This window comes from Ascaphus truei, chromosome 2, assembly GCF_040206685.1.
Source record: "Ascaphus truei isolate aAscTru1 chromosome 2, aAscTru1.hap1, whole genome shotgun sequence".
NCBI classification, from domain to species: Eukaryota; Metazoa; Chordata; class Amphibia; order Anura; family Ascaphidae; genus Ascaphus; species Ascaphus truei.
The window spans coordinates 403,909,133-404,053,311 of NC_134484.1; the positions used below are offsets into that span (position 1 = coordinate 403,909,133).

At 45.0% G+C, this 144,179-nt stretch overlaps 4 protein-coding genes and 1 pseudogene across 11 annotated transcripts in view; 2 read left to right on the forward strand and 3 right to left on the reverse strand.

The window, feature by feature from the left end:
* Nucleotides 1-24,452, forward strand: part of LOC142487670 (1-aminocyclopropane-1-carboxylate synthase-like protein 1) — a 79,414-nt gene extending 54,962 nt beyond the window's left edge. The window contains exons 11-14 of the mRNA XM_075587360.1: nt 15,591-15,732; nt 16,199-16,341; nt 18,880-19,033; nt 23,024-24,452. Of these exons, the coding sequence (XP_075443475.1) occupies nt 15,591-15,732; nt 16,199-16,341; nt 18,880-19,033; nt 23,024-23,136 (552 nt within the window). The 3' untranslated portion in view covers nt 23,137-24,452. The remainder of the gene's footprint in view (nt 1-15,590; nt 15,733-16,198; nt 16,342-18,879; nt 19,034-23,023) is intronic.
* An 11,895-nt stretch (nt 24,453-36,347) lies between these two features.
* Nucleotides 36,348-84,834, forward strand: LOC142487671 (protein lifeguard 2-like). 7 transcript variants are annotated; one of them, XM_075587363.1, is made up of 12 exons: nt 36,394-36,503; nt 37,279-37,353; nt 50,140-50,221; nt 51,115-51,479; nt 59,684-59,762; nt 61,432-61,485; nt 72,481-72,571; nt 73,489-73,526; nt 74,867-74,954; nt 81,833-81,922; nt 83,410-83,457; nt 84,623-84,834. In XM_075587363.1, the coding sequence occupies exons 4-12, from the start codon at nt 51,134-51,136 to the stop codon at nt 84,770-84,772; spliced, it is 984 nt and encodes a 327-aa protein (XP_075443478.1). In that variant the 5' UTR covers nt 36,394-36,503; nt 37,279-37,353; nt 50,140-50,221; nt 51,115-51,133; the 3' UTR covers nt 84,773-84,834. The 7 variants fall into 7 exon arrangements, with proteins under 7 accessions (XP_075443481.1, XP_075443482.1, XP_075443478.1 ...); XM_075587367.1 differs by lacking the exon at nt 50,140-50,221 and having other exon boundaries at nt 36,393-36,503; XM_075587365.1 differs by lacking the exon at nt 37,279-37,353.
* Nucleotides 84,835-85,780: 946 nt separating this feature from the next.
* Nucleotides 85,781-86,598, reverse strand: LOC142487673 (anaphase-promoting complex subunit 10 pseudogene; annotated as a pseudogene).
* A 13,202-nt stretch (nt 86,599-99,800) lies between these two features.
* On the reverse strand, nt 99,801-113,097 carry GATAD1 (GATA zinc finger domain containing 1). Of its 2 annotated transcripts, none has more exons than XM_075587370.1 (7): nt 112,713-113,097; nt 111,583-111,622; nt 109,941-110,159; nt 107,206-107,331; nt 105,673-105,732; nt 101,231-101,414; nt 99,801-100,732 (listed from the first exon to the last, which is right to left on the reverse strand). In XM_075587370.1, exons 3-7 carry the CDS (start codon nt 110,157-110,159, stop codon nt 100,542-100,544), a joined length of 780 nt encoding a protein of 259 aa, XP_075443485.1. In that variant the 5' UTR covers nt 111,583-111,622; nt 112,713-113,097; the 3' UTR covers nt 99,801-100,541. The 2 variants fall into 2 exon arrangements, with proteins under 2 accessions (XP_075443485.1, XP_075443484.1); XM_075587369.1 differs by having other exon boundaries at nt 112,883-113,096.
* Nucleotides 113,098-133,371: 20,274 nt separating this feature from the next.
* ANKIB1 (ankyrin repeat and IBR domain containing 1) overlaps nt 133,372-144,179 on the reverse strand; it is a 147,605-nt gene continuing 136,797 nt past the window's right edge. Inside the window, exons 18-20 of the mRNA XM_075588640.1 lie at nt 140,285-140,396; nt 139,302-139,435; nt 133,372-138,030 (exon numbers count right to left, since the gene is read on the reverse strand). Of these exons, the coding sequence (XP_075444755.1) occupies nt 137,281-138,030; nt 139,302-139,435; nt 140,285-140,396 (996 nt within the window). The 3' untranslated portion in view covers nt 133,372-137,280. The remainder of the gene's footprint in view (nt 138,031-139,301; nt 139,436-140,284; nt 140,397-144,179) is intronic.

A 144,179-nucleotide genomic window follows, 5' to 3' on the forward strand; every position in this document is an offset into this window, starting at 1 on the left:
CCCGGCTGGGATCTAAATTTGCGGAACCTTCCTTCAGGTAGCACTGCAAAACATAACACATTATTACAGTACATATCTTTTCATAACACAATAACAGATACATCCTAACTTTAGATGTGTAACAACTAGGATTACTCCATGCTGGAGTATCCATTACTGGTACTACCATACCCTCTTAAGGTGGCTTGCGCACAGCATGGTCCACTGGGTTTAGAGCAGCAATGCTGTAACACTCTAGGTGACATACTGGACACCCACAATCAGCCCATAACTCTGGCTTGGATGCTAGTGGACTGAGAGGATCATGCCCATACATTTCCCCAAAGCATCTCCTGGAGATGTAGACTATCCCCTCTTGACTACACCACTTCTCATCTAACCCGCCAGGATCCCAATTTTCTTCTCCTGATCCTTCCTCTTCATCAGTGCCATATTCCCTATCTTCATCAAGGGTACCCATTTCGAACTTACTTTCTCCCTCCCATGGATGGTGAAAATAAAGTAACCACTTTTTGCGATCCCTGACAACTCTTGCCGACACTGGAGGCACATAGGGGGTTCCCCGGGCAATAGGCGCAATATGAGCAACATTACCCAAATTCCCAGACGAAACTCCCAATGTCCCAGGGGGCCCAAAATTTGACCCAAGGCTCTTAGGATCACACCCCACAGTAACAGTACGATTGTCATCATTAGTGCAGTATACCCTTCTTTGCATAGCTATTTCCCTCCCCAATCCCTCATCGTAGGCAAAATAGTCACCCCAGTCCAGATTTTCCCCAGTCCATTCTTCAAAAGTGGCTCGGGACTCCCCAGACAACCCTTGGCTAGACTGGGACCCATAGGAAAAAGTGACAGGGGCAGGGGTTTTAACTATGGCCGGGGGTTGAGCATAGGGAAACATTGCCGGCATACGCGGGACTACGACCCGCAACTTCTCGCTACCTTGCCCGGTACCATCGGACTGGCACTCCGGTTCACCCGTTTCCGTGTTCCCAGGCTTCCGCAGGGCCTGCTGGCTCTTCCCGGACCCAGGCGACCTGGTACAGCTGCTTGGCCACGAGGACACGGCCATCTCGCTGGACTCGCCGCCATCTTGCGTTGGGTTCCCAACCGGAACCTCTTCCTCCAGAACGACATCCGCCACCGGAAGTGATGGTTCTGCTCTCCGCTCCGTCTGGGCCTGGGCTAGGCCTTTCTCCGCCGTTGCCACCACCGGCACCTGTGGGGGGTTAGGAGGTTCCTCACCACTCCGCTGGCTTGCGATGGGTTCCTCTGTGGTAGGCCGGACTGGCCGTTGTAGGCCACACGGGCCTACATCAGGGTCCGCAGCAGATGGGATAAATGTCTCTTTATCTTCAGCTTCACTTGTGTGGTCCGCCGGCTGGCGCATCACCACAGCTGGTTGACTACTGTCTTCAGTAGTACAGGATGGGGATAGGGACATCTCCGCAGGGGAACAGCGACGGGGCGCTTCGCATTCGCTGGGGGCCATCGGCCTGAAGCGGTCCTGCTCCGCCGGTACCAGTGGTAGCAATCCCCCTTCTCCCTGGGCAGTCACCTTACCCTTCGTTGATTCCGTCAGGAATGGTTCCATCATCTGGAGTTCCGATTTTGGAACCGGACCTGGAGCCGTCTCTGTCATCGGGGCTTGGAACTTCTCACGCTTAGGCAGATAAGGGCTAGACACAAGCTGGTTTGCTCCTTTTGCAAAGAAAGTAGCTCCCCAAACAAGTTCTTTTCCCAGAGATACACAATCAGAGTCCTCACACCTCAAGCTGGTGATTCCATCATTGGATACTTCCCGGAATCCTTTAGGCAATGAATAACAGGCAAAGATCATATCACCCTTCCTCACTTTATGTATACACGGGCACAAAAGAAAGGGGTAAGTCACTCCTCTGGCCCGCCATGCCCCTGGTAGCTGAGGTTGTGCTTTGCTGAATTCTGTTTCTTTCTTAGGGGGAACAGAAGTTGCTACTGGCAGTTCAATGTGGGCACTCCCCCTGGTGGACTCTAGAGGAGGGTCTCGTAGACTTGTAGGCTGACCCAGCACAGGGGCGGAGTGAGTCATAGTCCATGAGGGCGCGGTTCCAGCTTTCGCGCCAAACTCCCCAACAGGGTGGGGTTTTCCCGTTGGCGCCAATCCTGGCCAACAATCAGCAAACTGCAAAGTTGCAAGACTTTCTGCAGCTGGCCTACGCGGTGTCCCGGGAACGCGGGAACCGCCATTTTGGTTAGTACTATCTTTCTTCATCACATTTGAGGTAGCGTTTGGCTGTTTGTATATTGAATGATAACAAAGTCCATTTCGTTCCTCCCATCTAGCAACACTGTCGTCCTCACTAGTCTCGAGGGTACTTTCCCGAGAGCATAGACAGGACAAACCCGGCGCAGCCGCGGCTGTCACGCCAGTCTCCAACAGGCTCACAGAAGTCTCTTCTGTAGCTTGTTCTTCTTCCACGCACAGTTCATATGCGTGTTCCTCGTTTGCCCGCCATCCTGGACCTTCTGCGCTCTGCAGATCCTCCATTCTGACGGTTCTCTCTAGAGGAGGGGCACTTTCTACCAAGGAGTGGTTCTGACTCTGTGCTGAACTACTCACAGTGCAGAGGCGGGGCTCTGGTTTTCGCACCCAACCCGGACAGAATTCTGCAACAATTTCTTGTACAGTCCTGGTGCTCGCCCGACTTGGCGGGAGCCGCCATTTTAGGTGTGACTCACTGCTTGAGAGAGCCTCCATTCTTGCGGTCGCCATTCTTTTCTCTGTTATAATTTCTGTTATCGCACATGGAGCTCCACTCTGCGGTGCAGCTACCACACCGATGCAATAAAATGCCTTGTGCACCACCTTGTGTACCTAACGTAGATCTGACTCGTGTGTGCACTACCTCAGGCTAGGCTCACTCTTTCTGTGTCTACTGTAATGCTTTCCTCCAGTCTGTGCTCCTTGGTCAAGTGATCTGGAATGGAGACTAGAGTACTCTGGCTCTTCCATGCAGTACTTTGGGCGTCTACCTACTGATGGCTAGCCTAGTGCGGACCCTTCCAGAATTCCTGCCCTAAGTTACCAGTTTATCCCTTCAGGCGTCCCCCGCTAGCGCTACCTCAAGGTGACTAGAACAGCAATAGCCCCCGGCTCCAGACTCACTAACCCATAGCAGGATCCCAAGGCGTCTTTGCGGCCTGCAGCTCCAGCAGCTCCCTGACTACCCCTGGTTCCGTCCCACGCAGCACAAAGTGGCAGAAGACACTCTCCCTGTTTCCTATTGTGTGCCTAGCAAAAGCCTGTCCTGTTAACAGGTCTCTCAGCAGCGCCTCCAAATGTAACGGGTGTATCCCTCCTGTCTGACCCACCCAATCTCACATTGGCCCGTGTGGTCTAACCGGTCCCCATTACTTGATCGTGTATGGTGGTGCACCTGCAAGTAACAGGACTCCTGAGTCTCCCGCTTGATGGTATTAGGGGATGTCATCAGGACAGGTAGCTGAGGTAGTGGGTGCGAGTCCAACTTACTTCATGTGCAGCGCCTCCACCTCATCAGGATCTGTGCTTCCGCAGGAAGATGGTCCTGGTGAGGAACTCCTTCTTGGTGCAATCCACTGTTGAGTAAGCTCACACTCACACAGTGGGGGTATCTTTAACAAGGGCATCTTTATTTGCATGGTATGCGCAAGCTGCCCCTCACAGATAACAGCTCAGCCACTCATCTCTGTGCAGCACTCCATTAGGAAGGTCCCTTCTCCCTAATAGATCTGCTTTCCACCTCTACTCTCTTGAGCTGCTCTGTCTCTCTCTTGAGCTGCTCTAACTCTGTCAGCTCCTCTAACTCTGCTGCATCTGCTTACTGACTCACAGCTAGCAGGAGACACTGCAACACTGTTGCAAACCTTCACGTGCCTGTCACTGAACAGAGGCAGCACAACAACAGGAAACTGACTTCTAACTTTAGGCAGTTCTGTGTCTTATATCACACCCCCCCCCCCCCCCAGAGAACAAACCTGCTCTGTACCACTAAGTGTGGGCACAATGCATGTTGTCACTTCCTTTGGGGACATATGACACCTCACCAGGGTTTGAGGGCAAACCTCCATTGATTGTTGCTGGCAATCCTGCATACTTACCAGGTTTACTGCCAGCATGAGAAAGAGATATGTACACCAATCTTACACATGGCTACATATATATAGTGAAGTATGTCCAAATTTGAAAGCTTAAGTAATTATGGTAAGATATGCACTTACATGAAGTGCCCAGGCCACTGTCACTTAAAGGTATCGTTAGTGGTTCATTTCTCCATGGAAGTAATACAGTATGTAAAGAAAACAGAGCAGCCTCATAGTTCAAATATGAAAAACATTAATCAAGTTTAAAATAGGGATAAACCCTAGCAACTCGCAGATTGTGTCACGGGGGAGACTCCTGGAACTGGTAGGACCTCGGTGGCCAGAACCACAGGGGAGGCAAGAATGGTCTGGGTCACGGGCTCAGGTTGGTGGCTGGCAACAGGCAAGGATGGTCGGGGTCACAGCCAGGGTTCGGCAGCAAGAAGGCAGGGGAGCAGGAACTGAAACCAGGGAGCAGGAACCCAATGGGGGAAAGCCAAATCATAGGCAAGGGCCTTTAATATGTAGAGGACTCAATACAGAAAGAAGCATAAACAGATCAGGGCAGAGAGAGTCTGGACACAAAACAAAGGCAAGGAGGTGCAGGAAACTGTAAAGCAGTCAGAGACAGAAGACAGAAGCACCCAAGAGGAGACAAACAGAGGAAAACCCAGAGCAGGCAGAAACAGCAGCACACTCGGTGGACAGACAAAAGAACTGGAGAGAGGGAGATCTAGGAAACAATGTCAGGGCTATTCCTGACAGATTGCCAGTTAAATAGTTCAATATATGATCTATTGTATATCTACTGTCTGTATAATTGTCTTAAAATAACTGAGATATTGTGCTAGAATTCCCCAAGTATTGTATATTTAAAATAGTAGTGGATAGGGTTAATAGAGAGAGCTAAAAATACTGGCATGCATAGACAGACTACAGACCCCTGAGGAAGCAGGAACTCCCTGTGAAACGTGTAGGGGGACGGAAGACTGGAATCAGGAATGGATGGCAGACACCGGCGGAGACGGACACACAAGAGAAGGAGATCCATTGCTGTACTGACTCCAGAACTCTGCATTAAGCCTAAAAGAACTGGCAATCTGTGAGTTGCTAGGGTTTATCCTGTTTTGAAACTTTTATAAATGTTTTTCATATTTGCTCTTTGTTTTCCACATATGACTATTCCATAGAGAAATTTCTAACCAGAGAGACCAACCACTAAAGATACTTTTAAGTGCCTATGGCCTGGGCACTTCATGTAAGTGCATATCTTACCATAATTACGGCTTTCAAATTTGGACATACTTCCCCGTATATCTCTTTCCTCTTTGTTTTGAGGTTGCGCTGATATTTTCTCTGATCTTGGACTGGAAACAGTCTACATCATGCAGCACCTATGCACTGTTTAGTTTAGTATTCTAGATATCCCTTGGTTCGCGCTTGTCCTTATTGTTTTTTTTTAATATCTTTCCTGTGGTACTGTATCATATAAATGCCTAATATTCACTTTGAGTTCTGCATACACATTGAAACAAGTAGTTCTAGTTACTGTACACTGTAAGAAATGGAAACAAAAGAAACAGCGCACAACGCCAAATAGTGAAGCAAGTAATGCTATATATTAGTAATTACAGGGTAATAAATCTGCGTACATCAAAACAGTGGAATAGGTGCATTTAGTGTGTTTCACACAAGTTACCACTCAGCAACTGTTGTCAGAAGAGTCTGGAGCTTGTCAAAGTCTCTCAAAGTCTCTCAGAGTCTCTCATAAGCCCAAAATTACCACCGGGAGTGATACTAGCAGGGTGAAGCCAATGGAGGCAATGGCAATATTAAGGCACTAGATAAAAATCATCCTCTAGATTTTTATCTAGTGCCTTAATATTGCCATTGCCTCCATTGGCTTCACCCTGCTAGTATCACTCCCGGTGGTAATTTTGGGCTTATGAGAGACTCTGAGAGACTTTGAGAGACTTTGACTGCCTCCCTGCCGGTTCCCTCGCTGTTGCGGAGACTGTGACATCATCACGCAGTATCCCGCGACGGAGCGACAACGTGGCACGCCGAGTGTACCCTTGCAGAGCTGAGGTCTCACCCCCGTACAGTGGATCTGCTCGCTGAGCTACACGAGCTGCACCAGACGGCTTGGAAGCGCGAGCGGTCCCACCAAGCACCAATACCTGCAACGGAGCCTGGTTGCTGTAAAGGGAAATCCCCTTGGGAGCGATGTACTGCTGGATGAGGGGTTTTGGACATTAATCCTGCTCCTGAACCAACGTAGCGCCCCCGCTGAGAGAAGAAAGCTCCAGACTCTTCTGACAACAGTTGCTGAGTGGTAACTTGTGTGAAACACACTAAATGCACCTATTCCACTGTTTTGATGTACGCAGATTTATTACCCTGTAATTACTAATATATAGCATTACTTGCTTCACTATTTGGCGTTGTGCGCTGTTTCTTTTGTTTCCATTTCTTAGAGTGTGGGGGGTGCTGAGCCACCCCTGTGTTTATAGCAGCAGACGCCTCTACCAGTACACGGTTATGTGATATAATTTCTTCATTATACACCCTCACTGTGGTTATTGTGATTTATTTCTTGTTCACTTATTTATGTGGTTTAGTCACTGCACTTTATTTATATTCCATATTCTGGGTTAGATAGTAGCGCACAGTATTTTCTCTGTTTTTTACTGTACACTGTACCTTTCTTATTCTCACAGGAGAATTAGAGATTTGCTTCAGATTGTGATACTATTAAATGGACTAACATAAACATTTTTAATAGATTCAATTATAATGTACAACGCTTTTCTATTCTCACAGGTCTCCTCTTTAAGTGTACTTACTGTTTGTGTAAACTAATTTTAGTTTTACATTTTCCCTCTGATCACATACGTTATTATGAAATCCCCCAGAAATGTTTTGTATATGTAGCCATGTGGAAGTTGAAGGGGAGCGCAACTCATTCAGGGGTGAATATGTGGAATGAAAAATAAACACAATAGTGCAACACAGTCTCTATAGATGTATCTCCAAATTCAGTAGGCTTCTATAAAATCAGAACTCACATTTTATCTGAAATCAACGAGCATGTAACCCAAACTCAAGTGGGTAGTGAATGATGTGTTATGATCGTGTAGATCAGGCCTGCACAACATACGGCCCGCGGGCGCGATGACTTTGGCCGGGCGCCAGTTAATTAAATAAATGAAAAAAAAAGTTTTAAAAAATGGCGGCGATTCATCCCTCTTCCCTCCCTCTCCCTCCCACTCCCTCCCAGCCCCCAGGTTTTGCGGTGCGCGGGGGCAGCATGAGGAGGATGCGGCAGCCGTGTGTTTTTTTCTTCTTCAATAGCAGCATGCCGGGGAGGTCAGAGCATGCCGGGGCGGGTCTTAGTACCGGGGAGAGAGGATGTGCTGAGCTGATCTAAGAGGTGTGTGTGTGTGTTTTAAAAACGGGCTGGGGGGTGGGTGTGAAAAACGTGCTGGGGGGGTGGGTGTGAAAAAACTTGTGAAAACCGGGATGGTGTGGGGGGGGGGGCTGGTTAGTGAAAAACGGGCTGGTGGGGGGGGGTGAAAAACGGGCTGGTGGGGGTGTGTGTGAAAAACGGGCTGGTGGGGGGGGGTGTGAAAAACGGGCTGGTGGGGGGGTGAAAAACGGGCTGGTTGTGAAAAACGGGCTGGTGGGGGGGGTGGGTGTGAAAAACGGGCTGGTGGGGGGGTGGGCTGCTGACATGTGAGGGGGGTGGGCTGCTGACATGTGAGGGGGGGTGGGCTGCTGACGTGAGGGGGGGGGGTGGGCTGCTGACATGTGAGGGGGGGGTGGGCTGCGGACATGTGAGGGGGGGGTGGGCTGCTGACATGTGGGGGGGGGGAGAGAGTGATGTGAGGTGCAGGGAGGGGGGGAGAGTGATGTGAGGTGCAGGGGGGGGGAGAGAGTGATGTGAGGTGCAGGGGGGGAGAGAGTGATGTGAGGTGCAGGGGGGGAGAGAGTGATGTGAGGTGCAGGGGGGGAGAGAGTGATGTGAGGTGCAGGGGGGGGAGAGAGTGATGCGAGGTGCAGGGGGGGGGGAGAGAGTGATGTGAGGTGCAGGGGGGGGGAGAGTGATGTGAGGTGCAGGGGGGGGGAGAGAGTGATGTGAGGTGCAGGGGGGGAGAGAGTGATGTGAGGTGCAGGGGGGGAGAGAGTGATGTGAGGTGCAGGGGGGGAGAGAGTGATGTGAGGTGCAGGGGGGGGAGAGAGTGATGCGAGGTGCAGGGGGGGGGAGAGAGTGATGTGAGGTGCAGGGGGGGGGAGAGAGTGATGTGAGGTGCAGGGGGGGGGGAGTGATGTGAGGTGCAGGGGGGGAGAGAGTGATGTGAGGTGCAGGGGGGGGAAGAGAGTGATGTGAGGTGCAGGGGGGGGGAGAGAGTGATGTGAGGTGCAGGGGGGGGAGAGAGTGATGTGAGGTGCAGGGGGGGAGAGAGTGATGTGAGGTGCAGGGGGGGGAGAGAGTGATGTGAGGTGCAGGGGGGGGGGAGAGAGTGATGTGAGGTGCAGGGGGGGAGAGTGATGTGAGGTGCAGGGGGGGGAGAGAGTGATGTGAGGTGCAGGGGGGGGATAGACTGTCATATTGAGGGGAGGGGGAGAGAGTGTCATATTGAGGGGAGGGGAAGAGAGTGTCATATTGAGGGGAGGGGGAGAGAGTGTCATATTGAGGGAAGAGAGACATGGGGGGGATGCTGACTTGTGGGGGGGGGATGCTGACATGGAATGGGCTGGGGGGATGTGGAGGGGGTATTGTATGTTTGATGTGGAGGGGGGTATTGTGTGTTTGATGTGGAGGGGGGTATTGTGTGGGTGAGGGGGAGAGATGGGGGTATGAGAGATAGATGGGGAGTATCGTAAAGATTGATAGTGAGGGGTTCTGGGGGAGATATGAGGATGATGATGATGATGAGAGGTGCTGGAGGAGAGATGAAGATGATGATGATGATGATTTAACCCGTGCGGCCCAAATTTTTTTTCCTCGGAGCAGTTCGGCCCTTCTCACTTTACGAGTTGGGAAGGCCTGGTGTAGATCCTCTCTCTCTCTGTATCCTAGGGTTCTTGGGGATGTCTGGATGTCACTGAGAAAACGAAAAGCCAAACATAGTGTGTACCGTATAAAAATAACAATTTGAATCTCTAAAAACCATATAGATGTATGCTTACATCAATAAAACATGTACTGGGCACATAAGAAAAGCGAACTCTGCCTCCCAATTCTCACCCCCTCTGCACAAATCTCCCGTCGCGTCACTTCCAGTTTGCCGGCGTTTCGTTTCCGGTATCGCGGCGCGGGTGAGTTCACCGAATGAAGGGGATCCCAGGTGCAGACCAGAGCAGGTGAGTGGCGTCAGCAGGGTGCTTCCGACTCAACGCGTTTCGCTGTTGTCGCTTCGTCAGGAGTCCATGATTGGCTTCTCATCTCTCTACTTTAAGTAGCAGTCCTCTTACTCTCATTGGTCCGTGGGCCAACCTATAAGCGCCGTGATTGGTCCTTGCTAAACCAATGGGAGCAGTGTAATAACGGAGAACAATACAGCATTTCTGTCACTTACTACAGCTAGAAGCATAAACAGAATCTCTCTTTAACATGATAGGATACACTATACCCCCTACCTCTAACATAAAATCACAATATTATAAAACAAATCTGTCTTTTACTTATATGATGTGGCCAACATCTCACATCATCCAAAAGGGAATCATTGACGTCACTATTTTTCATAAGTGTACTGAGACATATGCTAGCATGAAAACACTATCTATGAATGGAAACTATAAATCCATATTTCTCATGACGTATATTTAGAAAGGGTGAGAAAGGAAGAGAAGAAAAATAGAATTAAGTACATATGAATATATATATATATATATATATATATATATATATATATATATATATATATATATACAGTGGTTGACAAATCACAAAACAATCTACTCGCCACACAAAAAATCTACTCGCCACCTAGTACCAAACGTGTGCTGCTTGGGCCAATATTTACTCGCCCGGGGGTTAAATCCACTCGCCCGGGGCGAGCAAATGTATAGGTTTGTCGAACACTGTATATATATATATATATATATATATATATATATATATATATATATATACGAAATCTCTTCATTATAATACACATGTGATTATATATGTTAAAAATCATCATATTAAAAATATTACAAATAAAAATACATATTGGAACTAAAATTATTCATAACATTTGAAAGCAAACAATACATATATGAGGCAATAAATCCATAATGGTAAACTTATAAAAGTATATTAATGGTGATAGGGTCATAGGAATGCGGCAATATCTAAATCAACATTCATGCCTTCAGGGCTCATAGTTTTCATTTTATGTATCCAGAATGTCTCCCTTTGTGATAGGAGAGACACTCTGTTGCCGCCTCTCCAATGAGCCTTCACTCTTTCTATCCCTCTAAAAGTCAGACCTTTTGGGTCGCTCCCATGACATAATTCAAAATGTTTTGGTACTGTATGGCTCTGTAATTTCCTTCGTATATTTCCTATATGTTCTAATATTCTTGTATTCAGTGGGAGGGTGGTGCGGCCTATGTATTGCTGTCCACATGGACATTCAATTAGATAAACAACAAAGTACATTGTACGATTAATAAAATCTGTTGTATTAAATCTTTCTTTCATTATGTTTGACTGAAAATGTATTTTTTCTTTTTAACCAAATTCATAGGCTCTACACCCACCACACTTATGAAAACCTATAGGGGAATTTAGCCATCTGGTGCTAGAAATTTCTATTTTTTTCTTTTTTAAAGGTACTTGGGGCTAGTCTGCTTTTCAAATTGTTTGCTTTCTTAAAAATCACATGTGGTTTTTCTGGTATCTCACTTCCCAGGATCGGGTCATTTCTAAGGACATGCCAATGTTTAAAAATTACATCTTTGATTTTATTCGCTTCTCGATTGTATTGTGTAATGAATGTAGACTGGAAGTCAATCTTCTTTTTTGATGGCCCCTCATCAATTACATTTGGGTGAAGAATTGTTTCTCTTTCTAAATCTATCTGGGGGGAGTAGAGTGAGTTCTCCTGCAGGAGACTGCCTTCATACTACTGGAGCCTGCAGCAGATGCAGACGCTGATCACCATGATATAGAGACCAGTTAATTACCCCAGATGCTTGTCCAGGTGTCCCCACTAGCACTGGCAGATGACTCAGCATCCTATGAACCAGCAGGTAGCCAGCCCCATACACCCTATAATAGGCAGATCTCCCAGAGAGTGGGGGAAACACCGTTACATTTGGAGGCGCTGCTGAGATCATCAGGACAGGCTTTCAGCAAAGCAGCATGATATGAGGTATGCTTCCAGAATGAGTACAGTGAAAGGAAGAGAGGCTAGGTGTAGCTCTAGGGGACTCCTGCATACCATAACAGGGCCCAACTTCCCCGCTAGGGAGCTTCAGCCTATGCTAACCTAGAGGGCAAGCTGTGCTGAAGCAGATGGCTATTGCTGTGTTCTGAGGCACCCTGAGGACTGATAGGTGTAGAATGCGTGAAGGGGGGGTTTTAGAGCCAGGGGCCCAGAAACTTCTGCCAAGGATATGGAATGTCAGGGCCATAAGCAGGGTGACGTAAGGTCCTGCTAGGTAGGGTCTGAGGAGGGGTGCCTGATCTGCAGGTGACGTGAGCCTCTGCTGGAGGAACTACCACAATATCACTAATCATTGATGCACAGGGAGCCACAGGCATACTTACAATGGACTGTGATCGTGTGCAGCATACTGGGAAGAGCTTTGCCTATCCTGGGGTATATGTACACTCAGCTAGTCGGCTAACCATGTGTTGCAGTAGTTCAAGAAGAGCGGGTTCATGTAGGAATTGTGGAGACCGCACAGTCAAGTACTTTATTGCGTTTATAATGGCGGTTCCCTCACAAGGGAAATCACCTCATGGACTGCGCTATACAAAATGGTGGTTCCCGCCGAAAATCAGGACCGCATGGTTTTTGCAAAAGAGTTGCAAGCTTTTCTGTCCTACAAAGATCTGCAAGGGCTCGACGCCAAGCGATGGTGCGGCATGAGCAGCAGAGGAGCGTCCGGAGGTATGGCCGACATATCTGGGGTGTATCCTGAGAGTCCCATGGTGTTGGTGAGTCAGTGGAGCAGTAAGAGTCCACCACCTTACTTCCTGCAGGAGCCCGGAAAACTTCTGGTGAGGAGGTGCCGGCCGGCGCCTCCTCCAACGCAGAGGACTGCGACACTCTTCAGCAGAGACTGGATGTCAACGCACTTCTGGGGCGGGACCTCGATCTCTACACAGATACTGTGAGACCGGAACAAAATGACGTCATTGTAGAGGTGACCACCGGGGCCGACGAGGACTTTGCTGCAACCGCTCCGGTGAGTACTCACCTTTCCAAACTACAGATTGACCAGCATTATGGCCACATGATGGGCCGGGGTCACAGGAAACCTGCGGACCCAGAGACTGTTATGGTACATACTGTGACCAGTCAGGGCAGGGCCGAAACAATGGACTTTAATAAAGACATTAAGAGACCTAGGGCCCTAGCACCAGCCACTATTGCTTCCTCCCAAATGCATGTGGGGTAAAGGGCTCTAAGCGACGGGCCCATAGCCACAAGAAGACCCTAAAGCCTTCTCAGGACTGAAGGGAGTGGGAATTTGACGTCTGCTTCGGGGAGGACGAGACCACTGAAATTGTGGTTTCTTATGGGGGCAAATCCACTGCCTCCTACAAAACAGAGACTTTGGGGGTATCTGAGTCAGCACAGGCTGGGCCTGTAGAAAAAACACTGCCATGGTGGGACACCATGTTCTAGGGGTATGTCCCATACATGCCAAGGACTAGGTTCCTGCTTATTAATGGGGACATGGTAGATGGGGAGTTCTCCCCAAAGGAGAACCAAAGGAGACTGCTGAAGACATTAGGAGGAGGGAACAGGAGATCAGATTGGGTATTGTACAGCCCCAGGGGCTAGTGATTAATTTCTACGAGCAACCCACTCAAGAATCACTGTTCTGGGTATTACTAGGACAGGCTGAGGGTCATAGGCTTCAGCCGGGCTGAACATTTAATTGTACAGAGATACAGGCAATCCCTTACGTCCCTGAATCCATCATGAGGGAGAAAGTGGCTGAAGGATGTCATCAGGGCTTACCTGACCTCAAAATGTAGGAGTACGTTCTATCATACAGAAGAACGTATTACATGCCTCGTAGGGGTATGGAAGGCGGGGCGGTCAATTTATATGGACAGGGTAGAGTACCTGTCCGAAAGACACCCCGAGGACGTTCTCAGTAACAGTAACTGATATTACAGGTGCACTTGTTAAAAAGCCTGACCGGTACCATTACTACTAAAAGGTAGGAAGGTTCTCCATGTTGGGAGTGACCGGGGTACCTACTGTTAGAGAAAGTGTATCTGATTACATATATCTGGCTGCAATATCAACTGTGTACCAACCGTTGTTGGTAATAAACTGTGTTGTGTTATTCCAGGTCAGCAGCTCAAGGATGGTACTCCAAATTTGGCTCCAAGTGAGGACATTGGATTTTCCACCATAGGGAGAGTGTAGCCATACCTGGTTTGGCTACTAATCTGCCCTACCTGACATGTGTTCTGGTAACAGTGCGGCAGTGTCAGGATTAATCCAGGGTTTTCCCCACAAGCAGGCAGCTCCTTTGAGTGACAGGGGTGGAGGCGGGCTTATCTATACAATACAATGTTCTGCCCAATCCTGGGCTCAGACCTTGTACCTTCCCCCTCTATACTTAAGGAGCTGCACACCCAAATGCAATCAGTGTTTCTCCCCTCTTGAGAGAGACAGGTATCACGCAGAGGTGTGCAGGGCTCTGGCACCTACTGTCCCCTCCCCTTGGGGGAGTGAGGAGTGATTATCATTCCCCTAACTATTAAGGAGTCAGGGAAGAGTAAGGACTGCCCTCGGTGCCCATGGATGGGGGTGGATGTCCAGGAACCATCTGGAGGCTGGTTGTACCGTGAAGACAGAGACTGTTATGCTGTGTATGCAGAGGAATATTATTGTGAAGAATTCGGGAGCTCAAGGAACCAGTTAGTGCATATGGAGCTCCATGCATTCTTCACAATCAGCATCATTAAGAACCAAAGAGGAAGGTTCATCGTGGGTTGAAGCAACAAGCCATCGGTCATATCTTATTTATTTATTTAATATCACATTTGTATATTCTATCACCACAATGTCACATTTTTGCACTTATTCTTTGTGATTTCTGAAGCCAATTGGCATTTCACTTATAAACACTACTACCACTAGAGCACCGGGTGATTTTCTGATCACTATGAAGAGGAAAGGAATAAAGGTTCCAGTTGTTCAAATATACTCCTGCCTGGTGTGCAATCTATCTGAGGGGAGTAGAGTGAGTTCTCCTGCAGGAGATTGCCTTCATACTACTGGATGGAGGAGCTGATCACCATGAGATAGAGACCAATCAATTACCCCAGAAGCCTGTCCGGATGACCCCACTACTACCAGCGCATGACTCAGAATCCTGTGAACCAGCAGGTAGCCAGCACCGTACACCCTGTAATAGGCAGATCTCCCAGAGTGTGGGGAAAGCATATAGTTCTATGTTGAATTAATAGTTTAAGCCTTTCATTCAATATGGGACAGCAATTCTTTGAAATACAAAAAGGAAAATTGGTAATGTGTTTAACAAATTTTAAACACCCAACATAAAAAGATGTCAGCACTAAATTCCATATATAATGCACATTGGTTTCTTTAAAGGTTTATGAATTAATCATAATTACAGTAACTACATGATCCAAGAATGGTGCATTGATTGCAAAGTGGTAGGGATTTGGGTTGATCCAAGCAAAATACACAACTCCCACCATATTTCAGTGACCCTACAAAATGAATGAACTGTAATATTTCTCTGAAACTGAAAACTGTGTGTAGTTTGTAAGAAAATGGAAAATGAAAACTAATAACATACTTTGAACTTCTTAAGCAGTGCTTTTCTTTTCAGTGTGACGCTCATTTTATGTTACATTTTAACTTCAACGTCATGCTTCACTTTAAATATGCACGTTAATTTCATCAATTTGTTCAGTAAATGTACTTTTTCAAAATATAGGCTTAATTTATATCAACGGACGCAAGAATTACAAATAGTATGTCAAGTCCTTCATTGGTGGGAGGACAAGTACAGATTTCTTTCGTGTTAAATGCTTCTCCACCACTGCAGCTCTTTATTTGCATTTGAGAGTTACTGGTCTTTGGCAAATTGTGGCCCATGATAGTTCATTATTGTCCAATACTGAAGCATTATTGGAAGTGATATTGTATTAGCCTTTTAAAATGCCAGTGGTTTAAATACTGACCTAGCACCTCTATGATAAATTGCTCTAGTTTTTGCACCGGGAATGTAGCTGTCTTTTCTCCTCTTGTCTTCCCGTTAAGGACTTTGCAATGAGCGGTTTCAGAGTAGGAATGTTGTATACCAGAAACGAACAGGTTTGCAGTGCTATGAGTCGCCTAGCTTTTTTCCATCAATGCCCAGGACCTATTCAGTATATGCTCACTCAACTACTGAGCGACAGAGGTTAGTGTAAACCTTCTAGTTTTAAAGTTAAAATGAGACTAAGGTTGCCAATTGCAACATGCATCTGGAAATGACAATGTGATTTCCTTCAATTTGGCTCTGTGATTTGGCAGCCCCATTATATGAGCACCAATTATGAGGAACAGAAGCAAGCATTAGGAGAGAGGATGTTTGACATAACATAAAATGACGGAGAGCAGATTTATTATTTATTGCATTGTTTTATGCTCAAAATTATTTGTTAGATCTTGGCTGTGGATAATTAATTATGTTTATATAGTAAATGTCATAGAAAATAAGGTTTCATTTAATTTAAAATGGGACTGTTAACCCCTTCCGTTCTAGGAGCATTTTATTCTACAATGAGTTACAGGCTCTTTCGGCATGCAATGGGTTTAATCATTCTACTAATGCCAATGGAGTCTGCCTGATTCACAGACCCTCCTTTGTTCTTCCTTCTCCATAGACTGGCTGGAAAATGTGTTCTTCCCCACTAATAAACAACGACTAAAGGATTCCTGGAAGATGCTTGTCACTGGACTGCGAGGTCTTGGAATACCTGTTCTCAAGCACTCCGCAGGGCTCTACGTCTGGGCAGACCTCAGAAAAGTATGTTCTTTCTAAATAATAAATGTCTAACAACAAAGATTATAAAACAAAAAAGCTAAACCAATCGTACTTGAACTCTATAGAAGCTATGCTGTTCAGCCACTCCACAACCTTCATTTTTACATAGTACGAAAAGATGTCCTTATCTAAGAATTTAACTCTTAGGCCGCGCTTATAGTGTCGGCAACGCGACGTCGCCTGAAAACAAATGCATTTCCGCCGCTGCGTGCGCTTATAGTAAGCGCGACGGCGACAATGCGACGGAGCGACGTCGCCGTCACAAAAACTGGTAGCCGGCAAAATTTGATTTTTCAAGGGCTCATGTGACGGCCCTTGAACCAATCAAATGGCCGGAAACCCGCGCTGCCTGGCGAAATATATCTTTTGCCGGTGACGACGGTTGACGTCACCCGTCGTGTCGCCGTCGCCATCGACGGCACTATAGACGCGGCCTGATGTGCTACTTACTTAGTTACATAATCACTAAACTGGCAACAGCCATTATGAACTGCTAGAAGCCACGTACTTGAATGGACATTATAACCACCAACAATTGCTTTTGTAATATAATGAATAAACCCTCAATGAGTTGAGCTGCAGAATTGCCTTTCACTATCATACACAATTGTATTTAATGGGACATTTTACAAAACTCCAGAATTCTGAATATGTGCTCGTCATTTTATTGTGGCAGGACGCAGTGTAACAAGTGGTATTTTTATTTGCTATATGGTGGAGGGTTTTTGTCACTTTTTTTTACCCCCCATAACTTTTTTAATGTCTGGTTATAACCCACTTACCAGCTTCACGGTGCATAGCCAGCAACCAACCTCGCACTGATGAGGCCCAAAAGGTGGAAACAGCTGTCTGTGAGTAGGTTTACTGGCTGTGCACTTCTTTATCCCAGACTGTGCTGCAAAACGCTGTGTAATATGGCAGGCATAGGCTTATAGGGGTCCCTGTCTAAATGGATGAGAAGTAAAGAGTGACACTGTTCATTTGCATTACATTACCCAGAATTCCTGGCTGCAGTGGAAGCACTGTTTGCTAAGCGATAATGAGGAAAGACAGGGTTGCAGACCTGTTTGAGACATGCAAATGTACCCAAGTGGTATTTTTATTTACTGCACACTGTACGGTGGAGGGTTTTTGTCACTTTTAAAGTAAAACCTTTATTTTTATTGCTTTGTTAAGACTTCCTAATGCTGCTAATTCGATGGCTTCCTAAGAGACGGGACTCATGGAGCATATGGGAGCCAGATTTGTGATAACATTCATTTGTTCTGTGACTTACTATGGAGCACTGCAGATGTAAATCACTGCTGTGCAGGTGATAGGCCGCAGACAAAGTAGAACTGAGCTATATGTAAGGGTGGCATGACTGCTAGGGCAAGGCTTGCCCCTCCACTTCACCTCCTTCCTTAGCATCTCTGCAAATAAGGGGGTTTTAAGATTTGTGGGAGGGGTGCGACATGGCCTGAGGGGAGGGACCTTGGGAGGGAGGTGATGAAGGTTGTGGGCAGGCTTGGGTAGCAGGCATTCTGCGCCTCTCCATTGAAGATTTTGTGCTGCAAAATGTCGACTCTGGATGTCCAGGAGCTCCTCCTTTGTCTTTAATCAGAGGCTCAATCCAGGGAGGAGGGCTGGCAACAGCAGTTGTGGCAGAGAGTTATAAGTGAGGACTGCTGGTGGTGGAAATGGAGGCGAAGGTGACAGATGGTGGTGAGCTGGATTGCTACAGGTGAGCTAGGTCCTCTGAGAAGTTCATCCCAGACAGGGAGCCTTCTGTGTTGGATGGGCACAGCGTGAGACAGAGCAGGATGACAGCCAGCCTAGCTTGGGTTAAGAGGAGGGCACTGGGACACAGTCCTGCTGCCTCAGACCCCTGTCGGAGACAAGTGCAGAGGTATGGGATGCCGGTATCCCCCTGCAATGTTTAAATGTCCCGCGTCACGTGATCGGGACATTTAAATGCACAGGAGATACCGGCACACCATACTGATTCCTGTAACTCAGGAAGCAGGGGGTCCCGAGGTTGAAATCCATGCGGTTCTGCTCCGGAAACCCCCTTCTTCAATACTATGTTAATAAAAAGTGCAATCAACTGTAAGAGCTGTGCAGGGAGATGTGGCTCTCTCTGTACAGCTCTCTCCTTTCAGCTCTTACAGACTGCGGCCAGATCACACGGGGAAGAACTGAGAGAGGCTGAGATACCATCACTGCTGTCCCGTACGGTATTGGCATTTTCCTACCTCGCGGTTTGAGACTTGTGGAAATGGTTTCAGATTCTTTCTGAATACCGTGATAACACAAATGTCAAACTGTTCAATGGGGTCATGTTACATCGTTCGAGATGACAGTGATTTTATCAAAGCTACTAGAATAGGCCCCTAAATATTCAATGGGTCAGTAAACAAAATCTGTAGAGGTGTCGTTTAAAAGAAAAAAAAGTTTATTTAATAAAACAGGTGCACATCATCATGATTGCACATTAATTTAATGCTTTATTATTGGTCTGTAAACATGTGTTTTTGGTAGTTCTTGAAGTCACAGACATTTGAGGCTGAAATGGAATTATGGAGGAAGCTTACAGCAGGGAAACTCTACATTGCTCCTGGGAAAGCCTTTGACTGCTACGAGCCTGGATGGTTTCGTCTGATCTTCTCAGTGTCCAGTGATGTTCTGCAATTAGGTATGTGAAACCTGTTAATTGTCACAAAGAACCTTAACATTTACAGCAAACTATCTTGCAGTTTTTTCCCCCTAAAAAGTTAATGAAAAGTAAATAGAAAAGGAATGACAGGTGTTCAAAAACTTAGCGACTGGACTGTGCCCTGATTTTGTTGGGTATAATAACCTAAAATAAAATTAGTGTAATACTGTATTTTTACTTTCTTCTCTGGGGTCAGGAAGTGTCCATCTTGGAGCAGGGAGTGACCATTTGTAATGTGTCAATGATAATAATGTCTGTATTAGAGAGTCTGAGATGCATGAAAGCAGCAATCCCTTAACACAAAAAACAACAACTTTATTTTCTGAATTTACAGCTCCAGGAATTTCCTGGTTCCAGAGAAATGTTTAATTTGTTGGTAAATAATTTATTAAAACAATATTATTAAAACAATAACAAATCAAAGATAGCAGTTGGGTTCACTAATAGAAAGCCACAATGTCATTTCACCATTGGTGTAAGACCATGTGGCCATTTTTTTCTTATTTTTGGAAATGGGGTAGTATTCTTGGGAACGGGGTAGTATTCTTGGGAACGGGGTAGTATTCTTGTGTTAATGAGAAGAAGGCCCCGCACAGTGTGAGACATTACTGCGGGTGGTTTCATTTACCGGGGAGGGGAAATCTATCCCGGGGCCGGAAGGAAGAGGCAGAGCAAGCACGGAGAAGCCCTGGAACTAGCTCCAGATGGAGAGACGCTAGCCACTCACCACCTAGTGGTTGGTCCAATCTGAGGAGGGTATATACCTTGAGCCCTAAAAGACATTCTGATGGGAAGAGGATTTATTCGTGGTCGTCCTGTTGAATCCCTGGGCCATTTCACCGAAGGGGGAAGACACTGAGCTGAGGACCCCAGAAAGATACCTTTTCTTATGTGTGCTCAAACATGGCGTGTGAGTAGTGTGTTTATATCTTGATTTATATTTTCTCCTATATTCTGAGGTCTCGAGCAGGACCTTTGTGCGTTTTCGAAGTGTATTTGCTCTTTAGTTTATGTTGTTTTTCCAGCGCTCTCCTTTTCTTTGTATAGCCGCATTCTGTAACAGAAATCGCATCTATTACATTGCGTCCATTAAAATGAACATTCTGTGTGTTTAAACAGCCATTCCTCGCGGGTTGTACTTTGTTTTGAAGCAGCATTAACAGCTGCACAACCACCAGTACCAAAAAGGGGTAGAATCAAATGATACATTTCAATATTAAAAATAACATGCTTTCAATAAATATTGCTTAAAGCGGCAATCCAAATGAGAGATTTTTTTGACTGATTTTTTTTTGTTGATGCAGAGGATCCCTGGAGCTGAATCCTATTCATTTCAGCTCCGGGGCCACCCCGCTTCCCGAGATACTTACCAGCGTAGGGGGTGCCGGTAAGCACTCTGCTCAGCTAGCAGGGATCACGTCATTGCCTCTTTTCAAAGCTCTCATGCGCTGCAGGCCAATAGGAAGCCGTGACATCACCCGGTGCAGCTTCCTATAGGCTCGCGTGACATGGGAACTTTAAACATGCAGTAGATACCGGCATCTCCTTTGGATGTCAATATCTCTGTAAGCAGTAGTTCTCCAGAGCTGAAGTGTATCGGGTTCAGCTTTGGAGACTCCCTGCTTCATTCCATGTAAAAAATAACAAATCAACATGACGATCAAACTGAAATAAGCAATTTAAGTAATTAGTTATCTTTACCCGATGGCCACAAAATATTATATTAAATAATAACTTGTTAACAATATGAATTCATCTAGTAATTTTTGTTTTGCTTCTGTTTAAACAAAGCATGCAAACTGTTAATGATGTCCAAATATGTGCTTTGTTGCTTCTTCATAGCTAATCTGCTACCTGCTAATATATAATAACTACATACACATGTATCGATGTATCGATGTATGCTAAATATTTGGACAGATAATGTATATAAATGTATGTTTTGAAAACATTCTTAACTACTGAAGTATTAGACTATGGCAATTATTACCCAAAAAGGCAAAAAAAAAATGTCTGCAAAGTACATCATGAGTTAGCCAGTGTTGTAGAAGAACAGAAATTAAAATAGAATACTGTATTTAATTGGGCATATTAATAAAGTAAGTGCATGCTCAGCAGACCTGAAATAGGTTGTGTGACTTGTAATGATGCAATTCCACATCTATTGAGGCTGTCGCGCAAGGCTTAAAGCTGCAGTTCATGCTACGTTTAAAAAAAAAAAAATTCCAATCAATATCTGCATCAATGCAATCTGCACACTGACATGTAATTAGCTAAATTGCCGATCGATCCGTTCTCCTGTAATCTATTGCTGAAGATTCGGCTCGGGGGGTTCTTTATATCAATGTTAGGCTACGGCCTGCTGCCTGCGCTGCACGTGCGTCTGTGTGGCTGGTGGCGCGTGCAGCTGAGTCCCCCGGTCTGCAGTGAGATGCAGCGGGAAAGTCAGGGGGGGGACGTGACGGAGGGGTGACTGGGGTGCGGACGTGATGTCACCCGGCAGGTTCACCCTCATTGGCTGAACCGACGGGGGGCGTGGCCTAGCGCTCCGTCGCGAGTCCTGATCTCAATTTTCTTGAGAGCAGGAGTTTGTCGGCGCAGCTCGGCGGCCCCCCCTTGCAACGGGCCTGGCCATATTGTGGGGCAGCTCTTGTCCATGCAGCGTTCGCCACAGCGGGCGCTGCAGTAGCCAGCGGGGACCTGGCCTTAGGGTTAGGGCTGCAGAAGATTACCAAAGATGCAAAGTTCTGTGTGGAAGATCATGTGACCAGGCAGGCGCTAGATACTATTGATGCACTGCTAAAGAGAGGGTAGGACTCAAGAGCCAGAGCCTGTTTCAGAAAAGGAAGGGGATGCGACTTTGTAAATGGTTGCTATAGTTCCTATCAAATCCCGCATCTCACACTCCATTATTCTCCTCACTTTTAAAGCTTTACACTCTTCTGCCCCTCCTTACATCTCAGCCCTAATTTCTCGTTATGCACCATCCAGACTCTTGCGTTCTGCTCAAGGATGTCTTCTCTCTACCCCCTTTGTATCTAAAGCCCTCTCCCACTTTAAACCTTTCTCACTGACTGCCCCACACCTCTGGAATGCCCTTCCCCTGAATATCTGACTAGCACCCTCTCTATCCACCTTTAAGACCCACCTTAAAACACACCTGCTTAAGGAAGCATATGAGTATTTCCGTGGCTGGTAATTTACACCTCATACATAAACTTTGGCCCCTTGCTGACGCACTTAGCAGAACGTCCTCCTAATGTCTCTATATATTCTTGCTACTTGCCAAATAGATTGTAAGCTCTTCAGAGCAGGGACTCCTTTTCCTAAATGTTACTTTTATGTCTGAATCACTTATTCCTATGATCTGTTACTTGTATTATTTTTTATTTATAGGATTGTCATGTGTATTACTGCTGTGAAGCGCTATGTAGATTAATGGCGCTGTATAAATAAAGACACATACATAGAAACAAAAATGCTTGTTACATTAGAATACATTAAAAATGTCTCAAAAGTGTTTGTTTTTCAAAAAAAATGCTACAAGTATTATCTCATAGTACAGAACTGAATTATTAAAAAAAACATGTAGGATATTGTTTGAACTGCAGCTTTAAGTTGACACCTCAAAATCTGCATGTTATTCAAAGTGGTTTTGAATTTTTTTATTTGATTTGATTTGAATTCCAGTGAGTTTGCAAAAATTGCGACTTTGACCCATTTTTGTCATGCCACTCGGATTTGCCGAGCCAGAATGAAACCGCTTCTAAAAAAGCCTTTCTCACGCGGTTTAAACATGCGAGATGGGCTTTCAGAATACGGGAACCTGCATATCCGAGTGAAAAGGGCTCTTTCTGCAGGGACATGCACTTTTTGCAGCTACAGTACTATAATATCCTCCCTGCTGTTGACACACATAAAGCATTTTCTGTTATTTTGCCAATATTATAATTTTTGTTTTTTTACCAGGTTTACAGAGACTCCGGAAACTGCTGAAAGAGACACCAGAACAGACTCTGGAAATACAGTATCAGATACAGGAAACTAACTTCAGCAAGATAAAGCCTTTGCCAATTATGTGATGCCACCAGTATATGGCGCTGTACAGCCACATTCCAGTCTGGTCATTAAATGTCCTGTATCATACTAACTCCCACTTTAGCATTTGATTCAATATTACCCCTTATTCCCTCTAATTGTAAACTTTCATGAGCAGAGCCCTCGTTACCTGCTGTATCTGTGTGCGCTTGTTTGTCCTTATGTCCTTATGTAATTCTGTTTATGTAACATACATAACTCTGAACCCAAGGGGTTCTCAACTCCAGTCCCCAACAGGTCAGGTTTTCAGAATATCCTTGCTTCAGCACAGGTAGCTCAATCAGTGACTGTCTTGGACTGATCCACTTATGCTGAAGCAGGTTCTTCGACTGAGCCACTTATGCTGAAGCAGGTTCTTCGACTGAGCCACTGATTGAGACACCTGTGCTGAAGCAGGGATATCCTGAAAACCTGACCTGTTGGGGGGATCTTGAGAACTGGAGTTGAGACACCCTGCTGCACCCTCATTGTACCGTGCTGCGGAATATGTTGGTGCCTTAGGCCCGGGCCATAGAGGGGTGAGGAGATCCGAGCCGCGCTGACGCTGAGGCTCGCCTGCTGAAATCTGGGCGATTTCATGCCCATGCAGGCGAGCCAGCGGGCGCGATCGGAGGCGGGGGGAGACTGAGGGAGGCGGGGCAGTGACGTCGCTGGGCCAATCGCCCGCGACGCCCGCGGCGCCATGACGTTGACACTGCTGTGCTGTGATTGGAGGTTTTCAGCCGACAGCGCGCTGAAAAACAGCTTGGCGCTCGGCTGAAAACTCCAACTCGTCAGCACGCCTGCGGACGCTCGCGTGAGCCCCCTCTCAAGGCATCCTCATTGAGGTTGCAGGGGCTCAGCGCGGAGCGTCCGCACGGCTCAGCACGGCCTGTCCGTCTATGGACTCGGCCTTAGAATTAAACGCAGTCTTCTCTTGGACCATCGTGAATTAATATCCATACTGACCAACATTTGCACATATATTTTAACGCGATGTAAGCAAAATAAAAAAGCTTTGCCATTTTGCACTGCCCATATGTACATTTATAAAGAAATCTAACATCCTAAGCCTATTTTCATATTCCATGCACACTTTGATACTCTATCCAAACCTCGCCCTTCCTTCATGATCCCTGCATCCACAAAATGCACATGGGGAACAGGGGAGGTAAGAGAATCAGGGTTTGGAGAGAACATATAGTAAAGCAGTGTTTGTATTACGTCTTGGGCTGACCCCAGTATCATCTCTCTGCTGTCTCCTTGCATAATCTTCCCTCAGAAGCAGGTTTCCCAGTAGGGGGGAGGAGAACAGATAAAGACATGCAAGTGGGGGGGGGGGGGAGAATAGAGATAGACATGCCAAAGGGTGGGGGGATGAGAACAGAGAAAGACATGTTTGGAGGTAGGGGGTGGGGGAGTGGGGGCGTAGTGGGGGAGGGGGGGTTGGAAGAGAACAGAGAAAGACATGTTGGGAGGTGGGTGGGGGGAGGGGAGAACAGAGAAAGACATGCTGGCGGTGGCGGGGAGGCGAACAGGAAAAAAACATGCCAGGCTTGGGGGGTGGGGGGAGGGGGAGGAGGGGAAGTGGAAGAAAAGAGAGACATACTTGCCAGGGGGTAAAGGGAGGAGGACAGAAAGAGACATGCCGGCGGGCGGGGGGGGGGGGGGAGAGGGCATTATTGATCTGTTATCCTGTCCTATGTCTTGCTAGTGGTTGTTATGCAGGGAGTGTACATAAAACCTCATTAACTTATCATTGGGCTAGAGCAGTGATTCCCAACCAGAGTTCCGTAGAGCTGTCTGCTGCTAGCAAGCGCGTGCATGTGTGCAGTCTTCGCCGCCGGCGCCTCCTGCCCGTAGCCGCATCCTGCCCGCAGCCGCATCCTGCACACTGCCTCCGCCGCCTCCTGGCCACCGCCGCCTGAGGCAGGCATATGGTGGGAAAGAGAGGGAGATGTGAGATGCAGCGGGGTGGGTATATGAGGATGATTATGAAGGGTGCTAGGGGAGATATAAGGATGATGTTGACCAGGGGTGCTGGGGAAGATAGGAGGATGATGATGAAGGGTGCTGGGGAGATATGAGGATGATGTTGATCAGGGGTGCTGGGGAAGATAGGAAGATGATGATGAAGGGTGTTGGGGGAGATATGAGGGTGATGAGGAAAGGTGCTGGGGGAGATATGAGGATGATGATGACAGGTTCTGGTTGAGATATGAGGATGATGATGATGAAGGGGAGGAGAGGGAGATGTGAGATGCAGGGGGGTAGGTATATGAGGATGATGATGAAGGGTGCTGGGGAGATATGAGGATGATGTTGATCAGGGGTGCTGGGGAAGATAGGAGGATGATGATGAGGAAAGGTGCTGGGGGAGATATGAGGATGATGTTGATCAGGGGTGCTGGGGAAGATAGGAGGATGATGATGAAGGGTGTTGGGGGAGATATGAGGATGATGAGGAAAGGTGCTGGGGGAGATATGAGGATGATGATGACGGGTGCTGGTTGAGATATGAGGATGATGATGAAGGGGAGGAGAGAGGGAGATATGAGATGCAGGGGGGTGTGTATATGAGGATGAGGATGAAGGGTGCTGGGATATATGAGGATGATGTTGATCAGGGGTGCTGGGGAAGATAGGAGGATGATGATGAGGAAAGGTGCTGGGGGAGATATGAGGATGATGTTGATCAGGGGTGCTGGGGAAGATAGGAGGATGATGATGAAGGGTGTTGGGGGAGATATGAGGATGATGAGGAAAGGTGCTGGGGGAGATATGAGGATGATGATGACGGGTGCTGGTTGAGATATGAGGATGATGATGATGAAGGGGAGGAGAGAGGGAGATGTGAGGTGCAGGGGGGTGGGTATATGAGGATGATGATGAAGGGTGCTGGGAGATATGAGGATGATGTTGATCAGGGGTGCTGGGGAAGATAGGAGGATGATGATGAGGAAAGGTGCTGGGGGAGATATGAGGATGATGTTGATCAGGGGTGCTGGGGAAGATAGGAGGATGATGATGAAGGGTGTTGGGGGAGATATGAGGATGATGAGGAAAGGTGCTGGGGGAGATACGAGGATGATGATGATGAAGGGGAGGAGAGAGGGAGATGTGAGATGCAGGGGGGTGGGTATATGAGGATGATGATGAAGGGTGCTGGGGAGATATGAGGATGATGTTGATCAGGGGTGCTGGGTAAGATAGGACGATGATGATGAAGGGTGCTGGGGGAAATATTAGGATGATGATGATTAAGCGTGCTGGGGGAGATATGAAGATGATGATGATGGGGGGGCTGGGGGAGATATATGAGAATGATGATGAGGGGTGCTGGGGGAGATATGATGATGATGATGATTATTATTATTTTACCCGTGCGGCCCAATTTTTAAAAATATGTATTGGGGGGTGGGGATCTTTGAAAAATGTATTGAGGGGGGGGGCACCAGGGTGGTTGGATGCCCAGGGGCACCTCAGTACTTTGGGGTAAACCCCACCAAGGTGTGGACACGGTGTTGGGGGAACGGTGTGTGGGTACGGTCCTGTGAGGCCTGAGTGGTTTTGTACTATCATTATTATTGCGCATTCAGTAAAATTCGTTATACTATACCAGTGTGTATTACTTATATATTGTCCTGCATAGGGTTATCCAACACTGTTAGGATCCCGCGCAGGTGGAGGCGCTGTCACCAGACGGATCAGGTACACCCCAGGCTACCAGCAGCGGAGGTTCAGGCCTCCTGCGAGCCGCAGGTAACGCACCACACACACAGTAGCAGCCATATCTCCCAGTGGGTGGGGGAAAGTGCGCTACATAATATACAAATTGCATCAATGAAAAACTCTTACATTGCTCCATTAAAGGCTTTTAAATCTCTGCAGGAAGAAAAACAGGCTTTGACTGTCTATTAATGAGAGTTTAAAAGGGTAATCCCTCCTAGGACCAAAATCTGCTAATGACAGTAATGTATCTGGGGGGTTGAAGCCTTTCCTTTACCAAAATATGGCACCAATACTTTTTGGTTCAGTTGGTAAACATGGTGATACTTGTGAGCTGTTTCCTCTGGCCACTCCCATTTTGTTGCTAGTTTTTCAAGAGTTTGCACAGACACTCCCATCCAATCTCCATACCTCACCTCCCCTTATCTTTATTGACTCTCTGATGAGGTGGGCTACAGTTAAAGATAACGGTTGACAATAACTTCCTCATTCAGAGGCTGCTAAGAAATGCAACTTGTAATTAATTTCGAAATAAACAAAAGCAGCATAATATTTGCTTTTAGAATGGTTACATGTGTTTAAGAAAAGCTAATTATATCATTACATTCTTGACATAAGATTTTGGGTCAGCTACATGGGATTGCACTGTGTGAGGGTTTCTCTAAAGAAGCTAAAGCAAACAATATTTGTTGTTTCTTTAGAAATTAAGCGGTTATTTTTCTTGTAAATGAAATATTTTCTCCCCTCCCCTAACCCACCTAATGCGGAGATGAGAGCACTTTACCTCTGCAAGTCTTTGCTGGACACATTGTGACATGTAAAATGTAACTAAAGGAAATCAATCTTCCTAATTAAACTAATTAAACTAATGTTCACCAGTGAACTTTCAAAATGACATTAAATGAATTAGGAGTCTGATTTTTGTTAACATACATTAATCAACCAGATTTCACACTATAAATGCCATTGTATCTAATCATTTTGGGGATAGAAGGGATTGAACATTTATTTACACAAAATGAAAGACCTGCGTTGCATAAATAATACGGTTTATAACAGTCCAAGGTGCGATTCCTGTGCGGGTAATTTATGGTTACCTTACAGGTTAAATATTAACATCATCTCACTGCTCTTAGCAGGTTGTGCTACTCACGTAACCGAAGGTGTAGTATACAGGTACATATAGACGTCTCGTGTCGTTTCTGTAAAACACAACTGAAACTTACTGTATTTGTTCTTCCTCTCAGGCGGAAATTTGACATCTTGACATAAAGACAAACTTCTAAAAATAAAGCACCAAGAATTAAAAGTCAATGTGCCATGACCCTAAATGCAGGTCACATGATCCTTAAAATACTGCTATTTTTGTTACATTCTGGGGAATTGAAGGTTCAGTCCATGGGAACCTCTACATACTATTTGTATATAGACTTTTCTGCTACGCTGAACGGTTTGGGCAGTTTCCTATCGCACGGCTTGAAAGGGTTTCAGATTCTTTCTGAATACCGTGATAACCCAAATTTCAAACCGTTCGGCGGGAACATGCCAAACCTTGCGAGATAGCAACAAACTCATCAAAGCTACTAGAATAGACCCCTATATGTTCAAGATTGTCCATGTAATGAGTGCAGTGACCCCTTCTGTGGGATTATATGTCTGTTCTATATCGCCCCATTTACACATGCGTCAATATTAAAATAGGTAGAGCGTGAGGTTATTCTTTGGTATTTGGTTAATATTCACCAATCAATGTTTTGCATCTTTTTTCTTTCTCACTATTTTGCTTTTCTGTTTTCAAACATCATAATTAAACATTAGCACACGCTATACACACTACACCCTTTTTTCTAAGATTGTATAATAAACGTAATTCACACTCAGTCTACTTGATTACATTCTTGAATGCATCGTTCCCCAAAATGAACAAAATTTAGGTCCAATCGAGACATTTTGCTGTATTTGTAGTTGGTCGTTTCAATGCTCCATGGTTTTCAGGCCAACAATGGTGTGAGTTTAGGGGTTGATGAGAGGTGTTGATGCTTGTTGTTGGTATGAGTTTAGGGGTTAATTGAGAGGTGTTGATGCTTGTTGTTGGTATGAGTTTAGGGGTTGATTGAGAGGTGTTGATGCTGGTTGTTGATATGAGTTTAGGGGTTGATGAGAGGTGTTGATGCTGGTTGTTGATATGAGTTATGGGGTTGATGAGAGGTGTTGATGCTGGTTGTTGGTATGAGTTTAGGGGTTGATTGAGAGGTGTTGATGCTGGTTGTTGGTATGAGTTTAGGGGTTGATTGAGAGGTGTTGATGCTGGTTGTTGGTATGAGTTTAGGGGTTGATTGAGAGGTGTTGATGCTGGTTGTTGGTATGAGTTTAGGGGTTGATTGAGAGGTGTTGATGCTGGTTGTTGGTATGAGTTTAGGGGTTGATTGAGAGGTGTTGATGCTGGTTGTTGGTATGAGTTTAGGGGTTGATTGAGAGGTGTTGATGCTGGTTGTTGGTATGAGTTTAGGGGTTGATTGAGAGGTGTTGGTGCTGGTTGTTGGTATGAGTTTAGGGGTTGATTGAGAGGTGTTGATGCTGGTTGTTGGTATGAGTTTAGGGGTTGATGAGAGGTGTTGATGCTGGTTGTTGGTATGAGTTTAGGGGTTGATTGAGAGGTGTTGATGCTGGTTGTTGGTATCGTAATCAGTGGGGGGCACTTTGGCCTGTATGTGCTCACATCACTTCAGTGCCCTCGCCAATGATAATGCACAGCTCACTCATAGATAATAATTGCTGGTTATAAAATTAATGCAAACTACTATAATCTATGCAAGCAACCTACCTGTGAATGGATCTTGCAATAATTGATGCGGCACTAAAGTATTCAGTCTTTATAGTTTCCTACAACATGCGTTGTACAATCAGGGCTAACTGGGAGTTTGGCTGGGCCCAGTGCAGTGGGAGTATGGCAGGGCCTTGCCTTCTCCGGAGCCAGCATCTCCTCCTGATACGTCGCATTTTCACGGCGACACGGCGCCATGTGACGTCGCGTTGTCATGGCAACTTGTCCTCATACAATAGGAGGAGATGCCAGCACTTGCAGAGGCCCCACGTTCTACCCCGACAACCACTTTAAATGTTGTAGGGAAGAGCGCGGGGCCTCTGTAAACATGGGGTCGGGTGCAGTCGTGCACCGATGGCACTGCCATCAAGCAGGCCCTAGTTGTAATACTGGGGGTCAGAGCAGGTTCTAAACATCAAAAACCTTTAATTTTCTAATGGTGGATTATTCCCCCGGCTCATTCTGGCCAAGCACAGATTTCTCCTCTAAGTTTATTGTGGAATGCAATGTGCTTGCCTCTTGGATGACTTCCAGTTCTAATGTCACTATCTCCTGTACATGTACATTAGGAGAAGCTTCCAAGATTTCATAACCGGAAGTTTCTGCTACAGAAGCTTCATGCTGGGGAATGCTGACTGGTGTTGTGCTGATATAGCACTAAACCAACATGGTCTAGTATAAATAATTTGATTATAATGTATGTAATTGTGAAAGCATTTAATGCTTATATTTCCTGTTTTAATCTTTACATTAACAAATGTACAAATGACAGTGGTTTGCTAGTAAGGGTTTATTACACATATGTGTTTGTTAATTCCCTTACCGGACATAATATTAGAAGACCTTGATCTTCATGGACTGACACACCTTGCTTGCAGCGAATATGACAATTCAAGAAGAAACAGTTACACCATCCATAGCAAATGTGCATCATTAAATTGTGTGTGCAATATAGTAAATATACCACCCAAAGATGCTTGTTGGTAACGGATCACGTTACCTCCATTCTATGGCCTCCACCAGTGTCCCTCCCACTCATCCAATTACTTCCACGCCCAGTACTCACACATCACTCCGTTTCACCAAATAAAATCGCCTCCCAAATGCCTGGGCCAGGTCTTTCTGTCTCTCTCAAAGTTTACTTCTAAAATAGCTGTTTATATAGAAAGAGTGTTTCTTGATATTCTATGCAAATTCCATGACCTAATAAACAAATTCAAAGCTGCATGACTTCTCATTGTTTTTGGATAAAATATGTATTTAAATGTGCTGTCTTTTTGTTATTTTACTTATTTAACCCCCTCTAGGATTACCATTTGTATTTAGGGCATTAAAGAGCATTACAGAGTTAACTACAGTACATAGTAAAGTCCCTCCTTTAGTATGCTGCGAAGTAAATAGGCAGGAACCTGGAAACACCCTTTCTTCTGCAAGGTGATGAGTTGGTCACCTGGTCCAGGGTGACTTGCAGAGACTAAGCTCTGCCCCTATCCTGCCTAGAGACAGGGTTAGGAGATGAGGCTATAAATAAGAGGGGGAAAGAGCTGCTAGACCCTCAGATCCCTGTAGGAGAGACAGAGGAGGGGTTTCACCTGTATATAGTAAATATATAGTAATGTAAATAGATGGAGTAGGGTACCTGCCCCTTTCTTTGTTTTATAGGTAGGGAAGTGCCCTTTGAAGTTAGGCTCCCAGTTTGATGGAAGCAGAGAAGTACAGGCTCCCAGATGAGAAACCTGTGTCCCCTTGGGGTTACCCAAAAAGTATGCCCTGGGACTACCATGGAGAAGAATTAACTTTGAGCCCTTGACTCATTCCCTTGCTGAGAATCCCCAAGGGACCAATGAGTGGGGAACATTTAAGAGGATCCACCCGTGCCAACCCAGCACTGAAGCATGCATATGCAATGGCAGGGCAGAACACAGAGATCAAGTTCTCTTTAGTAAAGAGAGAAAACGGTAGCCCAATGCAGGGACCCTGGAAGCAAACATAAGAGAATGCCATAAGATGAATAATCAGTTATGTATAGCCAAGCAACTAACCCCATGTTCAAAGAATGTGACACCCCAAGAATGCAGTAATGCACCTGGGGAAGAAGCTGTATTTCCATGAAAAGTAAGTAAAGAACACTCTGTTCATAACTACAGAGTTTCTGGCGCCTACGTCATCACCGAGCCACACGGATCCAGCACCTGATAAGATAGCACACTAAGTAAGTCAATAGCAGAGACTATCCGATGGAAACTCCCCAAGAGCCGGTCAGGGAGGGTTACACTTACAACATTCTTTTTTTAATACAAAAATCCTAATTTTTCATTGAGAATATCATTACAATAATATGGAACAATATTCCCTCATCAGAATTAAGTGAACCTTTCTCCCCTATTTTCTTTTATCATGTTTCGTTTTCTATTAAAGTTTGGATCCCACACTGAGGATTATCCTGTTGCAGCCAAATCCTACTTTTGACACAATTGTGACACAATCAATGCTTCTAAAACTTGTCATCATACCACACCAGGTGCCACTGAATTCATCCTCATGTGCTTGTGATTTTAATTGTAGCTTTAAGTGGCGCATACTGGCTGTAAATAATCTTCCCATTTGACATATTTTACAATAGTCCTGGTTTCCAATACTTTACTTTTGAATCCATTTTCTTACTTGAAGGAAACAGCACTTTGACACGAACATTCAGTCAGTATTAACAATCTGTAGTTAATAATTAAGCTCACACTATGCTAATATGATCTATTGATCAATGTTACAGCTCTCTGTTCAAGGGTGTGATTTTTTACAATGATGTTCAGTAATCATGATAAGAATTCCTTAAGAGGTTACCATGGTTACCATGATATGATTACAGATCCATGTGGAAAATGTCCGTAAAGTATCATTGTAAGGGACATGTGCAGAAGTACAACCAGGGAGACATATCTGTGGACAATAAACCATGGCTTTTATTCAGCCCACAGCTTTAAGCAATACAGTTTAAGGAAGCATATAAATAAACAAACATCCTACCCCTTTGTATGGGCCAAATTACTTCCCAGTTCCTCTCTGCAGGGTTCGGAGGATAGGCCTCTTGCCAACCTATGACCCCAAAGTCCAAAGAGGTACCTGTAAGCAGGGGGCCCTTTACGTCAGTCCCTGGGTCTGGGTTGGTGTCCATCGGGCAAGTTCCATGGTCCGCTATGCCCTGGAATAGAGGTCTGGTTCCTGGGGATTTTGCTGGCAGCACAGTCCTGTGCTCAAGACCACCTGTTCCTGGGAATCTATATGCAATTATAATACAATAAGTGCCACGAACAAAGTCAGACAATCGGAAAGGAAATCCCTGCCCGGGAGAGTTTACAATCTAAGTGGTATGTTGGGAGATTTACAGAGCCAGGAGGTGAGAGAATGCGTGCTGTAGATGGCAGTGCTTGGCCACGATGGTTCGTAGGAGCAACTGTGAGTGTGGGACAGTAACCATGAGTTCAGGCTACTGAAATGCTTCATTTAAGAGGTGGGTTTTAAGGTTTGTCTTAAAACTGGGGAGAGAAGATGCTTAGCCTATACTGAGTGGGAGGGATTTCCACGGGTAAGGGGCAGAGAGGGAAAAGGGTTTAAGATGAGAGAGAGCAGTAGAGGTGAAAGGGATGGAGAGGAGACAGTTATGGGTAGAGCGCAGGAGATGAGAAGGGGCATAATGAGAGATCAAAGCTGATATATATGACGATGCAGATGAGTGGAGAGCCTTAAAGGTAAGCATGAGAACTGTTTTGGGAAAAAAGTTAAACTATTATAGCTGTGGAATTTTGGATAGATTGTAAAGGAGAAAGTAGAGAGGCAGAGAAGCCTGTTAGCAGTACAATAATCCAGATGAGAGAGGAGAGGGGCATGCATTAGAGTTTTAGGAGTAGATTGATAGAGGAAAGGGTGAACCTTGGCAATATTATGGAGGAAGAAGTGACAGATTTTAGCCATGCCATGAATGGGAATGGAGAAGGAAAGGGAATAGTCAAATGTCACTCCTAGGCAACGTACTTTGGCGACAGGATAGATGGTAGAACCATTTACTGTGATGGAAAAAGGGGAAATTAGGTCTGATTTAGGAGGAACTATGAGGAGCTCAGTTTTAGACATATTGAGTTTGAAGCGGTGGAGTCCTATCCACGAGGATATAGTCAGGAGGCAAACTGAGACTTGGAACTGGATTGCAGGTGTGAGTGTAAGAGTGGAGATATTGTGACAGAAACCAGGGGATGGTAATAAATTCCATATATAGGGCTCCCAGGATACTGAACAGTTTCTATCCTGTTTAGGGTGAAAAGTGCAGCCTCATAATACATGAACTCCATCCCACAATTTGGCAAGTGCTGGAACTGAGGGATGAGCGATCCAGACCAGAGTTTGTCTGCTGCCTGATTTCTGTCACCTGTCCTGCTTGTTAGAAATCAGGTACTTAAGACCAATTTCCTGTTTCCTCTCCCCTCTCCCCCAAGAGCCTGGAGGCGGGAAGGCTGCTGAAAGCAGAGAGGGGAAAAGCCTCTCCCCAAACAGGTTAAACCATTATGTTCCTTTTTGTCTAAGGAATAAGTTCCTTATTTTGTTGTTGGAAGTAGAAAAGCCACTCCAACCCTGAGACAGGGAAAACCTAAGTTAAGTTATTGCTCAGGTGAGCAGGTTTTGTTTGCTTGTGTTTCTGTTGTTTGCACTGTGGCAGTCTCAGTGCCTGGGACTGAATAAACCAGGCATAGCCTGTTTAAAAGAACAGCACGTGACGCCTCGTCATTTAACCTACCCTAAAAGACCGTGTTCTAACAGTCCCAGACAGACGGCGGAGCCCCGGAGTAAGCCATTTGTCACATATGGTGGAGAATGCAAACCAGCAACAGACTAATGCAAACCAGCAACAGACGAATGCAGCCCTGCAACAGGCGAATGCAACCCAGCACCAGCTGTTAATAGCCCAGCAAGAGACTAATGCAAACCAGCAAGAGACTAATGCAGCCCTGCAAGATGCGAATGCAGCTCTGCAAATCGCGAATGCAAACCAGCAAGAGACAAACCGCTTACTGAGAGAGGAGCAACAACGGTTCGCCCAGGGCTTACAGCAGGAACTCGAGATCCTGAGAGGGACTATCATTAACACTCCACTGGCAGAGGCAGCCCCAGTCCCGAAAATGACCAGGGCAAGCCACTACCTTCAGAAGATGGGGCCCTCGGATGATGTGGAAACCTATGTTCTCACGTTTCAACGCACAGCACAGAGAGAGGGATGGCCAGAAGCTGAGTGGACCAGTCTAATCGCACCTTTCTTAAGCAGCGAACCCCAGAAGGCTTACTTTGATCTAGAGCCAGCCGAAGCTAACGTCTATGCAAAATTGAAGTTCGAGATCCTCGCCCGCCTCAGCGTAACCACGGCTTTTCGTGCCCAAAGGTTCCATGCATGGTCCTTCACGTTGGATAAAGCCACCCGAAACCAGATGTATGACCTCATCCACCTCGCTCGGAAGTGGCTACAACCCGAGATCAACTCAGCAAGCCACATCGTGGAATGGTTGGTCATGGACCAGTTCTTGAGGAAACTTCCTTCTGCCCTACGTCGTTGGGTCAATCAGAGTGACCCCCACAATGCAGACGAGCTGGTGGCCCTCGTAGAAAGGTACAATGCAGCAGAAGAGCACCCGCAACCCATAGTCATGGAGCATCCCCACTACCCAAGGTTCCAGGACTCTTCCAGAGATGGTAAAAGGGTACCAGGGTTAAGGGGGGCTGAAGAGCTAATTGTATAGACTAATTGTGCCTGACAATTCTATAGACAGTCACTGTGTAAGAGAAAATATACTGTTACCTATGATATATACATCTCTAAGTATTTAATGAATTAAATGGCTTGAATATTGTCTCATTAGGTTTAAAAACATATACTATATTATTTTTATAAACACTGTTTTAATGTACAAATCATACAGTACTTCTCACTTGAAAGCGGATAGAGTAAAGCAATATGTAGGAGAAGCCCATTGGATTTCACTTTGAATTATCAAGCTAAATTCGATCAATACAAATTTCAAGGGACATTTATGATCACAAGTGTGCTTGAAGTTTAGTGAATATGATGATAATACTATTTGATTTATTTTAACTTAATTTATTTTCCTACATTAACACTTTTCAATACAAAAAAAAAAAGATAATTTGGTGTTCATGTGAATAATGTGAACGGGATTTTCATACAGGAAACTGTCATAAAGGTCCCTCTTTAAGGTTAGGTTATTTGTATAGCCCAGATTATAATTTTTTTGCATTTTCGTTAAATTAACATTATAGGATCATCACGGAGGTTGAAAATATAATTTAAAAAAACTAAGTGTTTAAAACTTTGAACACTTGTTTTTTTTTGGTAAGATTTTTCTCAAAATGATGTTGTTGGAAATTACAACTTCGCCCCTTTCGCAGCCTGCGATGCATTGCAAAATCTTATTTTATTTAAATGTCGGTAACAGTAGTTATATATATATCTTTTTTATGCTGGAACAATTAAAATTATGAATCCTTCACTACTTAAAGGGTTAATAAACCCATACATATACTGTATATTTTCTTCCGGCTGATTCTGAAACCTGTGTAGACTTTCTGTAGAAAGGAGGAAATGTGTTCTTGTGACACTCTCTAATCAAGCCCTGTGCAAATAGATCTCTCTAACTGCAAACCAGATCTGACCAAAGAGAGATTGTTACTCAGGTTCCAAGTACAGTAGACACTGACTGTCACCGGCAGGCACTGCTGGGAGGAGAGCAAGCAGAAGAAGAACACTGAAACAAAAAGCAAGTATGTCTCCTAAGTTTATTCCGTGAATAAGCAACCATGTGTGTTTGTACAAGTCTGTGGCGAGCTTCCCTTCCTTTAGTTGATATGACGCTGGTTTCTTCCTGATTCCTAGTTATTTGCGATTTTTCCCCTGCCTGTCAGGGTGAGGAGAACCACCTGAGCTTATTCTAGTAGTCAGAATAAAGCGGATTCCTATAAGACTTGTTGCTGGTCAAAGAACAAAATATGCCATGCTGCTAACAGGAGTTATCAGAACGTTGGGTCACAGGGAAAGTTATTCCGCTTTGGTAAAATAGATGCTAAACTTTCGCAAGCTGATGTATGATGTTACTGACCAAAATTGGAAAACTCTTTTTGGGGAGATTTGGTAGGGAAAGTCTTCCATTGCCTTGAGGGAGTCTACCACATAAATAAGGAGAGTTGACTAGTAATAATAACAGTAGTAACTTTATTTCATATAGCGCTTTCCTCCCAATGGGACTCAATGCGCTTCCAATTACAGTGCGTGGTACGCAGCACATAGGATTCTTACAGACACTGTCCCTGCCCAGGTGAGCTTACAATCTATGGTTTTTGTGCCCAATGCACAGGGAGATAAAGTGACTTGCCCAAAATCACAAGGAGCTGACAAATAAAATATGAAAGGGGAATAAATCAGTGCCATGCCATCAACACAATTCAAACTATTACAACAAAATGTATATGATGGGGATATAAAAGAATATTTTCCTGTAATGTAACTGAGATATAATGTGTCTATAATTTGTCTTTCTAGTGTTGCACATAACCAAATGCTATGTAGTAAACGCAGATTTGAGCTGCACTTGGGGATGTATAAACAACAAAGGAGGTAGGTGATGGAGCATAGCATATGGACAGACACTTGTAAATGACAGTAAATATAGTACTATAATTATATTTCATTTGTATGGGGCCAACATATTTTGTAGTGAAGTACAATGTAGGAGGGAGGGTATGACAAAATAGTACATATATGGTAAGACAAATTGAGACGATAGGAAAAATGTCCCTGCCCCAAGGATAGATATATATATATATGTATATATGTACATAACTGCCCAATCTCATGTAATGCTATTTTTCTTGCCTGTTTTCCCACTTGTTAATAAGAATGCTTGACAGTATGAAGAATACTTAATATCTGGGTAGTATCTATCAAATAAGATCTCACCTTTAGGTGTAAGTGATTTAATACCAGATACAAGGGCTTCCAGGGGTGAAATCTAAATCTTAGTGTATTTTAGGTAGAATATTGGGAGATTTTCCATTACAATAAAATCCTTATCACTCATTATTCTGAGAGAGAGAGAGAAATAGAGACCTATTTTAGTATAGCCCCAAGCACTATATATACTGTATCCACTCAAATCAACAGTGAAACAGCACATCGAGAGACACCTGTACTCAAAAAAGTGTACACCTGGGATATATACTAGTAGGAGTCTTTATAGTATACTTTGCATAAGAAAACAGGTCTATCTCTCCCTCTATATTTCGGGGTCTGAACCAAGCTAACACCACCAAATTTAGGTATGCCCTAAATGACAGCAGGTTAAATCCCTGCTATCCCGGCTATCCCTGCTATCCTGAGCGGCCTTTAGTGGATATGCGAGGTTCGTGGCTACACCCATTTTGCATATCATTAGCACTAACGGACATAAAACAAAGAAGCATGTGTTATTTAAGGAGTAGCACTTGTTGACGTTATGTTATTTGCTTTAGTGCAATTTAGGTTAACGATTGGTTAGATAGCCTAACAGAGCTTAGTGCACCTGGCTCTTAGTATCTCCGCTAAGTAAATCTGTAACGTGGGATGCTGATGGTATTGAGTTAGGTCAGGTACCAGAATAACCTGATTTCAATTTTAAGCTGAGTACCTACTGGGGTCAATGCAAAGTGTGTCTTTTCTACAAGGGATGCAAGCAAGACATTATTTTACGATTGTCACCAATGTGCGTACTCCAGCCCTTACTATATAATGTCTGTCAGCCTGTTTATTGTACTAGAGGACAACAGACAATAGCAGCATTTATGGTGCGATGTATACAGTATGAATGTGATGTGAATACAGTTAGCAATCTGTTACACAGTGCTACAGAGATATAGCAGGGACAGTTGGGGTGATGGATAGATGGGTATTACATACATACATACATGAGGACAGCAGCTGAAAGGACACAAGCTTTAATGCCTCCAAGCTTCTAACAAGCATAAACATCACAATAGTACAACATTTAGTTTACGTTTAGTTAACCTATCTGGGGATATCTCTCCTAATCCTGGTCCCTGTCTTATTCCTACATGCGCTCGTCCTCGCCTGCCAACTGCAACCTCTACTCCTTCTGGTGTCAACCCCTCCAACCTCATACCCATCCCCTGCCACCCTCCCTCCTCTCTCCCTTTCTCCTGTGCCCTTTGGAATGCTCGCTCCCTCTCTAACAAGTTCCTCTCTGTGCATGACTTCTTTCTCTCTCACTCTCTGCTTCTCTTTGCTATAACTGAGACCTGGCTCACTCAGTCTGACTCTGCTCTGGAAGCTGCCCTCTCCTACGGTGGCCTTTCCTTCTCCCACACTCCACGCACTGATGGCAGGGGTGGAGGCGTGGGGCTCCTGCTCTCCTCTCTCTGTCGTTACCGAACCCTTCCTATTCCTCCCTCTCTTGCTTTTCCCTCCTTTGAGGCTCACACTGTCCAGATTTTCTCTCCTCTCCCTGTTCATGTGGCGGTCATCTATCGCCCACCTACCTCTACTCATCCCCCTTCTGCCTTTCTCTCTCACTTTGAATCCTGGCTCTCTTTCTTCCTCTCCTCAGACTCCCCTGTTCTTCTCCTTGGGGACTTCAATTGCCACATTGATGACCCCTCTCTCCCTTGGGCTTCCCGCTTTCTTTCTCTAACCTCTTCTTTTGGCCTTCAACAGTGGACTGCAGCCAGCACCCACAAGGATGGCCACTACTTAGACCTGGTTTTCACTAAGAACTTCTCTCTCTCCGATTTCTCCATTTCCCCTTTTCCTCTCTCTGACCATCATCTCATCCCATTCTCTCTATCTCACTTCTCCCCTTCTCCACCTCCATCTATACTCCGGTTCTGCAGAAACCTGCGCTCTATTCACTTACCTGACTTTGAGTCCACTCTACGCTCCTCCCTCTCCTCTCTCAGCTCTGCGACAGACCCCGACAACCTGGTCAGGAACTACAACTCTGTCATGTCCTCTCTTGATCTACATGCCCCACTTTCTCTCTGCCGCACTCGCCCTTCTAACCCTAGACCCTGGCTAAATTCTCACACACGCATGCTGCGTTCCTCCACTCGTTCCTCTGAACGCCTCTGGAGGAAGTCTCACACTCTCGCAGACTTCATTCACTACAAATTTATGCTATCCTGTTTCAACTCTGCCCTCTCGCAAGCTAAACAAGCCTACTTTTCTGCACTAATCAACATGCACAAGTCTAACCCACGCCGACTGTTCTCTGTCTTTGATACTCTACTCAAACCCCCCTCAGCTGCCTCTCCTTCCTCCATCTCCGCTCAGGACTTTGCTGACTATTTTAAGGAAAAGGTGGAATCCATACGTCAGAACATCCCCTCTGTTTCTTCTTCCCATCCTACACCTCTTCCTAACTCTCCTCCTGCCTTCCTTGACTCTTTTTCCACTGTCTCAGAGGAGGATGTGTCGCTGTTGATCGCCACTTCTCCCTCTACCACTTGCCGTCTTGACCCCATTCCCTCCCATCTCCTAAAACCTCTTGCTCCTACTATAATCCCTACGCTCACACACATTTTTAACTCCTCACTCTGCTCTGGAACCTTTCCATCCTCCTTCAAACATGCAACAGTCATACCATTACTCAAAAACAGCAAGCTTGACCCTACCTGTCTTTCTAACTATCGACCTGTCTCCCTCCTGCCTTTTGCCTCTAAACTCCTTGAACGTCTTGTATTCTCTCGCTTGCTCCATTTTCTCAACACCTATTCTCTCCTAGACCCTCTACAATCTGGCTTCCGCACTGCTCACTCCACGGAAACAGCCCTCACTAAAATAACTGATGACCTCCATGCTGCCAAAGACAGAGGTGATTACACTCTGCTCATATTACTCGACCTCTCTGCAGCATTTGACACCGTGGACCACCCTCTTCTCCTTCACATTCTCCATACTCTTGGTATTCAGAACAAAGCTCTATCCTGGATCTCATCCTACCTCTCCCATCGTACTTTCAGTGTCTCTTCTGCTAACACCTCCTACTCCTCTATTGATCTCTCTGTGGGGGTACCCCAGGGCTCTGTCCTGGGACCTCTTCTCTTTTCTCTGTACACACTCTCTCTAGGTGACCTAATAACATCTTTTGGGTTTAAATATCACCTCTATGCTGACGACACACAAATATACTTTTCAACACCTGACCTTACACCTGCTATACAGACCAAAGTTTCTGAATGTCTCTCTGCTATATCATCCTGGATGGCCCTCCGTCGCCTTAAACTCAACATGGCTAAAACAGAGCTCCTCATACTTCCTCCCAAACCTGGCCCTACTAACTCCTTCCACATTACTGTTGGAACTACGATCATCCACCCAGTAGCCCAAGCACGCTGCCTAGGGGGTCACACTCGACTCCTCTCTCACATTCGCCCCTCACATTCAAAACATTTCTAAAACTTGTCGCTTTTTCCTCCGCAATATAACAAAGATACGCCCTTTCCTCTGTTGCTCGACTGCTAAAACTCTGACTCAGGCCCTCATTCTCTCCCGTCTTGATTACTGTAACCTCCTGCTGTCCGGCCTTCCTGCCTCTCACCTGTCTCCCCTACAATCTATCCTAAATGCTGCTGCCAGAATCACTCTACTCTTTCCTAGATCTGTCTCAGCATCTCCCCTCCTGAAATCCCTCTCCTGGCTTCCAATCAAATCCCGCATCTCACACTCCATTCTTCTCCTCACTTTTAAAGCTTTACACTCTTCTGCCCCTCCTTACATCTCAGCCCTAATTTCTCGCTATGCACCACCCCGACTCTTGCGTTCTGCTCAAGGATGTCTTCTTTCTACCCCCTTTTTATCTAAAGCCCTCTCCCGCCTTAAACCTTTTTCACTGACTGCCCCACACCTCTGGAATGCCCTTCCCCTCAGTACCCGACTAGCACCCTCTCTATCCACCTTTAAGACCCACCTTAAGACACACTTGCTTAAAGAAGCATATGAATAGCACTGTGGATATTCTGAACACATGATACATAAAGCTTGGCCCCCTGCAGACGCACTTACCAGAACTCCCTCCTCCTGTCTCTGTATGTTCTCCCTACCTACCAATTAGATTGTAAGCTCCTCGGGGCAGGGACTCCTCTTCCTTAATGTTATGTTTGTCTAAAGCACTTATTCCCATGATCTGTTATTTATATTATCTGTTATTTATTCGATTACCACATGTATTATTACTGTGAAGCGCTATGTACATTAATGGCGCTATATAAATAAAGACATACAATACAACCAGAGCTCAAGGATGACAAGGCCTTCACTCTTATTTTTTTTATTTTTTTTCATATTTGGAAAAGCATGAAATCCATGGTTCCCAAATCATATCCAATTTTATCTTAGTGCCTGGCACGTAACTAATAATTAGTTCCATTTGCATTATGAATGTTATTTCTTTTTATTATTTGGGAACACCGTGGAGCTTCCTTGCTGCGTCAATATCGAGTTATTACACACCTGTGGCAAGGAAAATGCCTGAAATCAGGGTATGTTAACTCCCACTGTGGTCTTATTTAGTAGAGCCGTCGAAGGGTGGATATTTATATTAAGCTTAGAATTATTACGTCAGAATATCCTTTTCCAAGTGGGTATAATTTTAGAACATGGGTACAAGGATTCCTGTTCTTCAACATTGAGAAGCTGTCCCAAGAAACATAACACTTCGTTTTTCTGGTGTATAATGCCACTTCCATGGAAGTTTCTACTAATTGCAAATTGATGAGTGGGCTGTTTTTTCCCATATTTCATCTCTTCATACTCCATTGTAATCCCCAATTCCTCCTCCATTTACAAATAAACCAGGGGTTGGCTGTAGCTTCAGACGAGCTCAAAAGTATGTATGAAGAGCGGTAAAATGTTTGCACCTCTTATTATTACAGAGAAGGGATGCAAAAATAGTCAAAAGTCTACCGTACAAAAAGCAATCAGGTTTGTTCATGTGTCATATTTGTAGGTATCTAAAGAATTCAGAGTTCCCCAAACTGTATAAATCCTTCATTTCTTTTAATGATAATCATTTATTTAAGTTACATACAGTATACTATTCATACTCCTTACTATGCCATGGAGGGCCCATTTCTACAAATCTGTGTGGTTACCTGGTAGAAAAGAATTGATATTAAAAAACGGGGATGAGAGGAGTTGGGGTACCAGAAACTTGGCTCTGAATATGCGATTGGATCCTGCATTTTATAATAAGATGGGGAACCTCATTTATGATTCTTATTGGATCAGGGAGCCTCTCTACTAGTGTTGTACTCAAAGGGTGAATCTGGGAGGACTCCATATTTATGCAACATTTCATTTTTTTTTTTACTTGGTGGAGAGCTAGTTCAAAGTGTGTGTGTGTGTATATATATATATATATATATATATATATATATATATATATATATATATATATATATATATATAGTCTTGTGAAAAAGAAAGTACACCCTCTTTGAATTCCATGGTTTTACATATCAGGACATAATAACAATCATCTGTTCCTTAGCAGGTCTTAAAATTAGGTAAATACAACCTCAGATGAACAACAACACATGACATATTACACCGTGTCATGATTTATTTAACAAAAATAAAGCCAAAATGGAGAAGCCATGTGTGAAAAACTAAGCTTCTAAACTGTGTATTTTTGTCATATTGGATGTAGCATTGGGCTCCTCTGTCACTTGTTGTATACATTTGCCACGCTCAGTAGTTCAACAAAAAAAAAAAAAAGAATTAACAGTTTTATTAACTGTAACAGTTGTTATGTGGTGTATTTTATTACATGTGGGTGTAGTAAAAGGTATGTCGGGAGAACCACTAGGGCTCTCAAGACCAGGATCCAGGAGCACCTCAGACTAATCAGAATCAAAGACCTGAATCACCCAGTGTCTAAACACTTTGCAGAATGTGGCTTAGGTGGGGTTAAGAATTTTTCTTTCTTGGGAATTGAATTAGTCCATCAACAAAAAAGAGGAGGTGATCATGTCAATCTGCTGGACCGCAAGGAAGCGTATTGGATCTTTATGCTCCAAACACGCTTCCCTTTGGGGATGAATGTAGATTGGAGTTTGGGTCACTTCTTAAAAATAGACATCATGTTGATTCCCATATTAGATATCTTTAAGTATTTACTTTACTTAATATCTTACCATTTCTGTCTTAGTTTGTATGAGTTGATTATATTTGCAGTTACTTTGAATCTCTTATGTATTTAATGTATGTAGATTTATAGCTATTTTTATTGTTCTGCATCGGTCATTTAATCATAATTTGTTTTTTTCATGTTTTTTTCATGCTTTTTGGAATTATCCCTTTAAATGTATTTCTTTAGTGTATATTCATCATTATTGTTGAAATCACCGAACATCAGCATTAGGTTTTCTTCTAAACTAGACACATTAATATTTTTCTTTAAGATTATTGTTTTCTCTAATTTCTTTTTAATTCAAGTTTTTTAATCCACTCATCCCTGAGTGGGTTAATGTGTATTTTGTGGATGTATCCCCCCCTTTTATTGTAAATCATGACTTCAGTTATGACAAATCATTTAGAATATATTTTTTGTATTGTTGGAACTGAGCTTACTGTGGACATCTGAATTGCCCTTAACTCAAACGGTGTCTGTGTCCCCCCCCCCCCCCTCTGTGTTTCAGTAGGGGTGGATCGACACTGTGTCTGGGGTTGGGTATTTCACTGTCCTTTACAGTTTTGCCTCTCCTATTTTGATCTTTAGGGCGATCTGTTGCCGCTCTGCCCCAGGGTTCTTGATGTGTTGACGTCATTACACAATTTTGGCGCGAAACAGCGGCGGATCAGCTATGTTTAAAAGGGGATAGATCTGCACTAGTTCTTTACTCCTTGATAAAGAACAAGATGTTCGAAACGCGTAGGAGGTTTTTACCTATGCTGTGCTTACTCCATTAAATAATTTTTGTACTTTGGATCCTCTCCTGACTCCTGCTTTCGGCTGTGCCCTACTCTTCTCACCGCAACCTTAAAATTAGGTAAATACAACCTCAGATGAACAACAACATATGACATATTACACCGTGTCATGATTTATTTAAGAAAAATAAAGCAAAAATGGAGAAGCCATGTGAGAAAAACTAAACTTCTAAACTGTGTATTTTTGTGATATTGGATGTAGCATTGGGCTCCTCTGTCGCTTGTTGTATACATTTGCCACGCTCAGTAGCTCTCCTTTTTGACACTTATATACATATATATTTTGTGGGGGCTCAGGGGTTCCCAAAATTAGCTTACTGGGTTTCTGTGTGTTGTTTACCTATTTTAAGTAGAATAATCCGTGAATAAAACACAAAACCCCAGCAAGCTCTTTGTGGGAACCCCTGAGCCCCCACAAAATATATATCTATATATATAGATTGTGTGTCCCTGTGTCTAGGGGCAATCACATTGGACCTTTGGCCCGTCACTCCGCCTCAGGCCAATGAGATGGCTCCCTTGGCCCGCCCACCCCCACACACCTCTCATTGGCCGGTGTGGTCTAACAGTGACACACACACACACACCCTCTCCAACACTGGCTACCACACGACCGCCGCCACCTCCCGAACAGGTAAATAACTAAACCGTCGCCTCAACGCCTGCGCCTCCCCTCCCCACTCACACCCTTGCCGCCGCCTGGGCCTCAAACCCCTGCGCCTCCCCAATCACACCCCTGCCGCCGGGGCCTCCCTTCCCGCCTTACCTCACACCACCTGTGCCTCCCGCCGCCTCACACCCCCGGCACTACAGTTAGCGGGGAACCAGACGGACGAGACCAAGCGGGGGAGAGGACAGCCGGGAGGGGGAGCGGGCACAACAATTGCAGACACGCTGCCTCCCGCCTCAGATCCGTGGGGGAGCGGCCGTACATGGGGAGGATACGGCCGCCGCGTGCACGCGCCTCCGTCTGCAGCAGCACATGGAAGGTTCCGCCGATGTGGGGGGGGGGGAGGAGCGGACGGACGACTGTCAGAGACAGCGGGGGAACGGGCAGGGGAGCAAGCGGACGCCGGATACATTGTCACCTCCCTCCCCCCTTCACCTCCCTCCCCTTCACCTCCCCCCCCCCTCCCCTTCACCTCCCTCCCTCCCTTCCTCCCCTTCACCTCCCCTTCACCTCCCTCTCTCCCCCCTTCACCTCCCCCCCTTCACCTCCCTCCCCTCCCCACTTCACCCCCCCTCACCTCCCCCTTCTCCCCACCTTCACCTCCCTCCTCCCCCCTTCACCTCCCTCCTCCCCCCCATTCACCTCCCTCCTTTCACTTCCCTCCCCCCCGTCACCTCCCTCCTCCCCCCCTTCACCATCCTCCTCCCCCCCTTCACCATCCTCCTCCCCCCCTTCACCTCCCTCCCCCCCTTCACCTCCTCCTTCCCCCTCACCTCCACCCTTCACCTCCCTCCCTCCCTCCCCCTTCACCTCCATCCCCCCCTTCACCTCCCACCTCCTTCCCCCTTCACCTCCATCCCCCCCTTCACCTCCCACCTCCTTCCCCCCTTCACCTGCCTCCCCCCTTCACCTCTCCTCCCCCCCTTCACCTCCCCCCCTTCACCTCCCCCTCCCCCTCCCTTCACCTCCCCCTCCCTTCACCTCCCCCCCCCCTTCACCTCCCATCCCCCACCTCCCCTCACTCTCCCCCCTTCACCCTCCTACTGCATTTCACCCCCCCTGCTCCTGCCTTTCAGCCCCCCTGCTCAGTCACCCACTCAGTCACTCACTCACCCAGTCACCCACCCACTCAGTCACTCAGTCACCCACTGTCACGGCTGTGCTCGCCACAAACCTGGGTCGGACCGCGTGGCTGAGGTGGGGTTGTAAAAGCACCAACCTTAGACCGCGCAGGCGGATCCGGATTGCGCAGTTCGTAGTCGTACGTAGCAGGATCAGGATAGGAGAAGACAGCATCGTCGGTGGACACGCCAGGGTCAGGACTGGAGACATCAGGTTAAACGTTGTTCAAGCAGGAGTTCGGCAACAGGTAGTCAGTAGAGCCCCGCTTCAGCTTAGGAGCGCGGGAGTGGCTTCTGCGCGTGCGGTGACCATGGCCCATGGTACTGGTCTCAGGAGGTGGTAGACAGACCAGAGTAGCACACCGCTTAGCTGCACTGGTAAAACAGTGCTTCAGCGCTAGAGTCCTGAGCGGGCTGGGGAATCCTCCGTTTCAGCGCAGGAACCAGGACACGGCCTCTCTAGATTAGGGAAAGAGTAGGCCCCAGGAACCAGGAAGCTGAAGATACACAGGGAAACCTCCGCTTCAGTGCAGGAAACAGGAACAGACCGCTGCGTGAATATAGCAGCCGGTCACAGGAAACAAGGAGCTGAAGTAACAAGGAGAGTACTCAGCTTCAGCACAGGAAACAGGAACTGACCGCTGCATGAGACTAGCAGCCGGTCACAGGAACCAGGGAGCTGAAGACAACAAGGAGAGTACTCCGCTTCAGCACAGGAACAGACCGCTGCGTGACACTAGCAGCCGGTCTCAGGAACCAAGGAGACAGACAAGACAAGGCTTATGGCAGAACACAGAGACATCCAGGAAGGACTATGCTCGGCAGGGAGCATTGTGGGAAAGCAGTACTTAAAGGTCAGAGAACCAATGGCAGAAGGGGCGTGTGGCAGTATTGCTTTGGTGAGTGAATTCAGGCTGCAGTAAATATCAGTGGAAGTGTTCCAGGACTGCACAAGACTGAAAGGTAAGGCAAACAGTAAACCGAGGAGCGGATTCCTTACACCCACCCACTCAGTCACTCAGTCACCCACCCACTCAGTCACTCAGTCACCCACTCAGTCACTCACCCACTCACTCACCCACTCACTCACCCACCCACTCAGTCACCCACCAACTCAGTCACACACTCACTCAGTCACACACTCACTCAGTCACCCACTCACTCAGTCACCCACTCACTCAGTCACCTACTCACTCAGTCACCCACCCACTGTCAAGTCACTGTCACCCACTCAGTCACCTGTCTTTTGTGGTAAATATAAAAATAAACATGTTGCATTGTAATCTTTTTTTCTGTATGACAATAATAAAACAGTTACGTTAAAGTTGTGCGCTAAAAAATATTTTACCCTGGTAGGTGCGCTATGGGTTGGGGGGGGAGGGGGCGGCCGCCCTGCTCCTTTCATTTGTCCTGGGCCCCATGCTTTCTGTTGACGACCCTGCTCCCGCCCACCACCGCAGCAGACACCCCGCCCCACAGTAAGTCAGCTGCACCCACTCCCCCTGTCACACACCGCACCCAAAGTCAGCCACCGCAGAGATACCCGCAGCGTGCCGCCGCACCCCGTCACTAACCCACCCGCAGTGAGCCGCCGCACAACCCTCCCGCCTGCCCCCCCCCCAGTGATCTGCCACTGGACAGCTCTGAAGGGGGGGGGGGAAATCACAACCCTCCCGTCCTCCAGTGAGCCACTGCTGCCGAGCTCTGAAGTGTGTGGTGGGAGGAAATCACTAACCAAAGGTGACCCACCGCTGCTAAGCTCTGAAGGGTTGGGGGTAACAACCCTCCTGCCCACCCAGGGAGCCGCCGGCCGCCCCCCTCAGTGACCCGCCGCCGCCGAGCTATGAAGGAGGGGGGGAATTGGAGATGTGAAGGGGGAGAAATCACAGCTGTGAAAGGGGGGGGGGGAAATGGATCTGTGAAAGGGGGGGGAAATCAGACATGTGAACGTGGGGGGGGGGGAGAACGCAGCTGTGAATGGGGGGAGCGGAAAGCAAGGGCGAGTGGGAAAATTAAATCCCGGGCAACGCCGGGTATATCAGCTAGTATGTATATAAGTGTCAAAAAGGAGTGCTATTGAGCGTGGCATATGTCTACAACAGACGACAGAGAGGCCCAATGCTGCATCCAACATGACAGAAATAAAATACTTATATATTCTTTTGAAAAAGGGTAATTTAGTTTAACCCTTTGGCCAAAGCGTTGTAAGCTTGCGAGCCACGACAAGGCAGACACCAGTTCGCAAGTCCTAACACTACTAGAAAATACTAATATACCTCTATTAGGATTAAAATTCTCATTTACCTCTATTACGAGGGAGAAAGACCACATTGGATCTATATCCAGTAGAATGAAAGGACCTGCAAACTAGGGAAGTGGGGAGGGGCGGGCTTAAACCTGGGAAGGAGGAGCCACAAACCCCCAACAGCTGAAACAGCTGAGAATAGGTTAACAGAACACAAAACCCCAGCAAGCTCTTTTTGGGAACCCCTGATCCACCACAAAATATATGTAAGGGGGTCACTCCCGGTTCCCTTGATCTTCCCTTGCCCTCTGCCTTACCTCTGTGGCAGTGGGGGAAGGGAATGGCGACTTCTCCCGGTTGGCGCCGCCATCTTGGCTAGCGCCATCGGGGTCCTGGTGCTCGCGCATGCGCGTATAGCCGCGACGGTCATCTAAGTACAGAAAGAGAGGAGCGGAAGAGCGCGCGCAGCGCAGAGGGCCCCAATAGTTCGCACAGGTGCAGGGAGGCTAGGCGCCGGCCATTACATAGTTGCGCAGGCTCAGTGGAGAGTAGCGGCGGCCATTACAAATCGCGCACGCGGCCCCAATGACAAAGAGGGCCATGGAGGACTAGAGCCCCCAGAATGCACAGAGGCAGACAGGCCACCTGATGCCAGGCAGCCAATAGGGGGCAGAGCTTGTGGCTGACAGGAGAGAGAAGTGGCAGTTGGTGACAGTTGGAGCTGGGAGAAGGGAGGGGAAGGAAGTGTGTAGGGAGCAAGTGGCTTCTTACACTAGGCCAGGTTACCCCCAGGCCCCAGCTAGGCCCAACTCACCAGTAGATGTGTAGCTGCTGTGTAGGGAAGGCCCTAAGGTAGGGACTTTACCCTTTTAGCAGTAGTTTAGCCAGTGAGACAGACGCTGCTGCGTGCTTTGACAAGGAGGGAGCAGTGTGACAAGTGTGTCTGGGATCAGACCTGCATCATTCAAGATAGAGACTATCTGTGTGGTGATATCTGGATTGGGAGAGGACGCCATTGCTGTGGATTCAGCGTTGGACGCAGACGGGTCCTTTCCTGTTGTTGCTGTACCCGGGCACAGGAACCCCGGGCAGGTATTTCTACAAGTGCACCAACAGTACCATACATACCGGTTTACTTACAGGCGCTGATCACGTCTAGTGGGTGGGTTGCTGGACTATTGGGACACTTGGATATAGTAGTGGGGTTTGTGGCCCAGTGAGGCCAGGTTAAGGGTGACATGGCTGTGTTGCTATTATTCATGTGATGTGATGTTATTGTTTTGCCCATATAGTAAACAGTTACATATATATACTTCCTTGTATGTGTTTCCTATTTGTGGTTCCTGTGTCAGGGGTCATTCTATACACCTGATATCCCTGCACAGGTGGAGGCGCTGTAAGCATACATTCCAGGATACACCCCAGTCTCCCAGTGGCGGAGGTTCAGGCCTCCTGTGAGCCTAACAGGTATTGCACCACACTGTAACATATGTAGATTTCCCCACATGGTCCCTATCTCCGATTTATAACCGTTACATATATAAATATGTATAGGACTTGCGAACGGGTTTCTGCCTTCTCGTGGCTCGCAAGCATATATATTTTGTGGGGGCTCAGGGGTTCCCAAAAAGAGCTTGCTGGGGTTTTGTGTTTTGTTAACCTATTTTCAGCTGTTGGAGGTTAGTGTCTCCTCCCTCCCAGGTTTAAAGCCCGCCCCTCCCCACTTCCCAAGTTAGTAGGTCCTTTCATTCTGCTGGATATAGACCCACTGTGGTCTTTCTCCCTCCTAATAGTGGTAAATGAGAATTTTAATCCTAATAGAGGTACATTAGTATTTTATCTGGCAGTGTTAGGACTTGCAAACAGGTGTCTGCCTTGACGTGGCTCGCAAGCTTACAACGCTTTGGCCAAAGGGTTAAACTAAATTACCCTTTTTCAAGAGAATATATAAATATTTTACTGTGTATTTCTGTCATGTTGGATGTAGCATTGGGCTTCTCTGTCGTCTGTAGAATAATCCGTGAACCAAATAGATTAATGGAAAAAAATTGTCAGAACAAAGGAAGTGAGATAAGAATTTAGCAGGCTAATCTTATCAGGAAAACAAAGGTCGTTAAGATAAAATTTAAGGAACAAAAGGTAAAAACACAAGCATATCCACTTGCTCATATATTTTTTTTAAATACCCCAGGTAGGGTCAATGCAACATGTGTAGACATGGAGGTTCACAGACTGTGTCCTGTATATATTTAGTATCCCTGAATTCATTATTTCTGCTCTCTGTGATCACAAGATTCATGGAATATTTATACAGTCAGAGGAATGGGGGAAATGATTAATATTGTCTTTCTTTTGTTCAGGTTAAACTGAAGGCTACACATGGAGAAACATGGGGAACAGACCAGCAGCAGTGGAATCCCCAAACAACTGGATAACTATTATTATGCTGTTCAAAATCCTCAGTACCATCCAGCAGCACCAGGCAGCCAGCAATATTTGGGAGCTTCAGCCCCTGTTTACATGCCACCTCCACCACTCTACAGTCTGCAAGACCCAGAGGGTTTGACTGCCCCCACCCACAGCTCCTTCCCACCTCCTCACCAGCCACAACAACTCTTCTTCCAGGAGGGCAGTGGACCCAGACCATATGTGGGGGGGTCTCCTCCAGAGTACCACATTGACATGATGGATAGCAGCCCTTTCTTGGAGAAATCCATCAGAAGAGGTAAGTGGGGTTGAGAGGGAGGAATAATTTATAATGACTATGTAAGAACCTCAATCACTAGTGATTCTAAGGCTGTGGTTCTCAGACTGTGGTCCATAGCCCTCCAGTGGTCTCTGAAGGCTTTAGTGATGTCCTCAAAGCCTTTCACAATGCACTGCAGACAGATCTCTTTTGTGTACAGTATGTCTGTGTATGTTCTATCACCACTAAAAGCTGATTTTTAAATATAGTATTTTGTTACTATATTCAAAAATATGTATAAACAAAGCTAAGTGTAAATATGGTAGTCCTCCGAATGATTAATAACACTGAAGTAGTCTATGTTAAAGGACATACAGTATTTGAGAAAGCCTGTTGTAAGACATAGGAAATTAAGCAATTGCTTAGGGGCAAAAGACATTCAACGACCCTAATAGGTACTTAAATAGTAACCCCTTTGGAGAACAAACACAACAGTGGTAGTAAAACAGTGGTAGTAAAAAAAAATAGGAGCTAAAAAAGATCTGTAGAATGTTTCTTCTTCACAGGTCTGAGAGTGTGACATGGTCCATACAATCCATCAGGTTCAATTACATTTGTATGCTTTTTTATTTATTTCCAGTATGTGGTAAATACCTGCTTGGAGTGTTCCTATATACCTCCATTGACTCTGCTCCACAGGCTCCCCTTACAAGACAATTATATTAACAAATACAATCAGCTACCTATAAAACTTTGGTCTACGTCAAAAGGTTTCAATTTCTACTTATCTGCAATAAAGAGGGCAACATTTGTGTAAAGTGTAACAAATGGAGAACCTTTGCTCAAGTCATTTTCACAGAATTTGCAATGTATACAGTAAGTTTAATAATACAGTATATGGAAAAATAAAGTGCACAAACGATGTCATTTTATTAAAGTTTGCACATACTATACCATGTGATTAATTGATATACATGCTAAAACATGTTAGTACATTTCACACACACACTAAAAATTATATTGAGTTGTTGCTATTTTACATGTACACAAGCCAAGTATTGTTTTGTACTCTGCGTATTTAGCTTTTGTGCAACTAACAACCTTTAAAATTTGATGCACTATGTAATTTCAGTGAAGATTAAATTGTTATTATAAACTGCTTTACATCATTAAATTATTAATGATAATGTGGGTTACATTATTCTAAAGTCTCTTTTATTTTAATATATTGGAGGGGTCATTTTAAATTATCAAAAACGTAATTGCTCACGCAACAAACAAAGCTGACACATTACCTGAATAACCCAACTAGAGTATATAAGAGCAATACCTATGTAGCGCTGTTTCCCCCACCCTATGGGAGATGTGGCTGCTACTGAGTATGTGGTGTGTTACAGGAGGCCTGAACCTCCGCTGCTGGGAGCCTGGGGTGTACCTGATCCGTCTGGTGACAGCGCCTCCACCTATGAGGGATCCTAGCTATACTGGAAAACCCCGTCACAGGACAATATACCCAGTCAGTAACACACACCAGAGTATGGTATAATGGTATTTACTAGGCACAGACTTAGAACACACATATAATATGCAACAACACCTTATAATACGTTTATTGGTATAACCACACAGTATTCCCACAGTACCTGGGTGCAGGGGCACCAGTGTCCCAGTGTCCTGCCCACAATAGGCACTCCCACCCCAAGTGTGTGCCACAGCGCTACCCACAATAATGTTAAAGTTGGTGCACTTGTAGATTGGGAATACCTGCCGGGTGCTCCAACACCCGGTAGCGCCAACAGAAGACAAGGGGCCGTCCGGTCCCAAACCGTCGCCGTCAGCGATGAGTCCGCCTCCACGTGGGGTGGTATCCAGCTGGAGGGTCCCACCTTAACAGTCTCTTTATGCGTTAGTGGTCTGGTCCCAGACCACAGGCCGCATCTGCTGCACGGCGTCCTTTATGGTGTCCCTGACACTAATCAGATAATGGGGCACTGTCTTTGTCTAAGGGCCTGTCCCCTGTAGCAGCCACAAGCATGCAGGGGAGTCGGGGCATAGCTGGGGCCTACTAGGGGGTCTCTGGCCTAGTGCAGAGGCCACAGACACCCTGCACACACACCCTACCCTCTCCTTGTCCCAGCTCCGCCTGGCAATGCTCGCAGCACGCCAAATGTATCCATCCTCTGCTGCCAAGATTCTCCTAGCCTTATTGGCTCTCGCGCGGCTTCTGATTCCCTTCTGGGGATTGTAGTTCCCCTGCGGAGTCTATTTGTAATGGTCGCCGCTTGCGCAGGCTACTGCACATGTGTAAGGTGTTCCAATATGGCCGACGCGACCTCGAGTGCTACTGCATATGCGCTGGAAGTACGAACATGGCCGCCACCTGCTTGGGAGCTCCAGCTACTGGATCGCCCCTCTACTAGCTTCCGCACTCTCCGGTGGTTCCCCCGCTGTTGTTGAAGTAAGCGGGGACCAAAGGGGGTCGGGGGGGGAGGCAAGGGCGGCCTAGAAGGAGACCTGGCCACACCTAATTTACTTATTAGGAGCTATTTACCATGTTCTTACATATATTAGTATACAGTACATAAAAATACCACTTGTGCTTTTGCATGGCTGCAACCCTGTCTTTCCCTATTATCGCTTACCAAACAGTGCTTCCACTGCAGCCATGGATTCTGGGTAATGACATGCAAATGAGCACAGTATGTCTTTCTTTACTTCTTTAGAACACATCCTTCTAAAAATAAAAGGAACCGGCACTATAGAGGTCTTCATACAAAAAAAGAAGAGGTTTTAATCCACATAGTGTGGATTAGGACCTCTTTTTTTGTATGAAGACCACTGGAGTGCCGGTTCCTTTTATTTTAAGGAGGATGTGTTCTGTATTATAGGTCTCCCCAGTGGGGGGTGACCGCTTTGCACCTGAGGCAAGTACATGGATCCAGTGAGTGCTCCTATTTCTTTCTTCTTGCTATACTTCTTATCCATTTTAACATGGAACTCTATAACCTTACACACGCCGCATTACACAGCTTTTCAGCACAGCCGGGGTTAGAAAAGTGCATAGCCACTAAACCTTCTCACAGATAGATTTTCGTTTTTTGAGAGCCTATGTCACATTGTGCCTGTGACCTGGGTTATTCTATGTGTAAATTGTCTTCTCCGGGGGTCCAACCTATCCTTTTATCATTATTTTCTTCTTTTCTTTAATCTTCTTCATTTGTCAAAACCTAATGCAACACGATCCACAACACGATGTTGTCTCGTCGGCTTCTTGATTTAAAATGAGATGTCAAGGCCTTATATCTGGCCTGTGACGTCACATTTTCAGGTCAGATGGTACAGCTCCAATCTGATTGGATACTGTATCATGTGCCCGCCTCTTTTTTTTTTTTTTGGTTATGGATGTGACATTATCTCCAAGGGAGGTATGACACATCTTTCAATCCACATGGCTATATCACATGGTATGATTGCCAATGGGATTTAAGACAATCCCATTGGTTGCTGTACCATGTGATAGGTTACATTAGTTCAAAAGGATATGACATCACTTTAAAGGATGACTTTAAAGGATCATACCATGTGATATAATCATGTGGTTTGAAGGATGTAACGTACCTCCCTTGGAGATGACGTCCCATCCTTCACCAAAAAAAAAACAAGAGACGGGCACATGATACAGCATCCAATCAGATTTGAGCTGTACCATCTGACCAGAAAATGTGACATCACAGGCCATATATAAGGCCTTCACGCCTCATTTTACCTCAAGAAGCTGATGATCGATTGGAATCTAACGTGGTTTTTTGGATTGACAGATGAAGATAGAAGTTTACAGAAAAGACAAAAATAATGATAGATGAAGAAAGAAGACGGTGATTGAAGATAAAAGAAAGAAGAATTTTGTTACCTGTTCCGGATCTTCAAGGTGGATGGCGGCAGATTGACGTTGATGACGTCGCGGTACAAGAGCTTGCAGATTCGCCATGATTCGGAGGGCCAATGCTTCTAAAGGTAAGAAAAATATTGAATGCATATAATTGTATTTTTACAGGTTTTTTTATTATATTTTTGTATTTTCATGTTTTTTATTGCCCATTGACTGCTAATGTATTAATCTGTTCCCGTTTAGGGTACAGATCAATACAGTGATAGCCAATGCATTTTTTGGCAAATACTTTTTTACTATTTATTTTTTAATTTGACTTTTCTGTTTATTGCTTTGCTTACATTGTTTGTAATTTGGATGGCTTGTTTTTATTTAATTTTGCAATGGTTTAGTGTTTTTATTTAATTATGTATTTTGTTGGCTACTGGTTTTAATTGATGTGTTGGCTAGTGGTTTCATTAATTAATTGATTTGTTTGTTAGTGCTTTAAATGATTTAATTGAATGGTTGGCTAGTGCTTGTATTTTTTTTATTGGTTGCCTAATGGTTTTATTTCTTTAATTGTGGTGTTTAGGTGCTTGTGTATATGTGTTATTATTGTGTATTTTGGGCATTCATGCATTTGTATTTGGGTGACCATTGAGTGCTATTGTGGCTTATGCCCATATTATATGGGTATGATGTACCACTATGCCACTCAATAGGTACAGAGTGGGTATAGTGGGCCCGGGGTGGGTGGTTAGGCCTCCAGGGTGGGTACTGGGGGAGGGTGGGTTAATTCCTTAATTAGTATAGCGGTTATTAACAGCTAAGGTGATTAAGGGGTTAGGGGCCATTAGATTTTATTATTGATTCTATTCTTTTCGGCAACGGAGGACATGGCCCTGCAGTATGCTGACAAGGGTGCCATTCATGATGGCAGGGGTAAGTAGAAAGGTTTATTTACTTTATTTATGCTGGCTGGCTAATGTTTGATTTAATAATGGGCAAATTAGCTATTATCCATAGCTTGATAATAGTTATTTTACCTATTACTGTACTGTATGTGTTTGGGGGGAGGGGGAAGGTGTATTTATTGCAATGTATGCCAAAAATATTTTGAACAGGATTGGTACCACAGGCCAGCGGGGACCCACAGGGACCACCCGAGGAACCCTGGACTCCCACGGGGACCACTCGAGTACCCCTGGACACCCACAGGGACCACCCAAGGACCCCTGGACACCCATAGGGACCACCTGAGGACCCTCAGACACCCGCGGGGACGACCTGGAGGCCCACGGACACCCGCAGGGTCCAGCTGAGGACACCCGGACACCCGCAGCCTCTGGTATCAATCATGTGGGGGTAGAGGAAGTGGGTATTATGTTTATTGTGGGTAGTGGGGGTGGGTAAAGGGGGCATTTGGACCTTGGTGGGTAGCGGGAGGGATTAATCCCTTCATTGCCTTAGCGGTTAGCCGCTAAGGTAATGAAATTGACTGTAAATGCATTTTTATTGCATGGGATCCATGCCAGGGGTCTCTGGTGCTGATATTAATGGGTATCATCTCCAGAGACCCCCGGCATCAATCCGATGCAGAAAAAAAGCTCTTTTTTTTTCTAAGTCCTGTCCTGCCATGTTTCGGCATTTTCTCACCGCCTTCACGCCAACTTTTCCTGGTGTGAGGATTTTGTGAGAAACTCGCCATTCTAGAGCTGCGATAGGCTTCGATAACCTAATTGTGGCTGCTAGATTTGCACGAGCTTTATGAAAAGGGGCTTATCGCCGCTCACTCAGCGATTGTTTTTTTTGATGCTGACATTTTTGGCGATTCATTACTTTATCGCCCACTTATCGACACTTACAGAATCGGAGTAGGCATTTTGGGCGATAAGTGCTTGATAAGTGGCTTATGAACGCTTAGTGCATAGACCCCATAGTCTTTTCTCTCAGGGAGAGTTGTTGACTAAAAACCAATATAAAATCATGCAACAAAACAAATAGTCAACAGCAATAAGTGCTCTGTGCTTGTGCGCTGTAAAAAAAAAAACAGTACATAAGTGCTGCTAAGCAGTGTAAGTAAGCAGCCCAGCCAAAATGGCTGGGTGGGTTAAAAAATTCACATGAACCCGTAGCCAAAAGGCCTGTGGTGTGACGATAAGTGTGGGAAATCTAGTCTGTGAATTAAAATGCATCCATGCAGGGGACTGTTCTATGTGCCGGTCGTGCTGCTTCTCCAGGTCTTTCTTCCCCCCTGTTCAGTTCCCTACAGTTGGCGCCCTTCTAAGTGCCCCCTCATCCCCACACACCCTCCCCCCCCAGGTATACCAGCCAGGGGGAATGGACAACAAAGAAATCTCGGGATCTCAGTTCCGTTTCTCAGCCAGGCCACCATCCTTTCTACCCCTGCCACAGTAAGAGCAGATCTTAGCCAAAAGGCTGCAGCTGTGCTGAAAAGCTGTGTATTACGGCTGGTGTAAGCTTATAGGGTTCCATGTTAAAATGGATTAGAAGTAAAGAGTGACTGCATTGGCAGCAACACAGCTGACAAGCCGTACGCTGGGACTGCACATTAACTGAACCTATTACACCAGGTTCAATGTTGTGGTGCTCAGCAATTTAATGACAACATCCAACAGGGTGCTGACCACCTATCCCTTATATATTACCGTAGCTATACCTAAGCACAGGGTCACCTAGATCAAGGGTGCGCAAACTGCAAGGATTGTTTGGGGGAGTAGAGGGGGGGCCCGGGCTGTTGCAAAAGGTCCCGTGCTCTTCCCCAAAGCATTTAAATTAAATGCCGGGGGATCGCACGAGGACTCTGTAACCTACTTACCGGGATTCAGAAGCCATGTTGTGCTTCGTCGCCATGGCAACACTGCGTCAAATTACGCAACGGGGCCATGTGACGTGACATCACATGACACATGATGCCTCGTTACCATGGTAACAGGGTCATGTGACGTCACCCGCGGCGTCATTTGATGCCAGTAACAAATTAAGGGGGGCGCGAGCACCTGGGGGAACAGGCAGGGGGGTGAAGCTCCAAACGTTTGCGCTCCGCAGACCTAGATATTAGTGGTTAATTCCATCTCTGATCACCAGAATATTGGGGTCCTATACATCGATGATAGACTTAGGATATACTGTTGTCCATCTATTCAGTATATTGAATGCTCCAGAGTGCCTATCACAGTACTCCTTAGAGCGGGGGAGCGCATCCTTTTTGAGCTACGCCCCCTTGCCTGCTCCCCCTCGCTCTCACGCTCCCATTACCTGGTTTGGCGGTGTCAAATGACCCCGTTGCCATGGAGACGGGCATGTGACGTCACCCCGCATGACACCGCGGCTTCATTTGACACCGTGTTGCCACGGCGATGCATCACAGCAACCCGTCTGAATCCCGGTAAGTGAGTTGCAGAGGCCTCACGCGATCCTCCGGCATTTAATTTAAATGGGAAGAGCGCGGGGCCTCTACAACCGCCCGTGCCCCCCAAAAAAAATCCGCGCCCCCCACTTTGCACAATGCTGCCTTAGACTATGCGTCAATCCTAATTTTAACACCCATAATTTTAGTATTCGGTTGTAAATAAAGTATTTTAACTCTTATTTGAACTTTTTCTTGTTTAGTTTATATGTGTACCTACCCAAGATGCACCACCAGCACAATACACTTACAGCAGATGCGGGGTTAGCCACTCCAGTCTACCTGATCTCTATGAGGACAAAGGGATTCAATTACTCATTTTTTTCTACTTTGCCTATTTTCAAGTTTTTAAAGTGCAAATGAGCAAAAGTGTGCCCATCTCTAGAAACTACATTTTAAAGTACAGTAACGTTTCTTAAATATATTAAAACTAATCCAGAAAATTGCTGCTTTTAGAAAAGATGAAAATAAAAGTAGATGTAGGCAAAGTTATTGCACCCGCTCACAGTGTTAACTGCGTTATAACGCAGAATATCATAGATTCTCCAATGGCAGTGATAATGCAAAATATCACAGAATATCCCACAATAACGCGACAGAGTTTAAAGTATCCCGGACTACATCTGTACTGTCTGATGTGAGGAAAGGATACATTGCTACCTAACCAGCACAGTCAATATTTGCTTATCCATTAACACTTGTGTCCTTGCTGATTACCAGCTTGGTGTTTGAAAATCGATGAGTCAAAGTCTTGTCAGGAGTAGTTACAAAGGACTTTCTATATGACTCGGTTGCACACGTAGTCAAACAATTGTACCATAACATTTCAAACCAAGTGTGATAAAGGCTGCCTGTTTCTGTACTGAAATAAGAGCTTTTATGGAAAACTGACATGACCCTCTGTATATTTTCTAACACAAACCTTGTTTTATATGTTCTCAGCTTTCATCCGGAAGGTGTACATTACACTGGCAATACAACTGGTTATAACAGTTGGCCTTATCTGCATGTTTATTTTTTGGTAAGTTCTCTTCTTGTTTATAGGTCACAAAATATGTGTATCTTTTACAAAGATGAATCTGAGCATGGATCTCTTATTTTGCTGTGATTTTTACCCAAGACTACACACTGTGATACTATAGTATCGGGGTCATTCTATACAATGATGTAGAAATCTAAAACAGGAATTATTCAGAAAAAGCTTTTATGCTTCGGATATCCTGTCATGATAACACCGTATCATGACATATGATGTATTTTAATAAATCTGATGCGTCACGGGTTAATGTACAGTTTGATTTGTCTTTATGCCACGATTTATAAATGTACTCATAACTTTCTTTTTCTAATACTTTAATACACGTGCGTCATATCAATATATTCAGGCGATTATGACAGCTGTAACTGATTTTGTCAGTTTTGCTCCTACATTTGAGTAACATATGGATATCTGTCCTTAACAACTCATACCCATGTAGTATGTGGCCGTATTGCATGCGTCTCCTTGCAATGATCACAGATATGTAACTCTTATTATGCAGAGTAGATGACATCACATGATATTCTAATTTTTAATAAAGTCTTCTAACTAAGTGGTGACCTGTGTGTCACCCCCTCTCTGTGATGCACATGGTGTGTCTCAGGAATGTTAGTTTTCTTTGAGGCTGACAGCCCAGGGGTCTGGCGATCGTTTATTGCCTTCCAAACAGCGTATACTGTATGTCACTTTTAGTGACAGCCTCCCCAATTAAGTTCTCTCTACACAGACCCAGGAAGAGCCTCAACCTATCATAAACCCAATATATTGTATTTTTAAAATCAAACTGTAGCTACATTAACCCCTGAAGCACCAGATTGATTAAAATACATAATATTTCATGATATTATTATGACATATCCTAATATTGTTAGTTATAAAAAAAATCACTGAGCAGCAGCTCGATTAGACTAGAAGCAACGTGCATATGACAAGTTCACCAATTCCAATGGCATCTTTTTATTTGAAACACCATAAACATGTTACCACAACATGGGAAAGCAATATTCTTGCACAGTTACGTCACTGCAGCATGACTGGTGCAATGTTGATTATGTTGGGGATCCTCCTTTTTTAACACATGAAACACCAGGCAATGTTTGGGTTGAAAAGGTCCCAGCATTTATTAACAATTTTGTTAAAGGTAAATACAAACATGTCAACCCCATGGTCCCTTCCAATGTTGAAAATGTAATGACGTCACAAATCCACACCAGTCACCAGCCGTACATTACACCAGTTAGGCGAGCATGTCCCCATTTCAGCATTATACAATTGCCCACAACCTCCTGCAAATTGAGAATTACCCGTTTAGCAAACAACCAGTTGCATCAATGAAAACCCAGAGAGTAGCCCTGCTGGAATCAGCATACATTTTCCCAACTCCTTTTTGGGTACCACCCCCAAATGGTACAATTGCAAATTCCCTCTTAAAGGGACCCACCATCCTTCCCAACTCAACTTCCTTAATAATCTTTATAATGTGTGAAAAGATTCTTCAACCCAACACAAATTAATGGAAGATGAAGTGATCCCCTGTTTACTACCAAATTTCCCTGAAATGTGTTTTTAAGATGTTCGCCAGAATCAATTAAAGCATACGGTAGGGTTAGCATTACACGTCAATCACTGACACCTATTCTTTTTCTCCTAGGAAAACCTTGAGGTATTGGGTGCAGGACTATCCTTATTTTGCATATGCCCTCCTGTAAGTATTTGCAAAGCTCTGTTCTATTCTTCCTTACATTTTCCCCTCATCAAAGATGTCTTCAGAGACTAAGGTCACTATTCAACATACTGTGGAGACGTCTCCTCAAGAGGGGAAGAGTGCAATTTAATTGACATGAATGGTACTATATTCTTTATTAATATAGGGAAGATGTCTTCACAGCATAGTGGGGCACAAGAATGAGACCGATTGTTAGTCTTCTGTAGGCTGATCTTGGTGTAGCTATAACAACTGTCACCCAGAATAAAATACATTATAGCAGCAAAATATGTGAAATCTTATTTGTTTTTTTTAATAAATCAGTTCTGTAGTATTACATAATATTTTTTTTTATTTTATTACTCAATTCAATGCAATTTTGTATGAGTTTTTATATATTGAGCATCCTTTGATTTCTATAGCAGGTTTTAGCACACCTCAAGAGCAGTGCAAGATATTTGTAACACTTTCCTGTTTGTGATACGTTGTTGCCAATATCCTCAGTTGTTTGAGCTGCAAACTGTAATAAAAGTTCATGTTACCTTAGTAATATCTGGATAAATTGTAGCTGCTGAGTTATAGTGACTGAAGAATTGATTTGGAACTGAAAGGCGGCCATTATGTTAGGCACACAATACGGATTTTTACAGAATTATAACAAGAGCACCAAACGATTTCCAACTTAGGTAAGAATGTAGAATTATACATTTTCACATATTTTACATATAAAAATAAGAAAAAAAGTGAGGAATGTAGTATTTATGCTTTTATTTCAATTCCTAGAGTGCAAGAGGAGCCAGCAATGCGTTTCAGGCTTCCTGCCAGCAAAGGGCCTAATACTCGTGTCTCCTTTTAGATAGTTTAAGGCCATTGTGATACAGAGATTCGTGCGATTTATGTAGGATATAGAGATTGGGGAGAGTATTTTTTTTTAAATTTTTTATATGTCATATATTTTTATTGGTTTTCATGGAGGGTTACAGGCAACATTCCACAAAATTTGCAGGGTGTATATTTACATCGCAGTGTACATATAAAGAAACCTGTGCAGAAAACCCTGCGGATTCAGTGATGCATACCGGTGCAGTAACTCCTCTTAATTTAGAAAGGATAGCTTAGGACAGGTAGAGAAAGAGAAAGGAGATAAGAGGGGGGGAGGGGGAGGGAAAGGGAGGGCACAGCCAACTCACGGTTCGGGTGTGTTAATTTTGATAGTTGTTGTAGGGCCATAAGTCCCAGACCTTGTTGAACCTGTCCAGGTTCTGATGCAAGAGCGCCGACAAGTATTCCATCAGTCTAACCCCGTTTGTTCTTCTGAGGACCATCTGCTTGGATGGAGGTTTTATTTTTTTCCAATTAGCAGTAAGCGAGCAGCGAGCTGATTCTATTGGTTTCGCTAGGAGGAACACCAAGGGGTCTAGAGGAATCTCCTCTCCTGCTATTTCCTCAGCTATAGAACGGATCATGTTCCAGAATATCTGGACCTTAGGGCATGACCATACGATGTGTGCCAGGTTTCCTCCTTGGCCACACCCTCTCCAGCACAAATCAGGCTGGCCAGGTAAAATCTGGCTCAGTCTTCTCGGGGACAGGTACCAATGAAATAGAATTTTGTATATATTCTCTTTGATAGTAGTGCAAATGGATGTTTTGGCTGCGGCTTCCCAAATGCCCTCCCAGTCATCTCTATCTATTTCTACGTTTAAGTCCTCGGCCCATTTAATCATGTAATTGTGGTTGGCGGTCACCATGGAACGTACTAGTCCCACATAGATTCCTGAGATCAGCCCTCTTTGGTATAGTCCTGCCACGCATTTCTTTTCAAAGGTCGTGTGGCTTTTGAATTTAGAATCTTGGGAGGCTACCTGGAGGAAATGTCTGATCTGGAGGAATCCGTATAAGGGAAATTTTACCAAGGGGTGGTTTTTCTATAACTCTGAAAATTGGATCAGAGTCCCCTTATTGAGTAGGTCTGATGCTATCTTATACCAGACTCTTTAAATTGTTTGAAGCCCCTGGGGTCGCAACCTGGGGGGAAGTCTGGGTTTCCGAATATAGGCATGAGAGGGGAAGGGGAGGATGTCAATTCATATCTGTCCTTTGTTTGCATCCAAATTCTCCACGTGCATCTCATGGCTCCTAGGCCTATTTCGCCTGGTTTTGTTATTTTCCCACCCCCTTGGGACCAAAGTAGAGCTCCAAGGGATAGGGGAGCCACGTAGGAGGCCTCAATCTCCAACCAGCCACAAGACGCTGGGTTGTTATTCCATACCACAGTTTGCTTTAGGTGGGCTGCTGTGTAGTACTTGTTTATGTCAGGTACACGTAGGCCTCCGCACTCCTTTGGGGCAAGCATTATCGTTCGCACAACCCGCGGCCTTTTGTCTTTCCATATAAATTGAAAGATGCTATTTTGTATGTTTTTGAGGTCTGCCAGCAGTACGCAGACTGGGAGAGTCTGGAAGAAATACAGCAGTCTGGGAAGGATGTTCATCTTAACTGATGCCACCCTTCCGAGCCACGAAATATGGTATTTGTTCCATCTCTGGAGGTCTTTTTTAATATTGGAAAAAAATGGAGGGAAATTGCAATTGTATAATGCTGCGCATGAATTGGCTATTCTGACACCCAAATATTTTATGTTTGTTGAACTCCACTTATAACTAAAGTTTAGCTGCATTAGTTTTACTTCTTGGGCAGTCAGGGTTAGGTTCAGGGCTTCTGATTTATCGCTGTTAATTTTGTACCCTGAAATCCGGCCGAATCTTTCCAACTCAGATTGAAGATTGGGGAGGGTCGTCATGGGGGATTTCTATGACAGGATAACGTCATCCGCGAACAACGAAATTTTGTGTTCTCTGTCCCCGATGACGACCCCCCTTACATCTTGACTCTGTCTAATTGTTGCTGCAAGGGGTTCGATCGATAGTGCGAAAAGGAGTGGGGATAGAGGGCAACCTTGTCTGGTACCATTCTTGATTTTTATGGGGACTGAGTCTCCTCCCGGGAGTTTTACAAAAGCCGATGGGTTCTTATATAAGGCCCTAACCCCCTCCAGGAAGGGGCCTCTGAATCCGAATTTAGTCATAGTGTGGTCTAAGAAATCCCATCTAATTCTATCGAATGTTTTTTCAGCATCTAGACTCAATAGGAATGCTTTTGTTTTCCCTAGATGCACGTGGTAAATAATGTTTATTATTTTACGTGTATTATCCGAGGCTTGTCTGCCCAAAATAAATCCAACCTGGTCTTTATGGATCAAGCTCGGTAATATTGGATTTAGTCCATTTGCGAGGATTTTACTATAAATTTTGAGGTCCAAATTAAGTAATGATATTGGTCTATAACTCCCGCACTGAAGCGGGTCTCTTCCTTCTTTATGAATAATTGCCAGATTAGCCGTAGACATGGATACTGGGACATCCTCCCTCTCCATGAACACATTGAAAATCTCCGTTAGATGTGGAACCAGCACTTTCTTAAATTTTTTGTAATATCGATTCGAGAAACCGTCTGGCCCTGGGGTCTTATTTGTCTTTAGTTGTTTTATTACTTCATATATTTCGTTAGGGGTTATTTTCTCGTTTAGTTTGAGGACGGTTTCCTCTGGAAGGACAGGTAAGCTGCACTCCTCCAGGTATCTAGTGATAGCCGCCAACCCGTACTGGGCGTTTTGGGGGGGAGGGGTTGGGGGGTTTAGATTGTACAGTTTGGTGTAGAAGTCTGAAAATTCTTGGGCAATTTCTTTGTCTTTGAAGGATTTTAAACCTGATTTGGTCCCAATTGCTGTAATTTGGGACTTAATCCATAGACCTTTTAATTTATTGGCCAACAGTCGGTCCGACTTGTTTCCCTTGTCATAATAACGTTGGTTTGTCCATCTGAGTGCTCTGTCTACCTCATCAAGTTGGACTCTTCTTAATTCAGTCCTTGTTTTTTCAAAAATTTTGTATAATTTTTTGGTGGGTTTGTTTTTGTGTTCAGTCTCTAGAGACCGGACCCTGTCTTCCAAGTCCGTCTTTTCTTTTTGTCTCTTTTTCTTTTGGAAGGACGCTATGGAAATAATGGATCCCAGGATCGTTGCCTTATGAGCTTCCCATAGCGTTAAGGGGGAACCAACCAAACCCTTGTTTATCTCAAAGTATTCTTTTAGTTTTTGCGTAATTGTGCCCACTATTTCTGGAGAATTTAGTAGCGAGTCGTTTAGTTTCCAATTGTAGTTACTGTTCTTACTGAAAGGCAGAGAGAGCACCATGTCTATGGGAGCATGATCGGACCAGGTTATCGAGCCAATATTTGACTGGGTGGACGCCTGGAGAACATTTCTGGTACCCAGAAAAAAGTCAATCCTCAAGTAAGACTGATGTGGGGCCGAGTAGAATGAGAAGTCTCGTTCCCCCTGGTGTTGGCTTCTCAAAATATCGAACATTGGGAAGTTTTTTAACATATTATTACATTTTTGGCATTGATTATAGATGCCTTTGTCGGCGCTGTGCCTTGGGCACTCGCTCTATCTTGGTCTGGGGCGCAGGTCATATAAAAATCTCCCGCCATTGTTACTGAAGATGGGTTAAGTTTATTTACCGTTTCAAAAATTGTCGCCATGAAGGGGATCTGGCCTTCGTTTGGCACGTAAACATTCACTAGTGCAATCGGCTCTCCTGTAAGTGAACCCAACAAAATTAGGAATCTTCCCTCTGGGTCTGAGATACTCTTTTCGAGTGCAAAGGGTGTATTATTTAGTATCAGGGTAGCTACCCCTCTTTTCTTGGTGCGGTAGGAGGCATAGTATGCTTGTGGGTATTGTCTGCTGAATGTGTTGAGGGGGGTTATTTGAGTTAAAGTGGGTCTCTTGGAGAAATATGATATCTCCCTTGAGCTTATTCAGTTCCTGGAGCGCTAGTCTGCGCTTCTGTACGGAGTTTAACCCCTTAACATTCATAGATATAAATTTTATGTTCGTTCCATTGGCCATCTTAGTTGTATTGGTTTGCGGGCCTTTGCTGTGATCACTTTCCCAAGGTGATCAGGCTCACTTAACTTAGGTCTGTAGGCCTTCCGTGGGTCAGCTGCACTGACCCTCACCTCCCCGCTGGACTCTGGGATTGTGGTGACCGATGCATTCAAGAGGGTGAGGGTGGGAGGGGAGGGGAAGGGGGGGAGAAAGAGACAGATAGAAAAGGAAATTTGAGGGCAATAAGAGAGCACAACCATAATAAACCTTCCTTGCCCTACTGGCAAAGGTGGAGGGCCTATAGCCACCGGGGCTTGTGTTGCTTATACTCGGAATCTATGAAGGTACATTATTATACCTGTAATCCTAGGCATATTGATCCACTCGCACTTGTCCCATTTTAGGGGCCAAGGGGGGAGTTGTGGGGAGGGGGGTGTTGAGCAGAGGTGGGGGAGGGGGGAAATGATGGGGGGAGGGGGGCAGGGCAAGTAGGGGAATGATGGGGGGGAGGAAGGGGGTTCCCTTGTGCATTCTACCAATTTTGTGGCTTGTGTGTGGGATTGTGGGAGCATGCATACATTTTTACTGACTGTAAACCATAGACCCAGGGTCCCAGCTTGGAGTCTCGGCTTAGATCGTTAGTTGGAGTCCTCATGGTGGCATCAGCCCATATATAAGATTCCTCCATGCCGTCTTTTTGAAATGGTGTGTGGGGGGGGAGTTCTTGAGGACTCTGATGGGGCGGGTGAAGCTTTGTGTGACCTCCGCTCCCGGGAAATAGATCAGGGAGCAAGGGTCTTCTCAATCCCGAGATAAGGTGGTGGTGGGAGCGGGGGGGGGGGGGGGAGAGAAGGGGAGTGGGGGGGGGGGTGAGAAGGGGATAGGAGGGGAGAGCAGCTTCAATCTGATGCCCGGGCCTGCCGGTTTGGAGTGGGTCAACAGGGCCAGGTCTGTTGAGGGGGAGAGGGGTGGACGGACCAATGGAGGGTCCGTGGTGGGTGAGGCCCCCCTCCCCGCCCCCCTGGGTCACCATTCCTCTTTCGTCTGGGATTAGAGTTCCGTTCGGCGTGGTAGACCCAAGGCTCCTTTTCCTAACCCCCCACTGGAGAATCAGGTAAGGAATCCGCTCCTGTTTTTCATTACTCCTCCATTCTTGGGTGCCTTTGGGATGCAATCCTCTGTGATGCCCTTGGGTATCTTGTTGGGGAGGGCGGTCTGCAGGGGCCTTCATCTTCATCGCCTTCATTCGTGTAGGGGAGGCCCAGTGCTTGAATCGGGGGATGTCCTCCGTATATGATATTGTGTGGAATTTACCGTCCGTGAGCACGATCAATTTAAAAGGGAAGCCCCAGCGGTACTTTATTTTCTTGTCCCTCAGCAAGTTTGTGAGGGGTCTTAGCTCTCTCCTTCTTTCAATAGTTGCTCTGGATAAGTCAGAGTATATCTGTATAGGTGAATCTTTGAAGGAAATTGTTCCTCTATTCCTGCTTGCTGTTAGAATGCGTTCTTTTTGGGAGTACGAATGAAATCTAACGATAACATCCCTTGTTTTTTGGGGGTCAGAGAATTTAGGGCCAGGAGCTCTGTGTGCTCTGTCTAGTTCCAGACTCTCCTGGGACAGATCAGGTTCCAGCTCAAGAAATAATTCCCTCAGATATGTACGTAGGGATTCTGCTGGGATAGTTTCTGGTATATTGCATATCCTGATGTTCTGCCGCCTCTCCTTATTATCTTGATCTTCTATAGATTCTTTTAATGCTCTTATCTCAAACGTCATTCTATTTAGGTCATCCTCTGTGTTTGACTGCGCGTTTTCAACGGCTCCCATCCTCTGTTCTGTAGCCTCTGTTCTTTTCGTTAGGGCCTCCATGATCCCTTTCAGGGAATTAATAGCTTTTTTGAGGTCCTCTTGGAAGCCTTTCCGCATCCTGGTGAAGAGGCTCTCCATATATGTTTGTGTGATTTCCCCCATGGGACCTGCACTCTCCAGCGCCATTTCGCCCTCAGCTCCATCTTGCGAGTTCTCGCTGGGAGCTCCCTGGCGCGGACTAGGGGAGAAGTAGGTTGATACGCTCTGTTGTAGCGTTTTTTTGTTTTTATTAGCCATCCCTGCTATTCAGCGTGATGTAGAGTATTATTTGATACCGTTTGGTGCTGTTTTGCGCACGTACTAGTTCAATTGCTTGGAGAGGGGCCGCGGAGCGAATCCCTCAGCGTCCATACTCGTTGACGCAACCGGAAGTCTCCTGTTTAGAACATTTTTAATGGGGCAAAGCCATTTAATCTTGTCAGTGTCTGCTGTGTCGCTCCTCCGCATGCGAGCCACTTTATTGCATCTATGCTTGGGTTTTCAGGGGTTATGTGGACATTTAAAACCAAAGACAGAACATAAAACACAGACAAAGCTCAGTTTTAGCACATCCAGTGAAATTCATACACGGTACAGTGCCTAAATATATATGTATAAATATCTATTAAGTAAAATGGTCTTTTAGTTTGACATTTTTGGCCAAAATTGTTGTAAGCCCCTGAGCCAACTTCACGGCAGACCACAATTCAGGGGTCCCTAACGCTAATATAAATTCTTAATAACCTGTGTAATAACAGGAAGAATGATTTATAGTAAATCTGTCAATATTAGTTGCAAAGTTCTAAGTCTGATTGAAGCCTTTATTAACCTGTACATTACCAGGAAAGCACTCTGTATTAGAGTTGTCACAACCATCCTGCAAGCAAACAAGTTCCCCTGTGTGGAAGATGCTATGGAGTGAGCCCTTAACCATTTAAATGTGGGAGGGGGTGAGCTTAAATTAAGTAGGAGGTTGCCAACCTCCAATCAGCCAGGACTAGCTGAAACACAATTGTGAAATATACTGGACACCTAACAAGCTCCTATTGGTTTTAAATATATATATATACACCTGGAATAATCACCTACCACACAGGTCCGCATCAGGAATACTGTGTGAACTCAGTACCAGTGGTTTATTAAAATCATCTGGCACACACTATTTATTTTGATCCAGTGCCAATATGGTGTTCTTTATTTAGGATCAACCCACCCTTAGTACGTCGTTCGACCAATATTTTATATTTGCTGTTTAATAAAGATTATGTTTTTAAATCATTCACTCACCACCAGAGTGTGAACCTGAGTGCTATATTGGGTTCCTTCTCTCCTTCATTTTTTAAATATATATTGCCATGTTCAGTAGCACTCCTCTGTGACACTCATATGCTTATATATATGTTGTGGTTATTTTGGGGGTTTAAGGAGCTTGTAAGGTGTCCAATATATTTCACAATTGTGTTTCAGCTAGTCCTGGCTGATTGGAGGTTGGCAACCTCCTACTTAATTTAAGCTCACCCCCTCCCACATTTAAATGGTTAAGGGCTCACTCCATAGCATCTTCCACACAGGGGAACTTGTTTGCTTGCAGGATGGTTGTGACAACTCTAATACAGAGTGCTTTTCCTGGTAATGTACAGGTTAATAAAGGCTTTAATCAGACTTAGAACTTTGCAACTAATACTGACAGATTTACTATAAATCATTCTTCCTGTTATTACACAGGTTATTAAGAATTTATATTAGCGTTAGGGACCCCTGAATTGTGGTCTGCCGTGAAGTTGGCTCAGGGGCTTACAACAATTTTGGCCAAAAATGTCAAACTAAAAGACCATTTTACTTAATAGATATTTATACATATATATTTAGGCACTGTACCGTGTATGAATTTCACTGGATGTGCTAAAACTGAGCTTTGTCTGTGTTTTATGTTCTGTCTTTGGTTTTAAATATATATCGCCATGCTCAGTAGCACTCCTCTGTGACACTCATATGCTTATATATATATATGTTGTGGTTATTTTGGGGGTTCAATAGGAGCTTGTTAGGTGTCCAGGTTATGTGGACATTGCCTAGTGACCGGGGCATGTGTAGCTGCTTTTATTTCTTATTCTCCTGCCTCAGCAGCCCCTGGACTAGGATTAGACTGTTTTTTTATGTTTTGGTGTTTATTTATTTATTTATGTTCCTGGGGGGAGATGTGCCTTTAAATCCAACCTGCGGTGGCCATCTTGGATTTGGTTAACACGCAGGCTGAAACGCAAGGAGCCAGACAGCTCCGATTCAGGCAGCAGACTTGCTCAGACCCCCTCCTCGCAGCGACGGTGCAGACAGGTGGAAGGAAGCACAGGGAGGCACGGGGGGATAATGGGAAGGCGCGCTGATTGATTTTACTGCCGGCCGGGAGAGGTAAGCCCAGCACTCAGCTACAGCTCAATGGTGGCCATTTTAGTTAGCCTCCAGCCGCACCAGAGCCCCGCGCCACCACCGCAAGCCCCACCGGTAGCCTCAGTCCCCGCCTCACAGTGGGGACACCGGAAGGTGGGGGGGAGCGCAGGACCGTGGTGCAGGAAGGCGCGCCCTGACGGACCGCCTGCCGGGGGAAGGTATGTCCAGTACTCGGCTCCCTCTCCCTCACAGGGCAATGGCAGCCATTTCAGAGCCCTGCGCCACGTCCCGCTGAAAGTCTCCTGGCTACTCACTCACTTCTCCCTCCAGTGCGCACAGGGGGAGTTTTATTCAGGTGGGGGACAGACTGCAGCACTTGTGAGGAAGGGCGATCAGGCACAGGGGGACCGAGGCTCAGGCGTGGGGATAGCTCGCAGCACCTGGGAGACCCATAGGTGGAAGGGCACCGAGTGACAGGGGGAGTGGGACTCGGACAGAGGGCAGGCCGCAGCACTCGGGAGGAAGGGCACCCAGGAATATGGAGACAGACTTGGCAGTTGACAGCTCTGCAACACCCGAGAGACCCGTGGGAGGAAGGGTGCCCAGGCACCGGGAGAGAGATTTTCCTAATTTGGGTTGACAGGAGTGGGAGGCAGTCCAGGCTCCAATTTAATTGTTTGAAGGGGGGTCGGGGGGACAGATCCGCGTGTCAGCTCGCCTGTTTATTCTCCTGGGCCTCAGGAGGAGAGGGGCAGAATCCAACTCACGTTTTTCAGCTCTCTTCTTATACCCTTCGGCGCTGTGATAAAGTCAGATATGTTGTACTTGGCATCTGTGTTTGGATGCCTGATTTTATGGTTTTATTGAATGTCTGTTTATCCGTATGATACTGCAAAGCCTCGTGTCTCTTCGGCCTAGGTCTACATGCAGACACACCATCTAGGCCCCATAAGTGGGTAATTTCCACAAATATAGTCCGATTTGTACAAATCTCAGTTTGTAGTGATCCCCAGTTCTACTATACTCTATATCTGTGCCTTTTTTGGTAGTTAGAGCAACGATGCCCTGTGATGGATAAAGCTTGTGGTTTTGCTATCCGGGAGCTTAAGCACTACACGTCTATCTTGCATGAGCTCCAAGCCACGCCCCTCCTGGGGATAGTATTTCTACCGAACATAGCTGTAAAATATCAGTCCATGGCTATTTGGACCCACCCACTGGAATGTGAACCCCAGTGCACGTCTGCGTTGCCCCAAAGGCCGAAGGGCAGCCAAAGGGTATGAGCCGTTTGGTGATGTTAAAGTGGTGTTAAAGCTGCTCTATTTCAATCTGAAACTCACATCCCCTGTACCCAATTTTCCAACTCTATCTGTCCATGAAATGTCTGTGAATTGACTGTATAACCCTGTTCTTTTAATGTAAAGATGTATTTTTTATAACCCTGTGCCCAGGACATACTTGAAAACGAGGAGGTAACTCTCACTGTATTACTTCCTGGTTAAACATTTTTATAAATAAATACATTTACATGTCAAAATATGAGACTAAACTGATCATTATTATCAGAGATTATTGCAAAGTGACAAGGAAAAATGAATTCTGTAAATGCTAAAATTGCATGAGTTGTGTCATTTTTGCATTGCATCTATTCATGAAAAAAAACATTGGGGATTATTTATCCTTAAATGCAAAATTAGATCTTAATAGAAAAAATTCTTCCACCTTTTGTTTAATATCATCGGATGTGCTGTTAAGTTGAAGCTTTTTTTTTTTAGCAATGAACTATATGTGTTGTATTTTTCAGTCCTTGTACCTTTGTCCTGGTTCTGGTTCTGGCCTGCTGTGACAAAGCTCGTCGTAAAGTACCACTGAACTTCATCCTTCTTGGACTTTTTGTAAGTCTTCTGATTTAGAGATTACTGTAATCGTGTATACCCTGAAGAGAAGGGGTTTGAGAGCAATTGGTTCCCACGGGTGTCCTTGGCACCTGGGGCTTAATCTGGTTGCATTACTTTATTTGTATTAAAAAAAAAAAAAAAATCTGACTTGCAATTTACAGTCTCAACAGCTCCTGCACAATAGAGCCATTGTATTATTTACATACTGTCTGTATTAGCATAATATGTGTAACACCCCCTGCAAAGAACCTCGCTTATTCTTCAATGAATAAACGAAAACTCTTTACTACAGACCGCACTGGAAATGCCCACTGCCCTTTAATCTTCTGCGAACCCCTTTTTTTCTCTTATATCATTCGGAAAGGGTCAGAGACAGAATGCATCTTGGGCCATTCTCCAAAGGGTAATATTGGTCAGAACTCCTTAACACTACTTAGTGAATGATCATCAGAGGAAAATAGCAGTGACTGTGAGATGTCGCATGTCCCATTCTGTCTCCCTGCCCTGGCTTTGTCTGTCTGTTAATATATAAATGGAAGTACAGTATCATTATGGATGTACGTTAAGAACATTCTAAATGCTGATGCCTGACAGGTTAAATTGACAACTGCGCTCTGCTTTTTTTCATTGGACTTTGACCAATGAGGGCGTAACATGAAAATTGTTCAGAGGACATTGCTACAGTCTGTACTCATGTTATCAAAATGATAACAGGAAGCTGCTACATCTAATAATGAGTCACAAAAAATCATTGTAAACCATTGCACAATCAAATAGCACAACATAGTGGATGAAAACCTTCCAAGTATTATCTCCAACTAGTAATACTTGTGGCGTATGCATAATGATAACGCCTTAATGCGAGTCTGACAGTTGCTGATGGCACTCTGCATTCTTGTCTTCTTTTATTCCAGACGGTGTTTGAAGGTTGCATGCTTGGAGCTATTTCAGCGTAAGTCTCAGCACAGAATTCCTTATCATTCTCATTGTAATTATGATGTTTCTGCAAGACTCGGGGGATCATTTACATTAGCCAGTTCCAAGCCCATGTCCCATTCTAGTGAATGGACATACAAGATTTCTGGTGCTTTATAATGAATGGCCCTCATTTTAGTTCTCAAAGAAGTGGCACATATACTTATTAGCGCTGTTAATTGCAATGCCCAATCCCACCACCAACCTAATTTAACAATATGTAGAAAAGGAGTGTCAATTAAGCGCCTACCTAATAATATGGAACCAAAGTACTAACTGAATATGAAAAATAGAGTTATTTATCCCTAGCCCTTCTTCCCACAGAGACCAAATTAATATACGACAAGGACGCACATAAAGATCACATTTTATTAAAGGGCCATAATCCTGCCAAAGATTATACAATAAATATTAAGGAGCCAAGGTACAAAAACAATTATATTAAAAATATATATATATATATATATATATTGAGACAAGCAATCAATGTTCCTAAGTGGCCCCTCACCTCTCTGGTGGAGCAGATATTGTATGAGCCGGCCGCCCCAAAATGTTGCTGCCGAATAGGCCAAATGGGAAATCCGCCAACTGTGATGTACTCAGTGAGAAGACCAGGCTGGAAACATGGAAATGCCAACACATTGTCCCGAGTGTACACCTCCCACTATACAAATGCGTACCCGGCCACGATTGAGCAAAGGGGGTGGGGTTAGGGGGGAGGGGGATGTACTCAGTGAGAAGGTGTTTGAAGAGAGGTATATAGGGCCTAGCACATTCCTGGGTCTGTATCCTTCCCCTCACCTGGGCACTAATGAATGGATTGCAGTATAAAATGCAGTCCAGACACCTCCTTGGGCGGCTGCTGTTCAGATCTGGAAGCACATATGCTGACAGCCTCAGTGAGAGGTGAGGGAGAACTGCGGTTCATGTACAGGGTTCTGAGTGGGGAAAGAGTTTAGTTCTCCCACTTATAGTGAGTAACGTAGAGGTATTAGTTAGAGCTCCAAAGTGGAGTTAGGTCCTTTTTGTTTATACGTATCCTTGTTTTGCCCTGTAAATACACCCTGTTAAGTGAATCCTAAGCTTTCCTGGCTTTAATACGGGACAAAAGGCCCGGCAGCGTGACTAAGACATCACGCTATATATATATATACTTGGCAATGCTTCTCCTTTCTTTCCACTAAACTAATGCAATAACTATTTTTATCCTCTCCTTTTTTTCTATCTTGCTTTTAATAGGATGAGTTAATATTCAGGTTCTAGTCTATACTCACTGCAATAGTGTAATGGGGATATTCGGTTGTTTTTGGCTTTCAGACTATTTGAAGTTGATGCCGTAATGTGGGCTGTTGGAGCGACTGTTTTTGTCACATTGGGACTGACGCTTTTTGCACTGCAGACAAAAGTAAGAAAAAACAACAGACATGTACACTGTACTTTGAGAATGCCTTCTTCTTCTTCTTCTACTACTATATAGAACATTAGTTTCCATTGCCAACACATAAAATCCGCCGGCCTTCGGGCACTTTCATGTGTCCTGCCGCCTCCTTGGTGCTGCCCTCCATCTCCTTTGGAATCCCAGTGGCAAATGACGCTGCGGAACTCATCAACGTGGCGGCGCACAGCGTCATGTTTCCATGCCAACAAGACGCTGTGTGATGTCACGTTTGGGGCTTCTGCAGTGTCATTTTATGCTGGGATTCCAAAGGAGATGGAGGGCAGCACCAAGGAGGCGGCGGGACACATGTAAGTGCTTTCCCATTAGGTCCGATAGGCCCGAGAGTGCATCAAATGGATATAGGGGCGGACATTTTTGCCGCCCAGGCCTAATGGGAAATCCGCTACTGCTCCTACCTCATACATCTACTGCTGATTGACTCACAAAGTGGGCGTGGCCCGATTATAAGGCGGGTATGCACTTTTCGACATAACTTTATTTTAAAAAATCGCCTTATAATCAGACAAAACTGGCAATTTGATAGAGATTTTTACTCGAGTACTATGTTGTTTATATACACTGGCGACACACTTTATTCGAGCTTGGCTAGTCCCACGAATTCGGGTATACCCGGGTGTATTGAGGTTTGTGACTGTTTTCTGCCCGAGTGCATTGAGTTATTTTCCAAGCAGGGATTGAAGCATTTTATTCCCGCTGGCTGCAATACTGCACAGTATATATATATATATACTGCATTACAATTCATGAATTTATGCCATCTGGTAGACACGCGAAGCATTGCAGCCTATTAAATCCTAATCATTATCGTTTAACAGATCAGCCGCCCATCAGCCAGGCATGAACCCAGGCTGGGAAGGCAAATGCAACGGGGCTTGTCAGAGGTGAGGAGTGGCGCATTCCAGGTATCTGCCAGGTACATACCGGGTATTTGCTCGAATAAAGTGTGTCGGTGCAGTACCGCCACCAAACACATCTTTATACGATACGTGGAGGAGCACACCTGGGACTTAAATTTTAATCATTTGAATATTCTTTCCATATACAAATTATTATGCAAAATCTAAGTAGACCACGTCAACTGCATTACCCTGGTCTAAACTCCTACTTACCTCCTCAAAGAAACAAATAAGGTTAGTTTGGCATGATCTATCCTTCATAAATCCATGCTGACTATTACTAATGATTTTGTTTCCATTAGGTATTCTTGAATATTATCCCATATTAAACCTTCAAGTAGTTTCCCTACTATTGAAGTCAGGCTTACAGGTCTGTAATTTCCCGGTTATGATCTAGCTCCCTTTTTAAAAATAGGCACCACATCTGCTTTACGCCAATCTTGTGGTACTGAGCCTGTGGAAATGGAGTCCTTGAATATTAAATGTAATCGTTTGGCTGTTACTGAACCTTGAGAACTCTTGGATGTATGCCATCGGGGCCAGGTGCCTTTTTTACTTCAATTTTTTTCATGCCACCTATGAACTTCTTCCTCAGATGACCAATTCTTTATTAATATGGAGGTTGTGGCTTCTCCTGCGGCACTACAATTGAAATTGATTATTCTGTGGTAAACACAGGGGCAAAGAATTTGTTTAATACCTCTGATTTCATCCTTATCTCCAATAATATGCCTGCCCATCTCACACTGAAAGGGTCCTATGTTTTCTTTTCTCAATTTTTTTTTTATGGTACTTAAAGAACTTTTTAGGGTTGACCTTACTTTCTATTGCAATCCTTTTTTCAATATCCATTTTTGCTAATTTTATTGCCTTTTTGCAATTTTTGATATATTCCTTATAATTCTGATACGATGCCTCTGTCCCTTCTGACTTCAAGAATCTCAACGCCTGCCTCTTCTTTTCCATTTCCTCCCCTACCTGTTTATTTAGCCACATTGGTTTTGACTGATTTCTTTTATACTTATTACCCAAGGTTATACACCGATGAGTGTGCGTTTCTAACAATGTTTTAAAGACTGCCCATTTATCTTCTACATTTTTCCCTGCAAAAACATCATCCCAGTGTATTACTTGTAGATTAGACCTCAGTTTTTAAAATCTGCCTTTCTAAAGTTTAAGGTCTTTGTTGAGCCCAAATAATCTGTTTTTTGATCATTTATTTCAAATGAGACCATGTTATGATCACTGTTACCCAAATGTTCCAGGACTTGAATATTTGCCATTACTTCTACATTGTTTGATATTACCAAATCCAGTAGTGGCCTTCTCCTGGTTGGTTCCTCAATTATTTGGGTCATATAATTGTCTTTAAGCACCCCAAAAACCTGTTTCCTTTTGCTAATCCTTTTGCTAATCTCATTGCCCCAGTCTATGTCTGGATAACTAAAATCAATCATTATGCAAACATGACCTAGTTTTGATGCCTTCTTCATTTGCAAAAGTATTTTAGTGTAACACGTGTTCCCCTCCCCCCAACCTCACTTAGGGACCAGTGTATGGGAGTGGGCGCATTACCACGATTGTATGGTGCTCTACCTGTAGGTTTGCAGGAGGTCTGAGTTGTCTGCCAGATGGTAAAGAGACAGGACTGGCTTGTACAGGTCTCTGGGTTCTTCATGGTGGTGTCAGCGCCTCCAGCGGTGATGGAACCCACGGAGTGTAGGTGTCAGCCCCCATCACTGCACAATTACCTCCCTCTTACTCAGGAACTGACACCAGAGGCAGAGGTATCTTGAAAGGTACTTTATTGCAGGGCATTCTGCATCAGCTCTTCTAGCAGCATATATCACAGTCCACTTGCCCCAGGCTGTCTAGACGGTGCACCTTCATCAATAGTGCTCTAATCCAGGTGACCTCTAGGCTAGCCAGCCTAAAGTGAGCAAGATTGCTCCGCCATGGGGAAGACTCACAGCTCCCACCTCACTCCCTGAGAAGCAGGGAGCAAAGACTTCCTTCACCCTCGCCGGGGCTCAGAGAGGAATACCCTCACCCGCCTTACTCCAGGAGGAGCAGGGGGCAAAGACTACCTCACTCCCTGAGGAGCAGGGAGCAAAAGCCTACACTAACTTTAGGCTACTCTCCTAGAAACCTCTGGAAGGGGCGAGCTCATGAACTGTACCCACCTACAAGGGGCTGTTCACAGTCCATGAGGCACCACCTACCCTCCTTCACTTTCTAGAGAAGCAGAAGGGGGTGGGGTCACTGTCCCATAGATTAACCTGCTAATGCCTGGATTTTAACTGGACTTATATAGCAGATACACTATGTGGAGAGAAACAGGTACTTATGGGACATATTTAAAACCAGAGACAGAACATGAAACACAGACAGAGCTCAGTGCTACATCCAATGACACAAATACACGGTACAGGGCCTATATATATATATATATCTTTTGAATAAAATGGTCTTTAGGTTTAACTCTTTGGCCAAAGTGTCGTAAGCCCTTGAGCCCCAAGGCAGACCATGTCTCAAGGGTCCTAACACTAATATAAATTCTTAATAACCTGTACATTACAAGGAAGAATGATTTATAATAAATCTGTCAAAATTAGTTGCATAGTTCTATGTCTGATTAATAAGAGCTTCAACCTGTATAATACCAGGAAAAGCACTCTGTATTAGATTTGTCGCAATCAAACTGCATTCCATGAGTGTGGAAGGTGAAATGGAGTGAGCTTTAACCATTTAAAAGTGGGAGGGGGTGAGCTTCAAACCTGGCAAGGAGGAGCCACCCTCCAAATCAGCTGGGAACAACTGAACAGAATTGCAAAACATACAGAACCCCTATAAGCTCATATTGAACCCCCAAAATAACCACAACATATATATATATATGCGCATAAGTGTCAAAGAGGAGTGCTACTGAGCATGGCAATATATATTTAAAACCAGAGATAGAACATGAAACACAGACAGAGCCCAGTGCTACATCCAATAACACAAATATATTAGGTGGTTTATAGCATATCCCTACAAACATTTTCTTTATACTTTTACCTCACTGCTAATTTTTATCCACAAGGTCTCTACATTTTCATCATTCTCTTCATAAACATCTTCCCTTATAATAGGTTTTAGATCCGGTTTAACATATAAACATACTCCATCTCCTCTCCTATTTGCTCTATCCTTCAGAAAAAGGGAATAACCCTCTAAATTAAAGCAGCAGTTCAAACAATATCCTACATGTGTGTGTGTGTGTTTTTTTTTTTTAATAAATCAGTCTGTACTATGAGAAAATACTTTTTTTAATGTTTCTAATGTAGGAAGCATTTCCAAAGTGACAGCCCCTTCCCCTTCTGATAGGCTCTGGCTCGTGAGCCCAACCCTCTCTCTAGCAGTGCACCAATTGTATCTAGTAACTGCCCAGTCAATCGTATTACAGGACTACATTGCCCAAAATGCTGTGCAAGAACTGAATTAAATAACCCGGAGCAAGAACGGATTGATCTGCAGCTTAGCTAATCACTTGTCAGTGTGCAGATTGTATTGATGCACATATTGAATGGGGGAAAATATATATATATATATATATATATATTTTAAATGGCAGCTTGAACTGCATCTTTAACTGCCCAGTCATGAGTTGCATCCCACCATGTTTCAGTAATACCTATTATATCATACTGCTCCCTTGCAGCTATTAATTCAAGCGCCCCCATTTTATCTGTGAGGCTTCTTGCATTAGCAAGCATGAATTTAAGTTTTTTTTTCAGCCTGTACTATTATCTTATCTGCTCCTTCCTTTCTGCACCCACTTGGTTTAGTCTTTAAAAGTTTTCTAGTATTATCTGTATTTACTATGGGTGTCTCGCTGCTTGTCAAACTCGCACTTGCCCCCATTCTACCTCCATAACCCCTTGTATCCTCATCTATTCTATTTAGTTCATTATCTGTTTCATTTCCCCCTCCATCCTAGTTCAAAATCTCCTCCAACCTTTTTAACATTCTGCCCCCTAGCACAGAAGATCCCTCTTCCTTGAGGTGCAACCCGTCTCTAGAATAAAGATGGCACCTCTCAGAAAAGGAGTCCCAGTGCTCTAAAAACCCAAACCCCTCCTTCCTGCACCACTTTCTTAGCCATGCATTAACCTCCCTAATCTCTGACTGTTTCCCTGCGGTAGCGCATGGTACTGGGGTATTTCAGAAAATACTACCTTGGAGGTCCTTGCCTTAAGCTTTTGGCCTAGATCCCGGAAATATTTTTTTAGGACATTCCATCTTTCTCTAACTTTGCAACATGTACCAAGACCGCCGGTTCAATCCAAGCCCCTCCCAACAATCTGTCTGCCCGATCCACAATGTGCCGAACCCGAGCACTCAGGAGGCAACAAACTGTTCAGTTCATGCAGTCATGGCAACATATTGCTCAATCTACCTTCCTAATAATCTTGTCCCCTACCACCACAATCTTTCTTGGTATCTGAGCATCATGAGTCCCCTCTGTGCTGGAGGAACTATTCCCCTGGGTGCTAGAGGAATCAGTCTCCCCCAGCCTTACTGTTTCTGCCCTGACATTCCCAATATCTTCACTCAACATGGCAAATTTATTGGGATGGTCAGCTCAGAACTGACCTGCCTCTTCCTATTGCCCCTGCTTCCCTTTCTAACTGTTACCCAGCTACCTACCTGCTCCTCACTAACAGTGCCACCATCTGCACCACTAGTCGAAGCAAGGGCCTGCTCAGTGAGCTATAATTCCCTTTCAAGATTGCCAATGTCCCTCAATATTGCAAGTTGCTTCTTCAGATCAGCAATTTCTGGACTCTAATGAGACCACCCACACACACTTCTCACAGCAGCATGCTCCTTGGAACAGCTGCTCCATGTGCACATTCATGGGCAAGATGAGGAGAGTGAGGGGGAAAGAGTGAGAGCGAAGGGAGGAGAATAAGAGAGAGAGAGAGAGAGAGAGAGAGAGAGAGAGAGAGAGAAAGAGAGAGAGAAAGAGAGAAAGAGAGAAAGAGAGAAAGAGAGAGAGAAGAGAGAAAGAGAGAAAGAGAGAAAGAGAGAAAGAGAGAAAGAGAGAAAGAGAGAAAGAGAGAAAGAGTGAAAGAGAGAAAGAGAGAGGTGAGAATTTAAAGAGAAGGGGGGAGAATGAGAAAGAAGGGGGAGAATGAGAGGAGTGGGTGAGAGAAAGGGAGTCGGAAAGTGAGGGAGGGCGTGAAGAGAGAAAGAGTGAAGGAAGAAGAGAGAAAGGGTAGGGGAGAAGTAGGTGGGAAGTAGAGTATGTAGGCGAGAAGCTGGAGGGGAAGGGAGATTTAGTAAGCTTCGTGTATGACTCTCAAATATTACCAAAACTTGTCAAGTTGCCCTCCAGTCAAAATAATTGCATACCCTTGCATTAGATACTTGGCAGCCGATTTATTAAACTGCAATAATGGCATATTTGTCCCATCACGATGGAAATATCACAGAATGAAAATATTTATCGAAATGGGTCTTATTTTATTAATAGGGTGTTAGGGATTTCACCTTTGGTCCTTTCTCTGCCACAGGGACCAGCAACACGGGGCTTCCTACTCCCTGCAGCAAAAGCATTCATCTCTGAGACGGCTGACACAGGAAATGAGTTGCCCTGTCTCCCAATTAGTATGATCTTCTCCGGGATCAATACTATCAGTGGACCCTTACCCTTTCTCTTTCTATTCGTGAGCGTCACACTAACTGAGAGGGGTTTGACAGCAGTGGTGGAAGAGTGAGGGTTACTACAGATTTTCAGTTAAACATGTTCTGTTCCCCTTTCTTCTTAAAGTAGAACAGACTTATTTGAAAAACAATAAATGATATCTCTTGTTGGCCGTAATCAAGAATGGTGTGAAGCTTGATGGAACCTTCTAACAGTTTTATTCTTCCTATCGGCAGTGGGACTTCACCAACAAGTCTGGAAGTCTCTGTGTTGCTCTCCTTGTACTCTTGTCCTTTGGATTGCTCTGTGCCATCATAAGATCATCTGTAAGTACTTTATGGAAAAAAGGCAAGACATTTCCTAGACACATTGCTGTATTTTTAAAAAGACGTATCTCTGGTTTATAGCCCTAGAATGCAGACACTATAAAGATATGATGGGTGAACATTATGCTAAGCAGGGTGTAGCGTGAAGGGTGTAGGGTGCAGGGTGTTGGGTGCAGTGACCATTCGCATGAATCATAGAAGTTTGTTTTGGACACAATACATGTACCAGCTCATGACGTGAGTGTGATGCAATATTGCAAGTGTGATTTATTTGATATTCCTACAACACATTTGATGCAAATTTATTTTAAGAATAACAAAAAATGCTCAGTTCTAGATGAGTGGGGTAGACTTAGGGGTGCACAAGTGGTGCGATTCTGGGGCAAAATAAAGTGCAACAGAAAGAAAAAAAATCATTTTAATTTCACTTTACTTTGATACGAATGGGGCAGATTTATACATTATTCTCTGCCCCTATAGCTATAGCTCTTAACAAGCAGGGTAATACAGTATGTCACAACTAATAGTCAAAGTTGAAGCTTTCCAGGCCGCCCAAGCACTGACTAGAAGAAACAATGCAGGTGTCAGGGTTCTGATATTTGTTTATTGCCCCCATTGGCAAATGTAAAACTGCACTGTTTTTTGATAATAGCCAATGCGGTCCATTTTATTAAGAATAGATCAATAGGTGAGAGTGTGCCCCCCCTAAGGGCGTTATTCATGAATCTCCAGAGCAGCTAAGCACGGTACCATTCAAATCAGTGGCTGTTTTCCGACGCTCACTTTGTGCAGCTGCCCCAGAGTTTCCTGTGCAAGGCTCTGAATGCCCCTATATAACTCGCTGCTTCCTGTTGTCGTGTAGAGCAGGGGTGCTCAACTTCAGTCCTCGAGACCCCCCCACAGGTTGGGTTTTAAGGATATCCCTGCTTCAGCACAGGTGGCTGTATACTGTATGTCAGTCTTCAACTGAGCCACTGATTGATAAGGGATATCCTTAAAACCCGACCTGTCAGGGGGTTTGAGGACTGGAGTTGAGCCCTCTGAGTTAAAGTTCAGCTTTATATTATTTTTGATGCCTCACTTTCTTTGATAAATAAAGCTGGTATAGGATCATTGAGATATTTTCAGTCCGGGCTAACAAAAGTTGCTACACGTCAGATTGGTCAACATATGTTCAGGGAGATTTGGAAGGATGTTCCCTGGGTTGTTGGACTTTTATCTTTCGAGTAGAAAGTAAAAATAATTAGTGTGAATGATTCCCCCGTACAGAGTTAGGAAGAGCTAGCACAATGTGAGGTTTACTATCCAGGCTTTGCTTAATCCAGCAGAAAAAGAGTATTTATTTTTTATTAGGTATTACATTTACTGTTCTTCCAAGCTGAAAAAAAAATGTTAACATATTTTTTTTTCTGAAATGGTCTTGTTTGTAACTTCTCTGTCATTTAATCTGTTGGATATTGCTTTACATTCTGTTTGTCCCCTCACAGTGGCTGCAAATACTGTATGCGTCCATCGGAACACTTATCTTTGGAATGGTAAGTGATGGTATCAGCGCGTCGTAGTCGCAGGGGTGTATACAATGAAGGCAATATAACAGGCCACTGGTTCTCCTGAGCTTTGCATACCCTCGTGACAGTTTTCACTCGCAAGTTACATGTTCACGCATGTTAATGATGTCCAATCATATTGCATTTCACTGTGTTGCAGGACTCGGGCCACCAAATGGGATTATTCAGTAAAAACAAGAATCCCATCTAGCAGTTAAACTTCCCCCTTGCTGAAGGGATATGTGTCACCTGTGTAGCTTAGTATTATGAGGCAGCACAGTGGTTAAGGCCTGGGTAAGTTTGGTTGGCACTCGTGTATTTAGTGCTCTCACTGGGCAGGCAACACCACTGGTTAAAGTACATCATGCATGTTTAAATTATTAGTGCTTTATTCGCGTTGGGAACTTCATCAGCTCATGGGGATGGGGCTGTTGATAAAATTGTGGATGTCTTTTCTACGTGGTCATTGTGCAGAGGAAAGGCTGCATTTCTGAAAGCTGACCCCTTCCCTAAAACCAAGTATTAGGACAGTCATGATTCAGATGACCCCATGGAGTTCAATGCACTTGGTTATTTAAAGGTGTTTAATATGCTGTAAAGTCATCGTCCCCATGCTTGGGAAGATAGCAGATCTATTCATGTGAATGTGTTCAGTGGAACATTTATCTATGGAATGGAGGTTCTTTATATCCACTTTTCATGGTTGAATATGAAGGCAATATGACTCTGGCTGTCATTTCATGTGAATGGAGCTGAAATCTTCCAAAGAACGAAGAAGACGGCTTCATCGCACATTGATTGGGTGCCACTGAATGGTTAAGTGCTGGTGCAAAACGTGGGGTGCTGGCTACACCAGCTAAACAGTGAGACACATCATGGCTCAACCGCAATGTTGCTGCCAATGGCCATTTTTAATTCCCACTACACTGGGAAATTGGTACTAAATTTAATCTGAACCAAGAAATTCCTGCTCATTAGAAATCAGAAGTGACCCCATTCGGGAGAGTTACAAATTAACCTGAGCAGAGGTGTTGTGCACCTCAGTTAAAATGGTTTTAATACAAACCTCAGTAATAGAGACATAGAAAAGCATTATCTACTTTCTTTCACACAGTATGTAGTTCTGAAACCACCTTTTCCATTTTCTTTCCAGTACCTGGTTGTGGATACTCAGCTCATTTTAGGTGGAAAACATCGTTACTCAATAAGCCCCGAGGATTACATATTTGCTGCCCTAAACATCTACTTGGACATTGTGAACCTCTTCCTCCTCTTACTGCAGATCTTCGGACTGTGTCGCTAGACTTTTTTTTTTTACCAAACCCAATGTACACAATTATTATAATATATAATTTTTTTCAATAATTTGTTTTTATAAAAAATGGAATAGTCTAAGTGTTCTTATAACAAATATTCTACAAACCTCTCTAAAAAAGATCCAAAGAGCTCTGCCGTAATGTCTAAAGGGTTTTGAACTTCTTCTACGTGAAACTAAGAACCACTTTTTCAGGAACCTCAACCACTGCATATAAATTGCTGAATCCGGTTGGACGCGTCCTAAATGCGGTTGCATGTCTGTGCATGTGCACGTGTGCTTGCACTGGCGCTCTGTTTGGGGAGGCACTGAAATTTGTTTTTTCCAGCGCAATGGCGGGTCACAGGATTGGGTAAGAACCAATGAGAGAACAGCAGTCACAAAAAATAATCAGATGGAGCTGAGGATGTCATGTCACGCCCCACTCCAGTCTGACATGCCCCCTTCCCATCTGTAGCACGCCACCCAAACGCTCCTGCTCAGTCTGCGCCTGACATCACGCCTCTCGAGTGTCAGTGCGCGCCTCTTCAGCCTGGCCACAGCCTTAGGCCACGCTTATAGTGCGCGCGACGGCGACGCGACAGATGACGTCACCTGTCGGCGTCGCCGCTAGTGCAAGTTGTAATTAGCTTTCCGGCAACGTCATTGGCGACCAGGTCATTGATTGGTTCAGAGGCTGTCACATGTGGCGACAGCCTCTGAAAAATTTGACCGGCTTCAAAAATTTGCGGCGCTCCCGTCGCTGCGTCGCGCTTACTATAAGCGCACGCGACGGCGGCAATACATTTGTTTTCGAGCTACGTCGCCAGCACTATAAGCACAGCCTAACTTTGATATGATACTCCTACTCCGTCAGCTAGCAATTGATATCATGAATCATTAGACAACCATGTCATTTAATAATAAGATATTTTGTGGGCTGTGACACTTTTTTTTTTTTTTTTTTTTTAAACGTTAGTTTTTTTTTATTAAAAAAAAAGAAAAGAAAATACCATCAAACTGCAGATTAATAATTATACAGTTAAGATATAATACAAATAATATAATTTCTCACCTATTTCCTTAAAAATGTATTAAAATTGCTTGAACATAAAACAATTTACTCCACAATGAGTAAACGAGAAAAGTAAATGTTTTAAATAAAAATAAAGAAATGGTTACGCATTCATGTTTGAGATGCTGCAAACGAAAATGTGATATCTGAGCCCTTTATTAGAACTGGATAAAGTCACCATCTGATGAAGCGATGCATCAGGAAATCGATAGTTGTGCACCTGGGAAATTTGCCGATAGAGCTCTCCTCCAATGGAGTATAACTTTAATCTGCCTCATGTGAGTGTCTCTTCCATTATGATGGTTTGCCAAAACTGCGATCTACATCATAAACGTGCGAATAGGCTTTTTGTGAGCAGTCAAAGGGACATGAATCCAACCGCTGGGTTCCACTAATTCAAGTTGCCGAATCTCTTGGAGATTGTGAAAGTTTTTTCCCACTCTGACTGAGATTTTACTTGGTGTGTAGCTCTCATCTGACTTGTAATCAGCGTAAATGCATAAACCCTTCACCTGTAGTCTTTCTTCATGTGAGGCTGAGATCCGTCTGACTGCCAGTAGGTTTCTAGATTGTCATCTCGTAACTGGTCAACTCCAAATCCTGGTTTACACGACGACAAAGACCAAACAGCCTGCGAGCCAATTTCTCGAATAGTTCCAGTCCTTTCCAACTGTTTGGAATCAACACCAGGTGGGGTTTTGTTGGGCGTTGTCATTTCCAACTTTGGAAAAATAATACGAAGGGATAGTGTAGGTGAATTCTGTTGTCTTGTTAAGCAGGGAAAACCAGGATGGGAAGCGTGTTTCAGCTGAATGTTTTTCTGTAAGAACGCATCTCTAGTTATATAATGGATGTCAATGGGAAAATAGGGTCCGATAAACAGAAGTCCACTTTATGGACATCTTTTCAGGAGCGTATCAGTATATCAAGACATTCACGCAGCGCGCTGTCACTGTGTAGACCGGGACACGAACGTCAAACCGATCACTGACCAACCGCCACTTCCCCTCAGTATCTCCGGCGACTTCTCGGCTGTGACACTTTTTAATGGACCAGCATGTCAAACGTACAAATTCTCCTTCTGCGTAAACTTTTGAGACTGCAGAGGTCTCTTCATCATATGTGATGTCTAAACTGAAGATGGAAGGTTTCAATACATAGCACAAGGTTCATGACAGTTGGGGTCTTCATCTGCTAAATGAGGTGTTCAGAAGGTTGCTATACTGATACTATCTGTGTTAGTTCTAAGGCCTCGTCCGCAGTGCAAGATATGGAGCGAGCTACATAGCTCGTGCTACAACAAACGTGTGTATTCCAAAGCGCATGGCCATAGTCAGCGCGAGCTTGCACGTGCACGTGAGATAGGCTAAGGCCCCCGCTGCACGCGTCCGCACGGCCGCCTTGCTTGCCGGCGGCACGTGCAAGTCACTGCACCACGATCTGCGGTCTGCAGCAAACTTTTTTTGGCATGGGGTGCGTGGCCAAAATGGGTCAGGGGGGCATGGCCATTGAGCCCGGGGGGAGGGGTGGAGGAGGTTGTGGGTGAAGGAGCAGAGGCTGTGGGTCCGCAGGAGGGGGGGTTGTGGGTCCGGGAGGAGAGGGATAGATCGGGCCATCTACTTTGCAGTACATTTTGCACACTGACACTCTTCCCTCCCATGCCGCCTCCCTCCCGTAGTTTCCCTCCTCCTTCCCTCCTCATTGGCTCACTCGCGTACCACGTGACGCGTCAGCGCTTCTGATCACCAGAGCCTTGAGGTTCCGGCCGGCTGACGCGTCACAGCACTTCTGTAAATTGCATGGCGTTATGCATTTTATTTGCTGAAGGCGTGTTCTGATGCATGACACTTCCTTGACACTCCCCCACCCGCGCGTAATGACTGCTCCCACCCCCTCGTAATGACAGCTCCCACCCCCTCGCTCGCTTTCCAAAAACCTACAGTCCACACATAGCCAGAGAGGAAAGCTGACACAAGGCAAGTAGCACTGTAGCGCTCTCGCTTGCTTTCACTATGGTCAAAGTCTTCGGGGTAACTTCAGCAATACTCAGAATAAGAGATGGGAACTGAAATGCATCAGTATTTTGGAACATGGCTTGAAAAGGAACTACAGATTCATAACGTAGTATGGAAACTATTAACCCCTACAGCACATGCTAGACGCGTCACAGCACGCAGTGAGCCACGTCGGAAGGAGGCAGCGGGGACCACCAGGCTGGAGGCAAGGGGCAGGTGGCTTGCGCGCGAACGCCGCCGACCGCAGCGGGTCCTCAGCCATACAAGGATACCAAAAGCAGAGGAGACACACTTGTTTGCTATTGCAGCGAGACAGGCTGGTCATGTGAGCGGCTAACAGCCAATGAAAATGTAGTTAGCTATTCTGCCTGGATACTGTTAAAATTACTTTGTCAGTTGAGTTGTACTTGTTGTGAGAATATGGTCAACTCAACTATTGAAAATGTGATTTCTGAGGTTTACAAACGTGAATTTTTAATTCATTCCATGACAGAAATATCAATGCTAATTTATGGAGAGAAATTTCTCATGTATTGTCCATTACTTGTATATAATTGTTCATTTATTTTTATTTTTTTGCAGTGTACAATACTTATTTCAATGCATCACATTTTATTAAAAAATTTTTTTTTTACAAGGCATGTTTTCATGCATGACATGGTGTATATATATGTTTGCAGAATACTTCTGTAAATTGCATGGCGTTATGCATTTTATTTGCTGAAGGCGTGTTCTGATGCATGACACTTCCTTGACACTCCCCCACCCCCACGTAATGACCGCTCCCACCCCCTCGCTTGCTTTCCAAAAACCTACAGTCCACACATAGCCAGAGAGGAAAGCTTGCGCGAGGCAAGTAGCGCTGTAGCGCTCACGCTTGCTTTCACTATGGTCAAAGTCTTCGGGGTAACTTCAGCAATACTCAGAATAAGAGATGGGAACTGAAATGCATCAGTATTTTGGAACATGGCTTGAAAAGGAACTACAGATTCATAACGTAGTATGGAAACTATTAACCCCTACAGCACATGCTAGACGCGTCACAGCACGCAGTGAGCCACGTCGGAAGGAGGCAGCGGGGACCACCAGGCTGGAGGCAAGGGGCTGGTGGCTTGCGCGCGCACGCCGCCGACCGCAGCGGGTCCTCAGCCATACAAGGATACCAAAAGCAGAGGAGACACACTTGTATGCTATTGCAGCAAGACAGGCTGGTCATGTGAGCGGCTAACAGCCAATGAAAATGTAGTTAGCTATTCTGCCTGGATACTGTTAAAATTACTTTGTCAGTTGAGTTGTACTTGTTGTGAGAATATGGTCAACTCAACTATTGAAAATGTGATTTCTGAGGTTTACAAACGTGAATTTTTAATTCACTCCATGACAGAAATATCAATGCTAATTTATGGAGAGAAATTTCTCATGTATTGTCCATTACTTGTATATAATTGTTCATTTATTTTAATTTTTTTGCAGTGTACAATACTTATTTCAATGCATCACATTTTATTAAAAAAAATTTTTTTTACAAGGCATGTTTTCATGCATGACATGGTGTATATATATGTTTGCAGAATACTTCTGTAAATTGCATGGCGTTATGCATTTTATTTGCTGAAGGCGTGTTCTCATGCATGACACTTCCTTGACACTCCCCCACCCCCGCGTAATGACCGCTCCAACCCCCTCGTAATGACAGCTCCCACCCCCTCGCTCGCTTTCCAAAAACCTACAGTCCACACATAGCCAGAGAGGAAAGCTTGCGCGAGGCAAGTAGCGCTGTAGCGCTCACGCTTGCTTTCACTATGGTCAAAGTCTTCGGGGTAACTTCAGCAATACTCAGAATAAGAGATGGGAACTGAAATGCATCAGTATTTTGGAACATGGCTTGAAAAGGAACTACAGATTCATAACGTAGTATGGAAACTATTAACCCCTACAGCACATGCTAGACGCGTCACAGCACGCAGTGAGCCACGTCGGAAGGAGGCAGCGGGGACCACCAGGCTGGAGGCAAGGGGCTGGTGGCTTGCGAGTGCACGCCGCCGACCGCAGCGGGTCCTCAGCCATACAAGGATACCAAAAGCAGAGGAGACACACTTGTATGCTATTGCAGCAAGACAGGCTGGTCATGTGAGCGGCTAACAGCCAATGAAAATGTAGTTAGCTATTCTGCCTGGATACTGTTAAAATTACTTTGTCAGTTGAGTTGTACTTGTTGTGAGAATATGGTCAACTCAACTATTGAAAATGTGATTTCTGAGGTTTACAAACGTGAATTTTTAATTCATTCCATGACAGAAATATCAATGCTAATTTATGGAGAGAAATTTCTCATGTATTGTCCATTACTTGTATATAATTGTTCATTTATTTTTATTTTTTTGCAGTGTACAATACTTATTTCAATGCATCACATTTTATTAAAAAATTTTTTTTTTACAAGGCATGTTTTCATGCATGACATGGTGTATATATATGTTTGCAGAATACTTCTGTAAATTGCATGGCGTTATGCATTTTATTTGCTGAAGGCGTGTTCTGATGCATGACACTTCCTTGACACTCCCCCACCCCCACGTAATGACCGCTCCCACCCCCTCGCTTGCTTTCCAAAAACCTACAGTCCACACATAGCCAGAGAGGAAAGCTTGCGCGAGGCAAGTAGCGCTGTAGCGCTCACGCTTGCTTTCACTATGGTCAAAGTCTTCGGGGTAACTTCAGCAATACTCAGAATAAGAGATGGGAACTGAAATGCATCAGTATTTTGGAACATGGCTTGAAAAGGAACTACAGATTCATAACGTAGTATGGAAACTATTAACCCCTACAGCACATGCTAGAAGTCTCCAGCCCAATTCACACCCCACACTGATACTTCAGGACAATACCCGTGACTCAGTTTATTTATCCTCTCAACACATCCATGGATTAATACATCAGAGAATAATACCCCAGCTACAGTATCCTATCTCCTAAATACATCATTTACAGCTGAAGATCCCTGCTGAGTTTAACCTTATGCACTATGTATGTAAGCATCTCATCTTCAATTTAGAAATCATATCAGATTAAGAGACGTCTGCAGTCTCAAAAGATGATGCACATGAAAACCTTGTACTGTTGGTATGTTTGTCCACTTTTTTAAATGTTCTGTAATTTGTGAATATCACACAGAAATGGAATTTCCCCCTGATTTTCTGAGTTAGTAAATTGGAGTTATCGCACTCATTTTTAGCACCTGCACTTTTGTAACCATTAATGGAGTCTCACTGATAAAAATTACTACTTTAGATTAAAATACTGTACAATTGTTTAAAGATGAGCACAAATGTGTTTGGGAGTTGATCACTTGATGACAATGGCTGATAGAGATCAATAATGACTATTCAAATGCACATCTTTTAACAATTGCTAATATTTGTTGCTGTAACTTTTCCCATTGCATGGGCGGCTCATAATACATCACACTACACGTTGTGTTATGATCAGTTAAAGAAGCCTTTATTTTGGTTGGTGAAATTAGTATTGTGTACCAAAAGTTTTCTTAACATGAATGCAATTGCCTGTGCATTTTACTGTTGTAGTCCAGCTCGTCTTTCCTACCATGTTATCCATATTGTCCAAATCTCACTAATTATCAGGGAAACTCCAGGAATGTATATTTTTTTGTATCTTCCCCTGATATTTTCCTTTAGTCCTGTGCAATCAGATAAAGAGACGTCACTAGCTTTTTCCCCATGTCTACCCAATTGAAGCTTTTACATGTTACTGTAATTGGCCAGTGATTACGTGTTAGTAAACGCTTCCAGGCAGGGACTCCTTTTCCTATTGTTTTATGTCTGAAGCTCCTATTCCCTTTGTTATAATATTATGTCACGTGTATTGTAAAGAGCTATGTACCTGGATGGTGCTATATACATAGAGCTATACATGCATATGTAACAGTGTTTCCCCCCCAATCTCATATTGGCCCCTTATGTGAGGAAACTGCCCCATGTTACATGTACTATATTGTGGTGCACCTGCTGGCTTACAGGACTCCTGAGTCTCCCGCTTGATGGTATAGGGAAATACATCAGGACAGGCTCGTGAGGTAATACTGAGAACTACTCACTTCTGGTATAGCGCCTCCATCTCTTCCAGGTCCCCACGACAGCAGGGAGGAGTCTCTGAAAGAGAACCTCTGGGTGCAGCTTCTCCCTGAATGACTCCACTCTCAGGTAAGAAGTTTCTTTCAAATTGGACATTCTTTATTGTCATCTTTACTGGCAGACTGCCCATCATTGCGGCCGGTCTCTAGCCGCACATAATCAAGGTTGCCCACCTCAAGGAAGTCCCTGGACACCTCTCCCAGTCAGGGCCATAGAAGCTGTCCTTGCTCTTCCCTTACTCTCTAATAGAGTAAGGGGAATAGTCTGCCCACCTCTCCCCTAAGGGAGGGCCACAATCCTTGCCAGAGCCCTGGCACTGTGTTGGGTCAGACAGTCTCATTCAAGTGGAATGAGACACTCACACACACTTCACACTAAATTCAGGAAGTGATGCATACTATATAGCTCCAGTAGGCACCACCCCTATGTCACTGTAATTGGACACAGAGCATGATGTCACTTCCTTCACTACACAATACACATCACAGGGGACAAGGGCAAACCTCATGATTACTCCTGGCAAACCTGCCCTTTTAACAGGAATTATTGCACAGGAGGAGAGAGACATGTAACCCCAAAATTACACAGGGCTACACATACATACCCTAATCACAAACTCATTGTGATCAAGGAGGTGCAACAAATATTTCAAACTACCAGGTTGAAGGTACAGGATGTCTTTATCCTAGTTTCTGACACAGACAAACTGTGTCCCTACAGTACGTGAGCCCTTTATGAATGTTTTATTTTTTATGTCTGGAGCCTTATGAAAAACATGCAGAAATACAAAAAATGCAAAATAAATAGCCTGAATACACCAAATGGTGCTAACGCCTTAGAACTTCTTAAGTCTCCTTTATGTGAATGAGTTGTAATGCTTAAAACTGTTTAGTGAATCTGAAACATGCAGCAAAGAAACAGGAAACAATATAGAATTTAGAATGTCTGTGGCCAGATGGAGTGTTCCGAGGCCTCTGCATGTCTAAAGTTTCATAGCAGTTATCTAAGGCCAACAGCCATTTAAGAGAATTCACATAAGCAAGTGATTCATGGAATTATAATTTGATAATGGCTATGTCCAGTATTTGTCCTATGTATGGTCTTATGTAAATAATCTATTTACAGATTTTTTAAGTGAAACTTCTTTAGCAGCGTTAATGTAGTTGATTGGAGACCGAAGGGGGTGGGGGAAGAGTGCCGAGCATGCCGTTGTTCAGATGGAGGGAGGGGGGACAGTACTGAGTGCGCCGTGTCCCGGTAGATCGGAGGGAGAGGGGCGACCGCTAAGCGCTCCGTGTCCCCGTAGCTCTGAGGGAGGGGCGAGCGCTAAGCGCTCCGTGTCCCCGTAGCTCTGAGGGAGGGGCGAGCGCTAAGCGCTCCGTGTCCCCGTAGCTCTGAGGGAGGGGCGAGCGCTAAGCGCTCCGTGTCCCCGTAGCTCTGAGGGAGGGGCGAGCGCTAAGCGCTCCGTGTCCCCGTAGCTGTGAGGGAGGAACGAGCGCTTAGCGCTCCGTGTCCCCGTAGCTCTGAGGGAGGGGCGAGCGCTAAGAGCTCCGTGTCCCCGTAGCTCTGAGGGAGGGGCGAGCGCTAAGCGCTCCGTGTCCCCATAGCTCTGAGGGAGGAGCGAGCGCTAAGCGCTCCGTGTCCCCGTAGCTCTGAGGGAGGGGCGAGCGCTAAGCGCTCCGTGTCCCCGTAGCTCTGAGGGAGGGGCAAGCGCTAAGCGCCCCGTGTCCCTGTAGCTCTGAGGGAGGGAGGGAGAGAAGGGGGAGCGCTGAGCGTGGTGTCCTCAGAGAGGGGAGGGAGCGCCTGCAAGAAATGCTGAGCGCACTCTCCCCCCAAGCGCCACACTGACACACATTGAGTGACGCACACACTGACTGACGCGCGTGCGCACACACACACTGACTGACGCGTGCACACACGCGCACACAAACGAGGAATTCAGTTACTTTAAGTATAGAAGTGCAAATAGCTAAAACACACGTTCTAAGTCAAACTTCTTTGCGTTTTGATTTTTAATTAAAAACATCACCATCCCAAATACAATTTCTGTGACACAAGACAAAGAAGTTTCACTTAAAATGCACATACTCGGCACACACACACTTTTGAAGTGAAACTTCTTTAGCGGTGTGAATGTAGTTGACTAGAGACGGAAGTCACTGGTGACGGAAGTGGCATCACTTCTGGCAGAAGAGGTCATCAATGTTGGCATCTTCCACCAGGAGTCGTCACCGGACAGGAGGCAGCGCTGAGAAAATCAATCTCTCCCTCATATCCGGGTGGAGGAGGGCTGCTACGGTCCGGTAACGGGGAGGATTGGAGCACGCCACGTGCCCTGCAGCACCACATCCCCCGCAGCACCGCCAGAGGGAGGGGGGGGGGGGAGTACCAAGCGCACCGTTGCTCGGAGGGAGGGGGGAGAGCGGAGAGTGCTCCTTGTCCCCATAGCTCTGAGGGAGGGGTGGAGGAGGAGAACGCTGTGTCCTCGGAGGGGGGAGGGAGCGCTTGGAGAGCCTGCAGGACATGCTGAGCGCACTCTCCGCCCCAGCGCCACACTGACACACACAGTGATAGATATACACTGACAAACAGTGACGCACACACTGACTGACGTGCGCTCGCACACACACACAAACACTGACTGACGCACGCACACATACACACACTGACTGAGGAACACACAGTGACGCGCGCACACACACACAGGAGGAATTCAGTTACTTTAAATACAGAAGAGCAAATAGCTAAAACGCGTTCTAAGTCAAACTTCTTTGCATTTTGGCACTGAAATTGTTTTGATTTTTAATTAAAACCATCGCCATCACAAATACAATTTCTGTGACAAAACAGTGACAAAAGACAAAGAAGTTTCACTTAAAATGCGCGTGCTTGGCCCACACACATTTTTTTATTCAAATGAAAAGTGCAGTTGACCTATCCTAAACAAATATTGTACGGGCGTCTATTATAGTGAATGCAAAACTTGCTCTCCGGCATCTCATCTCTGCAGCATCATTTGATGCTACCTTGTCATGGCAACATGTCATCAGAAGCCAGAGAGACGATAAGAGGCAGTTACAGAGCCCCTGCGCTATCCCCCAGCAATCAATTGCAATGCTGTGGGGAAGAGCGCCGGGCCTCTGTAATCATGGCACCCGTCCGACCCCAGCCTTACAACATTTTGCATCCTACTTTGCGCACCCATTCCCTAACCCTTAATCGGACCCCTTACCCCAACTCCTAACCTTAACCTCTAACCAGTTAACCCATTACCTTAAATCCCCTAATCAGAGTAGATACCATAAACTCCTTACCCTAAAGTTAACCCAAAATACTAACAGTAATCCCTTTAACCACTTACTTTTGCGGGGAAACGGCCAGTGGCGAACTGTCACCTGCAGCTGATCGGGTGGGTTGAACGCGCCGAAACATCCCATTCCGCCAATACAGCCACTAACCCTCTTTAATGCTATTTATATAAAAGATAAACATTTTATTGATTTGATGTATGGTGAATATATTACTTTGATGAACGCTATGTCCTTTTTTTTTTTTTTTTAAAGTGTAACCCTTGTTCCCCCCCCCCCGGTCGCAGACTGGATCCCTAGGGTGTAGTGAGGACTGGCTACATGAATATTGGTGGTGCATACCTGTGAGGAACAGGAGGGCCTGAGTCTCCCGCGGTGGTATCGGGGATAACATGGACAGGCTTCTGGGGTATATGCCTCCATCTTCTTAACAGTCTTGGTGCAACGCCTCCATCTCTGGCGAGCCTTAAAGAATAAGGTGGGACCCTCCCAGAGAAGCCCTGGTCCCAGGGCGAAAGATCCCAATCTCACACACAGTCTTTGTAAAAGCAGCAATGTCTCTTTATTGGTTCTGTAGCAGCACACAGCAGATCATACACCGCAGTTCATACGCAGCAGGGCTTCCAAATGTATACAGGTCTTTTCCTCCTCTCCTCTCCTCCAGGCTATACTCCTGCAGGGTGGGCTGACTGGGGCTTCAATACCCCTTGCAGTCACTCCAAGGGTATACTCTCTGGGTGAGGCTAGATCTCCCCCCTCACCCCCTGAGTAGGGTGAGGGGCATTGGTCCACCACCTCTAGTTCTATCTGCTCGACTCAGACTGGGCCTGAGTTCCTCCTCCAAGCATAATCCTCTCAGGTCAGACACTCCAGCACTCTCTGCTCCCAGGACAGAACAACTACTAGGTCTTACTCCAACCCAGACCAGAACTTCACTACTCACTCTCTCTGCTCCCAGGACAGAACTACTTGTCACTTACAGGAACAGGCAGAACTAAGTTTAGACAGCCCCACCCCTCATGATGTCAGCAGGCCCTCCCCTCTGTCTCAGGCCTGCACACAGAGTCAGGGGCCTGCCTCCATCACTCAAGGCAGGGCTTGAAGCGGGGGAAAAACCCATAACTACTGGCGGCCTGCCCTTAACAGGACTTACACCAGTAGGAGAAAGATATATAGCCCCCATTTCTTACCAGGGCTACAAAAGCATGATATAAAACTGTAACATTGCCATTTGGTTTTTTTTCTCTCCAAGATTTATTAATAAAACCATCATGCAAATGATTAATGAGCTTCTTGTGGGCTGTGCTCATGAATATCAGAAATGCTTGACCGTCTCAGCCTATTTCTCATGAATATATAATCTACACAGAGTGCTACAGTAGTTGGTGCTGGTCTACTAATGCAGCTGTAATCTTGAATTCCAATGTACTTTGGCACTTTGGAAATAGATACAGTATGTGACCCGGATTTCTCTGTGGTAGGACATGACACGTAAAGACATACTTTGCTGACTATTTTAAAGAAAAGGTGGAATCCATAAGTCAGAACATCCCCTCTGTTTCTTCCTCCCATCCTACACCGCTTCCTAACTCTCCTCCTGCCTTCCTTGCCTCTTTTTCCACTGTCTCAGAGGAGGATGTGTCACTGTTGATCTCCTCTTCCCCCTCTACCACTTGCTCTCTTGACCCCATTCCCTCCCATCTCCTAAAACCTCTTGGTCCTACTATAATCCCTACCCTCACACTCATTTTTAACTCCTCCCTCTACTCTGGTACCTTCCCATCCTCCTTCAAACACCCAACAGTTATACCATTACTCAAAAACAGCAAGCTTGACCCTGTCTTTCTAGCTATCGACCTGTCTCCCTCCTGCCTTTTGCCTCTAAATTCGTTGAACGTCTTGTATTCTCTACCCTCTACAATCTGGCTTCCGCACTGCTCACTCCATGGAAACAGCCCTCACTAAAATAACGGATGACCTCCATGCTGCCAAAGACAGAGGTCATTACACTTTGCTCATATTACTCGACCTCTCTGCCGCATGACACCGTGGACCACCCTCTTCTCCTTCACATTCTCCATACTCTTGGTATTTGTAACAAAGCTCTATCCTGGATCTCCACTTACCTCTCCCATCGTACTTTCAGCGTCTCTTCTGCTAACACCTCCTCCTCCTCTACTAATCTCTCTGTGGGGGTACCCCAGGGCTCTGTCCTGGGACCTCTTCTCTTTTCTCTGTACACACTCTCTCTAGGGGACCTAATAACATCTCTTGGGTTTAAATATCACCTCTATGCTGACGACACACAAATTTAATTTTCAACACCAGACCTTACCGTACCTGCTGTACAAACCAAAGTTTCTGAATGTCTCTCTGCTATATCATCCTGGATGGCCCTCCGCCGCCTTAAACACAACATGGCAAAAACAGAGCTCCTCATACTTGCTCCCAAACCTGGCCCTATTCCCTCCTTCCACATTACTGTTGGAAGTACGATCATTCACCCAGTAACCCAAGCATGCTGCTTAGGGGTCACACTCGACTCCTCTCTCACATTCGCCCCTCACATTCAGAATGTTTCTAAAACCTGTCGCTTTTTCCTCCGCAATATAACAAAGATACGCCCTTTCCTCTGTTGCTCGACTGCTAAAACTCTGACTCAGGCCTTCATTCTCTCCCGTCTTGATTACTGTAACCTCCTGCTGTCCGGCCTTCCTGCCTCTCACCTGTCTCCCCTACAATCTATCCTAAATGCTGCTGCCAGAATCACTGTACTCTTTCCTAAATCTGTCTCCGCGTCTCCCCTCCTGAAATCCCTCTCCTGGCTTCCGATCAAATCCCGTATCACACACTCAATTCTCCTCCTCACTTTTAAAGCTTTACACTCTTCTGCTCCTCCTTACATCTCAGCCCTAACTTCTCGTTATGCACCATCCAGACTCTTGCGTTCTTCTCAAGGATGTCTTCTTTCTACCCCCTTTGTATCTAAAGCCCTTTCCCGCCTTAAAACCTTTCTCACTTACTGCCCCACACCTCTGGAATGCCCTTCCCCTCAATACCCGCCTAGCACCCTCTCTATCCACCTTTAGACACACTTGCTTAAAGAAGCATATGAATAGCACTGTGGATTATACTGGACACATGATACATAAAATCTTGGCCCCCTGCAGACGCACTTACCAAAATTCCCTCCTACTGTCTCTGCACGTTCTCCCTACCTACCAATTAGACTGTAAGCTCCTCGGAGCAGGGACTCCTTAATGTTACTTTTATGTCTGATGCACTTATTCCCATGACCTGTTTATTCCCATGACCTGTTTATATTATCTGTTATTTATTTGATTACCACGTGTATTACTACTGTGAAGCGCTATGTACATTAATGGCGCTATATAAAGACATACAATACATACAAGTGTCCCAGATATATCTGGAGTAGTTAGAGAAAGACAGGCGCACATGGCTCTATCACATTAAACGTTGGGTCCATTTGGCCCATTTGTTCGTTTTCATTTTCTTACTTTCTCTCTCCTCACTTGCCACCCGCCTCTGCCATACCCAGAAAATCAGGATGCTTTTATGCATGGGCCAACGAGGTGACTATAACAGAATGTATCAAACGTTTTTAGAATAGCCATACACCTCTGCTTTTAATTTATATCCCTGAACAAAAGTTAGCCGTGCAATATACACCGTTCCAAGAGAAACCAAAGACTAATGGTAACATTTGCTATACTAAAGAGACATGTACACATGAAATACTTACAATACATCCTTTAAAAAAAGAAAAACATCTGTACAAAGTCAGCAACGAACATGTTCCTGGTTATCATGCAGGAACAGTCTTCAAAAACACAAAGTCCTTCCTGAAGAACATTTTATATTTACTAAAATAACCCTGCATGTAAATTTATGAATGTTCAAATGTGCTGTTTCACTAAGTGTTTGTATTTATCTTTTTATAAATTGCCGTTGTTTCTTTTTTTGTGAGTATATATATATATATATACAGTGGTTGACAAATCACCAAAAAATCTACTCGCCACACAAAAAAATCTACTCGCCACCTAGTACCAAACGTGTGCTGCTTGGGCCAATATTAACTCGCCAGGGGGTTAAATCCACTCGCCCGGGGCGAGCAAATGTATAGGTTTGTCGAACACTGTATATATATATATATACATATATATATATATATATATACACATATATATATATATATATACACATATATATATATATATATACACATATATATATATATATATACACATATATATATATATATATATATACACATATATATATATATATATACACATATATATATATATACACATATATATATATATACACATATACACATATATATATATATATACATATATATATATACACATATATATATATACATATATATACATATATATACATATATATATATATATATATATATATATATATATATTTAATCAGGTACAAATGAACTGACGATGCTGCATTCCTTCTTCAATTAGATAACAAGATCCACATAAAAGTAGTAACAGTGGTTTCCTCCAAGTCGTACAGGATATTGCTTTGTTGGATTACTGCTTTTAGGTCTCATTTGCAGTAGAAGAAACACTTAATGCAGTCACTGACAGGTGAACCTGAGCTGCGATGTGCTGCTTGCCAGTCGAGGTCTTAAATAAAGTAAAACTTTATTACTACAATGGCTAACATCAGAGCATTAAGGGAAATGAAGACATACAGTAAGTGGCACAGGTCACACATGTATGTTACATATATATATACAAAACACTGTACATATTAAAAATAGAAAAAAGTATACTGTCATAAAAACATGCAGTGTTCGACAAACCTATACATTTGCACGCCCCGGGCGAGTGGATTTAACATCGTGGCGAGCTCCTATCGGCCCAAGTAGCACACGTGTGGTACTAGGTGGCGAGTAGATTTTTTTGTTCGGCGAGTAGATTTTTTTGTTCGGCGAGATTTTTTGGTGATTTGTCAACCACTGAAAACATGTGTTAACCAGTTCACTTAAAAAGTGATGAGAACATTGATTTTGGCATTTTTTCATTCAAGGAGGAAGCATTAGGCAGTTCTATATTCTTGCCCCTGTTTAGCAGGCAGGAAATGCTGCTGCCTTTATATAATCCATTTCGAGTTGACGAATATTGACGGGAATTCCAAGCCTGATGTCCACAAATATTTGTCCATTAAATGCTACAAGTGGTTGACAATAGTTTCCTTAATGTTGATTGCAGGAGTGGGGCCAACATGAGTCCAAATGTATCCTCTCTCTGGTCTGCTAGGAATAGTCGGAAAGGGGGAAGAGCGAGACTTAAAGTATTCAGAGGGGGCATGACACACAAAGTCCAAACACGCCATCTTCCTGGGAAGATCCTCATCCGGCCCTTGAGAGGAGACAAAACACAACACATTATTAGGAGTAGCTTGTCTTAGTGCAACAGATAGAAGGGGGAAAAACATGTTGGTGCTTACTGAATGTGTTCGTAAAAAGCAGGAACAAAACAACCATTATCCTCCCGACACACTCCCTTGTTGAATTTTCAAACAATGTTTCACCCCCCTCTCTTACCGCATCACAATTCCCATGAGAACATGCACGTTTCCTGGCTGTTGCTTCTATGCATACAATATAGCGTATAGTTGCCTATTAATACCTCATCCGTAGAGGGTCCAAATAAAAATTCAAATTGCAATGCGCAAACATTACAAAATAAATGCTCTTTTGCAATGTTGAAGTAACACTGGAACATCTCCAGTTCCACGGCCTGCTACAATTGGAAAGATGGTTTAAAAATATTCAACTCCACTTCTACTCTCCTTCCTTATCATTAAGTTGTTTATAAAAGGATGGCCAGACGAGAGCCACAACAGGAAACGCTCACCTATGATGTAAGTTGCTGGATCAAACCAGTCCTGGGGGCTGGATGCTGTAGGGATGAGCCACGTTAAGGCAGCACTCTTCTCACAGTACTGATCCTGAATGAAACCTCTGATCTGGGCATAGTACATTTTACCATCTTCCTCGTCCACGACTGAAACCACATCGCCAGTCTGGTAGTACACTCCCTGCAACAATCAACGGATGGAGGTCATTTCATTACATCCTTCTCCAATGTCAAAACTGAACGTAGGTTGACGTTTGCCTTCTTCAATGGGGCTGAACTGCCCAATATTATTTACCAAGGGAACAAAGAGAAGACAAAGATATACATGTGTATATTTTTTTTTTTTACAAGTCCTGTACATTCTGCCTAAACCTCCTCCCCCATAACATGTGGGGTTTTTGTTGATGGCCACTCCTACAAAAACAGCAGTTCGTATAATTACCAAAAAGTGCTAGAAACATTATATTAAAATAAAAACATTGCGTGTGTGTGTGTGTATATATGTGTGTATATATATCAAACTGTAGTTTCAGTTTGTGCTGGCAAGCTTAAGCTTTGCTAATCAGTAGGCATCAGGTGCAGCCCTAACATACCTCAAAAGGTCAATTACTCGCATTTTCACTTTTCTCTGAAAAGGGATCATTATATTTTGGCTAAAGACATTATCACAACAACAAATTAAACAGTGTAGTACAACACAGACAGGTCATATAAATGAATCAGCCGACAAAAATATCCACATGCTGTTGTGGTGTAATATAATAACTGTTATATACAGAAGAGGAGGTGTTACATGAATGGGGGACTTCACTGTGGTTCCACTCCACCATAACCTGCTAAGTGGCACTGCAGTTGAAGTGCATTAAAGGCTCACAAAGCAATGAAAAAAAAATTATTCCCCCCAGTAGCTTATATCAGTTTAACTCATATGTTAGTATGTTGCCCCTTGAGCTTGTCCTGTTGTGCTAAAAATCATGGATTTTCATAATCTGCAACTTGTGATGTTAACGTGGTAACCTTCAGACTGCACTGCCAGAGTTCCATTTCAAAGCAGCAGGCTGCACGTATAACCATTTGCTGTGTTTTGGATCTTGGTTTTCTACTTATTTGAAAGCCGCAATACGGGTTTCACGTTTAATTTTTTTTTTATTAACAGGATTGAAGCAGGGGGTCTCCGGAGCTGAGATGTGTTCATTTCAGCTCTGGGGACCCCTGCTTCATGACATACTTAACTTAGTAGTGATGCTGGTATCTCTTCAGTTTAAATGTCCCGGTCAAGCTGGCCAATAGGAAGCCGCACCAGCCAGCGGGACATATAAAGCCACCATTATATGTTAGGCACACCGAGATACCGGCACCCCCTGCGGAGTTCTCAGGAAGCAGGGGGTCCCGGAGCGGATTTTAACACTGTTCATCTTTAAAGCCCCCCTGTTTTAATCCTGTAATAAAAAATAAATTACAAAAAGTGAAACACGTGCTGTGGCTTTAAGAGATATATTCTTACCCTTTCCAAAGTTATTTTTGTTTTTAAAATGTGATGCTTTATTTAGGTGATAGAAGCATTTGAAATGCTAAGTGTCTGGAAGGTTAGGATGTAGTTTTCTAGGCGCTCAGTGTAGTGTGACTGTTACCATGGTAACCGCAGAAGCAAGAGAAAACTATGATTTTTAACACAAAAAAACCCAGAAACAAGCACTGGACATGCGCAGGGAACAAGATACGGTACTAACATTATATAAAAGTTATTCATATAGGCATCTGCGGGTATTGCTGCTTTAACGTCCTGTACGCTTAATAATACAACCCTCCCCCACCTTCTGAAGGTTACTAGCAGTGTTGGTGTTTGCTGGGCCCCACCTTGGGTTGCTATGGGGATCCAGACACCACGCAGGGGTATTTAAGAATGGACTGTTCTACAGAGTTAGGTTCCAGGAGGACAAGAGGAAAGGAGCCTCAGGGAGAGTAGACACCCCCTCACTTATGTTATAGACCAGTGATTTTCAACCGGGGTTCCACGAGCACCCCTCAGGGGTTCCGTGGCCACCAGGGGGGGGGGGGGAGAGCCGGGATAACACTCCCAGCTGTTCCAGACCGGCGGCATCCCCGCATAGCAGTGACCCGGTGCCGGCTCCCGAGCTAAGCAGCAGCAGCCGGCAGCTCACTGCTATACTTCTCTCTGCCTGCTCCGGTCAGCGCGCGCTCTCACAGGGAGGGGGAGTGAAACACATTCCAAGTGCATCACTGCTAAACGGTCACAGAGTGTGTGTGTGTGTGAGTGAGAGAGTGCGAGTGAGTGTGAATGTGAGCGAGAGAGAGCGTGGGAGTGGTGGGGAGACAAGGGGTGAGGGTTGGGGTTCCCCAGAATTTCAACATCGAATTCTGGGGTTCCCCAACCAAAAAAAAAAAAGTTGAAAACCACTGTTATAGACAGTGATAGCAACCTTGTTAGTTAGGATCCCTAGAGAAGACTAAGGGAGCCCAGTATAGTTACGAAGCGAAACAGCATGCGACAGAGGGCCTCAGTAACGAGGATCCCCAGATGCCGGCGGATCGGCTTTAACTGCGGATCTGCATTGACATTCCTCTCAGGCTGAAGTGGCAGTTACCATAAAGGCCATGGTATTGGGTTACGTATACAGGACCCGCTAGGATCCCCAATGGACCTAGTATTACAGAGACAATGAGGAGAGATGTCTCCAACTAATGAGGAGCGGGGCCCGGGTCTTAACACTTGAATGGAGGTACATATCTTGTTTCTTCACTGTGCTAAGAGTGGGCACTGATGGAAGAACCATATTCATGTATGTCTGATATAAAATACAGTGACACGTTGTCACTATAAGAATGAGCGATCCCTGTGCTTGGGGACACGAATAAAGGACAGCTGTACTATTCCTGGTGCCCATTTTTATACAACATTGCTACCACATCGCACAGCCGCCTGAATTCCAGCATCCTGAGCCAAGGTAACCATGCAGAGCAGCCATATACATATCACACTGATATATAGTCTCCCTGGGAAGCCAAGCAGGGAGGGTTACACACATCTCCTGAATGGGGCATCAGATTTAAAATATAGAAACACTAATGGAGTAGGTCAGATGGGGTCTCAAAGTGAAACAAAAATAATAAAAAATGGCAATCAGCACAAACTGCTGCTTTCAGAGGTCAAACGTTCAGTGGAGGAACCGAGCTACATTGCGGACATACTTGCTGCATATTATATAGGAGAGGGCCTTCCAGAGCTGCACATGGCTGCGTAATGTATGTATATCTTTATTTATATAGCACCACCCATGTACACAGCGCTTTACAGCAGTAACACACGTGACATAACAGGAATAAAGCGCTTCCTACATAAAAGTAGACATTTTGGGTAAAAGCGTCCCTGCCCCCCCCCCCCCCAAGAGCTTACAATCTAAGTGGTAAGAACTTGGAGACAGAAAGAGGGTGTCCTGGTACGTGGGTCTGCCAGGGGCCGAGGTCAGTGCATGAGATGTATAGTACCAGCCAGCGGAGCTACCCACATACTTCATTATAAAGGTGTGCTTTAAGATGTCATGCGCTGCAGATCCCTCGCATAGGGTTAAAGTGGCACACTTTTATCCCCCAAAATCAGACTGCAGACACTCATAATATAGACCCCAGTGCTAAATATATTACACAGGAACGGCAAAAAAAGCTGCAAGTATCACACAACCGGGCAAGTCCGATTTACACCCGCACTCAAAAGAAACAGCGCCACCTAGTGAGGTACGAAGGAGTTGCAATAAAGTACCAGGGGTAGCACTTGTTTTAGTTTCCTAATGTAAGTATGGTGGGGCTGATGCTAGAGAAAAAGTTGATTTATTTGTAGGTTGGGATGAGTTACTGGCTCAACCTGAAAATAATACAAAGATCATGCACATGAGATTTTATAGCAAGTCTTTTTCACACGTCACAAATCTATTGAATATAATCAGATGCTCATATTATACCTAATCCATAAAAAACTTGAAACATATGGATATCCGGTTTATCAGATGATCCCAGTGCAGTGGTTTTGCGATTTCATTTTACACATAAGGGAGACACTTATATCGACATTTAATTAAATACAACTTTGTTACATTCCACTTTTACTTCTAGTGATAATCAATGCCTACAAATGTGTTAGAAGATTGAATGTTACCATAGTAAATGTGTAATCTACATTGGATTCATGTACCAAATAGTCCATGATGCCAAACCAAAGCAGTATCATTAAGTGTAAAATAATGCAGGGTGCCAGTCTCGCCTCTTATTAAATGCCCCCGGAATTCCTCTCCTTTCCTCATGTGTTGGTTACTTCATTGCATTTTTATGTCTGAATACAGTACATCCAACAACACAGTAAGAATAGATCAGGAAAAAAGGACTATGCCACATTGATGTATAGCAGTACAGTCTGGTTTACATACCTTGTGGAAGAGGAACTCGGAAGTTACTATTGTTGATACAGCCTCTGGTGCTTTAATAGGCTAGAAAAACAAAAACACACACAAAAATAAATAAATACATACATACATACATACATACATACATACATATCTAAACTGGTTCTATTCTCCTACATGTCACCCTAAAGTAAACAAATAGGATTTGTTCATCCTGCACCAAGAGACGCATATTAACAAGATGGAAAACTATAAAATTCATGCAAAATGTTTTATATATAATGGTGCTTTGGCAGTGTGGTCTGTGGATAATGCTTGTGGGTGAAACCTCTTCTATGCCCAGTACCAAGGTAGCCAACAGGTCAACCCAGAAGAGACAGCCCATAAATACTTATCACGTACAGCTCCTTGAACATAAGTAATAATGCAAACGTAACTGTTACTGACAGTGGTGTTTTGAATGGAAAAAAAGGTGCAGGAAAGCGAACCAAATATTTTATATATAACTGAACCGGTCATCATCCACCTTAGCACATCCCACGTCCTCCCCATATCCATTGTAACTAGATCTCTCTACAAAACTGTATATAATATCACCGGTTTCTATATTTCTCCCATACCTGATGAAGAACCCCGAGAGGTGTCGAAAACATGCAACATATCAATAATTTGTTGGTCCAATAACCGGTTATTTTACTGTATCCAAACTCTCTTGCATTAATTACTGTGTGACACAAACCATTTGCATGAAACAATTTTACATATGGATTTTTAGTTTATTGATGTATTTTGCCCAGATAACTATATCCTACTATATCAGCTTCTATTGAAACTTACCCGAAAAAGGGACTTGAGTGGCTCTCAAAGTTTGCACTATTTTTAAACATCAGTTAGACATTAAATCTATCACTTACCCTGCTTATGTTATTTTGTAGTACAATAGCCTTTAAAAATAGATGAATGTTAAAATCTATCCCTACATGACAAGAAGATACAATGTAACTAAATGATCTAGTAGCAGGCACGCCTTTACCACTGAGAATATATCATTACTTCAGAAACAACGTTTGAAAGGAAAACACAGATTAAAATGACACTACTTTCAAATACTCCCTTTGGCTGTTACCAAATGGTCCCTGTCACACAGGCAGAGTTACAAATGACAGGAGGTAACAGCTGGATAGCAGCCAGACACAGAACACTGAACATGGCAGCACACAGGGGAACAGCAAGTCTTGGTGTGGGATGCAACTGTTATTGTATTGAGACTTCTTCCTTTCTTGATACTGTGAACACAATTAGCCATCACCTTACATGTATACATTCAGCTTCAAGTTTATTTTAATTGCAGCGTAGTCAGCCTTTAAAGTTGTTGATAAATAAAGAATGTATTTGTTCCCTATAATATAGTGACGATATATGTACACCATAAAACCAACCAGATGTTTCATGTGTGGTATAGGATTAGAGAGCAGACTAAGAAGAGTGCAGCAGTGGAAAGGATTAGAGAGAGAAATAATACGACACTGCAACATAAGCCACTTAGAAGTATCTTACATTTTTCAGTTTAAATATGTGGCGTCTGCCTTTCCCTTTGGTGGACACTTTCTTTTCAACAGCTGGAGCCGACTTGTACTTTGTGTTCCTCAGTCGGGCGGATCTTCTGTGGATTTCCTGCTTGGACTGAAAGCAAAACAGGTCAGTTGTATAAAGAGAAGTGCACTGAAGACCACAGATCCTTCCCTCGGCTATGTAGACAAAATAGCAGAGAAGCAGAAACACACCTACTTGGGGAGATGCAGTCAGGTGGGTCGGTTATATATAATTGTTGATGAATACAAAGTAAAATGAATAATATAAAAACATAACTTGTAATACATAACTTAAAATACCGTATAAGAAATGTTAATATACAATGAAAACAACAAGAATAACCAGGCTCCCTAGCAGCACTCTGAGTGAGCAGGCTCCTGGGTGTAGAGGGGGTTCAGAAGGAGTGATGGGTGAGTACCCAATCCTAGGTACTTAGTCAGCTGTGTCTAATAGGTAAGGGTGACGTATAGCTCAGGTGGCTGTGTAACTTCACTATCCCTGAACTGCTAAGTCTGCCGATAATACCCTCCCAAGTATAATGATCTAAGACCAGGCTGTGGTGACACCCAGATGCCTAGTAACGCACTGCATACGACTGTTCTGTAGGTGAGTGATAGTGGCGCTCACTAATTGCCTGTGACGGTGATCGAGTGTGGAGATATTGTGAGACACCTGTGGTGAAATCAGTGATGATGTTACCTTGAGAGATCAGAACTCTCTTACTCCAAATCATAGAGCGCCCTCACATCCCACAGACCATTCTCCCGCCTGCTGCAGACTGATTCGGGCGCGTGCTGCTCGCTCACTACAGGGAACACACCTCAGTCTTTTTGCTCCATCTTGGCCCCTGATAAAGCTCCGTGAACGGATCTAAACAGCTGTTGGACTAACACAGGAGGCATTGGATAGGTTCAGCGGGTCGGTACTAGTGGCGCATGTAAATCTTGGGCAAACTATATCTCTAGTTTGGAGTTCTACGAGTTATATTACTTGGACCCAAGTCCGTTCTTTAGTTTAGCTTGGATCACTTACAGCAGAACCTGATGGCTGGCTTCCTATCAAATAAAATAGACCTCAATGTCTGGCTAAATGAGGCGAAGGAGGAGGTTCTCTCTATGGAGAGTGACCCCTGTAGACCTCAAGCCAACTAATATATATATGCCAATTTTACAACTGTGCAGAAATTGTACAACATCAAAATTACACTTTGGTGTGAGATATAGTGTTTAAACAACTAGGTCAAAGCAGCAATTCTACACCCTCCCTCCCTTTTTTTCATATGTAAGGCGTGTGACAATGTAGAATTCTACATTCTTACGTAAACTGGTAATCGTTTGGTGCTCCTGTTAAAAATCTGTCAAAATCCTGATTGTGTGACTACCATAATGGCTGCTTCAGTCCGTGTAACTCGGCAGCTACAATGTAACCTTATATTACTATGGTTACATTATCTATTGTTAGTTTGCAGCTCAAACTGCTGGAAAATTTGGCAACAAATTATCACAAACAGGAAAGTGCTGCAAAGATCTTGCACTGCTGGGGAGGTGGGCTAAAGCCGGCTATAGGAATCAAAGGATGCTTTAAAAAAAACCTCAGTAAACATGACATTAAGAGTTGTATATATATATATATATATATATATATATATATATATATATATATATATATATACACAATTTAATGCAAAAGTATTATATAATACTACAGAGCTGATTTATTTATATATAAAAAGAAAAAAAACATAAGATTTCACGTTTTGCCGCTTTAAAAATAAGACAATTCCCAGAAGATTGAGAATCAATTTGGCTCCCTCATATCATGCTAGGAGTTCCTACAATGATGGGAATCAATACTCTCTAGCTGCTCACGGCAACTAAATGATGTTACTTACAGAACACAAAAATATAACAATTGGGTGAAGTTAATCTCAGTTTAGACGAGAGTATCACTAAAATACAAACTTTTAATCAGAATTTGAAGAATTAGAGAATAAAATTTAAAGTGACATAGAAAAATTCCAAATTGAAATTAATTGAATTGCAATTAGTGAGCCCCACTATCCCTCACCTACAGCACAGTCGTATGCAGTGCGTTACTAGGCATCTGGGTGTCACCACAGCCTGGTCTTAAATCATTATACTTGGGAGGGTATTATCGGCAGACTTAGCAGTTCAGGGATAGTGAAGTTACACAGCCACCTGAGCTATACGTCACCCTTACCTATTAGACACAGCTGACTAAGTACCTAGGATTGGATACTCACCCTTCACTTCTTCTGAACCCCCTCCATACCCAGGAGCCTGCTCACTCAGAGTGCTGCTAGGCAGCCTTATTATTGTATATTAACATTGCTTATATTTTAAGTTATGTATTAAAAGTTACGGTTTTATATTATTCATTTTATTTTGTGTTCATCAACAATTATATATAACCAACCCACCTGAGTGCATCTCCCAAAATAGGTGTCTTTCTGCTTCTCTGCTATTTTGTCTACATATATAGTTTTCACCGATAGGAGGTGCACCTCACCGTATTGGGGAACGTTGTGCGCTTAAGTACTAGGCATGTATTGTGTAACTCCTGAGAAAACTATATCCCTAGTTGGAGTCCTTCCCTCAGCTATCAGCGGACGTGTATTCAGACAAGCACATGCAAATTCCAAGCAGGCAGTGTTCTTCCCTTCCCGGGACACGGCTTACCTGCTTGCTGTTGCCACCATTGCTCTGTTGCGAGGTGCTTGCGAAGCCCGTCCCAGGGTAGGAGCCGCCGCCGCTGGAGCAGACACCATACGTCCCTCCCCCACTGCTGCCCTTCCCAGTGCAGTTGTTGCACAGGATCTCCCCTTGGCTCCCTTTCTTCCACATGGAAGAGGAGTTGGTTTTGCACACACTGCAGGTCGGCTTTAATCCCAACGGCATCTGTGTGAACAACAGAATTAGTGTTATTATTACAGAGACTACTGGCGCTGTGCTTATATGCAGAAGGGTAATCTTTTGGAACAAGAGAAAAGGGGCTTTAAGCGACATTTTAAAGGAGAAGTCCCATGTAAGACCATAGTGAGCGAATGACAGCCATCTGGTTACTGGTTACATCTGAATATACTATTAAAGAAAAAAGTATTTTGATATTATTTTGGGCAGTATTGAAAGGTCTGTGTGTTATCAGTGGGAAACTTGTCTTAGGGTTTCCCTTCCCTGTATAGCTTTCTGAGGCTGCAGCCCCAGTGGTCCCGGCGGCGCGTGCAGGGGTAGAAGCCGCGATCTGTGAACTATGTGGAGCGATGGGAAGCGCGGCCTGACAGGGGCCCGGCCATGAAGTCAGTGCAGCACAAAAGCAAATCTGCCCTTCCATTGGCAGCCCGCTGACCACGTGATTGCGTCGTGGCAAGGAAAGACAAAATTCTTGTCTTCCCTGCCAGCGTAAGCGTCATCGCGCCCACACACATACGGCGACTGGGGGCTGCCCCATAGAGGGCTGTCCTGTGGCGCGTGCCGCAGCGGCCACTGGGGACCTGGCCTAAGAAAGGGGATGTGCTATGGGAGAGAAAAAACAGAAGGGTAGGAAGACACAACCTTTGCTTCCAATTTTTACAAACATTCCCAGGATAGACATTAATTGTTTGTTCTCCACATTATTTTTCTAAATACTTTGGTGTAAATTAGACTGATGATGCGTTGTGCGCACAGTATGGACGCGGCCTGTGTGGAGCAAACAAAAGGGACGCACCTCAATGAGGCAGGCCATAGAGCACACGCGCGATAGATTTTTCGCGAGACGGCTGGGCCACGTGGGTGGTTTAGTCAATGAGGGTGAACCGCTCCCGTGACATCACAGAACACAGATCGCTCGTCCGACAGGAGCACGTGACGCCATGCGCTCCGTCGAGCACGCCCACTATATCCGAGGCCTTGGTCGTCAAAAGAAGCCAAAGCTGCAGCGATTCATGCATTTACTAGCACAATGCACACTCGGCTATGTAAAACCTTATTCTTTGTTTTTAGTATTTATTTCATATGGTAAAGCAAAAAAGCTCGCTATGAATCCCCCCTAATAGAATAACACCTGAAGGCAATATATCTTCAGGTATATGTAATTATATTTGCCCACTTCCAAGAGAGAGGCTGTTGCTTCATAGCTAACCAGGAACAGCAATCTCACAGGTCACTGTTACTGGCAGAATCCCATGCACGGTCATTGTAAGCTGCTGAAAATGCTGCTATGTCTGAGATGAATGTCTCCTGAATCAGGAGTCTATGGGTGATAATATTCTCAAAGTTTACTGGGGACCTTAGGGAAGATACGCTTCAGCTACATTACACTGTTGAACAGAATGTCACTAACCTTGGTAAGATATTCAAATATTCCTTTATGTACAAATCACCTGTAAAAAAAGCACAAAAAAAACATGTTATTGAGGACCATGATATCTGATCATTTTTAATGTTTATTCTATCGTATCTTGAGATAACGACCTCTAGACATCTTGTAAGCACTCTTTTTTTTACAATATATTGTATGTAACATACAGCACATTATACTATAGCAAGTAGTGTATTTTGGGAACCTTAAAGAGTTTGTTCGCCACAGTTATAGAAATGGTAAGCTGTGGACAGCACTCACGGTTATGGGGTTCAGATGGCAGTAATAGTATTAGGTGCATGTAAAGCATCAGGATCAGCAACAGTTTATATGTCAACGAAGCAAGTGTCCAAAGCACTGCAAAATAGAGGCTAAAAGGTTACGTTAATTATTTACATATAGCCACTGATGAGTTGCCAAGATAATTAAAGTAACCTAGCCGCCACTATTTTGGAGCACTGTGGAAGCTTGCTTTATTGACATATGCTGTCGCCGTTTACACAGCTATTAATAACCAGAAATATGAAATCTATAGGTACATTATGTGGACAAGCTGGAAGTGGGATGAAGCAGAAGGCATGTAAGTCCCATTAATGTAAAGCATTGCTATTTTCAGGACAGCTTCTACATGGCCACCTCCTAAATTATTTGTGTTGAGCCCCAAATAAAAATCACGAAGACCCCAATAACATATTCTCCCAACTACCGAAAGGTGCCTTCTACCTCCCCAGACACACGCTCGGCAAAGCGCACACCCTACGGATTCACCGACATGTTGGGCTTCCAATTTGATGTCATTACATTCTATAAGGAACTTTGTGTAAGAAGACAGAAAAAGGAGCTTTTTTAATATTTTTTTTTTTTTTTTTAAAGCACTAAGTGCTTTTGTCATGTTTAAAGTGATGCCTGTAATGGCCAATTTGTGTATAAACAGAGCGCGAGCTTTCAGAATCACTTATTTTTATTCAAGAAAAAATGTTTTTATTTAGATTTTTTTTTTTTTGACAAAAGCCTTTTTTCTTTTTTATTCTCTGGGCTAACCCCTCCTCCTCCCCCCCCTCTCTCCCCCCGTGTGCAAGAAGGGGCGTTTAATGGTAATAGAGGTCACCAACTTGCAGTGTGTGGGTGGTAGTATTAAATACACTCAATCTGCTTGACTTCTCTGTGGCCTTCCAGCTACACAGGAGACGACAGTCTCTGGAGAGACTGCAGACAGCCCCCCACCCCCACTGAGAAAGATAACCCTTCCAGTGCTGGGCGCCTCTGCTAGATAGCCCTGTACCTAACACTCAGGTACAATAGTCCGGTGGCCTGGCCGCTCCGATACGGGGTCCGGAATACTGATCCCAGAACCAAACACAGCTCCACTAGGACCTCATCCCATCTCCCCGCACACCGCATCCACATCCAGGGCAGGGGCGGGGCTTCCTCCGGAATGTCCAGTTGTGATTGGACGAGACCATTGCGTGTTCTACGAGAACCGTAGCCAGTCAGTCAGACACTGGCCTAGAGACTGGCAGCAGCTGTGGCCAATCAGCAGAGCATTTCCGCCAGAAGGCGCTGGAAGTGTTCCACGTGACGCAACAAACGAGCGACGTCACAAAGCTCTGGTTGGCGGATCGTTGGTTTATTCCTATAGGCCGGAGATTGTGCGCGCATGTTCTCGCGGGAACGCCTGTCCAGGCACAGGGATGTGGCAGGTTAAATCCGGGCGCCAATGTAAGGCATGATTTCTCCTCCAGCCCAGGGTCTCCGCTGTGTAACTCACAAAGTGTGTTGTGAAAACGTGTAGGGCACGAACAAGCTGCAGCCATTGACATTTATTACAACGAGAGAGACAGAGAGCGCGCGCAGGGAGAGTTGCTATGTAAACAACCTTCCAGGACTTTTTGACTTGTAAATTTGGGTGATATATATATATATATATATATATATCTGCAACCCTGTCTTTCACACATATATATATATATATATATATATATATATATATATATATATATATTTAAAAACAATTATGACAAGATGACACAATTATTCAGATGAATTATTATTAAACATTTGCAAATGTTCTTATGTTTCATGATGTAAAAACTACTAATGATAAACAATGGAGGAAAGACCCCCAGTAGAGCACTCATACACTGTGTTGAGATGATGGTGTAAATTTAAAAGTAAACTTTATTAGAAACATAGTAAAACAATGGGGATTAAAATAGGATTAAACTCTATCACTACGCTTAATTACCTAAGGGATATGATAGTCCCCAGGTAGGTAGTCGTTCTTGAAGTGTTGCTTGAGTACACTAGCCCCCAGCCACCTTAATTAGGGAAGCCTGGGGGAAAGCTAGATTGAGGGATTATAAATACTATTCTTATATGGAATGCCAATTATATATGTAGCCCTTTTTGTTAACGCCTATACTAAGGGACTACGGTGGTGCATGTACCTGTGGCTTCAGGAGCTCTGAGCCTCCGCTCATTGGGAGCCTGGGGTCATATACCTTATCACTTACGGTGCAGCGCCTCCACTTACCCAGGATCCCCAGTATAGAGATTATACCCTGAGCAAGAACATAACAACAGCAGTATGCAACAGCAACCTTTTATATATCACACATGAATAACAAATGATCGGCAGACTCATCGTATAACATTACACACACACACCGTGGCTCGGCCACACCTTATTATGGGTAATGTTCTGTACATAGGTGGCTCTGCCACTCTCCCAAGGAGTATATCGTATAACCGGTAAAGTATGGTACCATATGGATTCACTCAGTAAGCCCAATTAGTTAGTGGGAGGCGGGATCAGCGCCTGGTGCCCGGGGTAGGTGCACTTGTAGATAATGATACCTTCCGGTCACTACGATGACCGTGACACTCCACACCTGGTCCTGGGGCTAGTCCAGCCTTGCGCCGTCTCTCCCTTCTGCAGCACCGTCAGTTGTTTAATCCAAGATGGCGGCCGCAGCTCCGCAGATAAACCTCACTAAAGGGAAACGTCCCTGACAACTATGGGCGTCCTTACAAAAGCAGCAGCCTACTGTGGCAGGGGGAAGACTCCTCGGGCCGGGGAAATACCCTTACCTAAGCGGACGGGTCACTGACCCTCCGCTCTCGCACACGAGGTTCCGCCAACCTCCTCCTCCACCTCCCTCTCTGCTCTGACCCTCCGCCCACACGCATCCGGTTCCTCTATACAAAGTCTCGCATCCGATTGGTCCTCAGCCTCAGCTGACCCTCTCACAGTTCGGAGTTCAGAGTTCCTCCAAGTCTCTACAGATTGGTTACCCTTCGCGCGCTTCTCTCGCGCATGCGCAGCCCAACTTGTACGCAGTGACCTTGCTGGCAAAACAGGGACAATATCGCGCTGCCTATGTGATGCAACAGCGCGGAACCTTTATATATATGCACATCCTTACATTCTCCCCTCTCCAGAATCCAACGTCCCCGCTGGACTACCTAACCCACATATATATAACTATTTACACAACCCTCTCCCTCCTAGATTAGGTTACACATTTCATTAAACAGTACCATCATAGCTTGCATCCTATGCCGAGCCCACTGCTGAGCCTCATAATGGGGTGCCCCAAATTGATCATATGCCATTCGCATGGGAGGCTGACTGTTTCTTTGACTTCGCCGGGGTTGATTCTCCTCTGCTTCTTCTGCAGAGTGTCCAGTCTCAACTGGTACTTCCATCTCTACCCTTGAGGGGTATTCAGCATTAGTACAGTCTCTTTGGGGTGTGAAACATGGGCTTTGTGGGTCTAGAGGCTGACTCGCGGGAGTCAAATGATCAATGTTCGGGCCAAGAGGCTCTTTACCCGTGGCTCCTTCGGGAGATGCCTCCACGGCCGGAAGGCCCCTTTGAGAGGTTCCTTCCATTGGATCCTCAGAGGTGGCAATTTTTACAGTCTCTGGGCCATCCTCTGTGTGTTCAACTTCTCCATCTATGGGCGTGGCTGGGATTTCCAATTCGTCCGTCCCTACTTGAGGTATGGGAAGCAGATGATTCCTATGCCACACTTTTACGCGGCCTTCAGAATCCTTGATCCGGTACACAGGAAGACCAGGCATCTGTGACTCCACCTCATACACACCCTCCCGCCACCGGTCGGCCAATTTATGCTTCCCAGGAACACCTAAGTTGCGTAAGAGGACCGCATCTCCGGGGTGAATTTCCTTGTGACGTACTTTGTGATCGTAGCGCCTTTTATTTCCCGCATTCAATTGCGCTGTCGTCCGTTCAGCCAATCTATAGGCCAGCTGTAAACTGTCCCTTAGCCGCTGGACATATCGAAAGTGCGTCCTATTGGATACCCCATCGGTAGATATCCGCAGGCGCACATCCACCGGTAAACGGGCTTCTCTTCCGAACATCAAGAAATACGGAGTATACCCGGTGGACTCATGTCGGGTACAATTATACGCATGTACCAATGCTTCGACGTGTTTACTCCACTCCGTCTTTTGCGGGCTCGTCAAGGTTCCTAACATATCTAACAGAGTGCGATTGAACCGTTCAGGCAGAGCATCCCCTTCGGGGTGGTACGGGGTAGTACGCGACTTGGCAATGTTCAATAGAGTGAGCAACTCCCGTATCAGTGTACTCTCAAAGTCCCTGCCCTGATCGGAGTGAAGACGATTTGGTAATCCATAGTGAATGAAATATTTCTCCCATAGTACTCGGGCCACCGTTACGGCCTTCTGGTCTTTCGTAGGGAACGCTTGGGCGTACCTAGTGTAGTGGTCAGTGATCACAAGAACATTACTAACTCCCCGACTGTCGGGCTCGATACAGAGAAAATCCATACACACCAAATCCATTGGACCCGAGCTTTTCAAGTGTGCCATAGGAGCCGCCCTGGTGGGCAGTGTCTTTCGTTGTAAACAGCGATTACACCTCCGACAATGTTGCTCCACGGACTCCCTCATTCTCGGCCAATAGAACCTATCCTGTAGTAGCCCAAACGTCTTGTCAATGCCCAGGTGACCATGGTCATCGTGAAGGGCCCTGAGGACTAGGGTTCTCAAACGTTCCGGCAAAAACAACTGACGCCGATCGGGATGGTTATGATAGGATATCACCCGATATAACAAACAATTGTCCATTTCAAACTTCCCAAACTCATTTAGCAGGAGTTTCACCAAGTCTCTGGGGGCTCGCTTCAGTATAGAAGGGTTATCTTGTTGTACCGCTTGACGGGCTAACTCCACTATGGGGTCTTGTGTTTGATAATGCACTAGGTCCCTCCACGAGATGATATTATCTTCAGTGATGTTCATCCCTTCTCGACCTTGATAGGCCAGGGGAATAGCCCGCGAATTACATCCCAACGAGTCAACAATCCGCAATTCCGAGAATGCTACGTGGTCGTCGACTACCGCAGCCACGGAGCAGAGGGCACGAATCCCTGGACCCGGTATCTCTTCCCAAACTTCCTCATCAGGGGTGGACTGAAGGCCCGGTCGACGAGACAGGGCGTCGGCACCTATGTTGGTGGGTCCGGGTTTGTATTTAAGGTTGAACCTGTAGTTGGCTAGAGCAGCTAACCAACGGTGTCCCGTGGCGTCTAATTTGGCAGACGTGTTTATATAGGTCATGGGATTGTTGTCCGTACGTACTTCGAACTGCACCCCATATAGGTAGTCATGCAGCTTATCCACTACAGCCCATTTTAGCGCCAAAAATTCCAGTTTGTGGACCGGGTAATTCTGTTCGCTAGGGGTCAAGCTTCGGCTCGCATAGGCCACCGGACGTAGCCCGGTCTCATACTTCTGATGCAAGACCGCTCCTAATCCGCTAAGGCTAGCATCGACATGTAGGACATATTCTCGTTCTGGGTCCGCATAGGCCAAGACGGGAGCCTGAGTGAGGCTGGCCTTTAAGTTCTTGAAGGCCTGTTCACATTCTGGAGTCCAGGTCTCCCCAAAGGGCGTCTGTGCCGTGATGCTTTTCCTCCCGATTTCTCCCGGGTATACTTTTAGAAGATCATTCAGCCGCTTGGCCTTGCTGGAATAGCTCTCAACGAACCGTCGATAGTAGCCACAAAATCCCAAGAAGGACCGCAATTCTTGGACATTGAGAGGCCTAGGCCAATTCACCACCGCCTCTATCTTCCCTGGGTCGGTGGATACTCCATCAGCCGACACAATATGACCCACATACGTCACAGAGGATCGACAGAACTTGCATTTGTCCAGGGACAGTTTGAGACCCTCCCCTTGAAGCCTATCCAGCACCTTCATCAGCCTCTCGGAGTGCTCCTCTAGAGTCCGCCCAAACACGATAATATCGTCCAGATACACTAAGCACTCTCGCGGGTTAAGGTCTCCGAGGGTTTTTTCCATTAGTCTCTGGAACGTGGCCGGGGCACCGCAGATCCCTTGAGGCATGCGGGTAAATTGGTAAAACCCTAATGGACAGATGAAGGCCGTTTTTTCTTGATCTTCCTGGCCCATGGGCACCTGGTAGTATCCGGACCGGAGGTCGAGCACACTGAACCATTTGCTTCCCGTCAAAGCGTTCAGGAGGTCCTCGATTCGGGGCAGTGTATACTGGTCGGGGATAGTACGGGTATTCAGAGTTCTGTAATCCACACATAGACGGACCGTCCCATTCTTCTTGCGGACTACCACGATGGGTGAGGCGTAAGGGCTCCGAGATTCCTGCACGATGCCAGCCGTTTCCATCTCGGTGAGTAATCTCCTCACTTCCTCAACATCCCTGGAGGCAAGCCGCCGGGAGCGCTCCCGGAAGGGGGTAGCGTCGCTCATTCGGATGGTATGGTGGGCACTGCGACTGCACCCCACGTCCATATCACTGGTGGAGAACACATTTCTTCGGTCGTGAAGCTCGTTCTGCAGTCTCTCCCTCCATTCATCCGGAAGTGGTGAGTCGCCGAAATCAAATTCCAATACTGAATCAACGATAGTAGATGAACACCTTGATTGTCTCGTCGGAACCTCCTCTTCGGGAGTCACGGGGTAGATCCTTCCCAGCGTCTGCCGCCTGTCAATAGTCATGGGGTACGGGGATATATTCTGCACGTACACCCAGGTGCGATCCGGAATCTTCCCGGGCCATTTCTTAACAGAGGCCAGTACTTTGTAGCCCAACCGTTGTTCGTCTTGGGCCACGCTCTCCACGGTGAAGAGTTGATCCTCTAACCGTCGTCGGGGGTAATGGCAAGCGGCGACCATCATTCGTCCTTCCCCCGGGGGAATTTGGGTCAGCCCCCATTCTTGGCTGTAAAGGACGCCATACTCTTCTTCGGTCGCAATTTTACCGCAGACCTCTTGGAGGGCGGGACAGGCCGCTAGGGCCAGCAGTGGGGCTTCTCCTGCTTCCTGCAAAAACTGGCGGAATACCGCGCGCACAATGTCAGCGTTGGTCCCCAAGATGATTGGGGCGCTGGGGTGGTCCTGCGGCTCGGGGCACACTAAGGCCTCCACTTCCATGGGGTGATGTTTACCAGTATTCAGCTGGAGAATATCTAACTGCACCTTTACTACTCCGTCTATGGGGTAATCTTCATGACTCAGTCCCCGTAGTCGCAAGGCATCCGCAGATAGCAACGGTAGTTGGTGTAGGTGTTGGTCGTAGAAGGGCCGATACACGATGGTCACTTGAGATCCCGTATCCAATAATGCGGCGGCGTAGATGCCCTCAATAACCACTCGAATAATGGAGGCGGGGCCAATTCGGGGGCTCGGAGAGGATGGCAACACCTTTTCGTTATCCAGGGGCCGGCACGGCATTGATTGCGCCGATCGGGACGACGTCCTCCGCGAGGTGGGGCAGTGGGCCCGTAAATGTCCCATCTTTCCGCATGCGTAACACTGCATTTGGCTGAGGTAAGCCTCGTCTCTCCTGGTTGGGGGACTTCGCCCAGTCGGGGGACGAGGTCTGGGTGTCACGGGGGCGGGGACATCCTCGGGATCGGGATCCCCAGGTTCGGGCACGTCGGGCTTTGGGTCCACTTTCTTGGCTTCTTTACCCCCGGGCGGTGGCTTCTTCCCGGTGGCTAAGTCACGCCCTAACAACACCATCTCGTGCGCTTGGACCCGATCCATTAAGTCGTGAAACGACAGGGCTTGCCCGGGCGTTATGCAGCTACTGACCCGCACCGACACGGGGTGTAGGGGTAGGAGGCCCCTCAGCAACTGAGTGGTACGTATTCCGTTGGCTTCTTTCCGTGGCAACACGCCTTTCCTGACCATCTTCCAGAGATCCAGGTGTAGTCGCCTGAGAAAATCGGATACCATCTCCCCTTCCTTCTGGGCTAACGCATGAAATTTCGACATCAAAGTATACATGTCCACCGGAGCTCCATACGCCTTGGTTAGGCAGTAGATGAGGTCTGCCGCATCAGCTTCCGGGTTGTCGTCTCGGTAGTAGTGCACCATGTGGGACGCGGGGGGCCGTAAGCACTCGACGATGCGCTGTCTACGGACCGCATCCGTGCAGGTCCATTCAGGTAGTACCTGTTCGGTATGATCCAGCCAGTCCTCTATCCCTACTTCCCCTTGGGGCGTGGGTTTCTCCCCGGAGAAGGCCTTTAACTTCCTGTACTGGAGCGACTGGGTGGTATTGTGGATAACGGCAGCTAAGGCGGGCAAAGAGGTGTCTCCCGGTAAGCTATCCCCGACAGCGGGGTAAGCGTCCAATCTTGATAGGCTAAGTCGGTTGAGGCTAGCCCGCAGGCCGGACGGGGTAGAGGAGGAGCCTAGGCTCAGGGCTGCGGGCCAGTGAGGGTGCAGGCCACGGTCAGGGGAGTGGTCGGGGCCTCCCGTCGCGGCGCCAGCGGTGGGGGTATACTCTCTCCGGGGGGTGGAAGTGGCCAGGGGCGCAGGGGTGTCCGCCTGGACTATGGGACAGCGCACCCCCGGGGCCTCGGGCAGCAGCAGTATACGGGGCAAAGCCTCGGGGCATATATCTTGTTCAGTGGCATACAAGATCCGGCGCCAGGTCTGGTCGCGGTCATAAAAATGGTCTTGTACTTGGGCATTGTCCAAGAGAGGAAGCTTTCGGACCTGCTCGGTCACTGTGCCTAACGAGATCATGGCGGGGACATGGCCCAGCGCGAAAACACGGTTCAAGGGAATCCCGCGCCGTTGGGCCCACTTGCGCACCTCGAGCGCCGAGGGCACCGACATGATGTGGGTTGGTTGCACAATAGAGACAAAAAAAAAATGTGGGGGCACCCCAGGTCTAAGATCTCAGCAGCGCCTCCAAATGTAGCCCTTTTTGTTAACGCCTATACTAAGGGACTACGGTGGTGCATGTACCTGTGGCTTCAGGAGCTCTGAGCCTCCGCTCATTGGGAGCCTGGGGTCATATACCTTATCACTTACGGTGCAGCGCCTCCACTTACCCAGGATCCCCAGTATAGAGATTATACCCTGAGCAAGAACATAACAACAGCAGTATGCAACAGCAACCTTTTATATATCACACATGAATAACAAATGATCGGCAGACTCATCGTATAACATTACACACACACACCGTGGCTCGGCCACACCTTATTATGGGTAATGTTCTGTACATAGGTGGCTCTGCCACTCTCCCAAGGAGTATATCGTATAACCGGTAAAGTATGGTACCATATGGATTCACTCAGTAAGCCCAATTAGTTAGTGGGAGGCGGGATCAGCGCCTGGTGCCCGGGGTAGGTGCACTTGTAGATAATGATACCTTCCGGTCACTACGATGACCGTGACACTCCACACCTGGTCCTGGGGCTAGTCCAGCCTTGCGCCGTCTCTCCCTTCTGCAGCACCGTCAGTTGTTTAATCCAAGATGGCGGCCGCAGCTCCGCAGCTCCGCAGATAAACCTCACTAAAGGGAAACGTCCCTGACAACTATGGGCGTCCTTACAAAAGCAGCAGCCTACTGTGGCAGGGGGAAGACTCCTCGGGCCGGGGAAATACCCTTACCTAAGCGGACGGGTCACTGACCCTCCGCTCTCGCACACGAGGTTCCGCCAACCTCCTCCTCCACCTCCCTCTCTGCTCTGACCCTCCGCCCACACGCATCCGGTTCCTCTATACAAAGTCTCGCATCCGATTGGTCCTCAGCCTCAGCTGACCCTCTCACAGTTCGGAGTTCAGAGTTCAGAGTTCCTCCAAGTCTCTACAGATTGGTTACCCTTCGCGCGCTTCTCTCGCGCATGCGCAGCCCAACTTGTACGCAGTGACCTTGCTGGCAAAACAGGGACAATATCGCGCTGCCTATGTGATGCAACAGCGCGGAACCTTTATATATATGCACATCCTTACATATACTTGTAGTGCATTGGTGCAATATTGTTGAAATGACACTGCTAATGGTGGGTTGATTGCACAGCCTGTAGTTAGCAATAGAGTGTCATTTAAATCTTGCTAAAATAATGCACCTATGTTCCCTTAGGGTTAAATGAACAGTGTAAATTACTGCCCCAAGGATACACAGCAGCTATAGCTCTAGGTCATATTGTTAAAACCTCTAGCTCTAGCTGATATTGCACAGTGTAGTTATAATAAAGTGTGCTGCACTTCTAAAACCTGTTGCCAACTGCAGTAGGTGATAGATTAAATAGAGCACCGTATAGACAAATGGTGGCAGTTGCTATATAATCTGCCCCATTCTTATATTGCCCCATCAGCACCTACACCCATCATTATTAATTCACTATTGCAAGCAGTAGCGGGGGTTTCTCTATAGTGTAAAAACTACTATCAATGTTTATTCTCAAGTATTTTATTCTTTGTTCATTAATGTGCGATGGCCATTATTGTTTGTTGATAGCCATTCAAATAATTCATATTCAAATAAATAGCTGTTAATGATCAGTAATGTAAAGCTGTTAAACTGCATTAGAAGCGTGTGAAAAAAATCACCCACAAATCTAACAGAGTTCACAAAATAAGAACAATAACAGCTGATAATAATACATTTTAAAAATGGGACAAAAGGCTAAAATAATAGAAAAAGAATGGGCTTGGAAGACAGAATAGAATACAGCAACTCGGCCAAATACAATTTTGGTAGAATTGGTATTAAATTGGTAACAACAAGATCACTACAAGAGGCCAAATGGAGAAAAATAACATACAATGTTGACTGTTTAAGCTATTTGTTTAAAAATGTTCCAACAAGAAAGATGTATCATAACAATGCACTAATTACTATTCCTTTCTGTATTAAGCTATACTGCATTACCCAAATTCATATATTTTGGAAATAAAGTATAAACAGATTTAAATTTTCAGAGCAGTCCACAGCTCTAGTATCCATATCTTGCTGGAAACAAGTAAACCTGTATCCAATTGAGTCTTTAAAGCTGCAGTTCAAGCTGCTGTTTAAAAAAAAAATATATTTTTTTCCCATTCAATATCTGCATCAATATAAATCAATATAATCTGCACACTCACAAGTGATTAGCTAAGCTGCAGAACGATCTGTTCTCCTGTAATCAACTCGGGGCTATTTAATTCAGTTCTTGCACAGTATTCTGGGCACTGTAGTCCTGTAATACGATTGACTGGGCAGTTACTAGATACAATTGGTGCACTGCTAGATAGAGGGCGGGGCTCAAGAGCCAGAGCCTATCAGAAGGGGAAGGGGCTGTCACTTTGGACATGCTTCCTACATTAGAAACATTAAAAATGTCTTTAAAACATTTTTTTTTTTTTACATTTTTTAAATGCTACAAATATTTTCTCATAGTACAGAACTGATTTATTTAAAAAAAAAACACATGTAGGCTATTGCTTGAACTGCTGCTTTAAAGAAGTTGTTTCCAACCTTTTTTTGGTTTAGGAACCCTAAGTGAAAATCTGAGGAACCACAACCATCTCTAATAGCGCGTCAGAGATCAGATGCATTGTAAGGAATCCCAACCCTCCCTAATAGCGCGTCTGATATCAGATGTATTATAAGGAATCCCAACCCTCTCTAACAGCGTGTCGGTGATCAGATGTATTGTAAGGAAACCCATCCCTCTCTAATAGTGCGTCTGAGATCAGATGCATACAGTATACTGATGAATACAAATGAAATGGAAGTTAGTTAGCTATTTATTTATTTATTTATAAAACGTTTTGTCAGAAAATAATACATTGAGAGTTACCTCTTGTTTTCAAGTATGTCCGGGGCACAGAGTTATGATAACAGTACGAGGTTAAAGGAGCAATCCAAGCCGGAGAATTTGTATTCATTTTTTAAACTATAGAATTAAAGCAGTGGAGTCTTGCACTGCTGGAGGACACTTGAACCGGAGGACTGCATCATCTAGCCCAGTGGATGCTGTATCGGCCGTGAAGCAGAAGCTGTTTGAAGTGCTGTTCGTCCGACTGACCCAGGGTGGTCTAAATGCTCACCCCAAAGTCACTTATGTAAGTGCAATACTTTATGTTTTTTAAAATAAAAGCCATATTATACTATTTTTGCTTTTTCTTTTCTGTATGTGGATTTTCCCTCCCTTACCATGGGATATTACCTGTATTTACACGGAGTACCTGTTTGAAGAAAAGTTGGTTACTTCTAACAACCACACTGCCCGACTATCACGTCTAATACGTGTGTGTAAAATCTATAGAGTCTTCATTGACTCTATCTGTTGAATCAGACAATATTGCACTATTTGCTGTCTTTATTCTTTTCCATGTCCTGATCAAATTTGCGCATCTGCTGTTCTTCATCGTTTGCTGTTCGGATTGGGATTGAGTCCTGTTTCAGGAGCTGCACTTTCTAAGGACAGTATATTAATGTTTTTTGTATTTTGTTAAAGTAGTGTTATTTGTGCTTAATTTTCTTTGCTACCACACCAGATACTGTGCATAATAATGTTGTCACAAGCATGATCTCACGCACACATGTAGTTGCTGGTGGGTTTTTTCTCTGCCTAATATGTATTCATAAATATTAAAATTTCCCAGAAGGTTAGAGTTTCAAGGGTAACAAGTAGACATGACAAACTTGAACCTGCAATTAAGGATTTGCATACACGCTTCTTAGCCCGAAGTTATGTTCCCTACAGTACTTGACAAATCTTTAGCTAAAGAAACTAATCCCATTAGAATACACAAATCCAGTGACAGATTGATATTTGCTACTAAATACAACCAGGCCAGTGGTTTCATTAAAGCAACTATAAATAAACACTGGCATTTACTTCAAGACGACGGAATATTGCCAGGTATCTGTAATGAACCTCCCATGATAGCTTTTAAAAGAGGTAGGAACCTAGCTGAGAAGCTGATACATTCAGTTAACAAGAATACTTACAATGTTCCCCACTTTTTGGATATGGGTAAGCCAGGGAATTTTCGGTGTTTAAACTGCGCAGTATGCAATAGCCTTACTGCAGGGGATATTTTTTTCCATTCACACACTGGCAAGAACATAAAGATTAAGAGCCGTAACACCTGTAGGTCAACACATGTTGTCTATGCCATTAAATGCCCTTGTGGTCTGCTATATATCGGCAAGACCACTTGAATGCTTAAGGTGCGTTTTATTGAACATAAAAGCGTTATACGAAAAGGAACGGAACCAACAACGTGTGTACAACATTGTGACCCCCTTAGGGTCATGGGTATTGAATATGTATCACCCAGACGTGGGATTCCAGATAGAGAAACATTTCTCCTAAGAAGGGAAGCCTATTGGATACACTCACTAAATACCAGCAATGGTGGAGGTTTAAATGATCAACACAATCTTAAATGTTTCCATGACAGGAGGTAATCTCTTTTCTCTTTGCCCATCTCCGTGGACCCCTTCTGGATATTTGTCTCCTGACACTAAATTCTGCGGATTATTATGTACAATGTGCATTAAACAACTTGATCACTAAGCACTATATCAGTGTATCTATAATTTGTAATCATTACAATTTAGAGTTAACATTGTTATGTAAATTCTATCCTTGGTAACAGTCACTTTATTGTATATGCTTTTATTGGGTGCTGGTATGATGCATTAAGCATGATTGGGATCACTCCTTTGGTTTAGGCTGATGCCTCTATTCACACTGTTTTGTTATTTATTGTTATCTTCACTTTGGCATTGGTGATTAGGGGAACATTTCTCCTCCTTGCTTGTACTACGGTATGCACAGGTGGTTGTGGCGTCCGGTGCTGCCATGGCAACCTAGTCGGCGCCCGTTCTGGCGCCTGACGCCAGCGCAACACGTGACAGCGCGTCGGCGTCATTGGGAGGCATCTGTGTGTGCATGGCTTTTGTCTTTACAGCATCTGGTTGTCATGACTACCTGCGGCTGACGCCAGTTCAGGCGTCTGAAGTCGGCGCAGCAACGCATCATCACGCGCCTGCGTCACTGGGAGACGGCGACGGAGGCAGGGAATAGCTGACAGAACAGGAAGGGGCAAGTACACTCGGGTATAAGTTTGCATTAATTATGTCTTTTAATAGCCCTCACCTTGGCAAAGGCAGCGTGACCCTGCCGAAATGTTGGAATTTCGGCTTAATAAATTGTTGTGATTAAGTCTGTGTGCCTGCATCTTCCTGATCTTCATAATTATTCCCACATAGGGATCACATAGATTTGATAAAGTAAAGCAAATGAATCTGGTGGTGCACGCCTACATTAGAAAAAATAACTCAAAGGTTATTAGCGAAAATAGGTACAATTTCCCTAATGATGGTCGCTTCATGAAATTCACAAATGTAACTCCACTAATCCAGATAGAGGAATAGGAAGATTCTCTAAAGACAAAGAAAAGCATGCACATCAAAGAATAATCAGTGTACAATGTAAAGAATAGTCAAGCCAGGGGATAATATAATGCACATGTAACCTAGAACAGGGGTGCATTAACTTTGTGCGCTGCACCCCCCTGCCTGCTCTCCCCCAGTGTCACGCCCCACCCTTACCTTCAATCTGCCCGAAGCCAGCAGAATTTAGGTAAGTGAGATACAGAGGCCTCGCAGTGAAGAGCGCGGGGCCTCTGTAACCGCTGCGTCCCCGTCCCCCCCCCAAAAAAATCTCGCGCCTCCCCCAGTTTGCACAGCCGACCTAGAATACAAAAAAAAAATGCCCAATGTCCAACACCTGAAAAAACGTTGAGGTTGGGGAGGAGTCGGAGGGGTCTGTAATGAAAGACCCTCCCTGCAATTGAGCGTTATTTAGGCCTCGTTCAGGGTGCCAGCTGCAGGACTCGGAGGGAGGGAGGCAGTGCTGCAGTTTGCTGGGCGATCTGTGTTTATCCCCCAGCAGACTTTTCAGCGTTGGGGAGGGGGCGGGGTTACACACAGCAGGGTAAGTATCGAGGTTGCAGTCAGGAAATCATTCTGAAGAATGATTTCATTGGCTGCCTTGGTCCCTGTGACGCTGCTACAGCTCCAAAAAACGAAATTTTCGTTTATTGAAACTGTAGTCAGCTTCAACTCCTGGCCTCGGAGACAGGGCGGTTGCTACCCTGACAACCAGTATTCAAATTGAATACTTTGTTTCTCACGGCAGCACGCACGGCAGCACGCCCTCCCTCCTAAGCCTGCACCCTGAACGAGGCCTTAGAACGCCAAAAAGTTCCAAATCAAATAACTCGAGAGAAAAAAAAGAAAGCGGAATCAGGACCTAAGACAACAAGTTCTTCCATGTTGGGGTATGAATTATTCATGCATTGCACACTCTGGCAAGCACTGCCTCTGAGTCATGTGGCCGCTCTAGTTCAGTCCCACTTTGCAACAGACAGTGGAGTGGAATCAATGGCCAATGTAACAGATTCCCTTTCATTTAAATGTTTATTGTATAGTTTTTTTTTTTAAATTACATTTTAAATGTTTATTGTATAGTTTTTTTTTTTTTAATTACATTTTATTTTAAATGTAGGCAACAAAGCATACTGTACCTTCCCAAGCTGAAGAGAAAATATCATGGAATACAATTTATATACTTACTAGCTGAGAGACCCGGCGTTGCCCGTGAGTTAAATTTCCCACTCCCTTCTCTCCCCTATTTCTGTGCTCCCCCTCTTTCTCCGTTCTCCCCCCCCCCCCCAGAGGGGAGGGACGGACAGTGGACAGGAGGGGGACGGCAGTGGACAGGAGGGGGGGCACAGTGGACAGGAGGGGGGGGGGGTGACAGTGGACCGGAGGGGGGGGGCAGTGGACCGGAGGGGGGGGCAGTGGACCGGAGGGGGGGGACAGTGGACCGGAGGGGGGGGCCGGACAGTGGACCGGAGGGGGGGGCCGGACAGTGGACCGGAGGGGGGGGACGGACAGTGGACCGGAGGGGGGGGACGGACAGTGGACCGGAGGGGGGGGACAGTGGACAGGAGGGGGGTGGACAGGAGGGGGGGGGACAGTGGACAGGAGGGGGGGGGACAGTGGACAGGAGGGGGGGGACAGTGGACAGGAGGGGGGGACAGTGGACAGGAGGGGGGGGACAGTGGACAGGAGGGGGGGGACAGTGGACAGGAGGGGGGGGAGACAGTGGACAGGAGGGGGGGGAGACAGTGGACAGGAGGGGGGGAGACAGTGGACAGGAGGGGGGGGAGACAGTGGACAGGAGGGGGGGGAGACAGTGGACAGGAGGGGGGGGAGACAGTGGACAGGAGGGGGGGGAGACAGTGGACAGGAGGGGGGGGAGACAGTGGACAGGAGGGGGGGGAGACAGTGGACAGGAGGGGGGGGAGACAGTGGACAGGAGGGGGGGGAGACAGTGGACAGGAGGGGGGGGAGACAGTGGACAGGAGGGGGGGGAGACAGTGGACAGGAGGGGGGGGAGACAGTGGACAGGAGGGGGGGGACAGTGGACAGGAGGGGGGGGACAGTGGACAGGAGGGGGGGGACAGTGGACAGATGGGGGGGGACAGTGGACAGATGGGGGGGGACAGTGGACAGGAGGGGGGGGGACAGTGGACAGGAGGGGGGGGACAGTGGACAGGAGGGGGGGGACAGTGGACAGGAGGGGGGGGACAGTGGACAGGAGGGGGGGACAGTGGACAGGAGGGGGGGGACAGTGGACAGGAGGGGGGGGACAGTGGACAGGAGGGGGGGGACAGTGGACAGGAGGGGGGGGACAGTGGACAGGAGGGGGGGGGACAGTGGACAGGAGGGGGGGGGACAGTGGACAGGAGGGGGGGGGACAGTGGACAGGAGGGGGGGGACAGTGGACAGGAGGGGGGGGGGACAGTGGACAGGAGGGGGGGGGACAGTGGACAGGAGGGGGGGGACAGTGGACAGGAGGGGGGGGGACAGTGGACAGGAGGGGGGGGGACAGTGGACCGGAGGGGGGGACAGTGGACCGGAGGGGGGGACAGTGGACCGGAGGGGGGACACGGACAGTGGACCGGAGGGGGGGGGGGGACAGTGGACCGGAGGGGGGGGGGGGGACAGTGGACCGGAGGGGGAGGGACAGTGGACCGGAAGGGGGGGGCAGTGGACCGGAAGGGGGGGGCAGTGGACAGGAGGGGGGGGGCAGTGGACAGGATGGGGGACAGTGGACAGGAGGGGGGGGGACAGTGGACAGGAGGGGGGGGGACAGTGGACAGGAGGGGGGGGGGACAGTGGACAGGAGGGGGGGTGGACAGGAGGGGGGTGGACAGGAGGGGGGTGGACAGGAGGGGGGGGACAGTGGACAGGAGGGGGGGGGACAGTGGACAGGAGGGGGGGGACGACAGTGGACAGGAGGGGGACGACAGTGGACAGGAGGGGGGGGGACAGTGGACAGGAGGGGGGGGGGACAGTGGACAGGAGGGGGGGGGACAGTGGACAGGAGGGGGGGGACAGTGGACAGGAGGGGGGGGACAGTGGACAGGAGGGGGGGACAGTGGACAGGAGGGGGGGACAGTGGACAGGAGGGGGGGCACAGTGGACAGGAGGGGGGGGAGACAGTGGACAGGAGGGGGGGGAGACAGTGGACCGGAGGGGGGGACAGTGGACCGGAGGGGGGGACAGTGGACCGGAGGGGGGGACAGTGGACCGGAGGGGGGGACAGTGGACCGGAGGGGGGGGACAGTGGACCGGAGGGGGGGGACGGACAGTGGACCGGAGGGGGGGGACGGACAGTGGACCGGAGGGGGGGGACGGACAGTGGACCGGAGGGGGGGGGGGACAGTGGACCGGAAGGGGGGGGCAGTGGACAGGAGGGGGGGGGGGCAGTGGACAGGAGGGGGGGGGGCAGTGGACAGGAGGGGGGGGGGCAGTGGACAGGAGGGGGGGGGGCAGTGGACAGGAGGGGGGGGCAGTGGACAGGAGGGGGGGCAGTGGACAGGAGGGGGGGGGGCAGTGGACAGGATGGGGGACAGTGGACAGGAGGGGGGGGGACAGTGGACAGGAGGGGGGGGAACAGTGGACAGGAGGGGGGGGACAGTGGACAGGAGGGGGGGTGGACAGGAGGGGGGGGGACAGTGGACAGGAGGGGGGGGACAGTGGACAGGGGGGGGGACAGTGGACAGGAGGGGGGGGGACAGTGGACAGGAGGGGGGGACAGTGGACAGGAGGGGGGGACAGTGGACAGGAGGGGGGGGACAGTGGACAGGAGGGGGGGGACAGTGGACAGGAGGGGGGGGGACAGTGGACAGGAGGGGGGGGGACAGTGGACAGGAGGGGGGGGGACAGTGGACAGGAGGGGGGGACAGTGGACAGGAGGGGGGGGACAGTGGACAGGAGGGGGGGGACAGTGGACAGGAGGGGGGGGACAGTGGACAGGAGGGGGGGGACAGTGGACAGGAGGGGTGGGGACAGTGGACAGGAGGGGGGCTGGACAGGAGGGGGGGACACAGTATCACACACACACAGTATCACACACACACACACGTCTCAGTCCCGTGCGGCGCTTAGCGGCGCCCTTCTCGGGTGCAGGCCCCGCCCCCCACAGTCCTGTGTGGCGCCTTTCTCTGGCGCAGGCCTCGCCCCCCCGCAGTCCCATGCGGCGCCTGTCTAGGGCGCAGGCTCCGCAGTTCCGTGCGGCGCCTTTCTCGGGTGCAGGCCCCACCCCCCCGCAGTTCAGTGCGGCACCGCACCCTACGGGTGAGGGGGGTGGTGTGGTACGGGTGAGGGGGAGTGGGCTGCCCCCTCCCTCTCGGCCGTCCGTTCCGCCGCTTGGTCCCGGCCGATTGCGGCGGGAGTCACCGGGGGTAGGGGAGGCGGTGTGTGTGGTGTTGCGTGGAGGGGAGGCTGGAGGCGCAGGGGTGTGAGGCGGCGGTTTGGGCGGGAGGTGGTGTGTGTGCGTGTGGCAGTTGGGTGAGGCGGCAGATGGGTGACGTCATAGAGCCACCAATCTGATTGGCCAGAGGCTGGACCAATCAGATTCACCACATGTCGTTTCAACCCAATCTGATTGGCCAGGTGTCGTTTCAACCCCACAACTTTCGAATTCATATATTAAGATTTTCTTGGTGCCTACAGAAAGTGGCAATTTCCAGTATGGAACCTTCTCCAACGCTCCATTGGGAAGAAAGTCGTTCTAAAAACTTTCATCTGGAAGTAGTGTCTCTTTTTTTTTATATTACAAAAAAGATCCTATATCGGAGCACTCATTTTAAAACTTCAATAGTAAGAGGGTTAAGCACATAAATACCGGTGTGCCTGATCCAAGGGGTTGTCTTGCTGCTATCCCTTTAGTAAGTTGATCCAATGAAGAAAACAAGGAAAAGGGCACCGCGGATTGATCCTCACAAAATGTATTACATGTCAAACATATTGCAACGTCTCGGCTTTCCCTCCAGCCTTTCTCAAGAACATGAGAGTGAGGCATGTTCTATAGGGCCGTGTGCGCAGAATTTTAGTTGGCTGACGTCAGTCAGCCTTTCTATAGTAGGGTCGCGCGTGCGAACGGCAGGGAGCGGGGAGCCGACAGACGGCGGCGAAGATGAAGAAAATCATATTTTTGCGCTGCTACCGGCTGTGAAATGTATGTATATGTGTGTATGTATGTATGCGTGGATGTGTGTATGTATGTATGCGTGGATGTGTGTGTGTCAATGATTGCGGAACTAAAAAAAAAAAAATATTTATTAAACTTTTATTTTCTTTAAAAAATCTTGCTTAGGTCTTCCTTTCACTCACACAACCCATGCACACACATATACACACACATACTCACACATACACACATACACACACATACAGCTCCCTGCTCTATAAACATGATAGCATGCAGCACGTGCACGCGCGTTCGCATAGGCACGCACGGCCGCATGCTGTATATAACAGCCCTAAGTGGGATATGGAAGACGGATGTACTCTTCGTATTACCAAATGGTTCAAAGAAGGACCAAGCCGTTTCAAAATCTATGATCGCAAGATGGATTAAGATGTGTAGTACGTAAGCATACGAGGAGAGGACTAAGCACTTCTGAGAATGTAAGGGTGCATTCCACTAGGGCTATGGCCACCACTTGGACAGGAAGATCTCCAGCGTCACCTTCCGAAGTGTGCAAGGCAGCAGTATGGTCCTCAACAAATACGTTCATAAAGTTCTACAAATTAGACCTATCGACTTCAGTTGACGCAAGTGTTGGCCTTAAGGTTCTCCAGGGGGTTATAAAATAGAAGGTTAAAGTGGTCCCATGTGTTTTTCTTACTACCGCCTTTGCTTTAGTATGTCCCTCACTGGCCATGATGGACGATCCAGCTGACTGGAATTTTTTTCCCTCTAAAATACAGGTGACAATTTTTTTTATGCAATGATTTTCCATGCTAGAGCAATACCAAATAATAGCTCCACATTTTTTGGTTCATTTTTACTGTAAATGCAAATGCAATTTTCTATTGATCATAAAGTCAATACATATTAAAGTAGCATTTTTGTGTATCTTTGTAAATATTGTCTTCTCCTTTACATTTCCGTGACACATCTGGGTTGAGGGTGTGACATACAAGGGAGTCATGGCACCCAGATTGGGAATGACGGGACTAAAAGGAAGAAGACGGGATTATAAACAACGGGCCCTTGACATGGTACAGTACTACTAAAAAGGTAAACACATGGTTTGTATATTCCCCAATGTGTAAACTATTGACCTCAACACACACATTTCAGGAATTTAATGGCTGTACATTTTCAAGGTAAACATCTGTCTAAACCTGCATTCAATTGATTGGTTCAGAATGATAAAATAACCATTTTCAGGCACTGGTGTAAGAGTATGTTTGTAATTGCTTAGATTCAAGTTTACACTAAACATGCTTAGACCATTTAAATGTGATGTCCGGTTCGTGTCCTAATGTCACTAGATGGTCAGTGAACACACCCACATTCATTTCCCGTTAGCTGCAGTGATCAATATTTGTGATGATTACCTCATTATTTCTCTTGCTCATGTCCTATAAAGGCAAGTACTGTAACAATGAAAAGGAGAAGCTCACATAAGAACGTGTATGTGCACCTGCTGCAGCATTCCCCAAACACGATGGGGTTTGTAAGAATATGAAAGGCATTTTGGAGATTGATAAATGGTGGTCTCTTTATTTATAAAATATTTTAGCAAAAAAAACTATACATGTCAGTTACCTTTCATTTTCAGGTATGTTGTTTCTCTCTCTCTCTCTCTCTCTCTCTCGACTCCCATGATCGCTGAACATTTGTCAGAGGGCTTTGTGCTCCCCGTGTTTGAAGAGACTTCACCTATAAATCCATAAAAAGGACTGCAACCAAAACAAACCCCTCCGATGCCAGATGGGACTGGCAAAACTTGTCCTTTCATCGTTTTGCAATCCACGCTCCCACTGGCAACAAAGAGTATTCATTAAAAGCAGAGAACGCATTGCATAGATCCAAATGTAATGAGACGACATGAAAACTGTTTAAGTAATAAATGTTTAATCAGACTTTTTTTTTTTTTCATTTTATGAACAGCATTCATTTGGCCAAACATCTACATAGTTATATCCTACTGTATAGAAACTGGGAATGTATCAAGTATAGACTATGAAAAGTGCAAATAACATTTCAAGGTTACAGTCATTTTTTTTTTTTTACATTATAAAATAACCGGCTTTACAAAAAAAGGCTTGTCAAATTTTTAACGTCTGTTGCTATTGTATATTCTTTTAGTATGTACCAAGAAAACAAGGCTGTACTAGAATGTTTTTTATGGTTAAATTGGAAAAGAAACAATACCACACAACCTAAAACAAATGACATACTACCAGAACCCACAGAATTAACCACCGTCAGTCACACAGAGAGCATTCTTTGTGGTAAATACAGTATGCGAGTCTATATGCAGATCTTTGTCACTTCCTACGAAGAGAAGCACAACTCAATGAGAGAAACCCTTTTGTGTGCAAAAAAAAAAAAAAATGAGAAAAAAAACGTAAGACCAATTCCCCCACCCCAAAAAAAAAAAGAATTCACACAAAAATATTTCAGGATTCTAGTGTTTTATATTATTTAACAACAGAAAATATTTACTTTCTGGAAATGACATGACAAGAGGTTCACATCAAATTTAGAAAAAGGATAGCTACAGTATATCTAAAGGAAGTCGATATTTTAACAAACGGAGCATAACGAAAAAGAAAAGAAAAATACTTCACCTGCAAGAACTTGTACAGAAATAAAAATGTATCGGGTGGTCCCATACCAGAGACATTTTTAATTCACAACAATATGAATCAGATGGATGTCTACTGTGGCCAGGCACTAAATATGTTACCTAGGTGTGTGTTCCATTGAATGCCAGTTGAGTTTTTAAACATGGTTCTTGCCTATACAAAGAGTGATATCCAGTAGCAAAACGTTGACCAGGTCTCAACCTGTTGATTCTTATAACATACAGTAAGTAGTAAGTGCTATGCATCGATTTTCTCATGTCATATTTGTTTTAGTATTTGATTATTTGCAAGTAAACATAGCCATCCAAGAAAGTAATTGTAATGGATATTCTATATTTCCATTAAAGTTAAATGTTTAAAAAGCGCAAGCTGTAGTTCAGTATGCCCTTTAAAAGAAAGCTTGCTCCTCCTCTAAACTATAACAGGAATCACACAGCAAATGGATATTGTGCACTCTCACAAAATAGCATTCATTTCTACTTCTCTGAAACACGGAGTCAGCACTGAGGTTTTATATTTGCTGGACAGGCAAGGCCATGGGTGGTTTATGGAGCGTTAAAGATTTCATAGCAGATTTACTCAAGAACAAAGACTATGAAACTTTGTATTAATCACTTAAATGTGGCAGCTATTGATCTGAGTAGGCAAAGGCACGGTCACATGTGTAGTACTTTTAGATTTATATCAAGCCAGTATTAATTTGGAAGGTTTAGCTGTGGGGTTGGGTTAGAGACTGTACCATATAATTGTTTATTAAAAAATAAATACAGATATTACCATTAAAAGTAATAAGCACTTTCAGCGCTTCGATGTAATGTAAAAAGCATAAAGAGACTAATGCAGGATTGCACTTCCATTGTAGCATCTTTGAAGCAGCAGTACCCCTTGTTCGACCAGATAATTCTCAGCACGAGCAAAGTAAATAGTTCCTTAAAGGTCTATCCTGTCCAAAAAGGAGCCTCTATGCATAGGATATTTTTGTTAAAATGTTTCATCAGAACATTATTTTTAATTTGCTAAATTAACAATGTGAATCATTGATGATCTGAAATGAATAATTCAGACCATTTGGTACTTGTGACAAATGTAACCAGATTCAGGGGTGGGTGTGGGCTACGAGCCCCATACATATTCTGGATTTGAGCCTTCCACTGGCTGGCACCACCAGCGTACTTGGCCACTTCATATATATTAAGTGTTGCATAGCCCTGTATTTATGGTCTCTGAACCCAGCAGGTTCTGGTATGTCTCATTGCAAAAGTCCTGTTGCATTGTGAAATAACCAACTAGTGGAAGGCTCCTCGGTGACATCTTTTTGGTAGTCATGCAGAAGAGAGCAGGAGAAGATGGATACCCAAGAGTAAAACCACGAGGGTTTTTGTTCTCAATAATTAGCATTTGATAACTACATTTCAACGGACAAATGTTGAGCTACTTACTCGGCCTCAAATGTCATCTTTCAGTTTCAAACTCTGCAGAGCTGGGGGCGTGCACCACAAATAAGGTGAAATGAATTTGTGGATGTGTTGTGATGTTACCAAGCCACAGTTTAAAATGCACTTTGTCATATATTTGATTTTATAAGCAGTAATGGAACATTGTGCCTTTTGCCCTGTTGAGTCTGCGTAGCTTTTGCTTATTTGGCACATGTGGACTCAATATATCCATGACAAATTTGTTTGGATCTCATTAAAAAAAATCCCTAATTCGGAAGGCTGTTTTTTTTTGAGAAATACCGTTAAATCCTTGAGTTCAGGAATTGCCTGCAAAGTGTTTTTGTGCAATGCATTGTCCACCCTTCCAGGACCAAAGGAATTCAAGCAGCATTTCACGTTTCGAGCACCCCATTGAAAACATGGCTATGCTGAATTATGAACATATAATAAGAAAAACAACTTTTATCTAATTATCTAAAGCTCCTCCCCCTTATTCTAATCAGAGAACAGAGACCCGGATACAATTTTGAGGCAACTCTCCAATAATCACAGATCTGACCAACCTAGTGGCCTTCATTCCCCTTTGAATTCCCATACGGTAATAACTAACGGTAAATCCTTTCCACATGAAGGGTTACTGTGGATTAGTGGCTATGCAAGTTTAAGATGAGAGATTTGGCAAAGGTATATACTATGTACTAGGCCTTCTTAGAAGGTGCAGTCTTTGCAACCAAACATTTTCACTTCCCCTTGTCTTCCAAACCGCACTGTGAAATTATTCAACAGTTTTCTGTTGCGGTGAAATATGTTTATAAAAAGATTTATTTTCCTGGGGGGTCTCACAACGATGGTTGTCATTGGAATTTCTTTCAAAACTTCCCAACGCTGTGTATTTCGTGATATTTGTTAACGAGCTATTTTTGCAAATAGGCTTTTGGCCTAAATGTTCAAAGCTGACAAATGTACTTTACAAAATAATCATTACCCCTTGAGGTGAGCACTCAATGGGTTTAATGATGGAAATCAGTTTTATTACAATTCCAGTGTGTGACTGCCCTCTCCGCTGCTTCACTGCCACAGCCCCATGCATTGCATTGTACAGAGAAGGAGCATAGGAAAAGGAGTCAAAGTGGTCGGAAATGTTTAAGGATACTGACATTATACAGGGTAATATGTTGGTATTAGGGGGACACAGAAATTTCCTGCACAAACATAAGATTTTCCTTGAAATGCTTTCATTTTAGTCATTAAAATATGAATGGAGAAAAAAATGAAAACTATATATATTAAAAAGAAAAACCCCAAAACGAATTAGTAAAGAGAGTGGAGTGCTAAAGTTTAGACAAGTTTGAGGTACGACAGAAGATAACTTATTTTTTTTTTCTTATATGAGAGTCATCCTAATGTCTTAAAAAGAATAGGATTTGAACCCATAGTTTAAGGTAAGTATCATCAAACTAAGGCTACCGAGACTGCATTTTATTAGAAAGAAGAATCCACCTAACTTATTCCTTGCTCAAAAAACAAAAAAGGCAATCAAAATCCCATTAAATGCTGAAGAAATTCTTTAAACGTTTATGTTGGTTTAAAGGTCTGAAACTCTCAAGTACTCCATTCACGTATTGTCAGTGGTTTGTAACATACAGTAACCTCAACTCCAGGTCATGTATGATGTATGAAACTCTGTGCACTAACAGCTAAAAGGTTTGGTTGTTTTGTTCATACCAAATGTACTTGTTCAATCCATTCATTCGCAGTTTCAGGAGTTCTACTTGAGACATCTTCAGAACTGTTCATACTGCTTGTGACCTCACTTGTGTTGTCACCACTCGGTGACACTGCTTCACCTTGGAGTACATTCTCTTCGGAGGTGCATTCTACGGTTCGCCTTTCTCTGCCTTCGTTAATTAGTGCATCCTGAAAAAGTGCATGCTCCTCTGCCAAGTCCCGTGTCGTTTCCCTTAACGTAGGATGCGGCAATTGTTCATCGACGCTCAGTGGCTGTAAATCTACGTCCGTTTCCGAAGTTGCGGAAGGGATAAGGGCAATGCTCTGAGGATTCATGTCGTGGAACCAAGCCATTATATTGCCAAGAAGATTTTCACTTATATTAGGGTCTTGACAAGAGGAATCGAGGTCGCTAGGCGTTGAATACAATTCACCTTGTACATCACTGAAAGGGCGTGAGAGAAGGCGATCCGTTGCATATGGATCACTACTGGCTCCCAACCTCACCAGGCTGTCTCCAAGTTCCAAAAGCTCAGAGCTACTTAAAGCAGACCTTGGGTTATCCATGCTTATTGGAGCCGCGTCAAGCCTGGTGGGTAAAGATGAACCTATGGCTCCTAATGAGGCTTCATTATTAAGGAATTCTCTTGTTTCTTCGTCTACTGCAAGACCAGATTCTTGCAAAGATAACTGGATGGCCAGCAGGATGTTTGGATCGTCTTCATCCAGAGAACTCAATGCCTGCAATTAAGTAAAAGAATGAATGAATACTCGTGCCACAGGATTTTTTTCCGAAATGCAAGGAATTTTATCGTCTTCTTTGTAAGAACAGTTAATGGTGGATGTATATATTGGGACAATTAGTTGTAGATTGCCTGAGAGGTAGTAGAAAGATGAATTATGGAATATGGGTATTCTGAAGATTATTATTAATTGTAGTTGGAGTTAAATATTTTTATTCCAGCTTTCTGGTGACTTCCTGCTGTGATCGTGGTACAAAAGCCCCAGAGAGGCGTTTGCTGGTTGTGGGATTACTACCTGTTGTAACTGTCCACTGCAGGAAACAGAGAGCCTGCTAACTGCAGTCTAAACTTCTTATCTTGCATCTAGCGGCTGCTTTCTGCAGGGAGGTGGTAAACCCCTCAGCAATACATTGCGGCGAAATGCATTTTGGGCAGCCAGGGGGTTAAATTGTAATTTATAGGGCAGGCTATATTTATACTAATTTCCCCTGCCACTAACTCACAAAAGAAAGGAGGGAGAAATGAAATATTATTGATATGTATTTACAGTAATTATATTCAATTATGTCCTTTCGTACAGTGGTGGGACAGGTGTAGAGGTGTGTGTGTGTGTGTGTGTGTGTGTGTGTGTACGCATGCGAATTTCACTCAAATAAAGCTACCAGGTTTATGTGAACAAGCATTGCATTTAAGGTATATTGTTGGAGCAAGGGGCAGTTGTAAAAATGAAATCTATGATGTATTTAAAAGTAAATAAAGATTTTATGATTGTAACAAGACTTTGCTAATTATAGTTATTCTTGAACAATTAGTGCTTCTGTACAAACCATTTGGTAGCTCTAGCCTCCATTCTTGCAAACTGTAGTGACTTAGATGCTAAATGAAACCAGCACATCACCCCAGCCCATGCTGGAGTTGCTGCTGTGGTGGTTTCTCCACTGAGGTTCCAATGTTGAAGACTGGGTTCCTCATTATGCAACAAGTCAATTATTCTGTTATCTGCTACATCTTTTCTGTACCAAAGTATGGGAAAAAAGTTCCCTATTATATAGAGAGGGCTGTAAACAGTCCTTTTATAGTGTCTCAAGTCTAAAGCTCCCTAAACCACACCTATGGTATGATGCCCAAGAATTGAGATGACGTCTATGGAATAAAGAGAAGAGTTCTGTTATTTGCTCACCTGTCAACAGTGTTTTCTGTTTCCTTACCTACGTCTAGAAAAGGCAAGGATGAGAATGGAAAGGAGCGAAGGCAGCAGAGATAAGATACCTGGAGAGAATCCTGGTTTTCAGAGCGACTGACAGGGGTATAGTCATGGAGTGAAGAGCTGTGCAGAATACTGATAGAAGCTGAACTCACCATGGAGGTGCCGTGCCTTCTTCTACCACCAGCCTCTTGGGCATCTGTTAATGGAATATAGACGTGACAATATCAATGACTACTTAAGAAGTGACTGGCATGTAACTGAATTTATTTAAGATCAGCCAGCCGTATTCTTCACTAAAAAAAATATTACGATGCCATTATTTACAAGTTGTTTTTTATTTATTGTTGTATTTAATACAATTCTCATCTGTTTATCATGCTCCAGTGCAGAGATTTTTGCTGCCACGAGCACACTTCTTAGATTGGCAGCTTTGCAGGACAAAGATTCACTTCTCATACTCTCTTGATTGTATATTTAGAGCTTCCTACCCATTTGTTTGTAGTCAGTTTGACAGAGTGCATTGAGATGGTGAGCTTTCTGCAGCCTCGTGGACCGATTCTCCTCCCTCCCTGCTATATCCTCTATTGCTGCAGTCTGATTCTACTGTCCACACCTATCTGGGAGGGGTCCCTTCCACTCCCTCCAATCTTTACTACAAACTATGAGCTGGTAAGGACAGTCTTTCTCTCTAATGCCACCTAAGGATTCCCCTCTAACCTGCCTCACAGAAGCACCGCACCGCTGTCTAGCACAGGGGAGAGTTGTCACACTTATCCTGTTGCAGACATAAGCAACTACATCTTAGAGAATGGCCACAGGTGCCCTTTTATCCGCTTCAAAAGCTAAATGCGGTATTTCAATGAAAGAAAAAAATGATTGTGCCAAATAGTACAAACAACAAAGAACAACATTATAAGTCATTATATGAAATGTGACACATACTAAAATAATCACAGGTTGGAGGCCACGTGTGGCTATTATTCTGTAGGTTGCCCACCACTGCTTTACTGTAACGAAGATTAAGAAGAAGCAAAACAGAACATACCTAGAGTGTTCTCACTGGGATCATCAGGATCTGGAGTATTGCTCCTCACACTGTGCATATCACCTCTACGACGCTGTCTATGCCTTCTCCTGTACTGAAACTCTGCATATTCCTGCATGGACCGAAGCGTGTAAAGACCATTATTAAGCAGTAACTATAGCGGTTAACGTGATGCTCTTGAATACTCAAGGTTGGAGTCCTACACATATAAAAAAATTCATGAAAAAGTTAAAAGCGCAATTTCGTGATAACTACAATCAGTGAATATTTCATGTGAAATACAATGTGATAAATAATATACATTTATAACAAATAAAAACTTACTATGTGTATGTGTATCTTGTGTGAACAATGTTAAAGTTGTTTTGCAGCCTAGGTGAAAAAGGGTCTCTTTACTCCCTGAAATAAGTGCAATAGAAAAAATCCCTTAGCGCATAAACTTAGATTGACTATTACCGTCAATGAATTACAGTATATAGTGATCACCGAGTTTCCCGAGAACAAAGCATGTATCCATGTATTATTTCATACAATTTACATAACAATACAAATAAAAACAAATTAAAATATATTGACCACTAAATCAATAATAACACATTGGTGTGCCCTGATCTACTCGATTGGGGCATGAGTATTGATCTCATAAAACGCCTGATTATTTTCTTTGTTTGTGAGTTTTGAATTGTGATCAATGGAATTTATTAAATATTTTTAAGTGATAATGCACTAGGATCGGGCACTTTTTCTTTTTATATATATATATATATATATATATATATATATATATATATATATATATATGTATGTATGTGTCAAGATTGGACCAGGTTGTGGTCGGAGAGGAGACTATCCTGGCGACGTGCGACGTGGAGAGTCTTTATACCTGTATTCAACATCAGGATGGGTTGCACGCCGCCAGGTATTTCCTTTCGATGCAGATCTGAGTTCCAATCTTGTCGACACTTTAATGCAATTTTTATTATTTGTTTTAACACATAATTATTTTGTGTTTAAGAATTCATTTTTTCTTCAAATCAGGGGAATGGCGATGGGCGCTACATGTGCACCCTCCTATGCAAACCTTTTCCTGTGGTGGTGGGAAAGAGAGGTAGTATTTATTGACAAAAACATCAATCTTAGTAGTCATGTCCTGTTGAGGTACATTGACGACATCTTCATCCTCTGGCAGGGTTCTGCCGCAGAGTTGGAGATGTTTGTCGATGTCCTCAACCACAACAGACATAATATCAAACTTACATCACAGTGGAGTAAGACCTCTGTGGAATTTCTAGATCTTCAGATTTGTATTGATAAGGATGGATGTATTGTTACTGACATCCACAGTAAAAAAACAGCGACTAACTTAGTTTTACACACGTCAAGTTCACACCCAGTACACCAAATTAATGGGATACTGGGTGGAGAATTTTTACGGCTTAAACACAACTGCTCTACCAAGGAAATCTTTTTAGGTAGAGCTAAAGAACTCAAAAAGCTTTTTTAGAAATCGTGGGTATAATCATAAACAAATTAATCAGGGATTCCACACTGGTCTATCTAGAGAGAGAGAGACTCACTCCTGGTTCCTAAGGCTCGCAGGAGTGAGGACTCTACTATTCCATTTCATTGGCACTTTTAATTGTAAGTGGGCAAAACTGAGGGGTATTATTAATCAACATTGGGCCATTTTGTTGTCTGATTCTGATCTACGCTTGGTTTTGGGTGATTTAGTCAGCCTGACAAGTAGAAGATCTCCTAATTTAAGAGACAAACTTGTTAGGAGCCACTATACTCCAACTCCCTCCAGTACATTTTTGAGTTGTAAGACCAAAATGGGCTTCTCCAAATGTGGCATGTGCTCAGCCTGTCAGCACATGTCCCAAACATCTAAATTTACCAACAGCACTGGTACCAAAGAATATAATATTCTATTCTCGCTTAACTGTAAGTCCAAGGGAGTTGTTTATTACTTGAGTTGCCCTTGCCAATTTGATATACGTGGGCACGACCACGCGAGAACTTCGGTGATATTTCAGCCAACAAAAAGATAACAACAGTCGCACGACACTTTATGTCGAAACACGACTCTGACCCCTCGCTGTTGTTTGCCTTTGCCACTGATAAGGTCTCACTGGGTGTCAGAGGGGGAGATCTAGAGAAATGTCTCCTCAAAAAAAGAGTGTAGGTGGATCACACAACTGGGTTCCCTCATACCCCATGATCTTAACAACTACATGGGGTATGCTATGTTTCTCTAGGTCTCCCCTTCCTGTGGACTCTATTTCTCAGTGTATGCTTATGGTATTTCTCTATTTTGGTCTCTGTGTTTTGTGGTGCTCTTTTCAGTTATATATTTTAATATTATTATAATCTTTCTTTTTATCCTTTTTTATTTATTTTTATGGGTTTCTTTAATATTTACTTTCTGATAATATTCTGCTGTGTTCCATTTTTTGTTGATTATTCTTAGAAAGTGTTTTTATGCTTTTTGTGGTATTTCACATTTTTTATCTGGTGGCTCTGTCTACGTGCTTTACCTCTCACATTGTGGCTTATGGTAGTTCCTAATCTTACTCCACGTGTACTGTTTTATATATATTTAATTTCTCTATTCTGCAGTTTCAGGGCATTCATGCTCCGTTGCTGTACAGAGACAACCATGTGAGTCTTTTGATTGGATCTTGCCTGCCACGTGATTTGGTCTCTATGTCAACAAGCCAAGCACTGCAAGGAAACACTCTGAGCACTATGACAACGGGCGCAGCCAATTGGTCTTTGGAGTCACCTGATGAGAAACGTCACTCAACGCGCCAGGCTACAAATTTGCTCGTCATTAATGAGAAACTACTCCCGGAAGAAGCCAGTTATGGCGAAACGGCCGTCGGAGTATGTAATACGGGGATCCTGTCATTGCTGATTTTTGCTGTATCTCTTCCCTACTTTGCTTAAGAGGTTGCCCGTTTGATCTTCGGGTTGGTGCGGACTTTGAGCAGGAATCCTGGTGGTCTAGACGGACATGATTCTGGTGATATAGACTCTGTTCTTTCACATTGACTGCTCTTTAGTGTCACCTGTCCTATATCCACATGCATTTGTGCTTATTATTGGGCGTGGACTCCGCTTAAAACCTGCATTATTATTACCTCTTGCCACCACTCTTATATATTATCTGCTTGTACTTTCAAGCCTATGTGGGGTTTTGTTATCACTTTGTAGGAGGACTGCAGATTTATCATTTTGCTTTCCCTTGGGGACTGTTTGTGTATATCTCTACCATACATGATTGCTTTGCTGCATTATTCAGCGAGGCATTCTGTTTTATTTGTTTGAATAGATTATATTATGCAGGCAACTTGCTTTCCAGGTCATAGTTTACCTTCTACATTTAGTCCCTTGTGTGTAGTTTACGAGCATGGGGGTTTTGTGTCATGTTGTGCATACCCGTTGTTTAAATTATATATATTTTTCATCTCAGCATATACACTATCTACCATTCCAGTTGCTCTTTTGCCTAACCGGCCGGTTACCACACTAGGTGGGATCTTTGGTGATCCCACTGTAGTTTTTTTTTACGGATCTTTCCCTTTTCTTCACCTACATTTTGTTACTGATTATGCTGCTTTTCATATACTCACACGATAGGGGCATTTATGTTTTATTATTTTTCTGACTGTTTGATCCCTGTTTGTTTTTATTTATGTGTTATTTTTGTTTTCTCATTGCTCTTTTTTGCTATCATTCCATGATCAATACATTTATTATTTTTTGTTTAGCTATTTGCATTTTTTTGGATCAGAGTACTTGTTTTGGGACTTTCTGTTTTTTCTCTGTGTTGCAATTTTCTCTGTCCTGTAGCACCACCACATACCTTTATTTTGGTACATTTGTGGCTTTT

What these genes read in the sequence shown, in the direction of transcription:
- LOC142487671 (XM_075587366.1), top strand. Translation starts at nt 51,134, where the DNA reads ATGGAGAAACATGGGGAACAGACCAGCAGCAGTGGAATCCCCAAACAA. An exon ending in GGAGAAATCCATCAGAAGAG is followed by an intron (nt 51,480 to 59,683) that starts GTAAGTGGGGTT and finishes ATATGTTCTCAG; the next exon opens with CTTTCATCCGGAAGGTGTAC. An exon ending in ATGCTTGGAGCTATTTCAGC is followed by an intron (nt 73,527 to 74,866) that starts GTAAGTCTCAGC and finishes TTTGGCTTTCAG; the next exon opens with ACTATTTGAAGTTGATGCCG.
- GATAD1 (XM_075587370.1), bottom strand. Translation starts at nt 110,159, where the DNA reads ATGCCGTTGGGATTAAAGCCGACCTGCAGTGTGTGCAAAACCAACTCC. An exon ending in ATGGTGGCAACAGCAAGCAG is followed by an intron (nt 107,332 to 109,940) that starts GTAAGCCGTGTC and finishes TTTTGCTTTCAG; the next exon opens with TCCAAGCAGGAAATCCACAG. An exon ending in TCCAGCAACTTACATCATAG is followed by an intron (nt 100,733 to 101,230) that starts GTGAGCGTTTCC and finishes TCTCCTCTCAAG; the next exon opens with GGCCGGATGAGGATCTTCCC.